Raw genomic sequence first — 117189 nt, 5'->3', positions numbered from 1 at the left:
CGAACTCTTAACCTTAGGTGATCTGCCTGCGTTGGCCTCCCAAAGTGCCGGGATTACAGGGGTGAGCCACCACACCCAGCCTGCACATTTTCAATAATGGTAAGTTGCCGTTTACATATCACAACTATCTACATAGCTTCAGCTTGCGCATCAGATACAAAGTTATCTCATGATGGGCTTTGAGCTTGTATTCTGATTAGCATCAAAGTGTTTTATATGGTGTGCCAAAAGCACCTGAAGTTTTGAGTGCAGGTTTAACATACAGGCCCCAGAAGTCAGACACAGTGGCTCATGCCTGCAGTTTCAACACTGGCAGGCCAAGGTGGGCAGATTGCTTGAGCCCAGGAGTTCCCTCCTGGGCAACATAGGGAGACCCCACCTCTTAAAAAAAAAAAAAAAATGCAGCCGGGTGCGGTGGCTCACCAGCACCTGATAATCTGGTAATCCCAGCACCTTGGAAGGCCGAGGCGGGCTGATCACCTGAGGTCAGGAGTTCAAGACCAACCTGACCAACATGGAGAAACTCCATTTCTACTAAAAATACAAAATTAGCTGGGTGTGGTGGCACATGCCTGTAATCCCAGCTACTCGGGAGGCTGAGGCAGGAGAATCGCTTGAACACATGAGGCGGAGGTTGTGGTGAGCTGAGATCATGCCATTGCACTGTAGCCTGGGCAATAAAAGCAAAAGTCTGTCAACAACAACAACAACAAAAAGACAGTTGCAGTGACTCATGGCTGTAATCCTAGCACTTTGGGAGGCCGAGGCAGGCAGATCACGAGGTCAGGAGTTTGAGACCAGCCTGGCCAGTATGGTGAATCCCGTCTCTATTAAAAATACAAAAATTAGCCAGGCATGGTGGCATGTGCCTGTAGTCCCAGCTGCTCAGGAGGCTGAGGCAGAAGAATTGCTTGAACCTGGGAGGCAGAGGTTGCAGTGAGCTGAGATCACGCACTCCAGCCTGGGCGACAGAGCAAGACAAGACACTGTCTCAAAAAAAAAAAAAGTGGACTCTGTCTCAGAAAAAAAAAAAAAATCACCTAAGGTCAGGAGTCCGAGACCAGCCTGGCCAACATGGAGAAACTGTCTGTATGTTACAAAATTTAGGGCCGGGCGCGGTGGCTCCTACCAGTAATCCCAGCACTTTGGGAGGCCGAGATGGGTGGATCACCTGAGGTTGGGAGTTTGAGACCAGCCTGGCCAGCATGATGATACCCCGTCTCTACTAAAAATACAAAAATTAGCCAGGCTTAGTGGCAGGCGCCTGTAATCCCAGCTACTTGGGAAGCTGAGGTAGGAGAACCACTTGAACCCGGGAGGCGGAGGTTGCAGTGAGCCGAGAACCCACCATTGCACTCCAGCCTGGGCAAAAGAGTGAGATTCTGTCTAAAAAAAAAAAGAAAAGAAAAATAATTAGATTGGTGTGGTGGCACAGGCCTCTAATCTCAGCTACTCAGAAGACTGAGGCAGTAGAATTGCTTGAATCTGGAAGGTGAAAGATGCAATGAGCTGAGATCGTGCCATTGCACTCCAGCCTGGGTGACAAGAGAAACTCTGTCTCCAAAAATAAAAAAATAAAATAAAAAAATAAGCAAAAAGCAAAAACTTAGCTGGGTGTGGAGGCACACACCTATAGTCTCAGCTACTCAGTACTCAGGAGACTTCAGAAGCGTGAGGATCGCTTGTGCCTGGAAGGTGGAGGTTGCAGTGAGCCATGATTATGCCACTGTACTCCAGCCTGGTGACCGAGTGAGACCAGAAAGAGTGAGTGTGAGAGAGACAGAGAGAGAGACTCATGCTTTAGGGCCTCTGACAATACCTGTGTATGCCACTGCCTCAACTTTTTTTTTTTTTTTTTGAGACAGAGTCTCGCTCTGTTGCCCAGGCTGGAATGCAGTGGTGCAATCTCCACTCACTGCAAGCTCCGCCACCTCCCGGGTTAACGCCATTCTCCTGCCTCAGCCTCCCTAGAAGCTGGGACTACAGGTGCCTGCCTGCCACCATGCCCGGCTAATTTTTTTGTATTTTCAGTAGAGACAGGGTTTCACCGTGTTCACCAGGATGGTCTCGATCTCCTTGACCTTGTGATCCGCCCGCCTCGGCCTCCCAAAGTGCTGGGATTACAGGCGTGAGTCACTGTGCTGGGCCGCCACTGCCTCAACTTTTTGGATTTATCCCTGGAAGAAGAAACTGCCATTACTTTTTCAATTTTAGAGCTAATTTGGTTCCATCCCTGATTTTACAGATGAGGAATCAGACTGAAAGAGAAGAGACTTGCCCAAGGTCACAAGGGGTCTATGTGATTAACGAAGACTGACCTCCTGGTTACCCATTTTATGGAACAAAAACTATTTCATTTGCAGTATTCTCAGATGATTTCCAAGATCTCTATCTTTCTTGTCTCCTTGAAAATTCAGTCTCAGAAATGCCCAACTAATGCCTTTGTTAAGGGTTGTTGCCCAATATGGCAAAATTGTAAGAAACCATCTCCCTCTGCTGGTAATAAGGCATAACGACAGAGCTTAAATATAGGAGTCACTTGCATTTAGGAAAAACTATTGCTCCAGAATGAGGTTATGTCTGACAGTTTCAACCACTTCGCTGTTGGCAAAACTCAGTCAGGATAGTTCACTTCAAAGAATGGGTTCACAGGAGAATGTATTCCAAGTAAATATAGTCTCAGAGAGTGAACAAGACAAAATCCGCCGGGCGCGGTGGCTCAAGCCTGTAATCCCAGCACTTTGGGAGGCCGAGACGGGCGGATCACGAGGTCAGGAGATCGAGACCATCCTGGCTAACATGGTGAAACCCCGTCTCTACTAAAAATACAAAAAACTAGCCGGGCGAGGTGGCGGGCGCCTGTAGTCCCAGCTACTCTGGAGGCTGAGGCAGGAGAATGGCGTAAACCCAGGAGGCGGAGCTTGCAGTGAGCTGAGATCCGCCCACTGCACTCCAGCCTGGGCGACAGAGCAAGACTCCGTCTCAAAAAAAAATAAAAATTAAAAAAAAAAAAAAAAAATCCATGAAATTGGTGAACTCAACAGAATTACTGAGTTTTTGTGGTTTTTTTCTTGTTTTGTTTTGTTTTTTGTTTTTTGTTTTTTGAGATGGAATATTGCTCTGTCACTGGGGCTGGAGTGCAGTGGCTTGATCTTGGCTCACTGTAACCTCCAACTACCAGGTTCAAGCGATTCTGCTGCCTCTGCCTCCTGAGTACCTGGGATTACAGGCATGTACCACCACACCTGGCTAATTTTTGTATTTTTAGTAGAGATGGGGTTTCACCATGTTGGTCAGGCTGGTCTCGAACTCCTGACCTCGTGATCTCCCCGCCTTGGCCTCCCAAAGTGCTGGGATTACAGGCGTGAACCACTGTGTCCAGCCCAGGATTACTTGAGTTTTAGACTTAGAGACTTAAAACTGCTGGTGAAATATCCATGTGGAGATGGCAATAAGAAGCCTAGTTATAAAAATCGGAATCAGAAACATCAGGTGAGTTCACAGCTAGAAGTCAACTTTGGCAGTCTTCAGCATACAGTGGATGGCTTATACCATGAGCATCTAGGTGAGAACAGTGGACTGAGGACAGACCCTGGAAGTGAACAATATTTCAGAGTCAGGAAGTCGTCAAACCAGAGAATTAGTAAGCGTGTCACTTAAACTTCTAAATAAAGACCAGTAATATTTAACACATGGTTGCAGTTTATGATAATAATCATTAAGAATACCAATAACAGGCCAGGCAGGGTGGTTCACTTTGGTGAGGCGGGCAAATCATCTGAGGTTAGGGGTTCCAGAGCAACCTGGCCAACATGGTGATACCTGGTCTGTACTAAAAATACAAAAATTAGCTGGGCATGGTGGCAAGCACCTATAGTCTCGGCTACTTGGAAGGTTGAGGCAGGAGAATCACATGAACCCAGGAGGCAGAGGCTGCAATGAGCCAAGATTGCGCCACTGCACTCCAGCCTGGGCGACAGTGAGACTCTGAAAAAAAAAAAAAAGAATACAAATTGCGAAATTTCACAACAGGAAGATTTTACTTCATAAAGATTAATGGCATACTAAAAATATAAGAAAAAACACATTCCAAGTCAGATAACTTGGTTATAGCAGCCAAATGCAACACTACTGAATGACATGTGTTTAAAACTGAGAGAAAAACAGGAACATGTCAGTAAGAATATAAACACATGGTGTTTGCTTATCTCCCCGCCTTTTTATTTTTTTATTTTTTGAGACGGAGTCTCACTCTGTTGCCCAGGCTGGAGTGCAATGGCACAATCTTGGCTCACTGCAATCGCCACCTCCTGGGTTCAAGCAACTCTCCTGCCTCAGCTTCCCAAGTAGCTGGGATTACAGGTGCCTGCCACCACACCCAGCTAATTTTTGTATCTTTGGTAGAGATGGGGTTTCACCATGTTGACCAGGCTGGTCTTGAACTCCTGACCTCAAGTGACTCGCCCACCTCGGCCTCCCAAAGTGTTGGGATTATAGGCGTGAGCCACGGCGCCTGGCATCTCCTTGCCCTTATATTTTAAGAAAGAAAGGATGGGCCGGGCGCGGTGGCTCAAGCCTGTAATCCCAGCACTTTGGGAGGCCGAGACGGGCGGATCACAAGGTCAGGAGATCGAGACCATCCTGGCTAATACGGTGAAACCCCGTCTCTACTAAAAAATACAAAAAACGAGCCGGGCGACGAGGCGGCGCCTGTAGTCCCAGCTACTCAGGAGGCTGAGACAGGAGAATGGCGTGAACCGGGAGGCGGAGCTTGCAGTGAGCTGAGAGCCGGCCACTGCACTCCAGCCTGGGTGGCAGAGCAAGACTCCGTCTCAAAAAAAAAAAAAAAAAAAAAGAAAGAAAGGATGATTACAGAAGTTACCATTACAATCTTCCTCGGGCAGACAAGACACTCCCATAATGATAATAGCTAATGCTTAGGACTCTTGTTCTAGGCATTTCAGCATAGTAACTGGTTAAATTCTTACAATCTACTTTCGAAGTAGCTATCTCTAATGTATACACTTGGGGAAACTGAGACATAGAATCCTTATGTAACTTGGGTAAGATCACACAGCTTTTTTTTTTTCAGTAGAGATGGGCTTTTGCCTTGTTGCCCAGGCTGGTCTCAAACTGCAGGGCTCAAGTGATCCACCCGCCTCACCCTTCCAAAGTGCTGGGATTATAGGCGTGAGCCACTGCACCCGGCCACATGAATAACTTTTTTTTTGAGATGGAGTTTCGCTCTTGTTATCCAGGCTGGAGTGCAATGGCGTGCTCTCGGCTCACCGCAACCTTCGCCTCCCAGGTTCAAGCGATTTTCCTGCCTCAGCCTCCCGAGTAGCTGGGATTACAGGCATGTGCCACCATGCCTGCCTAATTTTGTATTTTTTTTTTTTCTTTTTTGAGATGGAGTCTCGCTCTGTCGCCCAGGCTGGAGTGCAGTGGCCCGATCTCAGCTCCACCTCCCAGGTTTACGCCATTCTCCTGCCTCAGCCTCCGGAGTAGCTGGGACTACAGGCGCCCACCACCTTGCCCGGCTAGTTTTTTGTATTTTTTAGTAGAGATAGGGTTTCACCGTGTTAGCCAGGATGGTCTCGATCTCCCGACCTCGTGACTAATTTTGTATTTTAAGTAGAGACAGGGGTTTCTCCATGTTGGTCAGGCTGGTCTCGAACCCCTGACCTCAGGTGATCTGCCCGCCTCTGCCTCCCAAAGTGGGATCATAGGCGTGAGCCACTACGCCTGGCCCCACATAAATAATTTTTTTTTTTTTTGAGACATAATCTTGCTCTGTCCCCCAGGCTGGAGTGCAGTGGCCGATCTCAGCTCACTGCAAGCTCCGCCTCCCGGGTTCATGGCGTTCTCCTGACTCAGCCTCCTGAGTAGCTGGGACTACAGGCCCCCGCCACCGCGCCCGGCTAATTTTTTGTATGTTTAGTAGAGACGGGGTTTCACCGTGGTCTCGATCTCCTGACCTTGTGATCCGCCCGCCTGGGCCTCCCAAAGTGCTGGGATTACAGGCGTGAGCCACCGCGCCTGGCCTCTTTTTTTTTTTTTTTTTTTTTGAGACAGAGCCTCACTCTGTTGGCCAGGCTGGAGTGCAGTGGCATAATCTCGGCTCACTGCAACCTCCGCCTCCCTGGCTCAAGCGATTCTCCTGCCTCAGCCTCCTGAGTAGCTGGGATAACAGGCGTGTGCCACCACTCCGTGTTTTTAGTAGAGACGGGTTTCATCATGTTGGCCAGGCTGGTCTTGAACTCCTGACCTCAGGTAATCTGCCTGCTTCAGCCTCCCAAAGTGCTGGTATTACAGGCGTGAGCCACCGTGCCTGGCCAATAATTTTTACAGGTAAAACTAACGTATTTATCTACCATTAAAGACCCAGGAGAACTTTAGTAGCTGGGAATCCCACTGGTTGTCTCAGCTGAGGTGCAATATTATCTTTTACCGTCTTTACCTTACGATAGCGGATATGGTGGTAATAAATGATTAGAATACTGCTTTATGAGCAGGAAATAATGTAATCATTTTCACCCTATCAGAAATAATAAAATGGTTTCTGCATCAGCAGTTTTTTTATGATTTGTTGGTGTTTAAAAATGTTTTCAGAATTATGAAGATACCATTATCTGTAGTTTAGGAAAACTACGACTCACTTTAAAAGAAAAAAAAAGTTTTAAATGCCTGCCCTTAGAAAAGATGGTTCCAAAGAACACACTTCCGGTACTCGAGATGATGACTTCCCTTGAACTCCCATTCTGTAAGACGGATAACGCGTTGGCCCTTAAGAAAGATGGCATCTTTCCGCCTTCTCTGCCCCCTTCCAATATGGCTGCCCCAATGTACTCTTGGGACCTTGCCTGGCGCCTCTTCCGGGCTAGGCAGCGGGCGGGGTCCATTGAGTAAAGCCTTGCGTGCCTGCGCCCGCGACGGAGGCGCGCTTCAAAGCGCAGGCGCGGGGAGGGGGTTGGGGAGGAGGGAAAGCGGCGAGTAAGATGGAAGATGAGGAGGTCGCTGAGAGCTGGGAAGAGGCGGCAGACAGCGGGGTAAGGAGGGGCCGCCGCCCCAGGGCAGGGCCGGGCGAGACCTGGCGTGAGGGGAGCCTCCGGGGAGCGGGTCTGGAGATAGTTCTCCCCAAGGAAGGACCCCACACGCCGGGCTGAGGGTGGAGGAGAGGCCCCCAGTTCCTGAGCGCCGTGAAGGCCTCTTAAAGGGGCCGCGATCCATTTCCCTCCTTTCCTTTGCCTGGTGCGCCTCCCTCCGCCCACTAACGCGCGCGTCACCCGGAGCGCCCCACCCGCCACCTGGGGCCTCCTTTCCTGACCCCCCGCGCCCGCTCGCTGGCCCCGGGCCTCTGTGACTCTTTCCGACGGGCCCTGTGGCCCGAGGCACCATTTTAAAGTTCATGTGGTCTGACGGGGAGGGACACACCATGTGGGTGGGTGGGGGGGCTTGCGCGGAACCGGGACGCACGTCCGGCTTCGCAGGAAAGCGGGAGGAGGCTGCCGAGGGCGGGGGGGGGAAATTGAGTCCTCTTTGGGCTGCTCAACTCTGCTAAAATCCCCCACCATCCGTCACGGTGGGCGAGTCTGGGTTTTTTTGTCTTTCACTTTTACTCCAAGAAGAGTTTGTGGGCAGGCAGGCAGGTCTCACGGGGACACTGCCAAAGCAACCGAAAGCTCTGCGGGCAGCCCCCTCTGCCACTCAGCGATCCGAGGCCCCGGGAGGGTCTAGGAGTGCGCTTGTGGGAGTCCAGGGGGAGGGGTGTGATATGTAAAACAGGCGCATTCCTGGGAGAGGAGTGGGGAGATGGACCGTTTTGGGGAGTTTTAGTTTGCCTCCAGAAACTGTAGGAAAATAGTTTGTCTCAAACAGGATCTGTGAATTCTCTTAGATTCGTGAATAATTTGGTCTTTTCAAAGTTTATCTGTGGTGAAGATGGGGAGATGCCTTTTTCGTCTCCTCATGTTCGTGGCTGTTCAATGCTGGCTCCACTGACATCCACCTTAAAGGTTTACGTGTGTGAGGAGTCGAGTGTACCAGGGTAGAGTAGGCGCTGGGTTTTTTTTTCCTAAGCGCTTTTTGAGGGTGCTTGTGAGCCCTGGAAGAGGCCGGGAAATTGACCCTGGCAGCAGTCAGTGGGTGTATCTAGCTCTACGGGAATGTTGAAACTTGGCTTTGAAGTTTTTCCGCTGGTTCAGCATTTCTCTCACAGTTGTTTATGTTTTTCCATTTAGCATAATTGAGAATTTGAAGGGTTAGTTCGTTCAGAGGATATTTAGTAGCTTTCTTAATGTGACAACCATCTTTCTTGAGTTTTGGCTTAAGTAAAGAAAGTTAAAGATTTTATAGGGAGTAACAGGTGTCAGTTGGCTCCTTGTTCATTCAACCAGCATTTTTGAGTGTCTGCTATATGCTAGACAGTGTTCTTACCAGTAACTTTGTGCCAGAAAATGCAACATTTTCGGTACAGGCGTTTATTGCCTACCTCTAATCTGAGTGAATCATCCAGACACCCCTCATGTCATCCCCTATAAAAAAGCTTGGCTTACAATTATTAATGTCATGCAAATGATACGTTTCTTGGGCATCTTGGCCTTTCTTTGGTTTTCCCCACCTGTTTCAAAAGGTCATAAGTTCCTCATGTTAGAGAAGTTGGAGGCAAATGAACAAAAATGAATAGGATTCAGCAGAAATTGGGGCTTACTTTTCTTTTTCAGAATGATTAAGTCAATTAGAAATTAGCTAGTGCAGTCCCCCATTTAATAGCTGAATAAGCCTAGAAATGTGAGATTTAGAGACTTAGGTCTTTCTGATGCTTGTCCCGTGTTCTTTCTTTTTTCTTTTGGTTCCCAAGTTTTATTTAATAACTTATAAGAAATATTCCAGATAAATGAAATTTAATCCTCGTCTTCCTCCTCTTAGTCCTGGTAGATCTGGAAGTAACGTAATTTGTAACTATCTTTGCTGTTAGCAACTAGGAGCAACCAATCACGTAGATTATTCTTCTTCAAATATTTTTTAGTGAGATATTTGAAATACCTTTTGGAGAAAGGCACCACGGATGTCACGTTGATCTTGCTGCTTACTCCTTTCAACGGTCACCACCCCTCCACCAAGGTTCTCAGCTTTTCTGTTCACTTTGATCTTTTCTTGCAAAAACTGCTCAAAATTGGTAGCATCCATGATTCCATCTTCTACAGGGTGAGTGCGATCAAGAGTGAACTTGAGATTGAGAACTTGCTTCTTTTTTTTGCCCCCCCTTCACCAGAGGCTTTTTCACAGGAACCATGGCAGCAGCAGAGGCAGAAAGCCAGTGTTCTTTCTACTATCCCTTACTTTAGTAATATCCTTTAAAAATGTACCACGGCCAGGTGCTGTGGCTCACACCTGTAATCCCAGCACCGTGGGAGGCTGAGGTGGGTAGATCACCCGAGGTCAGGAGTTCGAGACCAGCCTGGCCAACATGGTGAAACCCTGTCTCTACTAAAAATACAAAAATTAACCGGATGTGATGGCACATACCTGTAATCCCAGCTACTTGGGAGGCTGAGGCAGGAGAATTGCTTGAACCTGGGAGGCGGAGGTTGTAGTGAGCTAAGATCATGCCATTGCACTCCAACCTAGGCAACAAGAGTGAAACTCCGTCTCAAAAAAAAAGAAAGTACAGAGGTGGAACACAAACTTTGCTTTATTGGCATCATGAACACCTGTGCCAAAATGCAGGTTCTCTAATATATCTTATTTAATTGAATCCTTGAAACAACCTGTTGAGGCATTGTCCTCCTTTTTTTTTTTTTTTTTTTTTGAGACGGAGTCTCGCTCTGTCGCCCAGGCTGGAGTGTAGTGGCTGGATCCTGGCTCACTGCAAGCTCCGCCTCCTGGGTTCACGCCATTCTCCTGCCTCAGCCTCCCAAGTAGCTGGGACTACAGGCACCCGCCACCTCGCCGGCTAGTTTTTTTTTTTTTTTTTTTTTTTTTTTTTTTAGACGGAGTCTCGCTCTGTCGCCCGGGCTGGAGTGCAGTGGCCGGATCTCAGCTCACTGCAAGCTCCGCCTCCTGGGTTCACGCCATTCTCCTGCCTCAGCCTCCCGAGTAGCTGGGACTACAGGCGCCCGCCACCTCGCCCGGCTAGTTTTTTGTATTTTTTAGTAGAGACGGGGTTTCACCGTGTTAGCCAGGATGGTCTCGATCTCCTGACCTCGTGATCCGCCCACCTCGGCCTCCCAAAGTGCTGGGATTACAGGCTTGAGCCACCGCGCCCGGCCCCGGCTAGTTTTTTTTATGTTTTAGTAGAGACGGGGTTTCACCGTGTTAGCCAGGATGGTCTCGATCTCCTGACCTCGTGATCCGCCCGCCTCGGCCTCCCAAAGTGCTGGGATTACAGGCTTGAGCCACCGCGCCCGGTCTGTCCTCCTTTTATAGACAAGGAAATGGAAGTTTCGCACAAGATCACACAGGTAGTAAGTGGGGGAAGCTGGGATTTGATCCCAAGCCTATCTTATTTCAAGGCTGGGATTTTTTTTCTCTAGCATTTTGCTGCTCCCTCTCTACCTGGGCACATGTGGAAATTGGAAATTGGGTGTTCTTTCTTTTCCTTTCCTTTTTTTTTTTTGAGACAAGGTCTTTTTTTTTTTTTTTTTTTTTTGAGACGGAGTCTGGCTCTGTCACCCAGGCTGGAGTGCAGTGGCTGGATCTCAGCTCACTGCAAGCTCCGCCTCTCGGGTTCACGCCATTCTCCTGCCTCAGCCTCCTGGGTAGCTGGGACTACAGGCGCCGCCACCTTGCCCGGCTAGTTTTTTGTATTTTTAGTAGAGACGGGGTTTCACCGTGTTAGCCAGGATGGTCTCGATCTCCTGACCTCGTGATCCGCCCGTCTCGGCCTCCCAAAGTGCTGGGATTACAAGCTTGAGCCACCGCGCCCGGCCTGATACAAGGTCTTACTCCATTGCCCAGGCTGGAGTGCAGTGGCTCAATCTCACTGCAACCTCCAATTCCCAGGTTCAAGCAGTTCTCCTGCTTCAGCCTCCCGAGTAGCTGGGATCACAAGGCGCCCGCCACCACGCCCAGCTGATTTTTTTATTTTTAGTAGAGGCGGGGTTTCACCATGTTGGCCACGCTGGCCTCGAACTCCTGGCCTCAAGTGATCCTCCTGCCTTGGGCTCCCAAAGTGCTGGGATTACAGGCATGAGCCACTGGGCCTGGCCTTTTGTTGTTGTTGTTGTTGTTTGTTTGTTTGTTTGTTTGTTTTTTGAGATGGGGTTGCCCAGGCTGGGCTGGAACTCCTGGGCCTCCCAGTAGATCACAGGCATGTGCCACTGGCCTGGCAGCTTTCATTTAATATATATATTTATTTATTTATTTACTTTAGATACAGGGTCTCATTTAGTTTCCCAGGCTGAAGTGCAGTGGCATAATCATAGCTTACTGCAACCTTGAATTCTTGGGCTCTAGCAGTCCTCCCGCCTCAGCCTCCCAGAGTTCTAGGATTACAGGCATGAGCCACCATCCTCAGCCACCTTTCATTTTTAATAGTTTGTCTGGGCTTATATTTGAACACTGTCTTGAATTTGATTCCCTTTTCAAATTTCACAAAGGTTCTTGTAAATATGCACTTTTGAAAGAGGGGAGCCAGGGAGATGATATGTCCACATCGTTGGGAAACCAACTGACTGCAGGCTATACATGTCTTTCGTACATAGGCAATTGTATATGTAAGAGGCTTGGCTTCAGGTGATCCCCTCTTCCTACTGGTAATGAGCTTTGAATACCCTATTCCAAAACAACAAAAGCTGGGTGAAGACTAGTAACCTAAATGTGAATATTGAAACTCCACAAAAATCCAGAGGCAGTTCTAATCCTTGAAAGTAAAGGATTTTGGAGATACCTGCCCTCCAACACCACAAGAAAATTGTTTTCTTTTTTCTTTTTTTTTGAGACAGGGTCTTGCTCTGTTGCCCAGGCTAGGGTGCAGTGGAGAACACGCACTGCAGTCTCAGGCAATTTCCTCCTCAAGCAATCTCCGCCTGCCTCAGCCTCCCAAGGTGCTGGGATTACAGGTGTGAGCCACCATGCCCAGCCAAAAATTTTTTGACAACATGTAGAATTTCTCACCTCCCCTCCCCTCCACTGCCCTTTCTCTGCTCCCCTCCCTCCCTTCCTTTCTTTTCTTTTTTTTTTTTTGAGACAGAGTCTTCCTCTGTCGCCCAGGCTGGAGTGCAGTGGTGCGATCTCAGCTCACTGCAAGCTCTGCCTCCCGGGTTCACACTGTTCTCCTGGCTCAGCCTCCGGAGTAGCTGGTACTGCAGGCGCCCGCCACTACGCCCAGCTAATTTTTTGTATTTTTAGTAGAGAGGGGGTTTCACCGTGTTAGCCAGGATGGTCTCGATCTCCTGACCTCGTGATCCGCGCGCTTCGGCCTCCCAAAGTGCTGGAATTACAGGCGTGAGCCATTGCGCCCAGCCCCTTTCTTAATACAGAGGAGGGTCTTGCTCTGTTGCCAAGGTTGGAGCACAGTGGTGGAAATACAGCAGACGCCTGTGGACCCAGCTACTCAGGACACTGCAGCTTCAGCCTCCTGAGTAGCTGGGTCCATAGGCGTGTACCACTATGTGCCTGGCTAATTTAAAACAATTTTTTTTGTAGACACAAGGTCTTGCCGTGCTGCCCAGCCTGGAAGAATTTTTTTGTATGTGAGTCATCTGAGGTCATTGTTTCCTGTATAACTTCCGAATTCTTAGTATCAAATCCTATTGTGTCATTTAGAGAAAGATTGACTGAGAAGTCCCTCACATATTCTGTAAATAGGTTATTTGCTTTTAGTTAGTATGGCAAACACTTTTTTCTTTTTCTTTTTTTTTTTTTTTTTTGAGACAGGGTTTCGTCCTACATCTCCCATTGTTTAAGACAATCAATAAAATATGCTAGGCGTGGTGGATCACACCTGTAATCCCAGCACTTTGGGAGGCCGAGGTGGACAGATCACCTGAGGTCAGGAGTTCAAGACCAGCCTGGCCAACATGGCGAAACGCCGTCTCTACTAAAAATACAAAAATTAGCTGGGCATGGTGGTGGGTACCTGTAATCCCAGCTACTCCGGAGGCTGAGGCAGGAGAATCTCTTGGACCTGGGAGGTGGAGGTTGCAGTGAGCAGAGATCATCAAGCCTGGGCGACAGAGTGAGACTCTGTCTTTAAAAAAACGCACGGCCGGGCGCGGTGGCTCAAGCCTGTAATCCCAGCACTTTGGGAGGCCGAGACGGGCGGATCATGAGGTCAGGAGATCAAGAGCATCCTGGCTAATATGGTGAAACCCTGTCTCTACTTAAAAATACAAAAAAAAAAAACTAGCCGGGCGACGAGGCGGGCGCCTGTAGTCCCAGCTACTCGGGAGGCTGAGGCAGGAGAATGGTGTAAACCCAGGAGGCGGAGCTTGCAGTGAGCTGAGATCTGGCCACTGCACTCCAGCCTGGGTGGCAGAGCAAGACTCCGTCTCAAAAAAAAAAAAAAAAAAAAACACCACAACACACACACACACACAACAAGAGGCCTAGTTCATACTGTTGCTAATGAGCTAACCCAGCTAGGGGAAGGCAGCAGATGATACATACATGTAATTGGACCAGTGGTTATTATAAAGCATTGACAGCCTCTCTGATTTCCCTATATCTTGCAAGTTTCCTTTTATTATTTTTCTCAAGGTCAAGGCATGCAGCTTGAAACTGCATCTTGAGTAAGTTAAAGGATGACTGGTTTTCTGGATTAAGAATTGAAATGTATGTTTACTTTCTACCCCCATGAGCTAGTTATCCAAACACTGCCCCATCAGTGATGCTGGATGGTGTATGAGTCCATAGGAAGGTGTCATTAAACATTAAATAACTATTGCATACCAGGCATGGAGACCCAGTTTAGTGGGGGGTCAGGTCCGGCAACACCTTCAGGAAGAGGCATAAGTGGGGTACCATGGCTGGATCAGAGAAGGTCTTGTAGAGAAGAGGATGCCTAAGTTAAGATTTGAAAGATCAGTTGAATTAAGCAGTGGTAAGTCTGGGAGTGGCAGGTAGAGTGTAGGGCCAAAGCAGGCATGGATGAGGAGGCCGAGAGAGACAAATACGTAGCATTGGGAGGGCTACAAGTATTTCCTTCTGGCCGAAGGGGAGAGGGTTGGCAGGGTTGAGTGGAAAGAGATGAGACCACAGAGGTATGTAGGGACCAGATTGGGAAAGGCTTCTTGGTACTTGGTTCTGGAAGCTTGAACTTTGTCCTGAAAGTGCAAGGAGCTTTGAACTTTTTCTTTTTTTTTTTTTTAGCAGAAGTGTGATATAGCTAGAGTTATTTATTTATTTTTAAAATTTTTTGTCGGGCACAGTGGCTCACGCCTGTAATCCCAGCACTTTGGGAGGCTGAGGTGGGTGGATCACCTGAGGTCGGGAGTTTGAGACCAGCTTGACCAACATGGAGAAACCCTGTCTCTACTAAAAATACAAAATTAGCCAGGTGTGGTGGTGCATGCCTGTAATCCCAGCTACTCGGGAGGTCAAGGCAGGAGAATCGCTTGAACCTGGGAGGTGCAGGTTGCGGTGAGCCAAGATCGAGCCATTGCACTCCAGCCGGGGCAACAAGAGCGAAACTCCGTCTCAAAAAAAAAAAGTTGTTTTTTTTTTTTGAGACAGGGTCTCACTCTGTCACCCAGGCTGAGCGCAGTGGTGCGATGATGGCTCACTGCAGTCTCGACCTCCCAGGCTCAAGTGATCCTCCCACTTCAACCTCAACCTCCTGAGTAGCTCGGACTACAGGTGTGCGCCACTACACCTGATTATTTTTGATTTTTTGTAGAGACAGGGTCTCACCATGTTGCCTGTGTTGGTCTCGAATGTCTGGACATAAGCGATCCTCCCGTTTCAGCCTCCCAGAGTGCTGGGATTGCAGGTGTGAGCCACCACACCCGGCCCATAGTTAGATTAAATTCAGGAGATCAGAACTTTGATTTTCTTCTCTTTCTTTGGAGAAGAGGCCATTCTCCCCAAAATGTGACTGCCGCTTCACTGTGGGATCCCCAGTGCTTCCTGTAGCTGCTGCTGTTTTGGAACATGTACAACAAAACAACAAAAAAGGCCATGGGTAGTGGGAAAAAACAGATCAGTTTGTTTGAGGCTATCTGTGCTGATTTCTTTATGTCTGTCCCTTTAGTAAAAAGAAGGCATTTAAGATTTGTAATATCACAGAAAGCACAGTTCCAGATATACCATGCCTAAAGGGGCCACCTCTCAGCTGGTGCTAGTCTTTATGGAAAGGTTGAGCCTTACGGACTGTGATGTCCTCAGAAGGGGCTTTCTGTGAAGCAGTTGGGCAATTTAGGCATGATTCTGCTGAGCAGTCTGTCCCTGGAACTCTGGAAAAAGGTTGGTTTCACTGTGGCTTCAAAGAAAGGAGGCTAATGAGCTTTTCACTAGTAACTTCTCAGCCCTTTTTTCATTGTCTGCATGGGAGGGCCTGTTCCCAGCGTGCTCTGGGTATTAAGAGAGCTGCCATGGTTGCTGTGGGCTACAAATTCCAGCAATCACAGGCCTTCTTGTTTTTACTTCTGTGACAGGAGAGGATTTAGCGCATCTTTCTAAAACTGTTGGTACAGTCCTGCAGAGAAAAGTCATGGTTGTCTAGGTCTGATGACTTAAAACATTCCAGGGGCCAGCCCTTTGCAGTTTCCACCTCTCCACTGCTGTGGGCCCCCGACAGCTAGCATCAGTTTCTGGCTGTATCAGGTAGCTAGTCTCTACAAGGTGTGTTCTATCAGGAAGACTACTGACCTGTTGGTTTCCTAGAAGAAGGTTGAGTTTAGCTACTTAAATCTGTGGCCAAAGTATTAAAAAAAAAAAAAATTAATGTAGTAACCATAGAGATTTCTCTTCTTGAGTGTTTTTGTTTTGTTTTGTTTTGAGACGGAGTCTAGGTCTGTCGCTGAGGCTGGAGTGCAGTGGCACGATCTCGGCTCGCCGCAACCTCTGCCTCCAGGTTCAAGCGATTCTCCTGCCTCAGCCTCCCAAGTAGCTGGGATTACAGGTGCCCGCCACTTTTAGTAGAGATGGGGTTTCACTGTGTTGGCCAGGCCGGTCTCAAACTTGTGACCTTGTGATCCTCCCACCTCGGCCTCCCAAAATGCTGGCATTACAGGCGTGAGCCACCGTGCCCGGCCTTTGAGTGTTTTTCTTAAAACCTTGCGCCCACCAAGCATCCTTCTCTTTAACATCTAGCTCTGTGCAGGATATTAAGGTTAAAACCATGCCCCACAGAAATTAGCAACAAACCCCAATAGTTTGAATGGAGACAGATAATTTTTTTTTCTTTTTTTTGGGAAGGAGTTTCTCTGTTGCCCAGGCTAGAGTGCAGTGGCGCAATTTCTGCTCACTGAACCTCTGCCTTACGGGTTCAAGCAATTCTCATGCCTCACCCTCCCAAGTAGTTGGGACTACAGGCGCGTGTCACCATGCCCGACTAATGTTTTGTATTTCAGTAGAGATGGGTTTCACCATGTTGCCCAGGCTGGTCCGGAACTCCTGAGCTCAGGCAATCTGCCCACATCAGCTTCAAACTGTTAGGATTACAGGCATGAGCCATCGTGCCCATTCCGAGACAGAGAATCTTGTCCCTGACGGTGAGACACTTCAAAATGCCCCTCACAGTAGTAAGCCAGCCCCTCCCCCCAACAAACTCGTTCCCTTGTAAAAGGAACACAGGAAATAACAGTCATATCTTTCTAAAAGAAATAATAAATATGTACAGCTAAAATTGCATTCTTCAGGGGCCATGGTGATTAGATGAGATTGTATAGAAGGAAAGTATGACTTGGGTCTGGAAAGGTGAGGACTGTCACCACTCTTCATTGACCTTGAGAACAATTCCCAGCCCAGCCCTTCCCAGCTTATAAAAACATTTGTGACCTTTCATATGTCAGTAGTGTTTCTGCTATCTAGTTGTTCATCTCACTGGCAAGCAAGAGCTGAGCCTGTGGGAAGCTCCCAAGTCCCTCAGGCCCTTTTTGAAAGCGCTTCTAAGATATATGTTGTACGGCTGCGTACAGCCCAGGGGGAGTGCATTTTTACAGTCATTATCAGTGACCTTGTGAAGTGTAGGCGCTATTATTGCTGGTCCTGGGGAGGAAATGTGGGTTGGTCCAGCCCCCGCTGTTAGGCCTTGCTGGCCTGAGCCCACACTCTCCAGGGACCTTTTTTGGAGCAGTTTGTTTACATTTGCTTCTCACCAGATAATTAACTAGTTAAGTGCTTTAGGATGCTTAGTTGCTAGTTCCTTTGAAGCATTTCGTTTGTTTTCACCTGGGATTGACCTCCTGCCTCCGTAGCCTGGATGAGCTCATAAACTGTGCATCTCTGAGAAGTTTGAACTCAGTCCTCAAGAGCCAAGTGATAATCCTGCTGACAGTCATGATACTAAGAACGGTGACTACAAGTGAGATGCTGGTCGAAATCTTGATCATAAATGAGAAATAACTTTTTAACATTGGCCAAGTAGAAAAAGATAATATAAATAATTTTGGGCTGGGTCCATTGGGTCACGCCTGTAATCCCAGCACTTTGGGAGGCCGAAGGCTGGAGTGCAGTGGCACAGTCTTGGCTCACTGCAACCTCCTCCTCCCAGGTTCAAACGATTCTCCTGCCTCAGCCTCCCAAGTAGCTGGGGTTACAGGCATCTGCCATCATGCCTGGCTAATTTTTGTATTTTCAGTAGAGACAGGGTTTCACCATGTTGGCCAGGCTGGTCTGAAACTCCTGACCTCAAGCAAGACTCTGGTCTCTAAACAAACAAACAAACAAACAAAAGTTGCTGAGGATTTTTAGACGGAGGGGTCGGTGGTCTTTCCTTGTTACCCAGACTGATCTGGAACTCATGGCTTCAAGCGATCCTCCCACCTCAGCCTACTCCTGAGTAGCTGGGAGTACAGATGCATGAACCACTGCACCCAGCCGGCAGGATTTTAAAATATTGAACTTGAATGCCTTTACTGGGTGTTGATTGCACTCTGCTGTCCTGTCCTCTGCTCTCTCCTGCAATCCTCATTTACCTATTGTTACCTCTTGTGTTCCATCCTGCCTGCTTTAGCCATTTGGGCCTGGAGGCATTGTGTTTGCTGCCCCTGCTGAGTGCTGGCGATTCTAACTGGGATTGAGGAGGGCACCCTTGGGTGTTAAAGTGAAATCTGGTGGATGAGGGTAATAGTGTCTTTGTTTCATCCTCCAAAGTCAGTAATGCCTGATATTTCCTTTGGGAGAGGAGTCTTGCGATCATGATAAAAGGTAGCAAGAGTGGCTCATACCTGTAATCCCAGCACTTTGGGAAGCCGAGGCAGGTGGATTGCCTGAGGTCAGGAGTTCGAGACCAGTCTGGCCAACATGGTGAAACCCCGTCACTACTAAAAATACAAAGAAATTAGCCGGACGTGGTGGTCTGCGCCTGTAATCTCAGCTGCTCAGGAGGCTGAGGCTTGAACTAGGGAGGCAGAGGTTGCAGTTAGCCAAGATCACCACAGAGTGATACTCTGTTTCAAAAAAAAAAAAAAAGCAAGAAAGGTTAGGTTCCCTCTGCCAGTTAATGGCCTACTTTTCTCCCTCAATGGCAATAGGTGAGAAAATTGGGATTTAAATGCCTGCTCTGATTTTTGGGCAAATCACTACCTACCCTTCTGTCCACATCATTCTCCTGAAACTGAATAGAATTTGCCTTGCCTGGTAGTGAGAGTTAAAACACTTAGTAAAGTGTTCACAGGTGGATGTTGGAGCCGAGAATGCCATTGCTCTGAGTGTGAAGGCATTGTTCCCAGCTCTCCAGCCACTCACAGTGTAGGCTCTGTCTGGTTTGGGTGCAGGGTTCCTAAGATTGGCTGAAGGGTTACTTTCTTGCTGCTCCTGAGGACTAACATACTCTTTCTTTTTATTTTTTATTTATTTTTATTTTTTTAGACGGAGTCTCGCTCTGTCGCCCAGGCTGGAGTGCAGTGGCCGGATCTCAGCTCACTGTAAGCTCCGCCTCCCGGGTTTAAGCCATTCTCCTGCCTCAGCCTCCTGAGTACCTGGGGCTACAGGCGCCCGCCACCTCGCCCGGCTAGTTTTTTGTATTTTTTAGTAGAGACGGGGTTTCACCGTGTTAGCCAGGAGGGTCTCCATCTCCTGACCTCGTGATCCGCCCGTCTCGGCCTCCCAAAGTGCTGGGATTACAGGCTTGAGCCACCGCGCCCGGCCTACTCTTTCTTCTGAGAGTTGTATTGCTTAGTGTTGTACGAAAACCAACAGGGAGAAGCATTTACAGAAACAGAGAAAGTAGGAGCCCAATTAGATTGGACCCCATTTTATTTCCAGGGCAAGACTCTTCACCATTACATCTGCCTATCCTGTTACTTTCAGGTATGGGCTGAATGTATCCCCCCAGCATGGAGACAGTTTGAAGAGGCACTCAAAACAATACATTGTCTCAAGATAGCATCCGCAAAGTTTTTGAGGCTTTCTAGCCTGGGATACATCTAAACTGCTAGGCCTGGTTGCTGCTGAAGAATTATTTCCCTTTGGCAACTCCTTTTTTTTTTTTTTTTGAGATGGAGTCTTGCTCTGTCACCCAGGCTGGAGTGCAGTGGTGTGATCAGCTCACTGCAACCTCCACCTGCCAGGTTTGAGCTAATTCTCCTGCCTCAGCGTTCCGAGTAGCTGGAATTACAGGCTCTGGCCACTGTGACACTTGGCTAATTTTTGTATTTTTATAAGAGACGGAGTTTCACCATGTTGGCCAGTCTGGTCTTAAACTCTTGACCTCAGGTGATCCACCCACATCAGCCTCCCAAAGTGTTGGGATTACAGGTATGAGCCACCGTGCTTTTGGCAACTTCTTTATAGCTTTAAGCTCGGAGCCTTGTTTTTGTCTGTTACTGCTATAGGCCTTAGGAAACCTGGGCTTGCGCTGACCTGGCCTGAGGTGTAGCAGCAGGCGGAATGGTCAGCCCTTATCCTTTTTTATTTTTTGAGACAGAGTCTTGCCGGCTGGAGTGCAGTGGCGCAATCTTGGCTCATAACAACCTCCACCCTCCGGGTTCAAGCAATTCTCCTGCCTCAGCTTCCCGAGTAGCTGGGATTACAGGCACGTGCTACCACGCCCAGCTAATTTTTGTATTTTTGGTAGAGAGGAGGTTTTGCCATTTTGACCAGGCTGGTCTCGAACTCCTGACCTCAGGGGATCCACCTGCCTCGGCCTCCCAAAGTGTTGGGATTGCAGACGTGAGCCACTGCACTGCTTTCTTAGTTCCTGATAACCACCTGTCTGCCACTCTCCTGAACTTTTTCGCTTCCCCTTCTTGAGATTTAGGGTTCAGTTCTATCACTTACTAGTTGTGCGTAGTTGTGCAGTCATAGGCAAATCACTTAATTTCTGGATATGCAGCAAGGCTGGTGGACCACCCATGGGTTGTAGCGAAGATTAGAGGTGGTGAAGGGAGGACATAATACCTGTTTTTTGGCCAAGAAATGCCTGAGGCAGCCTTAGCTCTGATTTTGAATATGGATAGTGTCAACTGGATCCAGATATATCCAGTTCAAATTCTGGCTCCACTTCATACTAGCTGTGGAACCATGGTCAAATTATATAACCTGTCTGAATTGATTCCTCTTCATTTGTAAAATCGAGATATATGTATAAAATCCTGTTTCTTTAAGATTTTTTTTTTTTTTTTTTTTTTGAGATGGAGTCTCGCTCTGTTGCCCAGGCTGGAGTGCAGTGGTGCAGTCTTGGCTCATTGCAACCTCTGCCTCTCGGGTTCAAGCAGTTCTCCTGCCTCAGCCTTCCGGCACCAGTCACCACACCCCGCTAATTTTTTGTATTTTTAGTAGAGACCGGGTTTCACTGTGTTGGCTAGGCTGGTGATTGTTCTTTAATTTGTGTGTTGGGTACTATTTTAGACACTGGACAAATGCAGTGAGTGAAGTTTCTGCTCTCATAAGGCTGACTTTCTACTGGGGAAAGATGGACAATAAACAATAAGTGTTTTATGTACCACTCAATAAAGAAAAGTAAAACAGATGAAGGGTCTTAGAAAGTGACTGTGGTGGAATTGCCATCTTACAAAAAATGGTCAGAGGCAGGCAAGGTGGTGCGTGGCTGTATTCCCATCTACTCGGGAGACTGAGGCAGGAGGATCGCTTGAGGACAGGAGTTTGAGACCAGCCTGAGCAACATAGAGAGATGCTCATCTCTTTTTTTTTTTTTTTTTTTTGAGACGGAGTCTGGCTCTTGTCGCCCAGGCTGGAGTGCGGTGGCCGGATCTCAGCTCACTGCAAGCTCTGCCTCCCAGGTTCACGCCATTCTCCTGCCTCCGCCTCCCAAGTAGCTGGGACTACAGGCGCCCGCCTCGTCGCCCGGCTAGTTTTTTGTATTCTTTAGTAGAGACGGGGTTTCACCATATTAGCCAGGATGGTCTCGATCTCCTGACCTTGTGATCCGCCCGTCTCGGCCTCCCAAAGTGCTGGGATTACAGGCTTGAGCCACCGTGCCCGCCGAGATGCTCATCTCTTTTGTTCATTTATTTTTGAGATGGACTCTCACTCTGTCACCCAGGCTGGAGTGCAGTGGCATGATCTCAGCTCACTGCAACCTCCTCCCAGGTTCAAGTGATCCTCCTGCCTCAACGTCCCAAGCAGCTGGGATTACAAGCATGTGCCACCTGGCTTTTTTTTTTTGAGATGGAGTTTCGCTCTTGCTGTCCAGGCTGCTGGACCTTGTGGAGTGCAGTGGCATAATCGTGGCTTACCGCAACCTCCGCCTCCCAGGTTCAAGTGATTCTCCTGCCTCAGCCTCCCAAGTAGCTGGAATTACAGGCACATGCCACCACGCCTGGCTAATTTTGTATTTTCAGTAGAGACGGGGTTTCTCCATGTTGGTCAGTCTGGTCTCGAACTCCCGAACTCAGGTGATCTGCCCGCCTCGGGCTCCCAAAGTGCTGGAATTACAGATGTGAGCCACCGCGCTTGGCCACCTGGCTAATTTTGTATTTGTAGACACGGGGTTTTACCATATTGACCAGGCTGGTCTCAAACTCCTGAGCTCAAGCAATCCGCCTGCCTTGGCCTTCCAAAGTGCTGGATTACAGATGTGAGCCACGGCACCCAGCACCTCATCTTTTTTTTTTTTCTTTTAAAGAAAAAATAGCTGGGCATGGTGGCACATGCCTGTAATCCCAGCTGCTCGGGAGGCTGAGGCAGATGGCTTGAGTCCAGGAAATCAAGGCTACAGTGAGCTATGATTGCATCACTGCACTCCAGCCTGGGCAGCAGAGCCAGACCCCGTCTCATTAAAAAAAAGAAAAAGAAAAAACTAGCCAGGTGTGGTAGCACAGGTCTATAATTCCAGCTGCTCAGGAGACCGACACGGAAGGATCACTTGAAGGATCTCGAGCCCGGGAGTGTGAGGCTGCAGTGAGCTGTGATTGCACCATTGCACTGTAGTTTGAGCAACAGAGCAAGAGCTTGTTTCTTTTTTTTTTTTTTTTTTTTTTTGAGGCGGAGTCTCGCTCTGTCGCCCGGACTGGAGTGCAGTGGCCGGATCTCAGCTCACTGCAAGCTCTGCCTCCCAGGTTCACGCCATTCTCCTGCCTCCGCCTCCAAGTAGCTGGGACTACAGGCGCCCGCCTCGTCGCCCGGCTAGTTTTTTGTATTCTTTAGTAGAGACGGGGTTTCACCATATTAGCCAGGATGGTCTCGATCTCCTGACCTTGTGATCCGCCCGTCTCGGCCTCCCAAAGTGCTGGGATTACAGGCTTGAGCCACCGTGCCCGGCCGAGATGCTCATCTCTTTTGTTCATTTATTTTTGAGATGGACTCTCACTCTGTCACCCAGGCTGGAGTGCAGTGGCATGATCTCAGCTCACTGCAACCTCCTCCCAGGTTCAAGTGATCCTCCTGCCTCAACGTCCCAAGCAGCTGGGATTACAAGCATGTGCCACCTGGCTTTTTTTTTTTGAGATGGAGTTTCGCTCTTGCTGTCCAGGCTGCTGGAGTGCAGTGGCATAATCGTGGCTTACCGCAACCTCCGCCTCCCAGGTTCAAGTGATTCTCCTGCCTCAGCCTCCCAAGTAGCTGGAATTACAGGCACATGCCACCACGCCTGGCTAATTTTGTATTTTCAGTAGAGACGGGGTTTCTCCATGTTGGTCAGTCTGGTCTCGAACTCCCGAACTCAGGTGATCTGCCCGCCTCGGGCTCCCAAAGTGCTGGAATTACAGATGTGAGCCACCGCGCTTGGCCACCTGGCTAATTTTTGTATTTGTAGACACGGGGTTTTACCATATTGACCAGGCTGGTCTCAAACTCCTGAGCTCAAGCAATCCGCCTGCCTTGGCCTTCCAAAGTGCTGGGATTACAGATGTGAGCCACGGCACCCAGCACCTCATCTTTTTTTTTTTCTTTTAAAGAAAAAATAGCTGGGCATGGTGGCACATGCCTGTAATCCCAGCTGCTCGGGAGGCTGAGGCAGATGGCTTGAGTCCAGGAATCAAGGCTACAGTGAGCTATGATTGCATCACTGCACTCCAGCCTGGGCAGCAGAGCCAGACCCCGTCTCATTAAAAAAAAGAAAAAGAAAAAACTAGCCAGGTGTGGTAGCACAGGTCTATAATTCCAGCTGCTCAGGAGACCGACACGGAAGGATCACTTGAAGGATCTCGAGCCCGGGAGTGTGAGGCTGCAGTGAGCTGTGATTGCACCATTGCACTGTAGTTTGAGCAACAGAGCAAGAGCTTGTTTCTTTTTTTTTTTTTTTTTTTTTTTTTTTGAGGCGGAGTCTCGCTCTGTCGCCCGGACTGGAGTGCAGTGGCCGGATCTCAGCTCACTGCAAGCTCCGCCTCCCGGGTTTTTACGCCATTCTCCTGCCTCAGCCTCCCGAGTAGCTGGGACTACAGACGCCCGCCACCTCGCCCGGCTAGTTTTTGTATTTTTTAGTAGAGACGGGGTTTCACTGTGTTAGCCAGGATGGTCTCAATCTCCTGACCTCGTGATCCGCCCGTCTCGGCCTCCCAAAGTGCTGGGATTACAGGCTTGAGCTACCGCGCCCGGCCAAGAACTTGTTTCTTAAAAATAATAAAAGTAAAAAATAATGTTGGGCGTGGTGGCTCACACCTGTAATCCCAGCACTTTGGCAAGCTGAGGCAGATGGATTACTTGAGGTCAGGAGTTCGACAGCCTGGCCAACATGGTGAAAACCCATTTCTACAAAAATACAAAAAAATAGCCAGGCTTGGTGACAGGTGCCTGTAATCCCAGCTACTTGAGAGGCTGAGACAGGAGAATCGCTTGAACCAGGAGGCGGAGGTTGCGCTGAGCTGAGGTCGTGCCACTGAACTCCAGTTTGAGCGACAGAGCAAGACTCCATCTCAAAACAACAACAACAAAAAAGAAGCTGGTTGAAGTGCATTCTAGGCAGATGGAACAGCAAATGCTAAGGCCCAGCGGCTGCAGCATGATTGTTTTGTTTGAGGAACAATGGGACCAACGTGGTGGCCGTGCTTGATGGGGAGAGAAGTAGGAGATGAGGTCAGAGGTAGTGGATAGCCAGACTTAGTGGAGACTAGTAGACCAAGATGGATATCACCTTGAAGTAGCACCAGGAGAGGGTGCTGAGCAGGGGCTAGCATGGGTGGATTTTTTTTTTTTTTCTTTTTTGAGACAGGGTCTTGTCTGTCACCCAGGCTGGAGTGCAGTGGCCTGATCTCAGCTCACTGCAGCCTCCGCCTCCTGGGTTCAAGCGATCCTCCTGCCTCAGCCTCCTGAGTAGCTGGGACTACAGGCCCACACCACCATGCCCAGCTAATTTTTGTGTTTTTAGTAGAGATGGGGTTTCACCATGTTGCCCAGGCTGGTCTGGAACTCCTGACCTCAGGTGATCCACCCACCTCGGCCTCCCAAAGTGCTGGGATTACAGGCATGAGCCACTGCGCCCGGCCTAGCTTGGTTTTTATTTTTTTTATTATTTATTTTTTTTTTTTTTGAGACGGAGTCTCGCTCTGTCGCCCAGGCTGGAGTGCAGTGGCCGGATCTCAGCTCACTGCAAGCTCCGCCTCCCAGGTTTTTACGCCATTCTCCCGCCTCAGCCCCCGAGTAGCTGGACTACAGACGCCCGCCACCTCGCCCGGCTAGTTTTTGTATTTTTTAGTAGAGACGGGGTGTTCACTGTGTTAGCCAGGATGGTCTCGATCTCCTGACCTCGTGATCCGCCCGTCTCGGCCTCCCAAAGTGCTGGGATTACAGGCTTGAGCCACCGCGCCCGGCCAAGAACTTGTTTCTTAAAAATAATAAAAGTAAAATTAATGTTGGGCGTGGTGGCTCACACCTGTAATCCAGACTTTGGCAGGCTGAGGCAGATGGATTACTTGAGGTCAGGAGTTCGACAGCCTGGCCAACATGGTGAAAACCCATTTCTACAAAATACAAAAAAATAGCCAGGCTTGGTGACAGGTGCCTGTAATCCCGCTACTTGAGAGGCTGAGACAGGGAATCGCTTGAACCAGGAGGCGGAGTTGCGCTGAGCTGAGGTCGTGCCACTGAACTCCAGTTTGAGCGACAGAGCAAGACTCCATCTCAAAACAACAACAACAAAAAGAAGCTGGTTGAAGTGCATTCTAGGCAGATGGAACAGCAAATGCTAAGGCCCAGCGGCTGCAGCATGATTGTTTTGTTTGAGGAACAATGGGACCAACGTGGTGGCCGTGCTTGATGGGGGAGAGAGGTAGGAGATGAGGTCAGAGGTAGTGGATAGCCAGACTTAGTGGAGACTAGTAGACCAAGATGGATATCACCTTGAAGTAGCACCAGGAGAGGGTGCTGAGCAGGGGCTAGCATGGGTGGATTTTTTTTTTTTTCTTTTTTGAGACAGGGTCTTGTCTGTCACCCAGGCTGGAGTGCAGTGGCCTGATCTCGCTCACTGCAGCCTCCGCCTCCTGGGTTCAAGCGATCCTCCTGCCTCAGCCTCCTGGAGTAGCTGGGACTACAGGCCCACACCACCATGCCCAGCTAATTTTTGTGTTTTTAGTAAGATGGGGGTTTCACCATGTTGCCCAGGCTGGTCTGGAACTCCTGACCTCAGGTGATCCACCCACCTCGGCCTCCCAAAGTGCTGGGATTACAGGCATGAGCCACTGCGCCCGGCCTAGCTTGGTTTTTATTTTTTTTATTTATTTATTTTTTTTTTTGAGACGGAGTCTCGCTCTGTCGCCCAGGCTGGAGTGCAGTGGCCGGATCTCAGCTCACTGCAAGCTCCGCCTCCCAGGTTTTTACGCCATTCTCCCGCCTCAGCCTCCCGAGTAGCTGGGACTACAGACGCCCGCCACCTCGCCCGGCTAGTTTTTGTATTTTTTAGTAGAGACGGGGTTTCACTGTGTTAGCCAGGATGGTCTCGATCTCTGACCTCGTGATCCGCCCGTCTCGGCCTCCCAAAGTGCTGGGATTACAGGCTTGAGCCACCGCGCCCGGCAAGAACTTGTTTCTTAAAAATAATAAAAGTAAAAATTAATGTTGGGCGTGGTGCTCACACCTGTAATCCCAGCCCTGGGAAGGCTGAGGCAGAGGATTACTTGAGGTCAGGAGTTCGACAGCCGGGCCAACTGATGGTGAAAACCCATTTCTACAAAATACAAAAAAAAGCCAGGCTTGGTGACAGGTGCCTGTAATCCCAGTACTTGAGAGGCTGAGACAGGAGAATCGCTTGAACCAGGAGGCGGAGGTTGCGCTGAGCCTGAGGTCGTGCCACTGAACTCCAGTTGAGCGACAGGCAAGACTCCATCTCAAAACACAACAACAAAAAAGAAGCTGGTTGAGTGCATTCTAGGCAGATGGAACAGCAAATTGCTAAGGCCCAGCGGCTGCAGCATGATTGTTTGTGTTGAGGAACAAGGGACCAACGTGGTGGCGTGCTTGATGGGGGAGGAGGTGAGGAGATGAGGTCAGAGGTAGTGGCTAGCCAGACTTAGTGGAGACTAGTAGACAAGATGGATATCAAATTGAAGTAGCACCAGGAGAGGGGCTGAGCAGGGGCTAGCATGGGGGATTTTTTTTTTTTTCTTTTTTGAGACAGGGTCTTGTCGTCACCCAGGCTGGAGTGCAGTGGCTGATCTCAGCTCACTGCAGCCTCCGCCTCCTGGGTTCAAGCGATCCTCCTGCCTCAGCCTCCTGAGTAGCTGGGACTACAGCCCACACCACCATGCCCAGCTAATTTTGTGTTTTTAGTAGAGATGGGGTTCACCATGTTGCCCAGGCTGGTCTGGAACTCCTGACCTCAGGTGATCCAACCACCTCGGCCTCACAAAGTGCTGGGATTACAGGCATGAGCCACTGCGCCCGGCCAGCTTGGTTTTTATTTTTTTATTTTTTTATTTTTTTTTTGAGACGGAGTCTCGCTCTGTCGCCCAGGCTGGAGTGCAGTGCGGATCTCAGCTCACTGCAAGCTCCGCTCCGGGTTTATGCCATTCTCTCGCCTCAGCCTCCCGAGTAGCTGGGACCACAGGCGGCCCGCCACATCGCCCGGCTAATTTTTGTATTTTTTTTAGTAGAGACGGGGTTTCACCGTGTTAACCAGGATGGTCGATCTCCTGACCTCGTGATCCACCCGTCTCGGCCTCCCAAAGTGCTGGGATTACAGGCTTGAGCCACCGCGCCCGGCCCTAGCTTGGTTTTTAAAAGGCTAGCTCTGGCTGCTAGGTGGAAAATAAACTAGGGGCAAGGGTGGAAGCACAGCGACTGATTGGGATGCTTTTCCACCTGTCTGTTCATGGGCTGTTGGTGTTTTGGAGCAGGATGGTAGCAACAGGAGTGTTGAAGATGCGAGATATGTTTTGAAAGTAGAACTACTAAAATCTGATGAATTAGTGTGTGAAAGAGGCATTGGAGATGACTCACTCCCAAGTCCCTGAACCACTAGAAGACTGGATTTGCTGAGATGGGGTAGGTGGAGGAATGAGAGAGGAGCAGGCTTGGGTGAGTGGGTGAAATTGTGAGTTTGGTTTTGGACATGATAAATCAGGTACCTTTTGAAATCCAAATGGGAATGTTGAGTCCACAGTTGTATATCAGTGTTTACAAAGCTGAGGAACTAGATGAGATCACTTAAGCCAGCGTAGACACAGAGGAGGAGGGGTCGGGTCCACCAGCCTCAAGGGCTTGGGAGAGAGTAGGGGAGCTATCCTGTTTTAGGAGAAATCACATACAGAGTGTGGGAAGGAGAGACACACCAGGAAGGTAGAAGGAAGTCAGGGGAGTGGTGTCTGGGAGGCTGAGAAAGGAAATGCTTTAACGAAGAGGATTGAGCAGTGTCCAGTGCTGCTGAGAGGTCGAGTGAAAATGAGGATTTGGAATTTACCATTGAATTTGGCAGCAGAGGAAGTCATTGGCAACAGGGTTAAGTGGGATGGTGGGGCTTAGAGAGCTGCATTGATGTGAGGTGGTGAATGTTTTTCAGAGCAGGGCCTGAGCAGAACACTGGACGCTGGGTAACTGCTAGTTGCTGCTAATGCCAGCGTGACAAACAGGGCTTACCAGACCAGTTTTTGCACATCAGTAAACAGCCTGCGCCTTGAGTTCTTAAGGTGCTCCATTGACAAAAGATGTACAGCAGGGACACATGTGTTTGTTTTTTTGTTTTGTTTTGTTTTGTTTTGAGACGGAGTCTAGCTCTATCGGCCAGGCTGGAGTGCCGTGGCGCCATCTCAGCTCACTGCAAGCTCCGCCTCCCGGGTTTACGCCATTCTCCTGCCTCAGCCTCCCGAGTAGCTGGGACTACAGGCACGCGCCACCTCGCCCGGCTAGTTTTATGTATTTTTTAGTAGAGACGGGGTTTCACCGTGTTAGCCAGGATGGTCTCGATCTCCTGACCTTGTGATCCGCCCGTCTCGGCCTTCCAAAGTGCTGGGATTACAGTTGTTTTGTTTTTGAGTCGAGTCTCACTCTGTCGCCCAGGCTGGAGTGCAGTGGTGCGATCTTGGCTCACTGCAAGCTCCACCTCCTGGGTTCACACCATTCTCCTGCCTCAGCCTCCCAAGTAGCTGGGACTACAGGCGCCCACCACCATGCCCAGCTAATTTTTTTGTATTTTTAGTAGAGACGGGATTTCACCGTGTTATCCAGAATGGTCTCAATCTCCCGACCTCGTGATCCACCCACCTTGGCCTCCCAAAGTGCTGGGATTACAGGCGTGAGCCACTGCGCCTGGCCACATGTTTTCTTTTTATGGAGTCTTGCTCTGTCACCCAGGCTGGAGTTCTGTGGCTCAATCTTGGCTCATTGCAACCTCTGCCTCCCAGGTTCAAGCAGTTCTCCTGCCTCAGCCTCCTGAGTAGCTGGGATTACAGGCACGCGCCACCACGCCCGGCTAATTTTTGCACTTTTAGTAGAAACACGGTTTCACCGTGTTGGACAGGCTGATCTTGAACTCCTGACCTCAGGTGGTCTCCCAGTCTTGGCATTCCCAGAGTGCTGGCCTCTGTGCCCAGCCAGAACACATCTTCTTCTAAGGTTAGACTCTAAAGCAGTGTTGTCTAACAGAAGGTACGATGTGAGCCACATGAGTATTTTTTTTTTTTTTTTTGAGACAGTCTCTCTCTGTCCCCCATGCTCGAGTACAATGGTGCAATCTTGGCTCACTGCAACCTCTGCCTCCTGGGTTCTAGTGATTCTCCTGCCTCAGCCTCCTGAGTAGCTGGAATTACAGGCGCCCGCCAACATGTCTGGCTAATTTTTGTATTTTTAGTAGAGACGAGGTTTCACCACTTTTCTCAGGTTGGTCTCGAACTCCTAACCTCAGGTGATTCACCCACCTCAGCCTCCCAAAGACACATAGGTAATTTTATATTTTCTTTTTTTCCTCTCCTTCCTTCCTTCCTTCCTTCCTTCCTTCCTTCCTTCCTTCCTTCCTTCCTTCCTTCCTTCTTTGCTCCTCTTCTCTTCTCTTTTCTTTTTTCTTTCAAGAAAGGGTTCCTCTCTGTCAGGTACCTGGAGTGCAGTGGCACAGTCATATCCCACTGCTGCCTCAAACTCTTGGGCTTAAGCAGTCCTCCCACTTTAGCAGCCTCCCAAGTAACTGGGACTACAGGATGTGCCACCGTGCTCAGCTAATTTTTTATTTTTTGTGGAGCTGAGGTCTTACTTTCCTGTCTAGGCTGGTCTTGAACTCCTGGTTTCAAGCAGTTGTCCTCTTTCAGCCTCCCAAAGTGTTGGGATTATAGGCGTGAGCCCCCGCCCCAGCCTTAATTTTATATTTTCCAGAAGCAACATTTTTAAAGTACAAAGAAACAGATGAAAATAACTTTTTTTAAAAAATTTTTTTCCTTTTTTTTTTTTTTTTGAGACAGAGTCTTGCTCTGTCATCCAGGCTGGAGTGCAGTGGCACGATTTCGGCTCACTGTGACCTCCACCTCCTGGGTTCAAGCGAGTCTCCTGCCTCAGTCTCCCAAGTAGCTGGGATTACAGGTACCCGCCACCACGCCCAGCTAATTTTTGTATTTTTAGCTGGGCGTGGTGGCTCACGCCTGTAATCCCAGCACTTTGGGAGGCCGAGGCGGGTGGATCATGAGGTCAGGTGTTCAAGACCAGTCTGGCCAAAATGATGAAACCCCATCTCTACTAAATATACAAAAATTAGCCAGGCGTGGTGGTGGGCACCTGTAATCCCAGCTACTTGGGAGGCTGAGGCAGGAGAATCGTTTAAACCTGGGAGGCAGACGTTGCAGTGAGCCAATACTGTGTCAGTGCACTCTAGCCTGGGTGACAGAGTGAGACTGTCTCAAAAAAAAAATTTTTTTTTTTTTTGTATTTTTAGTAGAGACGGGGTCACCGTGTTGGCCAGGCTGGTCTGGAACTCCTGACCTTGTGATCCACCTGCTTGGGCTTCCCAAAGTGCTGGGATTACAGACTGGCCAATTAACCACTGGGCCGATCACACCACTGCACTCCAGTCTGCGTGACAGATAAGGCCTGGTCTCAAAAAAAAAGGAAAAAAATGACTAGTGATGCGGGAGACATTTTTATCTGATAGTTTTTTAGATCAGATTTTGCTGTTGTAGATTGTTTCTACCTGTGAATTCTTTGGCTGTATTCCTTAGTGAAATTGGGGCCTATACCCAAGGAGTCAGTCATTTTTAATATAATTCAGTATATCCAAAGTAGTATCATTGTAACATTATTATTTTAAAATATGTGAATTGTTTAAAAATATGGGAAACATTCCTGTGGAGTCAAACCTGGGGTGATAGGACTTGGGGTGTGTACCTCTCTGGGGTTAGCCTGGGAAAGTGGAATAATTACAGGAGCATTGGAGGTGGCCAGTCCTAGTCCTACCAGGCCAGGATACTGTCACTGCTATGCTACTGACAGGGAAACAAGGCAGAGATGAAACATAATTAAACAAATGAACATGGATGTTGTTTGAAGTCCATGGTTTGTACATTTGAACTTGAAATGACTAGTGGCTGGGCACAGTGGCTCACACGTAATCCCAGTACTTTGGGAGAGTGAGGTGGGAGGATCACTTGTGTCCAGAGTTTAAGACGAGCCTGGAGAACATAGCAAGACCCTGTCTCCACCAAAAAAAGGAAAAAAAAAAGGCCCACATGGTGGTGTGCACCTATAGTCCTAGCTGCTCTGGAGGCTGATGCAGGAGGATTGCTTGAGCCCAGGAGGTTGAGGCGCAGTGAGCCATGATCACACCACTGCACTCCAGTCTGCGTGACAGATAAGGCCTGGTCTCAAAAAAAAAAAAAAAAAAAAAAGGAAAAAAATGACTAGTGATGCGGGAGACATTTTTATCTGATAGTTTTAGATCAGATTTTGCTGTTGTAGATTGTTTCTACCTGTGAATTCTTGGGCTGTATTCCCACGTGAAATTGGGGCCTACACCCAAGGAGTCAGAATCCCATCCATATTTGTGGTGTGGGAAACAAGACCCCTTGCTGGGGAGACTGGCCTGCCAGGAGACCCGGTAGCCAGGGGACCTGGGCGCCAGTGTCCCTCCCAAGGCCTGAAGACATGGGGCCAGCATGGGCCCTGGCCTGCTGCATGGGAGTTCAGGACCGGTCCCACCTGCTATCCCTTCTTTCTTCTCTTTGCTTTTTCTAAAATGGTGGCTTTGTGTTACTCAGGGTCTGTGGGGCCGTGATTCTGGGGGAAATCCTGTTGTGCTCTCCAGGTTCCCGTCTCTTCTTCAGATCTCCCTGGGTCCACTTGTAGACTTGTGCACCCCGATTCAGGATGAGATCAGAGGACCCTGTGGGGCAGCGATTCATAGGGAGCTCAAAGCCAGTTGTTACTCCTTGAATTTAAGAGGAACGTTGGAAATGTCATCTTCTGAAATGGAAACTAACAGAGAAAGGCAAATCATTTGGAAAAAGTTACTTAAATGGTAACCTTGTTGCCAATAAAATAGTATTTTCTAATTCAAAGTCCAAAGCAAAGGTCCCTCTTAGATTCCTGTTCAATTACAAGGTTGCTCTATGGACTTAAGTAGAGAATGTTGGCCAGGCGCTGTGGCACACACCACTTGGGCAGGTCGAGGCGGGTGGATCACCTGAGGTCAGGAGTTCGGGTTTATTTCTTTTTTTTTTTTTTTTTTTGAGACGGAGTCTCGTTCTGTCGCCCAGGCTGGAGTGCAGTGGCGCGATCTCGGCTCACTGCAAGCTCCGCCTCCCGGGTTCACGCCATTCTCCTGCCTCAGCCTCCCGAGTAGCTGGGACTACAGGCGCCCGCCACCACGCCCGGCTAGTTTTTTGTATTTTTTAGTAGAGACGGGGTTTCACCAGGTTAGCCAGGATGGTCTCGATCTGCTGACCTCGTGATCCACCCGTCTCGGCCTCCCAAAGTGCTGGGATTACAGGCTTGAGCCACCGCGCCCGGCCTGAGTTCGGGTTTATTTCTAGGGAGTCGTGTTGGTGACACTGGAGACCAGAGGATTCCAGTTCTCAGAGAGAGGGGTGCTGTGATGGAGCAGGACACGACACTCTTGGCTTGAATACTGAGGCACAGAGTGGGGAGGCCTGCTGGCCTTGGGGAGTGGGTAGCAGCAGATCAGACAGGGTGAGACACCCCCTCTGACCCTTGCAGTGTAACAGGTGTGGGTTTGTTCACTTTGTCGCCTATGAGCTTGGCTAGTTTGAATCAGTCCCCCAGAGCGTCATCACCCTGGGCTTTTTTGTAAGCATTCATTTCTGAGAAAGTACAACTGTAATGGTGCTTATACTTGCTTTGCTTTACACTAAAACCCAGAATAGCCTATTTGTTTTTCTCTTCTGCCTTTCCTCCTCTCCTCTCCCCTTCTCACCTTTCTTTTTTCCTTTGTCATTGACCTCTTAACTACAGGAGTAAACCTGCCATTGTAATCTGCCTCACTTTGCAGACACATCTCTATCTTTTGTCTCCTTTGTTCCGTTTGTGGCTTGTGACAGAAACAAATTGGGTTGTTTGAGGTGACCCCTTCCCTGCTCTCCTCCTGGGGAATGATCTCATCCCCATTGTACTCCTAGGTCCCATACCCCAACTTTTCAGCCAGAGGCTCACACAAGCACATTCATAGCAAGGTTAAGGGCATCAGTAGCCAGAGAAGCTGAGCTTCCTCCTCTGGTGAGTTAAATTTGCAAATGTTGACATCTGATCCCATTCACCTTGTGGTTGTGGCTTCTCCTTTACCTCCCATAAAGGACCAGCCCTGTCAAGAACCACCTTCCTCCCCACTGTGCTTCTTCCTGATTTCCTGCCTCCACTCTTTCCTTCTGGCTTTGCTTTCTCTGAGACTGAGAAGCCTGTGTCTCATTTCCGTAGATGTGTAGCCCCATAGGACAAGTGATACCAAGGTTTGGCAACAGTAGATCTTTTGCTTAGGATTTGGACCCAGAACACAGAAACCTTCTGTGGGCTGCTTGGTGCTACTTGGCTGAAGAGCCTTTCCAGGAGGAGGAGTCGTAGGAAATCAGACTTTCCTGGCCACCGCCCTGTGGTATGCTTGTGCCCTAGCACTTGCCTTGTGCTCACTCACAGCGGTCACAGAGCTTATGGTTTTCTTTCACTAGTGATGGAGGTCAGGCCTCTAACACAGGAGCCTAGATCTTGGGCAGGACTCTGCATCCTTGTCAACAGAGAGGGTTCCCTTAGGTAATACGTACGATTCCTTATTTCAGGCCTGCATCTAGATGCTTCCCCAAACAAGTTCTGAGGCCTGTTTAATTCAGTTGGGCTATTGCATCTCTGGGGGAGATGCGCATTTTCCTTGTAATGCACCCTGTAGGAAAGTTTTGACTTGGTCCAGCTTTTCAAAGCATGAGTCTGAGAGCAGATTGATTGCAAGGCCTTGTCTGAGAAGAGAATGGACTGACTCATGATACCTGGACAGACTCCAGAGGGAGATGTGATGCCCTCTTCAGCGACTGGCAGAGCACTCCTTTTCCTGCTTGGGCGGCTCTGAGCATGCTGGCGTCCAGCTGGTTATCTAAAGGTGACCAGGATCCACTTTCCACCAAAGCTGCTTGGGTTTCCATCCCATTCTGTAATCTTATGGAAGAATCCCTCTCCAGCTCTGATAAAGCCCTTCTACCTTTCACAGTGGAGCTGGATGCGAGTTGTAGTTCTTGGCATGCCAGGGAGCAGTGTGGAATTGGGGGAGATGATCAATATCTAACGGTTTATACTGGCATTTCCAGTGGATTTGAGCAATTGTCGGGGGAGGGTGGTATGTCAGCATGGGGGCCTCAAAAGGTGACTTCTAGGGCTGTATCTGTGGTTTACTACCTTGTTACATTGGGTAAGTTCCCGAACCCTCATCTGACAGAAGGAAAAAAGCTATTTTGTCTACCAAACAGGGCTGGTGTGAGCAGAAAGTGAATGTCTGGGGAAGAATGTTGACAGCTATATAATACATTATATTGATATAAGACATCATTTTAAAAGCCGTTAGTATTATATTACATGCCAAGTATGTTAGTCGTGTTCTAGTTTCGGGACAGAGGCGCATTTACTCAGACATGGCCTGCGATGTCCTCTTGAAGGGCTTTTCTTCCACCCAGGCTCCTTGTGCTGGAACTGGGCAGATGGTCCATCTTCCTTAAACCCTAGAGGAAGAAGGAAGCAGTTTGCTCCCCTCAGAGGAAACCTGCATGGGACTTCTCAAATTCAGCTCTAATGTATGAGGCCCATTTCTCTGCCTTATTTGACTCTCGCAGCGATATGAAAGTGAAAGTTCACATAGTGAAGTTGGAAAATTCAGTGCATTGCCATAAAAATATTGATTTGGTTTCTTCTGAGCTAGGTCTGGCCCTGTCTGCCAAGGCTTGTTGGCCGTCATTAGGCAGGGCAAATGCTCTTTGGTGCCCTGCAGCCCCTTCACTTCCCCACGTAGGCTCCCTGCGAGTGGAGTTTGGCTGCTTGCCTGGTCTATGAAGGCATTCGCTCTCAACCCTCAAAGGCATCTAAATTCTGCAGCTGTCAAGGCTCTGTTTATGTTGGAGAAACTCGAATAGGCAGTTTTGTATTTACAGTGGAGCAAAATGATACAGTATGAAACTTTAAAGCAAGAAGTTATTTGTGAGAAGCCCTTAAAAGGTAATAGGCAATAGACTAATATGAGATGTAGTACTTACTCAGGTAATAACACTGGTATTAATAAAATGAATATAATCCCATCAATACAGTCACTTTCAGGACAGAGTACATAGTGAACATAGATTCCATGTGAGTGTCTGTGTTTGTCAGTTCACAGAAAACATCCAGGTTATTCTCTTATTATTGGTGTACCTTTTCCATTCAGTCATTCCGCATTCTTTGGCACCAACTATGTTCCAAGCTGGAGTGAGAGCTTTCCATTTTAGTGCCTTTCTGGCCCCTCCAGAGACTTGATGGTGCCTCAGAATACAATAAGTTATAAATATATATATTTTTTATTTTTTCAGACAGAGTCTTGCTCTGTTGCCCAGGCAGGAGTGCAGTGGCATAATCTCGGCTCACTGCAGCCTCCATCTCCCAGGTTCAAGAGATTGTCCTGCCTCAACCTCCTGAGTAGCTGGGATACCACACCCGGCTAATTTTTGTACTTTTAGTAGAGATGGGGTTTTACCTTGTTGACCACGCTGGTCTCGAACTCCTGACCTCAAGTGATTCACCTACCTCGGCCTCCCAAAGTCAAAGTACTAGGATTATAGGTGTGAGCTACCATGCCCAGCCAAATATGTTTTAAACACAAGTTAGTACCAATCAGAATAGGTGCCAGTATTAGACTGGATTTAAATCTAGCTTATGGTTGATCTAGTTCATATTTACAAGAGATACAAATAAGGACATGGAAAGATGAGAAGAAACACGTTCTAGGAAATACGGACCAAAAGAAAGCTGGTCGACTTTATTAGTATTAAACAATACATTATAAGGCAAAAAAAGATCACATCATAATGATAAACTGTTTAACTTACTGGAAAGAGTAAGTCTTTTTTTTTTTTTTTGAGCTGGACTCTTGCCCTGTCGCCCAGGCCGGAGTGCAGTGGCATGATCTCAACTCACTGCAGCCTCCCTAGTAGCTGGGATTACATGTGCGTGCCACCATGCCTGGATAATTGTTGAAAAATTTTTTTTTTTTTTTTTGAGACGGAGTCTCGCTCTGTCATCCAGGCTGGAGTGCCGTGGCACGATCTCCGCTCACTGCAATCTCCGCCGCCTCCCAGGTTCACGCCATTCTCCTGCCTTAGCCTCACGAGAAGCTGGGACTACAGGTGCCCCCCACCACGCCCAGCTAATTTTTTTTTGTATTTTTAGTAGAGACGGGGTTTCACCATGTTTGCCAGGATGGTCTCGATCTCCTGACCTCGTGATCCGCCTGCCTCGGCCTCCCAAAGAGCTGGGATTACAGGCATGAGCACCGCACCTGGCCAATTGTTGAATTTTTTAATATAAACAGGTTTTCATCCTGTTGGCCAAACTGGTCTCAAACTCCTGACCCCAAGTGATCCGCCTGCCTCAGCCTCCCAAAGTGTTGGGATTACAGGCATAAACCACTGTCACTGTGCCTGGCCAATAATTCTTAATTCTTTACCTGGTCAGTAGATCAAATGAATCAGTAAGAATTTACAAGATTAGAACAATATAGCTAACCAGCTTGAAGTGTACCCATCAACTGGAGGATAGTTATTTTCAGGACATACAGAGCACTCATGAAAATGGCCTACACCTTGAGCCATGGAGATCTCACCACATTTCTTTTCTTTTTCTTTCTTTTTTTTTTTTTTTTTTGAAATGGAGTCTCTCTCTGTTGCCCAGGCTGGAGTGCAGTGGCACAAACTTGGCTCACTGCAAGCTCCGCCTCCCGGGTTCACGCCATTCTCCTGCCTCAGCCTTCTGAGTAGCTGGGACTACAGGCGCCCACCACCACTCCTGGCTAATTTTTTCTATTTTTTGATAGAGAAGAGGTCTCACCATGTTAGCCAGGATGGTCTTGATCTCCTGACCTCGTGATCTGCCTACCTCGGCTTCCCAAAGTGCTGGGATTACAGGCGTGAGCCACCGCGCCTGGCCGGATCTCACCAAATTTTAAAGCCTCCTCACTACAGCTATGGTTCTTCACATTTTACAAGTGATGGACTCCTTTGAAAACCCCGTTCTAATAAATTAAGGTTGCCCAAACTCAGCTGTTGACTTTTGGGGTTAAATAGTTCTTTGTGTGGGGCTGTCCTGTATACTGTAGGACATTTAGCATCTCCCCTGATAGTGACAACCAAAAATGGCTTGATATTGTCCAGTGTCCCCTGAGGGACAGAATCTTACCTGGTTGAGAACCACCGTTAGAGATGTTCTCCAGAAAAACACAGAATTTTGCGTACAGTTTCTTCCATCTCCATTAGAGCTAGTTGATCTTGTCCTCACTGAGGATGGCTGAGGGAGTGGGACTTTTTCTAAGAAAGGCCGTAGGGCAGCCAAGCAGCCTGGGGGTTTGGTCTTTGTTCTGTGCAAGGCCTCTCCCCACACCCCTGTCCAGGAGATAGATGTTCACACGCGTGTGTGGAGGTGCCATAGGCATGCTAGTGCTGATGGGCTGAGGGCTCAGACTGCCATAAGCCCGACGTCCCGCTCAGGGCTTGAAGAGACGAGGCCAGGGCGTGTTGGAAAGCAGTCCTGCCTGCTCCTCCTTCTCAGCCTCTTCTCTCCGCTTTTCTCTAAAATGGTGGTGTTGTTTTAATCAAGACCTGTCAGACTCTGGTTCTGAGAGAAATCCTTGCTGCACTCTCAGGTGTCCTGTCTCTTCCTCAGGTTTTCCATGTTCACTTGTAGACCAGGGACCTCCAGGGCCACAGACATAAGGCATAGGTTTTACTCTAAGCCTTTCGGTAGGTGTCAATCACAGAGAGTTCAAGTCCATAACAGTAAAAAATAGATTATTAAAATAGTAGATAGATGTGACCATAAAGGAATGTAAAAGGGAGAGTTTATTCTGAGGACCAGGTGATGCACCATGCTGGTGGGATCAGAGGAGACTTTACAAAGGAGAGGTAGACATCCAGGCTGGGTTGTGCAGGATCAGTGGCAGTTTGCAAGGGGAGAGGGCATGGCCGGCAGGTGGAACAGCATGCTGGGTTCTGGGGGCTAGTGATAGCAAAAACAGAGACAGAAGGTAAAAGAAGGTATGGGTGAGGCTTGCTCAGAAGCTTTGACTAGGTCTGCAAGCAGTTGAAGTGACATCAGATTTATGGTTTTTTGTTTGTTTGTTTGTTTTTGTTTTTGGCCAACTCTTTATTTCATAAAATAGAGTAAGTGTTCCTAAATTTAGTTTCAGAAGGTGATTTGAATGGCTCTGTGAAAGACAGATTACAGGTCAGAAAACTAGTTGGAGGCCATGCAAAGAACCCAGCTGAACAATGAGGTTTAGAACTATCATGCGGCCATGGGGCTAGAAGGGAGATGGACCTGCAGAGGGTATCAGGTCCCCAAACCCCAGAATCTAGTGCACATTTATTATGTTGAAGGACACAGTCATGTCCCTGCCTAAAGAAAGGACACTGCCCTTAGCTCCAAAAATAAAGACTAAGTTTTTATTTGAGAGAGATTTTTTTCCTCTTTTTATATACATTTTTTTCCTCTAGGAAATAGACAGACGGTTGGAAAAAAAACTGAAGATCACACAGAAAGAGAGGTAAGGCTGCTGTCTGGTCTGAGGGCTCGAGCTCTCTGTGGTTTGAGAGCTGGGCAGTCAGTGGTGTTCTCCAACTGGCCATTAGGTTTAGCAGGTCCTAGCAGGTCAGACTCTGGGGCAGCAAACCCTTCCCTCCAAGTTGGAGACCAGGATATGGTGGCTTGAGGCTTTAAGGGGTGAGGCTGGGGTGTTGCACCTGCCTCCGACCTTTGTGGGCTCCCTATGTGAGGTCATCTGATGGGATGTGAGGAAGTGACAAGTTGGAAGACTTGAGTTTTAGGCCTGGCTGTGCCCCAGTTGCTCTGAGGTCTGGGGCAAGTCATTTCCCTGCTCTGGACATCAGTTTCTTTCTCTGTGGCATGAGTAGTGTGGGCAGATGATTTCTCTGGGTCCCCAGTGACTTGGTGGTTTAGGGTATTATGAGGGTATCCTGGAAGAAAACATTCTAGGAAATTCTTGAAAAACCCTTTAAAAATAGCTTTGTTCTCCACCTAGACGACAAGAGGAGGGTGTTTCCAGAGTAGGTGAAAGTTGACTTCGGCTTTCTGTTTTGGGCTTAGGGAACCTGTTGGTTTTCCATAAGTACAAGGGACAGGAGGGAGGATAGGACCTCTCTGGATTTGCTTACTGGCCAGCACAGTCATTCCCCAGGAAACTCTGGGGTGCTCTGCTTGCCTGCCAGTTTTCCTGGCTCCCTGCCTCTTTGATCAGATTGCTGGCTCCTTGCCTGTCTGCTTATCTCAGCAACCACACTAACCCTGGGTTACAGTCCCCGTTCCATACCATTTGTGTCCTACCTGGGACTTGTTTCCATTCACCCTGACTCAATTCCTCCAATCCCGACTCCTGACAGTGAAGGCTCTGAAAGCAGGCCTGTTTGGTCCTGAAGAGAAGCTGGTTGACTGCTCTGGGGAGGATCCTGGTGGCTGTTGTTGGGTGGTCATTCCTGCCTGGGTTCCTGTCTCCTCCTGTGGCTTTTGTTTCTTTCCCTTCCTGTGTTGTCGTCCCTCTTTGTTTTTTGTCATTCCACCTCTCCTTGTGGACACATCGCCTTGATGTATGTGTCCACCAGCCTTGGACAATGCTTTTCTTTTGAGCATTGCCAAGCACTGTTTCTAGGAGCATCCTTCACTCCAGCCCCGCCGCTGTCCAAAAGACCAGAAGCCCTGGCAAGGGAGGTTTCTCTGTTCAGAAGCTCTTTTGAAGAGGATTCAGTTGTCTGGTGTAGCTTGTCTCTGGGAGGCACAGGCCACTTTCACTAGAAGGTGGCTTGGTAAATCTTGATGCCAGGCAGGGATGGCACGGTGGGCTCCTTTGTAGTGTTTGTCTGGTTTGAGCATGTGATGGAAGATTTGGCTGAGAGTGAACACTGCTGACCCCCAAGTTCAAAGGCTCCCACCCCACCAGTCAGTCCTACTCTGATCTGTGTAGGGAAGCTGGGATCTTAACTGACGTCATTTGATTCTGGACATAAACTGTTTTGCTGCAGGGCCAAATGGTGGTTGATGTGGCTGTAGTGAACACGGGGATAGAAGGAGGTGGCGTTCCAGCCCCCGTGGCCAAGGGTTAGGGCTGAGGAGCAGTTCCTGTGGCCTGCCAGAGCTGGTCACAAGCTTGCTTTTTTGGGACATGCTTCTTGAGGAGTGGAAATTTTGCTGTCTGGTCAGAGGCCAGAGAATCATGGGTAGAATTAGTAAGGAGGGAGAGGAAAGTGATGAGAGGTGGGTGTGGGACATGGACAGGGCCTCCTTAGGAGCATGATTTGTGAAGCTGTGTTTGCTCTTTGTCAGCAGGAAATCCAAATCTCCTCCCAAAGTGCCCATTGTGATTCAGGACGATAGCCTACCCGCGGGGCCCCCTCCACAGATCCGCATCCTCAAGAGGCCCACCAGCAACGGTGTGGTCAGCAGCCCCAACTCCACCAGCAGGCCCACCCTTCCGGTCAAGTCCCTAGCACAGCGAGAGGCCGAGTACGCCGAGGCCCGGAAGCGGATCCTTGGCAGTGCCAGCCCCGAGGAGGAGCAGGAGAAACCCATCCTCGACAGGTGAGTGTGGCTGGCAGGACCGGCCAATGATGGCTCTCCCAGTCCACCCAGGAGGAGGAGAGCATCCTGGCTGCGTGTAGAGTAGTGAGAAGCAAGCAGAGTCAGGGTAGGAGCCATGCAGCTCCAGCCGCCGACCCCAGCCTGTTGGGGCCAGTTCACTGTGCTGCATTTACTGAGGATGGCTCTAAAAGCCTATCAGGAGGTGGCAGTTTGCTGGCATGCTGCCTCTGCAGTTGGTAGTCACCAGGGGGCAGTGTTGTGTTTAGAGTAAAGGCATGGATGAGCTTGTGTCAAAATCTGTCTCTTAACCTCTTGTTAATTTAGAACGACTTGACCTCTCTGGGCCTTAGTTTTCTCATCTGAAAAAATGGGATAATCAGGTGTTGTGCAGTTCATTGAGTAAATGAGCATGGGATGTCGAGAACCTGGGCTGGCAGATTGGAAAGTGCCCAGATAAGCGCGTTGGTTATATTTTCTGGGTCTCCAGTATGCCTGCTCTGATGTTTTTGTGAATTTTCTAAATTCCTTTTTACTCTTCGCATTTTTTTCTCTGCAGTATTAGAGGTTGCATTATATAGGTTTGTCACTTCCTAATCAAGCAGTATGCATTAAGACGGCCTCCTTCTGACTTTGAAGGGCCACTATGGCTTGGCATCCTGGGACTTAAAGAACTAATCTGCGTACCTTCTTTCTAGCTCTTCATGATTTTGAAGAGATACCTGTTCTCTTTGTTGTTTCTCCTCTAAGTCTTCACCTTTCCAGGGTGGAAAATGTGTGCTTCCTTTAGTTTCCTAGACTAATACGAGTCAACCATTAACTGCAGAGTTTGGAGAGGAGTGGGAGGGAAGAATTGGGGGGCAGGGGATGTGCCCCTCTGCTGAGCTCTTGATTCCAGCTCTTTACCTTGGCCTAACATCTGGAGATTCCAAATGGTTCTGCAGGGCATGTACTGTCCGTGGTCACTGCCTCTGGGCAGAGTGGGCCCTTGAGCACTCCCCCTGCCTACAAGTGAATACTGGCAGCTGAGCACGAGGAAAGAATGCCCTAGCTGCTGGAGGTGAACATGCACCACCGACCCTACCTGCTCACAGGGGCCTCTCAACCTAGAGGTGTCCTGAGTCGGCTTCCCAAAGAAGCAGACTTGTGGAGCCAGAGTGACTTGGGCCCCAGCTACAAGGACAGTTGATTTTAAGATGAGTGACATCTAGGCCAGGTGCAGTAATCCCAGCACTTTAGGAGGCCAAGGCGGGAGGATCACTTGAGGTCAGGAGTTCAAGACCAGGCTGGCCAACGTGGTGAAACCTCATCTCTACTAAAATTACAAAAATTAGCTGGGTGTGGTGGCGTACGCCTGTAGACCCAGCTACTCGGTAGGCTGAGGTAGGAAGGATCACTTGAACTCGGGAGGTGGAGGTTGCAGTGAGTGGAGATAGCGCCATTACACTCCAACCTAGGCGACAGAATGCGACTCCATCTCAAAAATAAATAAAAAATAAAGAAATGATGGGGGACATGTATTATATTCTTCTTTAGGCCTTCCTGTGCTCTTCTTCCTTTCAGGCCAACCAGGATCTCCCAACCTGAAGACAGCAGGCAGCCCAATAATGTGATCAGACAGCCTTTGGGTCCTGATGGGTCACAAGGCTTCAAACAGCGCAGATAAATGCAGGCAAGAAAAGATGCCGCTGTTGCTGCCGTCACCGCCTCCTGGGTCGTCCGCCACGGGTTGCACTGCCGTGGCAGACAGCTGGACTTGAGCAGAGGGAACGACCTGACTTACTTGCACTGTGATCCCCCTTGCTCCGCCCACTGTGACCTTGAACCCCATGCACTGTGACCTCCCCCCTTCTCCCCCTTCCCACTGTGATTGGCTCATCGACAAGGGCTGTCCCAAGTCAATGGAAAGGGAAAGGGTGGGGGTTAGGGGAAGGTTGGGAGGACCCACCAAGGACTCAGAGAGTCAGACAGTGCCACTTGGCCACTTGGGGTAAAGCCAGTGCCAGCAATAACAGTTTATCATGCTCATTAATTTGGGATTTCAAAACACAAATGAAAACTCACACCCACCCACCCCCAAGTGCATGTCTCCATCACTTAAAAAGTAAGTTCCATTTGAAAATATCCTTTCTTTTTTTTTCTTCCTATTTTTGTTTGTTTATACAAATATCTGATTTGCAAGAAAAAGTGCATGGGAGGGGTTTTAGTGGTTTAACGAATTTTTAATTAAGAAAGGGTAGTTTGGTAGTCTACTTAAAATGTTTCTGGGAAATTCACTAGAAACATTAACCAATAGGATTTTGGTGAGCTTAGCTTCTGTATTCCTACTGCCGCCCGGAAAAGGGGCAGGGCTCTGTAGCCGCCAGGACAGATGAGCACCCCATGCCTATACCTCCCTCCCCGAGCTGAGTCCCAGGGCATCTGGGCCTTGCCTGGAGACTGGGCTAGTAGCTCTGTAGGCTCGGAGAGCCTGGGGAGGGTGCCAACCCCACCTCTAGTATTTTGGGAGATAGGGAAAGTGAACAGACTTCCCCTTCCCATACCCCTCAGGGTGGTTCCCTACCAGCCAGGCTTACTACTAGAAGAGAGCAGAGTGCCAGGGAGTGAGACTGCATCCCTGGGCTTAGAAGTGAAGGAGAGGAGACTTGTTTAGTATTTTGCCATCGGCACAAGGAAAACCAGGAGAGAGTCTGCCTCCAGGACTCTGAGCCTTCTGCTTTGTATGTTCAGAAGGTGGATAGGTCTTCCCACTCCAGCATGGCTTGAACTCTTAGGGGTCTGCAGTGCTCCATCTCCATTGATGGCCCCAGCTCAGTAACTATACCTGGTACATTTCCTTCGTGCAATCAGTACCTTGAAGGCAGAACATTCTGAATAAAGTTGGAAAAAGAACAGCTTTGCTTTGCAAAGATTGATGACAGACTGGTTCCTCAGAGGCCTAGGCTCCCATCACCCCTTTTTCCAGAGCGAGGGCCTGGAATGAAGGCAGTTTATCCTCTGTCCCTGGAGCCTGGGGTTTGCTTTGCCTCCTTGAGGTGGAAGAGACTAAGAGGGCAGCTGCCCAGAGCGGCTCTGTGTGTACCTGGTTCCTCTCAGGCTTCCTGATCCCTTCCATTGCACTGCGCCTTATCCCTCAGCCAGCCAGACGGCCTCCTTGCTCCTGACCAGCAGATACGTTTCGGAGTGGTTGGTGTGGTTTTGCGATGAGGGCAGCACGTGGTGGCCAAGGTGGCAAGCTGAGTCTCACAGGCTCACTCCACCGTTGGTTCCCTGTGGGAATGGTGGGCCAGGCCCAGCAAGCCATGCCCCACCACGTCCTCCCCTCTGGAGGAAGCGCCAGCTGCCAGCCAAGTCAGCAGCTAGTCCATAGCACAGCCTTGTAACTGTAAAGCCAGGCGTTGCTCACGAGCAGAGCTGGAAGCAGAGCTTCAGTCAGTGAGAGGGAGGATTACCTTCAGGAGAAGGCAAGGAGGAAAACTGGCTGCTATCTTTATAGTTCCACTGCCGTAACCAAGTGTCCACATTCTAAATGTATAGTGTCCAACCCTCATGTAATAGTAGTTTCCCACCCAAAGTGAGACTTTCCTTTTAATTGGAGAAGGGTATAGAGGTGGTCCAGGTGGGAAGGCCAGAAGTGCTGGTTGCCCAGCCATTGGGACCCACCTGTCTTGCCCCACTACCCTCTAGTAGGGGCCAAAGTAAAGGCTGGTTGGCGGGTGTCTGTGGATTAAGGATGTGGCAGGGACTGGTCCTCCCACCTCCCTCTGGCCAAAGATGGGCTTTGCCCGCTGTGTGCCTGTCACCACCCACCAGCAGTCATGCCCTGGGCTTCCCAAATGGAGAGGTAGCAGGCAATGTTTTTAAAAAGAAAGAAAACAGGAAACTGTATTGTGTTGGGGGGAGGCGGGAGGGGAGATGAGGAAACGGTTTGGATTTTGTGTGTGGGAGGGTATTTTTTGGGGGTAGTTCTCTGTAACTTTCCTAAGTGCTTTTTTTCCTTTTCTTTTTTAAAGTAAGTTGCAGGCTTTGGCTTGGAAAACCCCAGGGGGATGGGGGACAGAAACCTGAGGCTGCTGCCCCTTTATCTGCCTTCACAGTACTGTCCCCTTCCCCCAGCTCCTCCCTGACCCCATGGGCCAGGCCTCAGACCTTCCAGCTAACCGCTTCCCATGAGCCACTACTCTGATGTCAGCCTATAACCAAAGGAGCTGGGGGGTCCAGGCCTGGTGACCAGCCTTTCTCAGCCCACTCAATCAGGGTGCTCCCCACCTGCAGGCAGGAGGCAACACCCTATCTGCTACCATCAGCCCCTTCCAGAGCCCATCTGCCCCGCCCAGCCCTGCCCTGCCCAGCCCAGCCATACCCTGCTCTGCCCCATCTGGGGGTGCCCTGCTCAGGGATGGGCTGGCAGGGCTGCACCCAGCCTCCCTGGTAAGCAGAGACTCAAGAAACCTCTGGGGTCCTGTTTTCTGGTTGTGTGATCCCAGGGGTGCACATGGGCCCCTTGGGTGTCTGAACAGAAGGGCATGGGAGGGAGGGCCGCACCCCTGCAGTCTTACTCTGCTGGTGTAGCGGGCAGCTGCCCACTCCCACCCCGTTGGCAGATTAAGCATTTTATAAATTGTATTTTAAATACATGTTTTAAACTTGTCAGATCTTTGTCCTCATTTCAGTCCCCGCCCTCTACCTCTTGCTGTGGCCGCTTATTTAACCCTGGGGGGTTTCCCTCTGCCCAGTCCCAGGGAAAGACTGTCTTTGGTAAAATACTAGGCTGGGTGGTATGTGGGTTGAGGGGAAAGGACCCATCCCTTAGGGCTCCCAGAGAAGGAGAGCTCTGGGTCCTGGGGCTCTGTCGGGGGAGCATGGCAGAGGCTACCTCCTGCTCTTACACAGGGCCTGTCTTAGAGCCAGTAGAGAGAGAAAACAACTGCTTTTGTGGGGCTCCCAGTCCAGAGGGGGAAGCAGTCTTCTGAGGAGAGGCCTAGCCCTGTGCTTTGAAAAGGCGCAGAAGGTCAAGACTTTGCATGCAGGGGCACCTGTAGCAGAAACCCCAACCCTGGGCAGGGCTTTGAGGTGGAACCCTACACTCTGAGAGCCCAGGGGTGGCTGGGGTGACAGCTTGAGGGCCTTCCTTAGCAAGAGGCACAGAGGCTGAAGTTATTGGTGTTTATTAGCTTACCAGGCCACAAAAGCAAATTCCAGCAGCAGCTCCTGCCTGGTGGCCCATCTGTCTGCAGGCCTTGAGCAACTGTCCAGAGTCAGGCCTCCAGAGGGTCAGTGGGTTTGAGAAGGCACAGAGCTGGGCCACTTTCTGCTGTCAGAGTTGTGTTCCCTGGGGAGAGGAATGGGGCAGAAGGGTGGGAAACATTTGGCCCTTTCCCTATCTGCCAGTACATGAACCATCCGTGCGTGCCCAAGTGAGGAGAGAGGAGGCCTCCCCTCAGAAATGGTGGAGCCAGCAGTCGGGCTTAGGGGCCTGATTCCAAGTCCAGGGCACCCTTCCCCAGCAGCCTGGAGGGGGACTGCTGCAGGAGACGCTCCCCTCTGCCCGGGTGCACACTCTGCTAGTCCTAATGTTGAACCATAGGGAACTCGTAGCCCTCAGGTGCCACTGAGTCTCGGACACGGGGAAAGCAGAAGCACTCTGGCTTCAGTGGAACAGTCTACGGGGTACACAGGCCCTCAACAAAGGTTTTTTTTCTTCGCCTTTCACCCTTTCTCCTCCCTGGAATAAGCAGCCTCTCAGGTATGGTCTCTTAGAAAGATAGATTCCCAGGCATTAGGCCAGGGGCCTCTTAAGGAAGGATCTGGAAGGGCCTAGGCTGGGGCCCTTTCTCTGGGCACCCACCTGTTTCCTCGAGCTCGTGACTGGAAGAAGGGGCTACGGATGTCAGGATCCAGGCCAGGGGATGTGCACTGGTCTTGAACATAGTGGTTGGTCGGCTTCCTGCGGACCATCTTCTTGTCCATCCGCGGGCAGAGCGGGATGCAGGGCACCTGGGCATAGGGGCTCTGCAGGTTGGGAGCTGGTGAAGAAGGAGGCAGAAGGGGGAATGCTTCAGAGCACGCCCAGCCTCGGGAAGCAGGCAGATTCAGGTGAAATCCTGGCTTTGCTGCATAATGGGCTGGGCGCTTTGGGGGCAAGTTACTTAACCTCTCTGAGCTTCTGAGCTGGAGGTGATAGTGATACACACCTCACAAGAGTTGATGATGAGAATTAAAGGAGAAGTATCTGCAAAGCACTCAGCTCTGTGCTGCACACAGAATAAGAGCTGGTAACAGCCTAACAAGGAGCAGAGGTCTTTGTGATGGGTGCTGGCAAAGTCTAGTAGGTATACTCTAGAAAGACTGCAAAGCTCCTATCCTGTTACTTGGCACACAGTAGGAGTCTAATAAATGGTACCTGGGGAAGGGAGGCAGGCTTGCCCAGCGGAGGGGGCATAGGTTTTGGGGTCACACCTGGATATAAACACCCCTTTCCAAAACACACTAGCTACGGGCATTGGGCAAGTTGCTTAACTTCATCAGTTTCATTTTTCTTTTTTTTTTTTTTGAGATGGAGTTTTGCTCTTGTTGCCCAGGCTGGAGTGCAATGGCATGATCTCAGCTCACTGCAACCTCCGTCTCTCGGGTTCAAGCAATTCTCCAGCCTCAGCCTCCAGAGCAGCTGGGATTATAGGCGCTCGCCACCACGCCCGGCTAGGTTTTTAGAGATGGGGTTTCACCATGTTGACTAGGCTGGTCTCGAACTTCTGACCTCAGGTGCCCACCTCGGTCTCCCAGAGTGCTGGGATTACAGGCGTGAACCACCATGCCCGGGTCAGTTTCATTTTTCTAATCTGTAAAATGGGGTGAATACATGATTATGAGTATTAAATTCCAGAGCATCTGCAAAGGGCCTAGCACAGTGGGCACTCAATAAACAGTGAGCTGGGATTGCCAGTCTGTACAGCTGTTCTTTCTCGGTCCTGGCTCATGGGACCAACCTGTGCTCAGGCTAAGGCAGGAGGGGAGGAGTCCAATGCAGGAGGCCATTGTCATAGGCCTGGATGGAAAATAGTGATTATCAGCCTGTTTTCTGATGTACACAGTTAAGCCCAAAGTGGGAAACTGGCCGCTCAGCTCCCTGGGCCTGGCTGCCTGAGGGCCCAAGGAGAGGAAGCCAGATGGGCAAGAGAGCAGAGCCCCAACCCTAGCCCATCCCACCCTGCCCAGGGGCCTCACCATAGTTCTGCTGCTTCAGCCGGCTGAGGATACTGAGGACCTTTCGTTCTGAGACTTCTGAGCTCTCTTCTTGCTGGGGGTTGTAGGGAAGCTTCTTTAGCAACCGCAGCCGGCCTATGGCCGCTTCCATCTCCTGGGCCTTGCAGGTGCCTGCCTTCAGCTTTTTCTGATAGTAGCTGGGGAGGCAGTGCCCACCCATCTCAGCCTGGGTGTGTTTAATTCACCTTTCTTCTCCTCAGCCCCTATCTCTGGCCTGCTCTGGAGCAGGAACACAAGCCCAAGAGTCAGGAAACCTGGATTCTAGTCCCAGCTCAGCCCTTACCTTTCTGTGACCATGAGTAAGTCACTGCCCTGCTCTGGGCCTTAGTTGCCCTGTGTAAAATGGAGGAAAGAGGTTCTCTCTACCCTGTCAATGCAAGTGACTTGACTTCTCTGAGCTTCAAGTTTCCATTGGGTAAAACAGATACAACAGTTCACATGCCTTAGGATTAAATAACAAGGATGAATTAACACAGCCCATCAAGCACGCAGCATGGTGTCTGGCTCACGGAAAATGCTTTGTACATGTTACCTATTATTTTGGGGAGGGGCGTGGCGGGGAGACAAGAGTCTCACTCTGTTGCCCAGGCAGGGGTGCAGTGGCGTGAACATGGCCTCACTACAGCCTTGAACTCCTGGGCTCAACTAACCCTCCTGCCCTAGCCTCTCGAGTAGTTGGGACCATAGGCACCAACCACCACGCCCAGCTAATTTTTTTATTTTGTGTAGAGACGTGGTCTCACTGTGTTGCCCAGGCTGGTCACAAACTCCTTGCCTCAAACTATCATTCCACCTTGGCCTCCCAAAGTGTTGGGATTACAGGCATGAGCCACTGCATTACCTATGATTACCTATGATTTTATCACTGATACATTTACTTAGATGTGCAAGTACTTCTCTGTGCAATTAACTCCTGCTCATCTTCCATATTTCAGGTTAGAGACTCTCTGCTCCAGAACGTCTTCTCTGTCCTATCCCCACCCCTACTCTACAGAGTAACTAGGCTCCTGCTGGAGGCCCCCTGCAACCTGTAGTTACTCAATTATAGCCTGCAACCTGCTTGATTTTCTTAACTCACTGCTTGCCTTTTCCCCCACTAGACTGCGACATCATTCATTTAGTAAGTATTCACTGAGTGTTCACTGTTCTGGCCACTCTTCTAAGTCATTGGAAAAGAGTGAAGGAGACATCCACACAGTGTCCCTGTATCATAGCCTCAGCCCCACCTCTTACCCCAGCCATCTACTAACACCTTGGGCCAAGGGTGCTTCAGTGGCCCCTTTCACACAGGCTTCAGCTAACTTTGCACAGGGACGACCCTATGGCTCCCACCTCAGACCTGAGCCTCTTGCTTCCTGCCCCAGGGATTCTCTGACACGGGATTCTCAGAAGTGCAGGGGAGTTAAGCACCTTTGGAGCACCCTTACTAAAGGTGTTAGTAGATGAGCTGTACAGGCTTTTCTCTTTCTTCTGGCAGTTGTGAGCTGCCTTTTTTTTTTTTTTTTTTTTTTTTTTTTTGAGATGGAGTTTCGCTTTTGTTGCCCAGGCTGGAGTGCAGTGGTGCAATCTCGGCTCACGGCAACCTCCGCCTCCTGGGTTCAAGCGATTCTCCTGCCTCAACCTCCCAAGTAGCTGGAATTACAGGCATCCGCCACTACACCCAGCTAATTTTTTGTATTTTTAGTAGAGACCGGGGTTTCATCAGGTTGACCAGGCTGGTCTTTTCTTTTGAGATGGAGTCTTGCCCTGTCATCCAGGCTGGAGTGCAATGGCGCAATCTCAGCTCACTGCAACCTCCGCCTCCTGGGTCAAGCGATTCTCCTGCCCCAGCCTCCCAAGTAGCTGGGATTACATGCCCAGCTCATTTTTTGTATCTTTAGTTTAGACAGGGTTTCATCATGTTGGCCAGGCTGATCTCAAACTCCTGACCTTGTGATCCACCCTCCTTGGCCTCCCAAAGTGCTGGGATTACAGACGTGAGTCACCACACCCAGCCCTGAGCTGCCATTCTTAGTCTCCTCAGAAGATTCTAGGAGGTGCTTGACTCAGTAACACATCCTTGAATTGGCTTCTCCTCCTTTGCGGCACCGCTTCCCTTACTCCTGCCTCCTGGGATCGTTTCCCACATCAGCGTCAGTGAAGGGGGGTGGCCTGCCCCTCCACACCTGTGGGTGTTTCTCGTCTGGTGGAACGACTTGAGAAAAGAAAGAGACACAGAGACAAAGTATAGAGAAAGAAAAGTGGGCCCAGGGGACCAGTGCTCATACAGAGACCCATGCCTGCACTATTCTCTGAGTTCCCTCAGTATTTACTGATCATTATCTCTACCATCCCGGAGAGGAGGATGTGGCAGGACAATAGGGTAATAGTGGGGAGAGAGTCAGCAGGAAAACGTGAACAAAGATCTGTGTCATAAATAAGTTTAAGAAAAGGTGCTGTGCTTTGATGTGCAGGTACACAAACACAGCAGTGGTGGGTTTAAGAGCAGTATTGCCGCTAGCACATCTCACCTCCAGCCCTAAGGCGGTTTTCTCCTATCTCAGTAAATAGAACATACAATCGGTTTTACACCAAGACATTCCATTCCCAGGGACAAGCAGGAGACAGATAACTTCATCTTATCTCAACTGCAAAGAGGCCTTTCTCTTTCACTAATCCTCCTCAGCACAGACCAGTCAGGTCTTTCCCTTCCCACGAGGCCATGTCTCAGGCTATGACGTGGGGAGAAACCTTGAACAATACCTGGCTTTCCTAGGCAGAGGTCCCTGTGACCTTCCACAGTGTATGTGTCCCTGGGTACTTGAGATTAGAGAATGGTGATGGCTTTTAACAAGCATACTGCCTTCAAGCACTTTTTTAAACAAAGCACATCCTGCACAGCTCTAAATCCATTAAACTTTGAGTCAACACAGCACATGTCTCTGCAAGCACAGGGTTGGGGCTAGGGTTGCAGATTAACAGCATCTCAAGGCAGAAGAATTTCTCTTAGTACAGAACAAAATGGAGTCTCTTATATCTACTTCTTTCTACATAGACATAGTAGCAATCTGATCTCTCTTTCTTTTCCCCACAATCAGACCATAAACAAATAAATAAAAATACAGGCCTGGCATGGTGGGGTTCATGCTTGTAATCCCAGCACTTTGTGAGACCAAGGTGGGAGGATCACTTAAGCCCAGGAGTTTGAGACCAACCTGGGCAACACAGTGAGACACCCTACAAGAAATTTTAAAACTAGCCAGGCATGGTGACATGTGCCTGTAGTCCCAGCTACTCAAGAGGCTGATGCGAGAGGATTGCTTGAGCTGGGAGGTCAAGGCTGCAGCAAGCCGTCATCATGCCACTGCACTGTGGCCTGGGCAACAACAGAGCAAGACCCTGTCTCAAGAAAAATGCCATTTTAGGAGTGCTGGGTGCCCTGAGGAAAAGTAGAAGGGTAGGAGGTAGCGATAAGGGACTATTTTGCTCAAAGTGGTAAGCAAAGGTCTCAGAGGTGACATTTGAACAGGATGGCGGAGGAAACAAACTGAATGGGTATCAGGAGGAAGAGTCTTCAGGCAGAGGAGTGGCCTCTGAAAAGGCTGGGAGGTGTAGGAAAGAGCTCAGGACAGCAAGGAAACTGGAGAGGCTGGGGCCTGATGTGTGAGTGGTGGAGAGGAAGACATACGGGCAGTGAGATGGCAGGGTCACAGCATCTGGGGCTTTGAGCTTTGTAGGCAGTGATGAGGGGTGGGCATGCTACTCAGAGTTTGGGAAGCCTTAGGGCTTAAACTGATGGCTCTGCTAGGGCCTCTGCCTGTCTTTGGGGCCTAGGGTTTGCGGTTTTAATGGGCCTCATACATAGAAGATAGAAAACTAATTCCAGGGCCCTCACGTGGTGCAAGGTTGGATCTAGATCACTTGTATAAAGCTGAAACTCCCAAAAGGCAACATTCTGAGTGAAACAGATGGACTAGAAAATAACTTCACCCCTCAGGAGCCAACAGGACACAGCAGTGTGTGTGCAGCTTTCTCAGTCACAATTTCAGAGGAAATCCCTTGCTCTCTGCTTCCTCTTTTCCCCTTCTTGAGGGCTTGAATTCAGGTGTGTTGCTGATAAGTTGGTTTGGCATTGACTAGGGAATAGTGGAACAATGAACTGGAAACAAACTCAGTGCCTCGGTAACTGTCTTCCTGCCTGCTTCCTCCAAACTGTCAGTATAAGAGAGTAAACTCCTATCTTTTTGAACTACAGTGTATTGGGGTCTATTCCATAACTAAGACACCAGCCTAAAATTCTATACCCAGCTAAACTGTCCAGTAAGTATGAGGATAGAATAAACACATTTGTCATCATAGATAATATTACCTCCCATGCATCCTTTCCCAAGAAGCTACTGGAGGACACGTTCTTCTAAAGTGAGAACATAAACCAAAAAAGAGAAAAATGTGATTTCAGAAAGCAGGAGATCCTGGCCAAGTGCAGTGGCTCACACCTATAATCCCAGCATTTTGGGAGGCTGAGGCAGGGGGATCACCTGAGGTCAGGAGTTCAAGACCAGGTTGGCAAACATGGTGAAACCCGTCTTTACTAAAAACACAAAAATTAGCTGGGCATGGTGTGGTGCATGCCTGTAATCCTAGCTACTGGGGAGACTGAGGCAGGAGAATCGCTTGAACCCTGGAGGCAGAGGTTGCAGGGAGCCGACATGGTGCCACTGCACTCCAGCCTAGGCAACAAGAGTGAAACTCGGCCTCAAAAGAAAAAGAAAGCAGGAGATATAATGCAGGAGAGAGGCGAAGGAAAAGGAAGATGATGAAAAGAGATCCTACGATTGCAGTGCAAATGCATAAATCACACCCGGTCAAATAAAATTTCCAAACATGAAAAATACAATACGTGGCCAGGTGCAGTGGCTCACTGCTTCTTTAAATGACTGTGATTTTTTTCCTGAAAACTGGACATTTGAATCTAATAATGTGGTAACTATGAATATAAGATTCTCCCGCTTCCTCAGAGTTTGCTGTTTTTTGTTATTGTTTATTTATGTATTTATTTTTGTTGTTGTTGTAGGCTGTCTCTGTGCCAAAGATCAGCCTAACGTATAAACTTAAGGTCTTCTCAGGTCTTTTCTGAGCCCAGCACTTTGGGAGGCTGAGGCAGGAGGATTGCTTGAGCCCAGTTCAAGACCAGCCTGGGCAACGTGGCAAAACCCTGTATCTACAAAAAATACAAGAACAGCAATACCGAAAGTGAAAAATTCACTGGATGGACTTAAGATCAGATTAGGGGAAGATGGTGGAGTGGGAAGCACCAGGAATCTGTCTTCAAACCTACACAACAATTGTACTGGCAGAATCTGTTATACTATTTTGGAACTCTGGAGTCTTGCACCATCCGGGGGAAGGTTTGTATTGCAAATTGCACTTAATTTTGGTCAAGTTAGGCTTTTAGCACAATATCAGCTATTTATCTTCCATTTCCAGCCCCTGGGAGGCAGATGTGCATGGATTCCAGGAGCAGCTTGGCTTGCTGGAGCCAGGGTAGGCAAAAAGGACCCTGTCCTCCAAAATACTGGGAACTGTGCTCTGATCACTAGTGGCTGCTTCTGAAAACAAAGGTGCAAAGCGATGGGTTTTGCAAAAGTGCAAGGAGGGGCTGTTGCACCTCCCCACATTGTTGCAAGCTTGCCCCTGTTTTTTTTTGTTTGTTTGTTTGTATGTTTTTGGTGAGCCATGGCCCCTTCCAGCTGAAGTGACTTCCAGGAAATGTAAAGGGGTGGTGCTCTTTTCCCCACTTCATTTTTCTCTTTTCACCCTTTTTGGAGGCAGGCATTAAAGATTAAGACATTCAAAAGCAACCGCATATATGGGGGAAAGTTAGAAAGTAACCCCAGTTTCTAGGGAAAGGCACAGGCTCAGAAAAACCTGAGAAGACCTTAAGTGTATGCCTTAGACTGCTCTTTGGCACAGAGACAGCCTACAACAACAACAATAACAAAAATAAATAAGCAAACAATAACAAAACCCAGCAAACTCTGAGGAAGGGGGAGAATCTTATTTTCATACTTACCACATTATTAGATTCAAATGTCCCGTTTTCAGCAAAAAATCATAGTCATTCAAAGAAACAGGAAAGCATGGCCATTTAAAGGAAAAAAAACAGTCCCTGAAAAGTACCTGACAGCAGATCTTCTAGACAAAATCTGTATAAAACAACTCTCTTAAAAGATGCTCAGAGAACTAAAGGAAGACTTGGAGAAAGTCAAGAAAACAATATATGATCAAGATGGAAGTACAAAAGAGATAAAAAAAAAAATCCAAACAAGAAACCAAAAAGATTGTGGAGTTGGAAAGTACAATAATTGAAATGAAAATTTTACTAGAGGGATTCAAGGTAGATTTGAGCAGGCAGAAGAAACTGTGAACTTGAATATAGGACAATGGAATAATCGAGTCTGAGGAACAGAATGAAAAAATAATTGAAGAGGCCAGGCGCAGTGGCTCATGCCTGTAATTCCAGCACTTCGGGAAGTTGAGGTGGGTGGATCACCTGAGGACAGGAAATCAAGACCAACCTGGCCAACATGGTGAAACCCTGTCTCTACTAAAAATAGAAAAATTAGCCGGGCATGGTGGTGGGTGCCTGTAATTCCAGCTACTCGGGAGACTGAGGCAGGAGAATCTCTTGAACCCAGAGGCGGAGGTTGCAGTGTGCTGAGATCGCGCCATTGCACTCCAACCTGAGTGACACAGCGAGACTCCGTCTGAAAAAATAATAAATAATTGAAGAAAAGTGAACCCCAGAACTTTGGGAGGCTGAGGTGGGCAGATAGGTTGACGTCAGGAATTTGAGACCAGCCTGTAAAACCCCGTCTCTACTAAAAATACAAAAATTATCCTGTCATGGTGGTGTACCCTCGTAGTCCCAGCTACTCCAGAGGCTGAGGCAGAAGAATTGCCTGAACCCGGGAGGCAGAGGTTGCAGTGAGTCAAGATTGTGCCACTGCATTCCAGTCTGGGCAATGGAGCAAGACTCTGTCTCAAAAAAAAAAAAGAAAGAAAAAGCCGGGCACATTGGCTCATACCTGTAATCCCAGCACTTTGGGAGGCCAAGGTGGGCGGATCACCTGAGGTCAGGAGTTTGAGACCAGCCTGACCAACATGGTGAAACCCCATCTCTACTAAAAATACAAAATTAGCCAGGCATGGTGGTACATGCCTGTAATCCAGGAGAATTGCTCGAACCCGGGAGGCAGAGGTTGCAGTGAGCCGAGATTGCGGCATTGCGCTCCAGCCTGGGCAACAAGAGCAAAACTCCGTCTCAAAAATTAAAATAAAATAAAAATATGCTGAGTGGGTACCAAAGAAACAGAAAGAATGAGTAAGAGGCTGGGCGCGGTGGCTCACGCCTGTAATTCCAGCACTTTTGGAGGCCGAGACGGGCGGATCATGAGGTCAGGAGATAGAGACCATCCTGGCTAACACGGTGAAACCCCGTCTCTACTAAAAAATACAAAAAACTAGCCGGGTGAGGTGGCGGGCGCCTGTAGTCCCAGCTACTCGGGAGGCTGAGGCAGGAGAATGGCGTGAACCCGGGAGGCGGAGCTTGCAGTGAGCTGAGATCCGGCCACTGCACTCCAGCATGGGTGACAGAGAGAGACTCCGTCTCAAAAATAAATAAATAAGAATGAATAAGATCAACCATTAGCACAACAGGTTGACTGTAGTCAATAATAATTTAATTGTATATCTGAAAGTAAAAGAGGCCGAGCATGGTGGCTCACACCTATAATCTCAGCACTATGGGAGGCCGAGGCAGGTGGATCACCTGAGGTCAGGAGTTCAAGACCAGCCTGGTCAACATGGAGAAGCACTGTCTCTATTAAAAATACAAAAATTAGCCAGGCATGGTGGCGGTTGCCTGTAATCCCAGCTACTTGGGAGGCTGAAGCAGGAGAATTGCTTGAACCTGGGAGGCAGAGCTTGCAGTGAGCTGAGATCACGTCATTACACTCCAGCCTGGGCGACAGAGTGAGACTCTCTCAAAAAATAAATTTATATATATATATATTCACAATGGATACTCCAGCTTAGGCAATAGAGCAAGCGAGACTTCAAGGGTAACCATCCCCTGAAGCATTTATCCTTTATGTTACAAACAATCCAATTATACTGTTTTAGTTATTTTATTTTATTTTATTTTATTTCATTTTGAGGCAGAGTTTCGCTCTTGTTGCCCAGGCTGGAGTACACTGGCGCAATCTCAGCTGACTGTAACCTCTGCCTCCTGGGTTCAAGCGATTCTCTCCTGCCTTAGCCTCCTGAGTAGCTGGGATTACAGGCACCCACTGCCATGCCCGGCTAATTTTTGTATTGGTATTAGAGACGGGGTATCACCATGTTGGCTAGGCTGGTTTCGAACTCCTGACCTCAGGTGATCCCCCCACTCCCAGAGTGCTGGAATTACAGGCATGAGCCACTGCCCTAGGCCAGAAAAAAAGATCTCTTGTCTTTGGAGTTGCTAAATTGATCTTGCTGGAACAGGCTGCACTCATTCCCCTTTCCCTGGCCCATGTGAAAAAGGCCTAGTCTTTGGTAGGAAAAAAATTAGTCCAACTTACTGATTGGCAAGGACAAGCGTTCGTGTGATTCACTGAGAGGAGACCCCAACAGGCTGAAAGCCTAGTTCCTACAGGCTCAATTCTGTGAGATATGCTACTGTCCTCATATCCTTCCATCACTTGCATTGAAGAGTTGAGGAAATATGCCCTTATTTTACAGATGAAGAAACTGAATCTTGAGAGAAAGCAATTTGCCCAAGGCTACTGAACTAGTAAGAGGCCAGACAGAACTCCAAATTCCCCCTCCCTCCCTCCCTCCCTTCCTTCCTTCCTTCCTTCCCTCCCTCCTTCCTTCCTTCCTTTTTTTAAAAATTTTTTTTTGAGATGGAATCTCACTGTGTCACCCAGGCTGGAGTGCAGTGGTGGCATCTCGGCTCACTGCAACCTCTGCCTCCCAGGTTCAAGTGATTCTTCTGCCTCAGCCTCCTGAGTAGCTGGGATTACAAGCGCCCACTACCACGCCCAGCTAACTTTTTGTATTTTGAGTAGAAATGAGGTTTCACTGTGTTAGCCAGGATAGTCTTGGTCTCCTGACCTTGTGATCCGCCCGCTGCAGCCTCCCAAAGTGCTGGGATTACAGGTGTGAGCTACTACACCTGGCTTTGCCTTTCTTTTTTTTAAGAGATGGACTTTCGCTCTGTCACCGAGGCTGGAGTGCAGTGGTGCCATCATAACTCACTGTAGCCTCGAACTCCTGGGCTCAAGCAGTCCTTCCCCTTTAGCCTCCTGAGTAGCTAGACTACAGGCACACACCACCTTGCCCAGCAACAAAGTGCCTTTTGGCTGGACATGGTGGCTCATGCCTGTAATCCCAGCACTTTGGGAAGCCGCGCATGGTGGCATAAGCCTGTAGTCCCAGCTACTAGGGAAACCGAGGTGGGAGGATCGATTGAGCCCAGGGGATCGAGGCTGTAGTGAGTCGTGATTGTATCACTAACACTCCAGCCTGGGTGACAGAGCGAGACCCAGCCACCTCTGTTGAAAGCTAGCATTTATTGAGCAACAAGCATTAAAATATGTTCATTTCAAAGACAGGAGATGAAGGCTCAGGCTCCTCTGAGGCGTGAGGGCCTGAAACTGCTATTTGAAGATCAGCTGGACTGTTCTGCCTTCAGCCTTTGCTTCTAATCCTGGAATGTTCATGTTGTTTCACCTATGGCTATCTCTTTCTTAGATGAACTACTACCTACCCACCTACCCGCCCTGGAGCACGTGGAGGCTTTTGTGTCTTCTGGCCCAGGTAGGGTCCATCAAATTCTTTTCCTGGGACTGCTTGATGGGTGCTGCAGGAAAGAATTTCTCTTGCTGCACTAGGAGGGTGTGAGCATGGGGCCGCCAGCTCCATGGTAATCCCTCCCTCTGTAGGAAGAGCCTAGCTGAGCTCAAAACCAATGCATAGACATGGATAGGCGGAGAGAGAAAGCCTTACTGGTATCATTTGGTCTCTGGGATCCTGCTAGTCCTGAGGCCCCAACCAGTGATTTGAGCCATACATTCCCCTTTTGCTTAAGCCAGTTTTATTCTAGTTTCTTTCACTTTTTTTTTTTTTTTTTTTTTTTTGAGACAGAGTCTCATTCTGTTGCCTATGCTGAAGTGCAGTGGTGCAATCTCAGCTCACTGCAACCTCCACCTCCTGGGTTCAAGCGATTCTCGTGCTTCAGCCTCCAGTTTCTTTCACTTGTGAGTAAAAGTCGTAACTACCAAAAGTTCTCAGTGCCAAAATGCTAGATGCCACCTCTGTGTCCACAACCCTTCACCCCCAACAACCAGCCCCACTCACTTTGTGATTTCCTCTAAGACTGCCTCTGGTAAGGCCAGCATCTCTACCAGCAGGGACAGGATCTCAAAGAGTAGAGTGTGGGGGTTGTGGGGAGTCATGTCCGTCAGGGCGTTCTGTTCTGGAGACAAGGGATAGTGGCTGCCATTACCACAGGGCAGTCCTGAATGCCCTCTCCTTTCCCCGCAAGCAACCTCCCAGCTCCTCCTCCAGTTCTGACTACCCTGGGCTCATCCCTGCTCACCCACAGAGCAGAAGAAGCGCCTGGTGTCTGTCATCACAGCCAAGAAGTCTTTGAAATCCACATGACCATCTCCTGTGGAGGCCAGAGGAGTAACTGGGTGGGCAGGGACCTTCGGAACAGGTCCATGCCTTGCAGCACAGGCGTGGTTATTAGAAGTTACTCTCTGGGTCTGATTATCAAGCAGTACATACTCAATGCAGACAACATGGGGCACACAGGAAAGTAGAAGCTGAAAGTGCTCACACCTGTAACCCTAGCACTTTGGGAGGCGAGGTGCGTGGATCACCTGAGGTCAGGAGTTCGAGACCTACCTGGCCAACATGGTGAAACCCCATCTGTACTAAAAATACAAAAATTAGCCAGGAGTGTTGGCACACACCTGTAATCCCAGATACTCGGGAGGCTGAGGCAGGAGAATCGCTTGAACCTGGGAGGCAGAGGTTGCAGTGAGCCAAGATGGTGCCACTGCACTCCAGCCTGGGCGACAAAGCAAGACTCTGTCGCAAAAACAAACAAACAAAAAAGCAAAAAAAAAAAAAAATTGTTAAGAATTTATATGATGTTGGGCGCAGTGGCTCACACCTGTAATCTCAGCACTTTGAGAGGCTGAGGCAGGCAGATTCCTGGAGTCCAGCAGTTTGAGACCAGCCTGGCCAACAAAGACCCTATCTCTACAAAAAATAAAAAATTAGCCAGGCGTGGTAGTGCGCCTGTAGTCCCAGTTACTCAGGAGTCTGAGGTGGCAGGATTGCTTGAGCCTAGAAGGTTGAGGCTGTGGTGAGCAGGGATCACAGCATTACCCTTAGCCTGAGCAACAGAGCCAGACCTCGTCTCAAACAAGAACAACAAAGGCATTTCTAGACTGTGACAGCAGAGCATTAAACCAAGCACGGGATCCTTTAGGTACAGAGCCTCATGCAACTGCACAGGCTTCAAGCCGGTGAAGCAGGCCCTGCTTGGGACACAGAGTGGAGCCCTCTGCCACTCACCATTCACATCAGCACTCATCAGAGCGTCCTCCACCTGGGCCGGCGTCACAGAGAAGCCCATTAGGAGCAGGATGTTCTTCAGGCTCTGTGCATCCACCTCACCAGGGCCATTGAAGATCTCAAAGTAGCTGCGGAAGGCTGTGGGGAGGGCAGGGTTATGTGGGGTGGGGGCGTTTCTTGTTTCTCTCGTTCATCCTATCACCCCAACCACCCTCCTGCCAGCCGCCTCCACCATCAAAAGTGAAAATAAAAGAGCCGGATGCGTTGGCTCACGCCTGTAATCCCAACATTTTGGGAGGCCGAGGCAGGCAGATCACCAGCCTGGCCAACATGGTGAAACCCTGTCTCTACTGAAAATACAAAACTTAGCTGGGCATGGTGGTGCATGCCTGTTGTCCCAGCTACTTGGGAGGCTGAGGCAGGAGAATCGCATGAACCCGGGAGGCAGAGGTTGCAGTGTGCTGAGATTGCGCCACTGTACTCCAGCCTGGGTGACACAGCGAGACTCCAAAAAAAAAAAAGAGAGAAAGAAAGAGAGAGGGAGGGAAGGAGAGAGGGAGGAAAGAGAAAGAAAAAGAAAAGAAAAGGGCTGTGATCCCGTTGACTCACTCTGCTGTCTATTCCAAATCCAGGCCAAGGGTTTGGTTTGGGTGCCAACAGCTCAGCTAATTAGTGGCCTTCACTCAGCGCCAGTGCCCCCCCCCCCACTTTAGGGCACCCTACTGTGTGCCAGACACTGGACTAGACTCTTTATAGCCATGTTCTCAAAAGAGTAGAGTGCTTATTCCTTTTGTAACGATGGGGAGCCTCAAAACGATGTAACTGAGGCTCAGAGGTTAGATGACTGGACAGTTTTTCTGACTAAGTCTGTGCCCTGGTCCTTGGTCGATCTGGTCCTTGGTCGATCTGGATGAACGCGGTCGAAAGGATTGCTGCATCGTGTGGACCAGAGCAGAGGATGGGAAGGGTCTGAGAACACCCCAGAGCAGCACCAACTGATACAAAGGCCGTGAACTAGTCAGATTGAGTGGTGTCAGGTTTCTCAGCCCCATGGCAAAATCTGGGTTGGAGTCAATAGAGGGTCTTACTCTGTTGATCCAGCTGGAGTGTAGGGGTGTGATCATGGCTCACTGCTTCCTGGATCTCCTGGGCTCGAGGGATCCTACTATGTGCACCTCCCCAGTAGCTCGGATGACAGGTGCACACCACCATGCCCAGCTTTTATTTTTATTTTTATTTTTATTTTTAGTAGAGATGGGGTCTCCCTATGTTGCCCAGGCTGGTCTTGAAATCCTAGGCTCAAGCAATCCTCCTGCTTCAGTCCCCCAAAGTGCTGGAGTTACACGCATGAGCCAGCGTGCCCGGCCTGGCTCTGCCATTTAATAAGCTGGATTGCTCTTACGTTGAAGCCCTAACCCCCAGTACTTCTGAACGTGCCTGTGTTTGAAGATAGGGCCTTCAAAGAGGCGATTAAGTTAAAAAGAGGCCTTTACTTTAGTGTGTGCCCTAATCCAATCCAACTGGAGTCCCCATGCAAAAAGGAAATTTGAGCTAGGTGCGATGGCTAACACCATCCACCCAGCACTTCGGGAAGCTGAGGCAGTAGAATCACTTGAGCCCAGGAGTCTGAGACCAGCCTGAACAACATAAGAGACTCCGTCTCTATAGAAAATTTTAGAAATTAGCCAGGCACAGTGGCACATGCTTGTAGTCCCAGCTACTCAGGAGGCTGAGGTGGAAGGATTGCTTGAGCCCCAGAGGTGGAGGCTGCAGTGAGGTAGGATCACAGCACTGCACTCCAGCGTGGGTGACAGAGCAAGGCCCTGTCTCAAATAAATAAATAAATAACACAAATTTGGACACACACAGAGATACCAGGATTGCCCATTCACAGAGGAAAGACCATGTGAGGACAATGAGAAGACAGCTGTCTGCAAGCCAAGCAGGGAGGCCACAGAAGAAAGCAACCTGCTGACACCCTGATCTTGGACTTCCAGCCTCCAAAACCGTGACAAAAGAAATATCTGCTGTTTCAGCCATCCAGGCTGTGGTCCTCTGTTATGGCAGCCCACTCTGATTAGGACGCTGGGCATGGGCAAGTTGCTGCACTTCTGTCAGCCTCTATTTCCATATCTGTACGATGGCCGTAACAACAGCGCACCCTCTTGGAGGTATTGTATGAACTCAGTGCCTGGCACACAATAGCCTCTGTTAGCCTGGAAGTCTCTGACAAACAGCGCTGAATGGTGGGGAAGAGGTGGGGCTAGGACTGGTGTTGGGGCATGTGGTGACCTGTCGTGGGCAGGTACATCACAGAAGGAAAAACCAGAGCAACTCTCAGAAGCAAGTGTGATCACTCAGAATGCCTCGTGGTTTGAGCCATTGGGGCAGCGCAGTCGGCCCTTTATTAGTAGACTGGGATTGGGAGTTGTGGGACCCTGAGTCTCTGAGTCAAAGTGGCACATTGTTTATGAACTGCTCAAGGAGGTGGGGCAGGGAGAGCTACACTTAGGAAGGTGGCTAGGGAGTTGTATATTATTATTATTATTACTATTTTTGAGACAGAGTCTCGCTCTGTCACCCAGGTTGGAGTGCAGTGGTGTGATCTCCGCTCACTACAACCTCCGCTTCCCGGGTTCAAGCGATTCTCATGCCTCAGCCTCCTGAGTAGCTGGGATTACAGGCACGCACCACCACACCCGGCTAATTTTTGTATTTTTAGTAGAGACGGGGTTTCATCATGTTGGTCAGGCTGGTCTCGAACTCTTGACCTCGTGATCCACCCGCCTAAGTCTCCCAAAGTGTGGGGATTATGAGCCACCGCGCCCGGCTAGAGTTGTATATTATTTTATTTTTAAGAGAGGGTCTTGCTCTGTCGCCCAGGCTGGAGTGTAGTAGCATAATCATAGCCCACCAAAACCTCAAACTCCTGAGCTCAAGTGATCCTCCCACCTCAGCCTCCTGGGTAGCTGGGACTACAGGCTCATGCTACCATGTATGGCTAATTTTTAAATTTTTTGTAGATGTGGGGGTCTTACTATGTTGCTTAGGCTAGTCTTGAACTCCTGGCCTCAAGCGATCCTCCTGCCTCAGGCTCCCAAAGTGCTGGGATTATAGGCATGAGCCACTGTGCCCAGCCATGGTAGAGGGTTTTAATACTAAAAGGGGTGGACTTAAAGGATGGGGTCACAGGGAGCCAGTGAGAGTATCCAGGGAAGACAGAGGAAGGGACCACTTTGGCCAAGAGGGTTGCGGGCTTTGGGGAGGGGTGGGGGATGGAAGGAGGATGTACATCCATTCTTCTAGGGCCAGGGTGATGGGGGAGTGGGGTCACAGGACCCCGTCCTGAGGACAATAGAGAGCAGGGTAGGCGTTCAGAACTTTTTAACTTTTTGGTGAAGATGAGATGTGGTGGGAATGGGGGACATGCTTAGGCTGGTGGCCTTGTTTAATGATGAGGGACTGTCTAGGATGGGCAGGGTTCCTGGAGCCCTGTCTCCCATCCAGGGTGCTCTGAAGACGACCATGGAGCAGGCTTGGGTTAAGGGAAGCAGAAACTATTCCAAAACCTAAAGCACTCTGCAGGGCTTCTGTCATTCTCTCAGAGAGGCAGCTCTGGCACAGGGAGAGCGCTGGACTTCGAGTCAGAAGACCTAGCACAAGGCCGGGCGCGGTAGCTCACACCTGTAATTCCACATTTTGGGAGGCCAAGGTGGGTAGATCAGTTGAGTTCAGGAGTTCAAGACCAGCCTGGCCAATATGGTGAAACTTCGTCTCTACTAAAAATACAAAAATTAACCAGGCATGGTGTCACACACCTGTAATCCCAGCTATTCAGGAGGCTGAGGTAGGAGAATCGTTTGAACCTTGGAGGCAGATGTTGCAGTGAGCTGAGATCGTGCCACTGCACTCCAGCCTGAGTGACAGAGTGAGATTCCGTCTCAAAAAAAAAAGAAAAGAAAAAAGAAAAAAATTGACCCAGCATGAGGTCTGGCTTCGCCAACCCGGCAGCTTTGTGAGCTGGGGCCAACCCCTTACCCTGCCCTGCGCCATAGGCCAAGTGCAGAAAACCCCTGCTGGATCTGCTACATGGGGCTATGGTGGGCATGGTGGCAGCTGTGTGATCTAGAAAACACCCCAGTCTGCCCTGCACCTATAAACCCCCAAGGACCAAGGGTCCTGCCTGTGCTGGGACCTCCCTGGCCTCCCTGCTGTCACCTTCCTCTTGCTTCAGGGTCAGTTGCTCCTCGGACTTTTCCCATTTTTGATGCAGCTTTTGGAGGTTCTGCTCTTCCGGCTCCTGCCTGCAGAGGACAGAACCCCAGCCCAGGGCAATTTCCGGCCGCCCACCCTGCTGATAGCTAGGGGAGGGGTTAGGGAAGCCTGCAGGAGGAGGTCATTGGGGAGGCTTTGGGGAGCCAGGAGGGATCAAGAATGGCAGGGAAAAGGAGACCCAGAGGAGGAATGGGATAGAGGAGAGGGGGAATAGAGGGAGACCCCTTCGGGGGAGTTAGAAAAGGGGCAGAAATGGGAGAGGAGGCAGAGACATGGGAGATGCGGAGAGGAGACACAGGAGGAGAAATGGAGAGTGGGGGACACACAAGGGAACAGGCAGGTACAGGGACAGGGACCTGCATCCGGGACAAGGCTCTGATCTTGGGGCCTTTCAGGAGCAGGCAGGTGGGCAACGGGGGCTCCTACCGTGCCTTGGCGTAGCTCAGGGTTCTCTCGCTGCTGTGGTGCAAGAGCTCCATCCTTCTCCAGCCCAGGTCCAGGGCAGGGCACAGCAGGACAGGGCAAGGCATGGAGGTGGGGACCGGGGCTCCCACGGGGGCAGGCTCTGGCCCAGGAGCTGACAGCCTGGCCCACGATGGGCCACTGGCAGGGGCCGAGGCAGGGGTCTGAGGCAGGCTTGGGGATGAGGTGGGCACTGCGGTCAGGGTCCTGGGGGACTTCTGGGCTGTCAGGGACCGGGCCTTCAAGGCTCTCCGATGGGAGGCTTCCACTTTCTCCACCTCCAGCAAGCACTTCATGAAGCCCTGCTGGAATTTCCCGAGGTTCTGTGTCTCTGCAGCCACCACGGGCTTCTGAGGCTGCTGCTGCACACAGTCCGGCTCCCGCCTCTCTCCAATGTCCCTCACCTCCTGGGGATAGGGGAGGGGATCCAGGAGGCCTCTAGCAGAGTGTCCCACAAATCTCCCTGCCATCCCCTCTCCAGAGATCCTCAGACTGCCCCCTTACTCTCTGAGCCTTTGGAGGATGTACCCCAAATCTCACATGCACCCCACTGTGCTCCTGCCCCACATCCTCCTGCCCCACGTCCTCCTGCCCCACGTCCTCCCCAACGCTTGACTTGCTACCTCCCAGTGAGGGTTCTTCTTCTTCTTCTTCTTCTGTTCTTCTTCTTCTTTCTTCTTCCTTCTTCTTCTTCTTCTTCTTCTCTTCTTCTTCTTCTTCTTCTTCTTCTTCTTCCTCTTCCTCTTCCTCTTCCTCTTCCTCTTCCTCTTCTTCTTCTTCTTCCTCTTCCTATTCCTCTTCTTCTTTTCTTCTTTCTTCTTCTTCTTTCTTCTTCTTTCTTCTTCTTCTTCCTCCTCCTCCTCCTCCTTCTTCTTCTTCTTCCTTCTTCTTCTTTCTTCTTCTTCTTCTCTTCTTCTTTCTTCTTTCTTCTTCTCTTCTTCTTCTTCTTCTTCTTCTTCTTCTTCTTCTTCTTCTTCTTCTTCTTCTTCTTCTTCTTCCTCTTCCTCTTCCTCTTCTTCTTTCTTCTTCTTCCTCTTCCTATTCCTCTTCTTCTTCTTCTTTCTTCTTCTTCTTCTTCTTCTTTCTTCTTCTTCTTCTCCTCCTCCTCCTCCTCCTTCTTCTTCTTCTTTCTTCTTCTTCTTCTTCTTCTTCTTTCTTCTTTCTTCTTTTCTTCTTTCTTCTTCTTCTTCTTCTCCTTCTCCTTCTCCTTCTCCTTCTTTCTTCTTTCCTCCTCCTCCTCCTCCTCGTCTTCTTCTTCTTCTTTCTTCTTGTTTTTGAGACAGGGTTTTGCTCTGTCACTCAGGCTGGAGTACGGTGGCGTGATCTCAGCTTATTGTAGCCTTGACCTTCCAGGCTTGAGTGATCCTCCCACCTCAGCCTCCAGAGTAGCTGGGACTACAGCTGTGCACTGCCACGCCCAGCTAATCTTTTTTTTTTTTTTTTTTTTGAGATGATGTCTTGCTGTGTTTCCCAGGCTGGAGTGCAGTGGTGTGATCTTGGCTCACTGCAACCTCCACCTCCCAGGTTCAAGCGATTCTCCTGCCTCAGCCTCCTGAGTGGCTGGGACTACAGGCATGCATCACCATGCCCAGCTAATTTTTATATTTTTAGCAGAGATGGGGTTTTGCCACATTGACCAGGCTGCTCTCAAACTCCTGACCTCAGGTGATCTGTCTGTCTGCCTTGGCTTCCCAAAGTGCTGGGATTACAGGCATGAGCCACTGCACCTGGCCTAATCTTTGTGTTTTTTGTAGAGACAGGGTTTCACCATGTTGCCCAGGCTGGTCTGGAACTCCTGACCTCAGGTGATCCTCTGCCTTGGCCTCCCAAAGTGCTGGGATGACAAGTGTGAGCCACCACACCTGGCTGAGCCGTGGTCTTGAGTGAGTTACTCCCGGTCCCACCACTTGGCCTTGTTCATGCCTGTTGTCTGCCCTCCTGACCAGAAGGTAAGCATTGAGGGCAGGACCTTGGCTGCCTCTTCTCATTCACTCAGCAACCCCAGGCTCTCTTGCACCTGTTCCCTCTCCTCAGAGGGACTGCCTGTTCCCATTCTGCCTCCTGCCAGGCCAGGCTTTTCTCCCAGTGAAAGGCGCTGTGCTTACTACACACTCTCTCTTCCTAAATTACCAACTTTGCTTTCCCCACCAGATTACTTCTATCAGCATGTAAATATATTATCATCTTCTCTCTTTTATTTTGAAAGAAATAAGGTCTCATTTTGTTGCCCAGGCTGGAATGCGGTGACACGATCTCAGCTCACTGCCACCTTGAATTCCTGGGCTCAAGGGATAATCCCACCTCAGCCTCCCAAGTGGCTAAGACTACAGGTGCTCACCACCAGGCCTGGCTAATATTTTAATTTTTTGTAGAGACAGGGTCTCGTCTTGCCCAGGCTGGTCTCAAACCCCTGGGCTTAAATGATCCTCCTATCTCAGCCTCCCAAAGTGCTGGGATTACAGATGTGTGCCACCAAAGCCGGCTAATCTTCCTTCTTTAAGAAAAAAACAAAGTCTCCTGATACCACCTCACCTCCATCATCCCAGTTCTCTGCTCCCCTTCTATTGCAAAATTCCTTGAAAGCATTGGCTGTCCTGACTCCACACTTCCATCTCCAATCAGGCTCTGCCTAGCACTCCCTAAAGCTGCTCTTGTCATGCCACGGTCAGATCTCTGCCCTCATCTGAGTTGACCCCTTGGCAGCATTAGACACAGATGCCCATTCACTCTGTCCTTCTGGAAATGCCCCCTGCTCTAGACTCCCACCCCTCACTGGTTGCTCTGCCCCTGCCTCTGGTGCTGGCTCCTCCTCACTCGTGCTCTATTTCTCAGTGTTGTGGAGACCCAGGGATTTGTCCTCAGTCCTCCCCCTGCTCTGGGCTCCCTCCCTCCCTAGAAGTCGTCTTCCTGCCCATGACTCCATTTTCCTCACGTTTCTTTGTCCTTCCTAATACCAGACATCCTCCTTGACATCTCTTCTTGGGTGTCTAGAACAGGACCAAAGCAGAGACCTCAGATTCCTCTCATCTGCTGCTACCCAGGCTTGTGTCTCACTTAATGACATCCCCGTGGCTCATGCCCCAGACCTAGAGTCCTTTTTTTTATTTTCCAACTTTTTTTTTTTCATATGATAACATACACATAACATTTACCATCTTTGTTTGTTTGTTTGTTTTGAGACAGAGTCTCACTCTGTTGCCCAGGCTGGAGAGAAGTGGCTGGAGATCTTGGCTCACTGCAACCTCTGCCTCCTGTGTTCAAGCAATTCTCATGCCTCAGCCTCCCAAGTAGCTAGGATCACAGGTGTGCACCACCACACCTGGCTAATTTTTGTATTTTTAGTAGGGACAGGGTTTCACCATGTTGGCAAAACTGGTCTCAAACTCCTGACCTCAGGTGATATGCCTGCCTCGGCCTCCCAAAGTGCTGGGATTACAGGCATGAGCCACCATACCCGGGCACATTTACCACCTTAATGATTTTCTTTCTTTCTTTCTTTTTGAGATGAATTCTCGCTCTGTTGCCACGCTGGAGTGTGGTGGCATGATCTCGGCTCATTACAACCTCTGCCTCCCAGGTTCAAGCAATTCCCCTGCCTCACCCTCCCGAGTAGCTGGGACTACAGGTGCACGCTACCAAGCCTGGCTAATTTTTTGTATTTTAGTAGAGACAGGGTTTCATCATGTTGGTCAGCATGGCCTTGATCTCCTGACCTTGTGATCCACCCGCCTCGGCCTCTCAAAGTGCTGGGATTATAGGAATGAGCCACTGCGTCCAGCCAACGATTTTCTTTTTTTAGAGACAGAGTCCTGCTATGTTGCCCAGGCTGGTCTTTTCATCTTGTAGAACAGAAACTCCATATCCATTAAATAATAACCTCCTATCACCACTCCCCCGAGCCCTGGCAACTACCATTTCCACTTCCTGTCTCTACGGATTTGACTAAGAATCTCATATAAGGCCAGGCACGGTGGCTCACGCCTGTAATCCCAGCAATTTGGGAGGCCGAGGCTGGTGGTATCATGAGGTCAAGAGATCGAGACCATCCTGGCTACATGGTGAAACCCTGTCTCTACTAAAAATACAAAAAAAAAAAAAAAAAAAAATTAGCCAGGAGTGGTGGTGGGTGCCTGTAGTCCCAGCTACTCAAGAGGCTGAGGCAGGAGAATGGAGTGAACCTGGGAGGCGGAGCTTCCAGTGAGCCAAGATCGTGCCACTGCACTCCAGCCTGGGTGACAGAGCGAGACTCCGTCTCAAAAAAAGAATCTCATATAAGTGGAATTGCTTTGTCTTTTTGTCACTGGCTTATTTCACTTAGCATAACATCCTCAAAGCTCATCCATGTGGCAGCATGTGGCAGAATTTCCTCCCTTTTTTTTTTTTTTTTTTTTTTGAGACGGAGTCTCACTCTGTCGCCGGGGCTGGAGTGCAGTGGCCGGATCTCAGCTCACTGCAAGCTCTGCCTCCCGGGTTCACGCCATTCTCCTGCCTCAGCCTCCCGAGTAGCTGGAACTACAGGCGCCCGCCACCTCGCCCGGCTAGTTTTTGTATTTTTAGTAGAGACGGGGTTTCACCGTGTTAGCCAGGATGGTCTCGATCTCCTGACCTTGTGATCCGCCCGTCTCGGCCTCCCAAAGTGCTGGGATTACAGGCTTGAGCCACCGCGCCCGGCCAATTTCCTCCCTTTTTAAGGCTGAATAATCTATTGTATGTACAGACCACATCTGGCATATCCATTCATCTGTCAATGGACACTTGGGTTGCTTTCATCTGTTATCCGCTGTGAATAATACTGCCATGAACATAAGTGAACAAAGATCTCCTTGAGACCCTGCTTTCAATTCTCTGGGGTATATACCCAGAAATGGAGTTTCAGCATCGTATAGTAGTAATTGTATCTTTAATTTTCTGAGGAACTGCTATCATACTCTTTTCTTTTTTCTCTTCTCTTCTCTTCTCTTTCCTTTTTTTTTGAGACAGAGTTTTGCTCTTGTTGCCCAGGTGGGAGTGCAATGGCATGGTCTTGGCTCACTGCAACCTCTGCCTGCCAGGTTCAAGCGATTCTCATGGCTCAGCCCCTGGAGTAGCTGGAACTACAGGTGCGTGCCACCACGCCTGGCTAATTTTTGTATTTTTAGTAGAGACAGGGTTTTGCCATATTGGCCAGGCTGGTCTTGAACTCCTGACCGCAAGCGATCTGCCCGCCTCGACTTCCCAAAGTGCTGGGATTACAGGTGTGAGCCACCATGCAGGCCTATCATGTTTACCACGTTTACCATCATGTTTACCACATGTTTACCACAGTAGCTGTACCATTTTCCATTTCTACCAGCAGTACGTAGGTGTTCCAGTTTCCTTGTCAACATTTGTTATTTTCTGTTATTTTTTTTTTTTTTTCTTGTTATAGCAGTCGTCCTGATGAGTGTGAACCTAGAGTCTTTTTTTTTTTTTTTTTGAGACAGAGTCTCGTTCTGTCTCCCAGGCTGGAGTGCAGTGGCGTGATCTTGGCTCACTGTAACTTCTGCCTCCCGGGTTCAAGTGATTCTCATGCCTCAGCCTCCCAAGTAGGTGGGATCACAGGTGTGCGCCACCACAGCCCGGCTAATTTTTTTGTATTTTTAGTGGAGACGGGGTTTTGCCATGTTGCCTAGGCTGGTCTCAAACTCCTGGCCTCAAGTGATCTGCCCACCTCAGCCACTCAAAGTGTTGGGATTACAGGCATAAGCCACTGCACCCGGCCTAAACTGTATTTATTTGTTGACATGTAATGGTCTAGACTTTCCGCCAACTAGGTCACAAGCTCCATTCACTATGAAGTCACCAGTTTCACAACTGTGTTTGGTATGTCGTCCTCAATATGTATGTTAACTAAACACTGATTATTTCACTTTTCTCAGTGACGTCTGAGAAGCAAGATAATGTAAATAATCTTGCTAAGCGTTTACAGAGTAAACGCTTAGCAAGCAGTAGGGTTGAAAATAATTCAACCTGTAATCCCAGCACTTTGGGAAGCTGAGGCGGGTGGATCACCTGAGGTAGGGAGTTTGAGACCAGCCTGACCAACATGGAGAAACCCCGTCTCTGCTAAAAATGCAAGATTAGCTGGACGTTTTTCACATGCCTGTAATCCCAGCTACTGGGGAGGGCTGAGGCAGGAGAATTGTTTAAACCTGGGAGGCGGAGGTTGAGGTGAGCTGAGATCACACCATTGCAACTTCAGCCTGGGCAACAAGAGCAAAATTCCATCTCAAAAAAAAAAAAAAAAAAAAAATTCTAGTTGAGTATTCTGAAGCCTAGAAAGGAGACCCAATTTTCCCATGCCAAAAACTCCTTTAATTGTTTTTCTGAATTAAAGGCAAATGCTCAATTTCTGTGAAGCCTAAAACAAACTAGCAATCAAAAGCAGTTCTGGGCTGGGTGCGGTGGCTCATGCCTGTAATCCTAACACTTCGGGATGCTGAGGCAGGTGGATTGCTTGAGCTCAGGAGTTTGAGAACAGCCTGGGCAACATGGTGGAACCCTGTCTCTACAGAAAACACAAAAATTAGCCAGGCATGGTGGCTCGCGCCTGTACTACCAGCTACTTGAAGGGGCTGAGGTGGGAGGATTACTTGAGCCCAGGAGGCGGAGGCTGCAGTGAGCCAAGATTGTGCCACTGCACTCTAGCATGGGCGACAGAATGTGACCCTGTCTCAAAAAAGAAAAAAAAAAGGCAGTTCTGGGGCTCCCACTCCATTGTGATATTGGGGGCCCAAGATGGTAGCCATGAATCCAGCCTCACTGTCATGTTGGCCCTCTGGCGACTACAGGGCTTCCGAAGTCCGAGGCCTCTGCCCCGTCGCAGATGCAGACTCTGAGCCCCGAGGTGGGTAGGGGTCTGTCTCAGAATATGTCCTATTATTTCAGGACCCAGCCCCAAGCTCTGCTCCCAGCACGCACTCAGCCTGTGGGTGAATAATGGTGCCAAGCCCCTGACATCTTTCCTTCCAGCTTCTCTAGCCCTTACACACCTGGATTCCTCCTGCCTTCTCTGAGCCCCTTCGACCTGGCACCACGTGTCCTGCACAGACTACTGGGTTGACCTCTGTGCAGCTCTTGTGTCACTGCCCTGCTACCCCTGAGCCTGCGGGGGCTGCCTGTGACCGTCACGCCCATCCCTTCATCCACCTGTGCCACACGTGCAGTCACGTGGATACAGGGGTGCCTAGTCCCCAGCCTCCAGGTGCTCTAATCTAGTATTTATTCTTCTAGCTTTGTGCAAGGTGTTAAGAGGGACATTAGAGTGCTAAGGCCAAATGCTCCACTCTAGGACTGTGCAGGATGGGTCTCCGGGTGCAGGTGGGCCTTAGACCCACCTAGTTCTCTCTCATTTTTCACTTGTTAAAACCGATTATGTAGTTAAAGAATTATATAGTTCTGAAGATTATATAGTTAAAGAATATGCTGGGAATGCAATATCCTAAGATAGAGAGGGACTGGCTGCAACACCCCCAGGATCTATCTGTTCCACTCCCCTGAGCCCCAGAAATAGGACAGCCTTCAAGGCTTTAGCCCAGCAAAGCATGTCACCTTGAAGTATAAAACCCAGGGTGAGCTGCTTTCTGGGGTCCCTCAGCAAGTGGGGCACATGTAGACAAGACTCCCTCTGCCCCAGACAGCTTTCCTGAGCCTTGGGGGCCAGGCTCACAGTGGATCCCATGCTTCTGTTGTCCTTTGCTGCCCATCTTTAGTAATAAACCCGTTTTATATAACATGTATGTATGGATATTCTGCCTCACTGGACTCAGACAAGTTGGTAACCAGTACATGGTGAGCCTGCCTCACATACTGGATGCTTCGTATCACAGCCAGCCTAGCTTTTCAGCCGCTCTGACCATCGTATCCAATATGCTTGTCCCGTGAGGCCCAGATGATGGCCCTCCATTGTCAGTCTTCATTCACCTTCTTTCCTATCTCTGTAACTTTCCTTGTGATGGGTCTGCTGCTGCCTGGCTGCCCTTTCTTTGCTTTTTTTTTTTTTTTGAGACGGAGTTTCATTCGCTGCCTAGGCTGGAGTGCAATGGCACGATCTCAGCTCACTGCAGTCTCTGCCTCCTGGGTTCAAGTGATTCTCCTGCCTCAGCCTCCCGAGTAGCCGGGACTACAGGCACCTGCCACCATGCCCAGCTAATTTTTTGTGGGTTTTTTTTTTTTTTTGAGACAAAGTCTCACTCTTGTCCCCCAGGCTAGGGTGCGATGGCGCCATCTCAGCTCACTGCAGCCTCTGCCTCCTGGGTTCAAGTGATTCTCCTGCCTTGGCCCCCTGAGTAGCTGGGATTATAGGTGCCTGCCACCATGCCTGGCTAATTTTTTTGTATTTTTAGTAGAGACGGGATTTCCCCGTGTTGGCCAAGCTGGTCTTGAACTCTAACCTCAAGTAATCCACCTGCCTCGGCCTCCCAAAGTGCTCGGATTACAGGCGTGAGCCACTGCACCCATCCCTGGCTACTCCCCTTTCTACTCCCTGGCTCTGTCCGTATTCCGTTCCCTCTGTATAGTCTAATATCAGTCCTCCCTCTCCAGAAAGCTACCCAATGGTCTCAGGGCTCCTCTGAGTGCCTGCAGGACCTCCTGTCCAGGACTCTCATCTCTTGTGGTGCCAACAGCTCAGCTGCATCCTCCGGAGCAGGGAGCAGGGGCCCTCCTCGGCTTTCCTTGTCCTTTCCCTCCAAGCACTGGGCCTGGTATGCCACAGAGACTCAGTATGTACTTGCGGAGCCAAATTGTGCCCTCTCCTCTTCTCCCCCACAGTATCCAGCCCACTCTGTGCATGGGGTAGGGATGGGGGAAAAGGTGGAAACGCACAGGCAAGGAATAGTTCTTATTTCTCTCTCTCTCTCTTTTTTTTTTTTTTTTTCCAAGACAGAGTCATGCTCTGTTGCTCGGGATGTCGAGTGCAGTGGTGTGATCTTGGCTCACTGCATCCTCTGCCTCACAGGTTCAAGCGATTCTCCTGCCTCAGCCTCCTGAGTAGCTGGGACTACGGGCGCACACCACCATGCCTGACTAATTTTTGTATTTTGGCCAGGCAGGTCCTGAACCCCTGACCTCAGGTGACCCACCCGCCTCGGCCTCCCAAAGTGCTGGGATTATAGGCGTAAGCCACCGCATCCAGCCTAGTTCCTATTTCTCATCTGACTTCTCACCAGTTCAGAGAGGTACCTTGTCTCATTCCCATCCATTCATTTATTCACCACATTCCTGTTGAGTACCTACCATGTGCTGGGCATTGTTTGAGGCACAAAACACAGAGGGTAAGTCAATTAGCGAGGCTGCCCTCAGGGAGCTTGTGTTCTAGATGATGAATAGGTTGACAACTTAAAGATCATGTCAGAGGGAGAAAGTACTACAAAGACAACAAAACAGGGCAATGTGATAAGCAGAGTGTGGCTGACAGGTTCCTTGAGATCGGCTGGCCAGGGAAGGCCTCGTGGAAAAAAACTGATGTCGAAACTGAAAAGTGAATGACTCAAAAGAGTTAGCCATTAGACTGTCTATGGGGAGGAGTTCAGGCACAGGCACACTCAAAGGCCCTGAGGTGAGACTAGGCTTAGCATATTCAAAGGCTGGAGGTCAGACCAGAGTGGCTAGACATAGGGCTTTATGGATCTTGGTGAAGATTTTGGATCTTATTCTAAGAAGATGAGGCTTGGACTAGGGTAATGAAAGAGGGGGTGGAAAGAAGGGACGGATTCAGGATTTATTTTGTAGGTAGCACTAAACAGGGCTTGTTGACACACGTGAAAGGATTATCGAGAGAAAAGGAGGAATCAGGTGATTTTGAGCTGGGTTGCATGAGTCCCTTGGGTGAGAAAGGCAGTGTCATTTGCTGGACTGAAGAAGACTGCTGTGGTCATGTTTGAGAAGTGAATTAGCCAGCCAGAGGGAATTCAAGTAGACCATTGTATATGTGAACATGAAATTTAAAAGCAAGGTCTATGGCTGGGTGCGGTGGCTCACGCCTGTAATCTGAGCACTTTGGGAGGCCGTGGTGGGCGGATCACCTGAGGTAAGGAGTTCAAGAGCAGCCTGGCCAATATGGTGAAACCCCGTCTCTACTAAAAATACAAAAATTAGCCAGGTGAGGTGGTGCGTGCCTGTGATCCCACCTACTCGGGAGGCTGAGGCAAGAGAATCGCTTGAATCTCAGAGACAGAGGTTGCAGTGAGCTGAGACTGTACCACTGCACTCCGGCCTGTGTCAATTAAAAAAAAAAAAAGGCAAAGTCTCGCCTGAAGATGTGGATTTGGGAATCATCAGAGGGACCGAATAAGATCATCCAGGCAGAGAATGGAGATGGGAGACCAGAGCACGGAGCCCCGAGGGTGGAGAAGATGAGGAGGAACTAGGGAGGGAGACTGAGAAGGAGTTGCTAGTGACATGGGAGGAGAACCAAGGTGGGGCTGTCACAGAGCCTGCAGAAGGCAGCATTGAGAAGAAGAGAGGGAGCCGCTGTGTCTTCTGCTGTTTTGAGGTGGGCTCTGTAAGGACAGAGCTTTTCCATTTGATAAGCCAGATGGAGATTATGGAGACCCCGATAAAAGCTCTCATATGGGGACGTGTTGAGAAAAGACAAGCAGAGGAGGTGAGGGAGACAATTATTGAGGGATGATGCTGCAAAGGGGAGCAAAGAAAGATGGCTTTTGATGTGGGGCATGCTGGTGCACGCCTGTAGTCCCAGCTACTCGGGAGGCTGAGACTAGCTTGAACCCGGGAGGTAGAGGTTGCAGTGAGCCGTGATCACACCACTGCACTCCAGCCTGGGCAACAGAGGTTCTGTCTCAAAAAAAAAAAAAGGAAAAAAAATAAAGAAAGGCAGCTTTTGATATTGTGGAGGCTAAGCCATATTTGTATGCTGATGGACTCATCCTGTAGTAATGCAGAGAGGGATCATGTGGTGGGGGAGGGGACGAGAGCTAATGAATAAGTGGGTAGACAGCCATGGGACCTGGGGCCCATCTTCACAGCTCCCATTGCAGCCAAATCAAGGCAGGGAGTGTGGTGGGTTTGGGACTGCTTCTCATCTGATGCTTCTGTTTGTCAGTGACACACAGGTGAGATGAGGGGCACGGAGGGTGCTGTTGTGAAATGATAAGCTGGAGCAGAGGGGAGGGCGGTGTGGCCATGGAAAAGTGAGACTTGCCAGCAGCACCTGGCATGAGTGGTTACTGCTTGAAAGTGAAACCCATCAACAAGACAGGATGTTCTCCAGCCGCGCTGAGCGGCTCAACATGGGTACAAGGCTGGGTGGGTTTAGCCAGGGTGGGGTTTTGCCAATGAACACAGCAGGATGAGACAGGGCAGGTGCTGGCAGGGCATGCTAGTGACTGTGTATTTGCAGGTTGCCGGGTCAGGTCAAAGAATTAGGAAGTGGCAGAGCCGGGGGTGGGGAGGGTGTCTGGGAGAGGTTGGGGAAGCCTCCCAGGTGTTCAGGGACACTTTGGATTGTGTGGCTGTGGCCGAGGGCAAATGGGTGGAAGAAATCCATGCTGATGTGGAAGAAGCCACCACCTGGGATGGACCCAAGGGCTCCAGAGCATAAGAGCATTCTTGACGCCCACTCAGAATACACACACAGGCACACACACATGTGTGCACATCCATGTGCACTTTCACACACAGCCACACACACCTTCTTCAGTTTGACTCCAAATAGGGTTTTGACGTGCCATATCTGCCTCTGCCCTTTTCCTCCTCCTGATCCCCCCTGCCCTTCCCCTACACAGCCTGTCCCCATTCCCATTATGGCCCTACTTACTGGTGGAGGAAGAGGCCCCGGTGCTGGCTGGGTCTCCACAGCCTCACCCCTGAATAGAGGAGAAACCCGCAGGTGGGAGAAGGGCTCAGCTGAAGGTTTGCCCCCTTACCCTCCCCTCTCAGCCCCGAGGACACTCAGTTCCACCCCAGCCTCATCCCCTTGGCCTTCTCATTTCAGGGGGCTCCTTATTTCCCCACATCCTCATGTATACAGGCTCACGGAACCAAGAATTCTGGTATTCCAGCCGTTACACAGATGGGGAAATTGAGACCCAGGGGAGCATGACTTGCCCAAGGTCCTCTACCGGGTCAGGAGCAGTCTGGACTAGAATTCACCTCACCTGAAACTCAGCAGAAGGGCATCCTTGTTGGGGGCAGGGGATGGCACTGGAGGGTGACTTACCCTCCTTTTGTTTTTGTAGGTCCAGGCGTGGATGGCAGGAAGGAGCTGGCTATCTTTTCCTCTGGAGCCACCATGGACACTGGGGGCATTGCTTCCTGAGAGCTGTCCCCATGTACCCCTGGGCTGGGCTCTGGCGGAGCCTCCTGTGGCCTGATGTGTGGCGCATCTGCCTCCTTGGGGCGCTTGTCTCCCAGAGGCTGGCCACGGCCGGCCAAGGGGCAGCAAGGCTCTGCTGGCTGCACCATGTCTGCCTGGTGACCGAGGGTGGATTGATATCCGGGGCCCTGCCAAGGACAAGGACACTAAGGCTGGGGAGCTCCATCCTGGTTCCCAGGTGAACTTCAAAGCTCCAGGTGAACTGGAGACCAGTTACGACATGCTTACTAGGATCCCAGCACTTCAGGCATCATCTTAATTCTCCCAGTGCCCCTAGAAGGCAGCACAGGTACTCCTACATTTTGAGGGGTGAAGAAATTGAAGCCCAGAGAAGGTGTGGCCTACCCAAAGAACCACACTTCCCTGCGGGAGTGGAATGAGAGCATGGAAAATTGAGAAGATCCCCTTTAAATAGGATTTTCTTGTGTGTGTGTGTGTGTGTGTGTGTGTGTGTGTTTTATTTTTTTCTCTTTTTTGAGACAAGTCTCACTCTGTCACCCAGGCTAGAGTACAGTGGCACGAACACAGCTCATTGCAGCCTTAACCTCCTAGGCTCAAGGGATCCCCCTGCTTCAGCCTCCCAAGTGGCTGGGACTACAGATATCTATCACCACGCCTGGCTGATATTTTTAAATTTTTGGTAGAGATGAGGTCTCACTATGTTGCTCAGGCTGGTCTTGAACTCCTGGGCTCAAGTATTCCTCCTGCCTCAGCCTCCCGAAGTGCTGGGATTACAGGCATGAGCCACCACGCCCAGCCTTAAATGGGATTTTCCAAGGGATGTTTCAAAGAACAAGAATCCTTCACGAGGCTCCTTAAAAAGAGGGGTTTTGGCCAGGCGTGGTGGTACACACCTGCAATCTCAGAATTTTGGGAGGCCGAGGGGCAGGTGGATCACTTGAAGTCAGGAATTCATGACCAGCCTGGCCAATATGGTGAAATTCCATCTCTACTAAAAATATAAAATTAGCTAGGCATGGTGGCTCATGCCTGTAATCCCAGCTATTTGGGAGGCTGAGGCATGAGAATCACTTGAACCCAGGAGGTGGAGGTTGCAATAAGCCATGATCACACCACTGCACTCTAGCCTGGGAGACAGAGTGAGACTCTGTCTCTTAAATAAATAAATAAATAAATAAAGGCCTAAGTGGGTGGATCACATGAGGTTAGGAGTTCGGGACCAGCCTGGCCAACATGGTGAAACCCTGTCTCTACTAAAAATACAAAAATTAGCTGGGCGTGGTGGTGTGTGCCTGTAATCCCAGCCACTCAGGAGACTGAGGTGGGAGGATCACTTGAACCCGGGAGGCAGAGGTTGCAGTGAGCCAAGATCACACCACTGCATTCCAGCCTGGGCAATAGGGCAAGACTCCATGTCAAAAAAAAAAAAAAAGAAAAGAAAACAAAGAAAAGAAATGTGGTATATTGTGGTATATCCATAGAATGGAAATATTACTGAGTAACAAAAAGAACAACATGTTGATACACACAATACATGAATCTCTTTCTTTTTCTCTCTCTCTTCTTTTTTTTTTTTTGAGACAGAGTCTCGCTCTGTCCTTCAGGCTGGAGTGCAATGGCGCAATCTTGGCTCACTGCAACCTCTGCCTTCCGGGTTCAAGTGATGCTCCTGCCTCAGCCTTCTGAGTAGCTGGGATTACATGCGCCTGCCACCATGCCCAGCTAATTTTTATTTTTATTTATTTATTTTTTTGAGATGGAGTCTCGCTGAGTTGCCCAGGCTGGAGTGCAGTGGCGCGATCTCGGTTCACTGCAAGCTCCGCCTCCCGGGTTTACGCCATTCTCCTGCCTCAGCCTCCCGAGTGGCTGGGACTACAGGCGCCCTCCGCCACGCCTGGCTAATTTTTTTTTTTTTTTTTTTTTTTTTTTTTGAGACGGAGTCTTGCTCTGCCACCCAGGCTGGAGTGCAGTGGCCGGATCTCAGCTCACTGCAAGCTCCGCCTCCCGGGTTTACGCCATTCTCCTGCCTCAGCCTCCCGAGTAGCTGGGACTACAGGCGCCCGCCTCGTCACCCGGCTAGTTTTTTGTATTTTTAAGTAGAGACAGGGTTTCACCGTATTAGCCAGGATGGTCTCGATCTCCTGACCTCGTGATCCACCCGTCTCGGCCTCCCAAAATGCTGGGATTACAGGCTTGAGCCACCGCGCCTGGCCTTTTTTTGTATTTTTAGTAGGAGACGGGGTTTCACTGTGTTAGCCAAGATGATCTCGATCTCCTGACCTCATGATCTGCCCACCTCGGCCTCCCAAAGTGCTGGGATTACAGGTGTGAGCCACCGCACCCGGCCTCGCCTGGCTAGTTTTTATATTTTTAGTAGAGATGGGGTTTCACCAGGTTGGCCAAGCTGGTCCTGAACTCCTGACCTCAGGTGATTTACCCGCCTCAGCCTCCCAAAGTGCTGGGATTACAGGCTGAGCCACTGCACTCGGCCTAGATGAAATCTCAAATAGTCATGTGAAGTGAACGAAACCAGACAGAAAGAATGTACACTGTACAATTCCATTTGTGTAAAATTCCATGAAATACAAACAAATCTATAGTGATAGTTGGTGGTTGCCTGGGGATAGGAGACTAGTGGGAGGGGGGATGAGAAAGGGCATGAGGAAATGGTTGGAGTGATGGCTATGTTTGCTTTCTTGATTGTGGGGATGGTTTTGTGGGTGTGTACATATGTCAAAACATTAAACTGTATACTTGAAGTATATGCAAGTGTATGCCAATTATACCTCACTGAAGCTGTTAAAAATAAATCTTACAAGGCCAGGTGTGGTGGCTCACACCTGTAATCCCAGCACTTTGGGAGGCTGAGGCAGGCGGATCACAAGGTCAGGAGACTGAGACCATCCTGGCTAACACGGTGAAACCCTGTCTCTACTAAAAATACAAAAAAATTAGCCAGGCATGGTGGCGGGTGCATGTAGTCCCAGCTACTTGGGAGGCTGAGGTAGGAGAATGGCGTGAACCTGGAAGGCAGAACTTGCAGTGAGCCGAGATCGTGCCACTGCACTCCAACCTGGGTGACAGAGTGAGACTCCGTCTCAAAAAAAAAAAAAAGCTTAAAATAAAAAAAGATTTTGTGGTCAAATAAGTTTGGGAAAGGCAATATATTCTAACCATATCTTTTTTTTTTTGAGACAAGGTCTCACTCTGTCACCCAGGCTGGAGCACAGTGATATGATCTTGGCTCACTGCTACCTTGACCCCAGGCTCAGGGGATCCTCCCATCTCAGTATCTGGAGTAGCTGGGGCCACAGACATGTGCCACCACATCCAGCTAACTTTTGTATTTTTTGTAGGGACGGGGTTTCACCGTGTTGCCCTGATCTCAAACTCCTGGGCTCAAGCAGTCCTCCCGCCTCAGCCTCCCAAAGTGCTGGGATTACAGGCACAAGCCACGGCGCCTGGCCTCTAATCGTATCTTGCAAAATCTTACAAAGGCTCAGCAGCTAGTAAACTGCTTCCAGGATATCCTAGCATACAGAAACCTGTTTAGGCTTTGTTAAACTCAGCATGTCCCAATATTATCTGTATACACAACCTGGCACCTCCTCCCTCCCCGCTGCACCCACTGACATACCGTGGGGCCACTCTGGAAACAAGACTTATTTTTATTTTATTTATTTATTTTTTTGAGACGGAGTTTTGCTCTCATCACCTAGGTTGGAGTGCAATGGCGCGATCTCAGCTCACTGCAACTTCCACGTCTCCCGTTCAAGTGATTCTCCTGCCTTGGCCTCCTGAGTAGCTGGGATTACAGGCATGCACCACCACGCCTGGCTAATTTTATATTTTTAGTAGAGACGAGGTTTCACCATGTTGGCCAGGCTGGTCTCTACCTCAGGTGATCCGCCTGCTTTGGCCTCCAAAAGTGCTGGGATTAACAGGCGTGAGCCACCACGCCCGGCCTGGAAACAAGACTTAAATGCTTGTGATGTAGGCTGGGGGAATAGTCCAGTGACCCACAGACTGAGTGCTTGACATCTTCAGGGCACAGAGGGGAGCAAACACTCTGTAACCCAGGCTGGAGTGCAGTGGCCTGAACACAGCTCATTGCAGCCTTGACCTTCTGGGCTCAAGGGATCCCCCTGCCTCAGCCTGCCAAGTAGCTGGGACTACAGGTACATGCACCAGAATGGAGGGCATGGTGGGAGGGGCTCTTTCACCTCCTCTGTGATAGGTCATTCCATACCCTTCTTCCCAGATCTCCTAGGAGGGTACCTGGCAGCTCTCAGGAGGCTCATCCTCCCCGGTTCCCTGGTTCCGTTGCCTCCTCTGCTGGCCCTCGATCTCCTTTCTGGAGCCCAGCTGCTGCAGCCCTTCAGATCCTTCGGGAACCCAGGAAGGCAGCAACCCCAGCTCACTCTGATCCTGGCCTGCTTGCAGCTCCTGGGACCCTTCCTGGGGGACCCAAGAGGACTGCTGCTTCCTGGAGCAAATAGACAAAGTGACACTTCAGCTCCCAGACTGGGGCACTGTTCTATGTTCTTATAGGGTTAGGCATACCATAGGTGCATACCTAATGCCTGGAAGGACAAATGGAGGACTCACAGGAATTCCCCAAATCATAGATACTTTGATGTCAATGTTTGGGGGAGTTAAAATTTAAACTTTCAAAATTATTTGTAGAGACAAGGTCTCACTGTGTTGCCCAGGCTGGTCTTGAACTCCTGGGCTCAAGCAATCTTCCCACTTCGGCCTCCCGAAGTGCTGGGATTAGAGGTGTGCACCATTGCGTCCAGCCTAGAATTTAAGGTTTATAGTATTTTTTAAAACTATTTTTCAGAAAAAAATGAAACAAAAATCAGAACTGGGATGCATTGAAGACGAGAGATTTGAGCCTAAGGTCATAAAGCTAAAGATAACTTCAAAATTTGAAGCTGTGTCTATCTGATCTCACTTTAGTATTCTGGAGTGTTTCCTCCAAGCTTCTTCCTATGCATATGTATACTTACATTTTTTGAGACAGAGTCTTGCTGTGTCACCCAGGTTGGAATGCAGTGGCACAATCTCAGCTCACTGCAACCTCCACCTCCTGGGCTCAAGCAATCCTCCTGCCTTAGCCTCCCAAGTAGCTGAGACTACAGGCATATGCCACCATGCCTGGCTAATCTTATCATATTTTTTGTAGAGATGGGGTTTCACAATGTTGTCCAGGCTGGTCTTGAACTCCTGGGCTTAAGTAATCCTCCCACTTCAACCTCCCAAAGTGTTGAGATTACAGGCGTGAACTATGGTGCCTGGCCATTGCATACATACACACACACATACACACACACATATATATATATTTTGTTTTTTCTTTGAGACGGAATTTCCCTCTTGTTGCCCAGGCTGGAGTGCAGTGGTGTGATCTCGGCTCACTGCAACCTCCGCCTTCTGGGTTCAAGTGATTCTCCTGCCTTAGCCTCCCGAGTAGCTGGGATTACAGGCATGTGCCACCAAGCCCAGCTAATTTTATATATTTAGTAGAGACGGGGTTTTGCCATGTTGGCCAGGCTGGTTTAAAATCCCTGACCTCAGGTGATCCTCCCACCTTGATCTCCCAAAGTTCTGGGATTGCAGGTGTAAGCCACTGTGGCTGGCCTAGTCTACTTTCTTCAATTAACATCATAGCCTACATTTTTCCCATGCTAAAAATCCTTCAGAAACATGCTTTATATGTTTTTTACATTTATTAAATGTATAAAATTCCATATTTTATAGATAACCATCATTAACCATTTCCCTATTGTGTGGGCGCTTCAGGGGTTTCCAATTTTTTAGTATTTATTTATTTTTTTGTAGTTTTAGTAGAGGCGGGGTTTCACCATGTTGGCCAGGCTTCTCTTGAACTCCTGACCTCAGGTAATCCACTCACTTCGGCCTCCCAAAGTGCTGGGATTACAGGCGTGAGCCACTGCACCCGGCCCAATTTATTAGTATTTAAGATAATGTGACAGTGAAAATCTTTGTGCATAAAACTGCCTGAATCACCAACTATTTCCTCATGGTCTATTTCCAGAAATGGGTGAGAATAAAGATAGTTTCAAGGCAGTTTAAACAAATTGCCGCGTTGATGAAGCAGGTATGCCTAAATGGTTTCTGTTTCCACCAGCACGGTATGCAGTAGTTGTCTCAGTGGGCCTCGGACCTGGCTTGAGTTGTCTCTCCTAACTTTTCTTGTGGAGGAGGCTATTTAGGAGTTTCTGGTTATAGTCAAATCCAACTAAGCCAGCTAGTCTTTATTATTTCTATTACCCAAGCCTTTCACGTTGCCTTCTTTGGCTCGCTCTTGATTTTCTCTTTTTGAATATAGTCTTGTTGTAGAAAAATTTAAAAATATATACAAAATTTAGAAAACAATTACATGTATATTTTTATGTGTTCCTGTGCCTCCCAACCTTTTCTTGTTCATTATTCTGTTAATTCAGTGAATCTATATATATATATATTTTTTTTTTTTTTTTTTCTTTTTTTTCTAAGACAGTCTCACTCTGTCACCCAGGCTGGAGTACAGTGGTGCAATCTTGGCCCACTGCAAGCTCCGCCTCCTGGGTTCACCCCATTCTCCTGCCTCAGCCTCCTGAGTAGAGTAGCTGGGACTACAGGTGCCCACCACCACGCCTGGCTAATTTTTTGTATTTTCAGTAGAGATGGAGTGTCACTGTGTTCGCCAGGATGGTCTCGATCTCCCGACCTCGTGATCCGCCCACCTTGGCCTCCCAAAGTGCTGGGATTATAGGCGTGAGCCACTGCGCCCGGCCTTAGTGAATCAATATTTATAGAACATTTACTATGTGTCAGGCATAGTACTAGGTACGAGGGCTTTGAGGCTGAACCAGGTACATGATGCTCCTCAAACAAGACACATAAAAGATGTTTGTGGTCTCGTTGGGGGAGTTCAGACAAAAGGTGAACACGAACTCCTTAGTGCAACCCGTGCAGTGAAAGAGAAGGACAAGGTGCTGTGGCAGGTGGAGCTGCCTTGGCCTGGGAGTTCTCCATTCTCTCTCCTTCGCAAGTGGGCTACAGGGCGTTGTCTCCTGGACCTGTTCTCTGGAAAGCCCCTCAGCTCACCCTGGTCTTGCTGGAGGTCTCTGCTCCTGTGTCCTGAGCTCTGAAGGCCCCTCCTTGAATGTGTGTCTGTATCTGGGCCCCTTCTCTGGCCCTCCTGCAGCTGATGAGAGCTGCTTCCTGCTGCCCACTTCCGAAGCATCTGGAAACATGACCTGGACAGAGATATCCATGGCACTGGCTTGAGGGCTGGCATTGAGTACCCATTCTGGAGCGATCCCTCCCACTCCTCCCTGGGCACTCTCCTGGCCTCAAGGATAGGCAGATCCCGTGCCTGACTGGGGAAGCTGTTGGAGAGGGGTGAGCACGAACCAAGAGGCAGAGATGGGGGCTGGCCCTGCTGTTGCTGTTGCTCAGCACTTAAGGCTCTGGTACGAACTGGAGTCCAGATTAGTACCCGAGACAAGGGGATTGCCCTAAGGACAGCTTGAAAGAGCACCCTGGGGGACCTCAAGACTCTCACAAGGTCCAAGAGAGGCCTTTGACAATTCGCATGCCTTCAAAACGCAGGCTGTAGTTTGAACTGAGTTTCTATTTCATTTTTTGAGAGAGAGTTTCACTCTGTTGCCCAGGCCGGAGTGCAGTGGCGAGATCTCAGCCCACTGCAACCTTCACCTGCTGGGTTCAAGCGATTCTCGTGCCTCAGCTTCCCGAGTAGGTGGGATTAGAGGTGTGTGCCACTATGCCCAACTAATTTTTGTATTTTTTTTTTTTGTAGGCCAGGCCGGTCTCGAACTTCTGACCTCAAGCGATCCACCTGTCTCAGTCTCCCAAAGTGCTGGGCTTACAGGCATGAGCCACCGTGTCTGAACTGGGTTTTTTTTTTTTTTTTTTTTTTGAGACGGAGTCTCGCTCTGCCGCCCAGGCTGGAGTGCAGTGGCCGGATCTCAGCTCACTGCAAGCTCCGCCTCCCGGGTTCACGCCATTCTCCTGCCTCAGCCTCCGGAGTAGCTGGGACTACAGGTGCCCGCCACGTCGCCCGGCTAGTTTTTTTTTTGTATTTTTAGTAGAGATGGGGTTTCACCATGTTAGCCAGGATGGTCTCGATCTCCTGACCTCGTGATCCGCCCGTCTCGGCCTCCCAAAGTGCTGGGATTACAGGCTTGAGCCACCGCGCCCGGCCTGAACTGGGTTTTGATCACTATCATGGTTTGTCACTCTCCTACTGGGTGACCTGGAGCCAGTGATTGAGACCCAGCTCCAAGCATCACCAGAGTCAGCAAACTCCAAACGAATGGACTTGATTAATTGCCCTTGATATAATACAAGATTCTGATGTGAGCTAATACTAACAGGCACCTACTATGAGGCAGGGCCTGTGCTAGGTGCCTTCTAGGGATTTAACCCAGTTAGTCCTCACCGTAAAACAAATGAGGCTCAAAGAGGTGCAGTGACAAGGGGCCCAATGTCATACAGCTGGGTAAGTGGTGGGACTGGGACCCCATGACGATGCTTGTTGAAAAAATAAATGGGTGGGTGAAGGAAGCCCTGAATGTTCACCTCTAGCCTCTCTCCTAGCCTCCTCTTCCTAGCTTCCTGTCCTAACCTCCTCCCTCCAGGCCTTCTCCCTGCCCCAGGGAAAGCGAGGATTTATAACAGAGGCTACAGGGAACATACCCAAAGGCATGTTGACTTTTTTTGTTGTTGTTGTTTTCTTTTCCTTTTTGTGGAGAACGGGGTCTCGCTATATTGCCCAGGCAGGTCTCGGACTCCCAGACTCAAGCTGTCCTCCCACCTCTGCCTCCCTAAATGCTGGGATCACAAGCGTGAGCCACTGAATCTGGCTTTTTTTTTTTTTTTTTTGAGAGGGGGTCTCACTATGTTGCCCAGGCTGGACTTTAACTCCTGGGCTCAAGCAATCCACCCACCTCTGTCTCCCAAAGTGTTGGGATTGCAGGCATGAACGATGGCACCTGACTGACTTTTTATTTTATTTTATGTGTTTGTTTGTTTATTTATTTTTGAGACAGTTTCACTCTTGTTGCCCAGGCTGGAGTGCAATGGTGCAATCTCTGCTCACCGCAACCTCCACCTCCCAGGTTCAAGCGATTCTCCTGCCTCAGTCTCCCGAGTTGCTGGTATTACAGGCATGCGCCACCATGCCAGGCTAATTTTGTATTTTTAGTAGAGACCGAGTTTCTCCATGTTGGTCAGGGTGGTCTTGAATTCCCAACCTCAGGTCATCCACCCGCCTCAGCCTCCCAAAGTGCTGGGATTATAGGCATGAGCCACCGCGCCCGACTGGCTGACTTTTTAAATGGTGATATCTTTGGCCCTGAGGAAACTGGATGGGGAGGAGGGTCTTCTTTATGCTCTTCAGTTCATGCTACTTGGCACATTCAAAAAGAGGCTGGCAGGGCGTGGTGGCTCATACCTGTAATCTTAGCACTTTGGGAGGCCGAGGTGGGTGGATCACTTGGGGTCAGGAGTTTAAGACCAGCCTGTCCAACATGGTGAAATCCCATCTCTTCTAAAAATACAAAAAAATTAGATGAAAATCGCTTGAACCCAGGAGGCAGAGGTTGTAGTGAGCCAAGATCACACCATCGCACTCCAGCCTGGGTGACAGAACAAGACTCTTGTCTAAAAAAAAAAAAAAAAAAAAAAAAAAAAAAGACGCTGGGCACGGAGGCTTACACCTATAATCCCAACACTTTGGGAGGCTGAGGCAGGCAGATTACTTGAGCCCATGAGTTCAAGACCGGCCTGGGCAACATGATAAAGCCTTGTCTCTACAAAAAAATAAAAAATTAGCTCGGTGTGATGGCACATGCCACACCTATAGTTCTAGCTACTCAGGAGGCTGAGGCAGGAGGATTGCTTGAGCCTGGGAGTTCAAAGCTGCAGTGAGCCATGATCATGCCACTGTACTCCAGCCTGGGTGAGAGAGTGAGAGCCTGTCTCAAAAACAAACAAACAGGCTGGGCGCGGTGGCTCAAGCCTGTAATCCCAGCACTTTGGGAGGCCGAGACGGGCGGATCACGAGGTCAGGAGATCGAGACCATCCTGGCTAACACAGTGAAACCCCGTCTCTACTAAAAAAAATACAAAAAAAAAAAAACTAGCTGGGCGTGGTGGTGGGCACCTGTAGTCCCAGCTACTCGGGAGGCTGAGGCAGGAGAATGGCGTAAACCTGGGAGGCGGAGCTTGCAGTGAGCTGAGATCCGGCCACTGCACTCCAGCCTGGGCGACAGAGCGAGACTCAGTCTCAAAAACAAACAAACAAACAAACAAACACACAAACATATTTGGCCGGGCGCGGTGGCTCAAGCCTGTAATCCCAGCACTTTGGGAGGCCGAGACGGGCGGATCACAAGGTCAGGAGATCGAGACCATCCTGGCTAACATGGTGAAACCCCGTCTCTACAAAAAAAATACAAAAAACTAGCCGGGCAAGGTGGTGGGCGCCTGTAGTCCCAGCTACTCGGGAGGCTGAGGCAGGAGAATGGCATGAACCCGGGAGGCGGAGCTTGCAGTGAGCCAGGATCCGGCCACTACACTCCAGCCTGGGTGACAGAGCGAGACTCCATCTCAAAAAAAAAAAAAAAAAAGAAACGTATTTGATGGAAAGAGGCTGAGAGGTGTGATGGAAGCTTAGGATGCAGGCCGGGCGCTGTGGAGGGGCATGGAGGGAAGCCCTGAGTAGCTGTCAGGAGAATAAAGCTGGGCTGGAGGCTGCAATGGGAGTTTGGAGGCCATGGAAGGCACCTAGAAGAGCAGGCAGGCAATTCTGAGTTTGCTCACCCTGTAGCTCTTTCCGTTACAGAAGCCAACATTGTTTTTGGGAAGCTTCTCTTCTCCATTCAGCCCATGGGGCTCAGTGGAGCCACCTGTCACCTCTGTCTCCATTGTATCAAGAGATCTAGACCACTCCTCACTGCCATGGTGACTGGTTCAAGGATGAGCATCTAACCACAATCTGGGCCAATGACAGTGATGCTAGAGGCTTGCTTCAACTATTGCAAAGAGGCTCACTTCCTGTTGGAATGCTAAACCAGAGTATGTAAGATGGGAAGATGTAATCTTGGAGTGGCCAGGGTAATCCCTGCCGTCTTGCAGGGAGAGCTTGCCTGAGAATGAATCCAACACAGAGCAACATAGAGCCAAGAGATACTCATTTAGCACCTTGATCTAGCCATACCTGAAGTCTATGAATGCATTTGTCAGTTACCCAAACTGATGTATTCTCTTTTCTGCTTAATCCAGTTTGAATTGGGTTTTATGTCCATTTTTAACAGAGTCTTAATTAAAGCAGCTGGGGAAGAAGCCTGGGCAGGGGAAGGGAAAGGTGCCAGCTAGGAGTGAATGGATCAGAACATTGGGTGCAGGTCCCTATCTGGCTGACTCCTGGTATGGTGGGCTCAACACCAGCCCGCTTTATGGTGATCCTCAGGCCAGGGCTTGGCTGGGTCCCTGGAACCTTGATTCTACCCTCTGTGTACATCTGGGTGTTTCTGTTGTCCATGATGCCAGGGCCAACACAGGTGCCAAGTGAGGGGCATCAGCTACTGTGCTCCTACAGGAGAAATCCAATCAAGCTTCCCACCCAGCCCATCACCTAACTGCTGCTTCAGGAGCCCATGTGGAGCCTGTAATGTAGACAGCCTGGCTGGAGGGAAGAGGCGGGGCCAGGCCTCACAAGGAGAGGCATGCCTCAAAACCAGAGAGCTAGCCACGTGCCATTTACCCACATGCTTTTCCTAGTTCTCACAATGACCCTGAGGAAAAGGGGCTCTGGAAGGCACAAGACTTGCCCAAGATCCAACACCTGCTAGGTCGCAGACGAGGATTGGAACTATGGCCTGTTGAATCCCAAAACCCAGGCACTTTCCCTGTCTGCGACATTTCCTAAAGGGTATTCTTTGGCATACTGGTCCCTTGAGATGCTCCATGGGGTTCCAAGGCTAAATGCCTTTGGAAAGTGCTGTGATAAGCAAAATGATACAGGCTGTTTCCTGTACTACTTCTCAGAGCCTTTAAAATACTAATGTGCCTTTTAAAGAGAGTCCAAGAATGTCACAGCTGCTCCTGCTATAGAAGAAAACTCCATGTTCTTTTTTTTTTTTTTTTTTTTTTGAGACGGAGTCTAGCTCTATCGCCCAGGCTGGAGTGCAGTGGCCGGATCTCAGCTCACTGCAAGCTCCGCCTCCGGTGTTCATGCCATTCTCCTGCCTCAGCCTCCCAGGTAGCTGGGACTACAGGCGCCGCCACCTCGCCCGGCTAGTTTTTTGTAGTTTTTAGTAGAGACGGGGTTTCACCGTGTTAGCCAGAATGGTCTCGATCTCCTGACCTCGCGATCCGCCCGTCTCGGCCTCCCAAAGTGCTAGGATTACAGGCTTGAGCCACCGCGCCCGGCCCGCCATGTTCTTAAATGGAGCTAAGGAACAGGAACTGGGGACATCCGTCCATCTGTCTCAGGGCCCCAAGGTCTCCAGTGGCAATCTGCAGTTCACCAAAGCACCCACACCCTGCCCTGGACACATCCTTTCTTTTTTTTTTCTTTTTCTTTTTCTTTTCTTCTTCTTCTTTTTTTTTTTTTTTTTTTGAGACGGAGTCTCGCTCAGTCGCCCAGGCTAGAGTGCAATGGCGCGATCTCGGCTCACTGCAACCTCCGCCTCCCGGGTTCACGCCATTCTCCTGCCTTAGCCTCCAGAGTAGCTGGGACTACAGCCGCGACACCCGGCTAATTTTTTGTATTTTTAGTAGAGATGGGGTTTCACCGTGTTAGCCAGGATGGTCTCGATGTCCTGACCTCATGATCCGCCCGCCTTGGCCTCCCAAAGTGCTGGGATTACAGGCGTGAGCCACCGCGCCCGGCCTTCTTCTTCTTTTTGTTTTTGTTTTTGTTTTGTTTTGTTTTGTTTTTGTTTGTTTTGAGACAGAGTCTTGCTCTGTTGCCCAGGCTGGAGTGCAGTGGTGTGATCTTGGCTCACTGCAACCTCTGCCTACCGGGTTCAAGCAATTCTCCTGCCTCAGCCTCCCTGGTAGCTGGGATGATAGGCGGCCGCCACCACACCCGGCTAATTTTTGTATTTTTAGTAGAGATAGGGTTTCACCAGACTGGCCAGACTGGTCTTGAACTCCTGACCTCAAGTGATCCACCCGCCTCAGCCTCCCAAAGTGTTGGGATTACAGGGGTGAGCCACCGCACCTGGCCATTTCTAAAGGCTTTCTTACTGTCTCTCCTCCACCTCTTTCATCCAACCTCATATTCAGCTGTGCCACCACTCCCTACACAAATTTTCTGTTTTAATCCAGGCAGGCTCCTGCAATCCTAGTCCCACAGATCCCAGCCTCTGTGCCCACCTCCCATTTTTTCTATCTTTCTAATAGCCCCCAACCCAGTCTTCCAGCTCCTCCCTCTTCTCCAAGTTTCCAACCATCTCAGCTCTCTCTCCAGCCACTGAATTCCTTTGAGGCAACATCAGCGCCATTTCTATGGGTACATGGATCCCCTTTCACTGTTAACTAGTTTCCAGGAGTAAATCCTAACCCCACACCCCTTCTTCCCATAGTGAGACCGTATGACCTTGAAGATCTTGATGGTGCTTCTTCCACTTTATATCATGGCAGGCCCGCCAGCATCCATGGAGGAATCTTCTATGTGCTGGAAATCTTTGTAAACAGTATTCTAACAGCCCCTGTGAGGTCAGTGGGTTCAGCCCTGTTTTAAAGATAGGGAAATTAAGGCTCTGAGCAATGTCTTGTCCAATACCACGTGGCCAGTCTGCAGAGGAACTGGATTCAAACCCAGGCCTGTCTGACTCCCACGGCTGCCCATCTCACCATATCATTTTGTCTACAAAGAAGCTTAAGTCATTCATTCATTTCCTTGTGCAATCAATAACCATTTAATGACATGTGCCTGTGCTAGGGACGTCAGGCCTTGGGGGATACACTGGGTGTCCTGACGGTTCCCACAGTTTACCAGGGACACAGAGGAGGTGCACTTAATAGCTGCTGACACAAGTCCCCACTTCCTCTTCCTGTCCTCCAGGTCCTTCCTTCAGTTAGAGCTGCACCCCTACCATGCAAACCAGACCTCAGCTGGTTTGGTGGGGTGACCTCCCACCCCCGGTGCAGCTCTGGCCTCACAAAGGACCAGGCTCTCACCTGGAGCAGGAAAGTCAGAGCTGTGGCCAAGTCCTTCTCTCTTCCCTTGGAGTTCCTTGCCCCTCCCCAGCCTCTTTCCCATTAGGGTTCCCCTAACCATTCCCGCTTCCTCTGAGTCTTCCTGTCTCAGGGGTGGATGAACCACCTAGGGAAAATCTCCCCCCACGCCCCTCAAACACCCCCCCTGTTGTCCACTGTCTCTGCCTGAGAATGTGCAGGCTCAGACTTGGACTTCTCAGGCCTCAGTATTCTACAAACTGAAGTTTTACTGAAGTTTTACTGGAGCCCAGAGGGGTTCCAGCCCCCATCTGTCCACATCTGGAGCTTGCTAACTGTGAGAAGCTAGAAAACGAGGGGACGCCCCAACGCTAGTTAGAGGGGCTTGGAATCCAAGGGCAGAACAGGGAGAGAAGTCGACAAATATCGACCATGTCTCCCTTTCAGATCACTTGGGACCCTTTTTTGTTCACAGCTGTATTGAAATTTAACTCACATATCATACAGTTCACCCATTTAAAGTGTTACAATTCAATGGCTTTTAGGATATTCACAGAGTTGTGCAACCCTCGCCCTAATTCTAGAACGTTTTTATCACCCCAAAAAGAAACCCCACACCCCTTGGCCATCATCCCTAATCTTCCCACCCCCAACCCAGCCCTAGGTAACCACTGATCTACTTTCTGTCTTAGTGGATTTGTCTATTCTGGACATTCTGTATAAATGGAATCATACAATATGTGGTCCTTGGTGACTAGCTTCTTTCACTTAACATCATGTTTTCAAGGTTCATCCATGTTGTAGCACGTATCAGAATTTCACTCTTTTTATGGTTGATATTTCACTGTATGGATTTACCCCATTTTGTTGATCCATTCATCAGTAGATAGAAATTTGGGTTGTTTCTTTTTTTTCCCTTTTTTTTTTTGAGACAGGGTTTTGCTCTGTCACTTAGGTTGGAGTGCAGCAGTGCAATCATAGCTTACTATAGCCTCAAACTCCCCGGCTCAAGTGATCCTCCCACCTCAGCCTCTGAGTGGCTGGCTGGGACTAGAGATGCATGCCACCATGCCTGGCTCGTCTTAAAATTTTTAAATTTTAAGTAGAGGTGAGGTCTCATTAGGTTGCCCAGGCTGCTCAAGGTCCTGAGCTTAAGTGATCCTCCCGCCTTGGCCTCCCAAACTGCTGGGATTACAGGTGTGAGCCACCATGCCTGCACTGTTTCCACATTTTAGCTATTATGAATAATGCTGCTATGAACATTCATGTACAAGTTTTTATATGAACATACATTTGCATTTCTCTTGGGTATGTATCTAGGAGTGGAATTGCTGAGTCATATGTCAACTCTATGTTTAGTTTTTTAGTAATTGCCAGGCTTTCTCAAAGTGGCTGTATCATTTTACCTTCTTACCAGCAGCATATGAGTGTTCCAATTTTTCTGCATCCTCTCCAACACTTGTTATTATCTTTTTATTTTTTGTTTTTGAGACAGAGTCTTGCTCTATCACAGAGGACGGAGTGCAGTGGTATGATCATAGCTCACTGCAAATCCGACTGTGGGGTTCAAGGGATCCTCCCACCTTAGCCTCTTGAGTAGCTGAGAGTACAGGTACACACCACCACACCTGGCTAATTTTTAAATATTTTGTAGATGGGAATCTCACTATGTTGTCCAGGCTGGTCTTGAACTCCTGGGCTCAAGGAATCCTCCTGCCTTAGCCTCCCAATGTGTTGGGATTACAGGTGTCAGCCACTGTACCTGGCCTTACTTGTCTTTTTTATCATAGCTATCCTAGTGGGTGTGAGTGTAAAGTGTTATCTCATTCTGATTTTGATTTGCATTTCCCTAATGGCCGATAATGTTGAACATCTTCACGTGCTTATTGGCCATTTGTCTATCTTCTTTGAAAAAATGTCTATTCAGAGCCTTAGCCTTCATCTTTTTTTTTTTTTTTTTTGAGACGGAGTCTTGCTGTGTTGCCCAGGCTGGAGTGCAGCAGCCTAGTTCCAGCTTACTGCAACCTCCGCCTCCCATGTCCAAACAATTCTCCTGCCTCAGCCTCCCTAGTAGCTGGGATTACATACAGGTGCGCACCACCATGCCTGTCTAATTTTTGTATTTTTAGTAGAGATGTGGTTTTACCATGTGGACCAGGCTGGTCTCAAACTCCTGACCTCAGGTGATCTGCCCACCTCAGCCTCCCAAAGTGCTGGGATTACAGGTGTAAGTCACCACACCTGGCCCTGTTTTTTTTTTTTTTCAGACAGGGTCTTTACTCTGTCCATAGGCTGGACTGCAGTGGCATGAACGTGGCTCACTATAGCCTTGATCTCCTGGGCTCGGGTAATCCTCCCACTTCAGCCTCCCAAAGTGCTGAGATTACAGGCATGAGTCACAACACCCAGCCTCCCTTTGTCCATTTATTTTGGGTTGTCTTTTTATTGTTGCATGGTAAATGTTCTTTATACATTCTAGATACATGTTCCAAATCATATATATGATTTGCAAAGTTTTTCTCCCATTATGTGGATTGCATTTTCACCTTTTTGTCTTTTGAAGCACAAAAGTTTTAAATTTTTGTAAAAGTTCCATTTATTGGCCGGGTGCGGTGGCTCACACCTGTAATCCTAGCACTTTGGGAGGCCGAGGTGGGCGGATCACGAGATCAGGGGCTTGAGACCAGCCTGACCAACAAGGTGAAACCCCATCTCTACTAAAGATACAAAAAATTAGCTGGGCGTGGTGGCACGTGCCTGTAATCCCAGCACTTTGGGAGGCCGAGGTGGGCAGATCACCTGAGGTCGGGAGTTCGAGGCCAGCCTGACCAACATGGAAAAACCCTGTCTCTACTAAAAAAACAAAATTAGCTGGGCATGGTGGCACACCTCCCAGCTACTCGGGAGGCCGAGGAAGGAGAATTGCTTGAACCCGAGAGGTGGAGGGTTGCAGTGAGCCGAGATCGCACCATTCCACTCCAGCCTACTCGACAGGATGAGACTCTGTCTCATAAATAAATAAATAAATAAAAATAAAGACTACAGATAGGGTGCAGTGTATACTGCTCAGGGGATGGGTGGACCAAAATCTTACAAATCACCACTAAAGAAACTACTCATGCAGGGCAAGGTGGCTCACGCCTGTAATCCCAGCTCTTTGGGATGCCAAGGAGGGTGGATCACTTGAGGTCAGGAGTTCGAGATCACCTTGGCTAACATGGTGAAACCCTGTTTCTACTAAAAATACAAAAATTATCTGGGCATGGTGGTGCGTGCCTGTAATCCCAGGTACTCGGGAGGCTGAGGCAGGAGAATTGCTTGAACCTGGGAGATGGAGGTCGCAGTGAGCAGAGATTGCACCACTACACGCCAGCCTGGGCAACAGAGCAAGACTCCGTCTCAAAAAAAAAAATTTACTAATGTAACCAAAAAATAAAAAATAAAAAATAAAAACCAAAAAACATCAGGCCGGGCGCGGTGGCTCAAGCCTGTAATCCCAGCACTTTGGGAGGCCGAGACGGGCGGATCACGAGGTCAGGAGATCGAGACCATCCTGGCTAACACGGTGAAACCCCGTCTCTACTAAAAAATACAAAAAACTAGCCGGGCGAGGTGGCGGCGCCTGTAGTCCCAGCTACTCGGGAGGTTGAGGCAGGAGAATGGCGTAAACCCAGGAGGTGGAGCTTGCAGTGAGCTGAGATCCGGCCACTACACTCCAGCCTGGGCGACAGAGCGAGACTCCGTCTCAAAAAAACAAACAAACAAACAAACAAACAAACCAAAAACCAAAAAACAAAAAAACCCAAAAACCAAAAAACAAAACAACCTTAGTCATGTAGCCAAATACCACCTGTACCCCAGCAATAACCTATGGAAAAGTAAATAAATAAAAAGGTTTGAAATCAGGAAATGTGAGTCCTCCAACTTTGTTCTTTTTCAAAATTCTTTGGATATTGAGTGCCCCTTTTATAAGGGGTTTCCTCATCTGAAAAATGAGAGAATTTCTCTTGGAAATATCTATGATGGCAGGAAAATACAGCAGAGAAAGGTAAGTGACGTATCATCTATACGTCTGGAGGCTGTCAGGGAAAGCTTGTTCACATCACACCCCACCTTGGCCCTGCACCTACCAGAAATCAGATGAGTCACAGTGAGATTTTCCACCCCTGCTCACCACCTCGTACACAGGATGGACTCTGTCTGAGCCTATACTTTGCCTGTTGGCTCGAATTGGATTTGTTTGGTATACAGGGTAGTTAAACTGGGAACAGATGGCAGGTCCAATTATTCTCAGCAGCAGAGGTTTAGGAATGCATGTCAGGAATGTCCAGCCATGTGGTTAGGGTTTGAGAATAACGCAAGGGGCTGGCTGACCTCCAACTACTAGACAGTGTCATTTCCCCCAGCTTGTCACTGGGTCAGTGGCTCCCATTACACAGTGAGGATAACAATCGTTGCCTTGCCAACCTCACAGCAATTATTGTGCCAGGGTACTCTCTCCCAGAAAGCCTTCCCTGACTGTCCCCAGACTGTGTGGGGTTTCTTCTCTTTGCTCCCACAGCCCCCTGTGAATTTGCTTCATTATAGTATCTTTCATTCTGCGTTGCCAAAGACTGCTTTTCTCTCTGTCTCCTCCAGTCTGTGAGCTCCAGGGTGGTAGGAGCTGGACTGGCTGCATCTCAGTGACCCCAGTACTCAGCATCTGGCATAGAGTATGGGCTTGATGCCTGTTTTTGTTGGACTGAACAGAACTGACAGTGCTCTGAATGGCTGGGTGCGGTGGCTCATACCTGTAATCCCGGCACTTTGGGAGGCCAAGGTGGGTGGATCACTTGAGGTCGGGAGTTTTAGACCAGCCTGGCTAACATGGTGAAACCCTGTCTCTACTAAAAATACAAAAATTAGCCAGGCATGGTGGCGCATGCGTGTAGTCTCAGCTACTTGGGAGGCTGAGGCATGAGAATCGCTTGAACGTGGGAGGCAGAGGTTGCAGTGAGCTGAGATCGTGCCACTGCACTCCAGCCTGGGTGATAGAATGAGACTTAGTCTCAAAAAAAAAAAAAAAAAAGGAAAATAAGGCCAGGTATGGTGGCTCATGCCTGTAATCCTAGCACTTTGGAAGGCTGAGGCAGGAGGATCTCTTGAAGACAGGAATTCAAGACCAGCCTGGGCAACATAGCAAGACCCCTGTCTCTACAAAAAGTAAGAAAATTAGCAGGGTAGGGTGGTGTGCGTCTCTAGGCCCAGCTACTCAAAAGGCTGAGGCAGGAGGATCCCTTGAGCCTGGGAGTTTGAGGCTGCAATGAACGATGATTGCACTGTTGCATTCCAGTGTGGGGTGAGAGAGAGAGAGAGAGAGAGAGAGAGAGAGAGAGAGAGACTCTGTCTCAAAAAAAAAAAAAAAATAACCAATATTTGCAAAAACGTGAAGAAATTGAAACCCTTGTGAATGTAAATGGTGCTGCTGCTGTGGAAGACAGTTTGGAGGCTCCTCAAAAAGCTGAACAAGGCCAGAAATGGTGGTTCACATCTGTAGTTCCAGCTACTTGGGAGGCTGAGTTGGGAGGATCACTTGAGCCTGGGAGGTTGAGGCTGCAGTGAGCTGTGATCATGCCAATGCATTCCAGCCTGGGCAACAGAGTGAGATGCTGCTTCAAACAAAACAAAAGCGCTAAACATAGCATTATCCTATAACTCAGCAGTTTCACTCCTACGTATACACTCAAGAAAATGGAAAACAGGACTTGAACAAGTGTTCCAACACCAATGCTCATAGAAGCCTGATTCCCAACACCAAAAGGTGATAACATCCCAATTGTTGACAGATGAATGGATAAACAAAATATGGCATATACATGCAATGGAATATTATTAAAAGGAATGAAATTCTGACCCATGCTACATGAATGAACCTTGAAAACTTGATGCTAAGTGAAACAAGAGACACGAAAGCCCAATATTGTATGATTCCACTTATAAGAGGTATCTAGAAAAGGCAAATTCATAGAGACAGAAAGTAGAACAGAGGTTACTAAGGGATGGAGCAGGAGGAAATGGGAAGTTATTGCTAATGGGTATGGAGTTTCTGTTTGGGATGACGAAAAGTTCTGGAAAGCACGGTATAGTTGCACACTATTGTGAATGTACTTAATTTCACAGCGCTACACACTTAAAATGGTAAATTTTATGTTATGCATATTTTACAATAAAGATGTAAGTGATTAGATCAATCCTATAATAAAGAGCTTATAAAAAATGAGTAGAAATGGCCAGGTGCCCTGGCTCACGCCTGTAATCCCAGCACTAGGGAGGCCAAACTGGGCGGATCACTTGAGGTCAGGAGTTCAAGACCAGCCTGGCCAACCTGGTGAAACCCCCATCTCTAACAACAACAACAAAAAAAATACAAAAACTAGCCAGGCGTGGTGGCGGGCGCCTGTAATCCCAGCTACTCGGGAGGCTGAAGCAGGAGAATCGCTTGAACCCGGGAGGTGGAGGTTGCAGTGAGTCGAGATTGCACCACTGCACTCCAGCCTGGGCGATAGAGTGAGACTTCGTCTGGAGAAAAAAAAGAGTAAAAAGAAGGAGAGAGAGTGAGAGAGAAAAGGAAAGAAGGGGTGGGGAAAGTTTGGGGTATTCAGTGAGTCAGAGATTTGGGATCAGCTGCACCCTACGTAGGGGCTGGCACATTGTAGGCCCTCAACTGGAGGAATGAATGAGAGAATAGTGGGAAAGGAGGGATTTTGAGAATTTGGCTATGGTAGACATTGTATCTCCTAGAATATTCTGGGAGAAATCTAAGACTAGAATTCTTCTTCTTCTTTTTTTTTTTTTTTTTTTGAGACAGAGTCCCGCTCTGTCGCTCAGGCTGAGGTGCAGTGGCACAGTTTCAGCTCACCACAACTTCCGCATCCCGGGTTCATGCTGTTCTAGTGCCTCAGCCTCCCAAGTAGCTAGGACTACAGACATACGCCACCAAGCCCGGCTAATTTTTGTATTTTTAGTAGAGACGGGGTTTCACCATGTTGGCCACGCTGGTCTCGAACTCCTGACCTCAGGTGATCCACCCGCCTCAGCCTCCCAAACTGCTGGGATTACAGGCGTGAGCCACTGCGCCCGGCCTGGAATTCTTCGTAAATTACTTGTGTTACCAAACTTTACTTCTTTGAATACAACTCGTTGTTGAGGTTTGGCCACAGGGGGCCCTGAGCACATGAGTGGGTTCCCATAGGGGAAGCATGGAGGGTGGTAGGGTAAGGCCATTCACTTAGTCTGGTGGGTCGGGTGGCCAGCTGAGCCTTACAGTCAGGAGAGGGAAGGATATTCAGGCAGAGGAGGCGCTGCAGCTGACGCTGGAGGACAGAGATGCTGCAGGGTGGGCTACGGCTTTGCCTCTCGGCCAACTGGGCCCCAGGCCTAAGAACTGAAGCGATGGGGATGATCCACACCCAGACCATGGGTTATGGAGGTGTCTGTCTATGGCAGGCGCCGGTCTCTTTCTCTGCGTCCTAGGGTGTCTGGAGGGAGAGAGAAGCGTCTGGAGGGAGAGAGAAGCCTCCGAAGGTCGCCCGCCGCGTGTCTTGAGCGGGTTTCCAGCAGAGGGCGCACAAACGAGGCCGTGCTGAGGCCCGCGAGCTGCCGCTCTAGCTGAAACCTGGTCACAGAGTCGCACCGCTTCCGTCCGTCGGACAGAGGAACGGTGGAAGGGGCCGGAAGTCCGGCGGGCTCCAGGCGTCGCGATGGAGGAGAGTGGGTACGAGTCGGTGCTCTGTGTCAAGCCTGACGTCCACGTCTACCGCATCCCTCCGCGGGCTACCAACCGTGGCTACAGGTGATTCCCCGCCGCCAGACCAGGCTAGCTCCGATTTAACCCTTTCTCCGCCACCCGGACACACCCACTGCGGGAACCGAGGACAGCCCTGGCCAGTTTTGGGGCGAGGGGGAGCTAATGCTGCTGCTGCTTCCAGTTCCAGGCCCGAGCAGGGAGGCGGACCCAGAGTTTCGCCCGTCTCAGTACGATGCACGGAACTCCTGGCGGCGGGGAGGGCGTTAAAGCCGTATCTAGCGCTTAGGGACCCCGGTGGGCTGCCGGATACCCTAAACTTGGTCGGGGGTGGTGATGTCACAGACGCTTCTCTTTCAGGGCTAACCGGTGGCCTTGAAGGGATCCTCGAAAAGCCTTAAGCGGAGAGGTACCCTATCACAGACGGAAATCCCCGAGAGGTGGGGAGGGAGCCCAGAGCCGGCTGAAAGGACCGGTCCCGGGGAGCTTTAAGCTGACGGTGGAAGCCCAGGGACCCCTTCCTACCCAGATCCCTTCGCACGAATTTCACCCTTGATCACAGCCTGGAGCAGTTGGGAGGACCCCATCTACATTTCTCTGATCTCTACCTGAGACGAATAAGCACACACGCTTGTAAACAAGACAGAATATCTCTGCAAGGGAACACAGGAAACTGCCCTAGGGGAGGGGAACCGCCCTTGGAAGGAGACTTCCTTTCCCTTTTGTACTGTTTGCATTTTACTACCCTTTGTATGTGTTATCTATCAAAACAAGACGAAAAATATTAAAGGAAGCAACGATACACTTCATACAGACACCCTGGCCTATGGCTATTTTGTGCCACCGAGTGGTGGTGGGGAGTGTTTATATTTGCGGGGCCGGGTGGCTATTGAAGGCGATGGTTGTCCAAGTTTTTCGGAAATAGGGGATTGGCCTGCACCCTAAGAATGATGGAGCCTCCACATATCCTCTTGTTACTTTCCAGTTGTGTTACCGTGGGCTCATAGCTGATTTTATGGTGGAAAGATGTGTTAGTGAAGATTACATTCATGACATATTTTAAAATAGTATTAAAAACAACAGTAACCAAAATACATTTGTTTTCTGTCATCAAACTGTAGTTGGACCATCAGACCATTGATGGTCGTCTAGCCCTATCCTCTGTTGGGTCTCTTTTTTTTTTTTTTTTTTGAGACAGAGTTTACCTCTTGTCCAGGCTAAGAGTGCAATGGCGCGTGATCTCGGCCCACTGCATCCTCTGCCTCCCGAATTCAAGCGATTCTCCTGCCTCAGCCTCCAGAGTAGCTGGGATTACAGCCATACACCACCACAACCGACTAATTTTGTGTTTTTAGTAGAGACGAGGTTTCTCCATGTTAGTCAGGCTGGTCTCGAACTCCCAACATCAGGTGATCCTGATCCACTCGCCTCGGGCCTCCCAAAGTGCTGGGATTACAGGCATGAGCCACCACGCCCGGCCCCCTATTGGGTCTTTAGTAGAATGGGTTTGGTTCCTCTTGGTGCCCCAGAGAGTGAGGTTGCGAATTGTCAGGGCTGGCTGGTTTAGCTTAGAGGAAACTATCAGTACCTGCAATTAAGTCTTGAGCTCTCCTTAGCCTGAATCTCAGGCCTAGTAAGGAGGAACTGGAACTGAGTCTGCTGATTTGTGAATTGAGAATCTGCATTTGTGCAGCCCTCAAGATAGGCGCGTCCAGGCTTCTTGAGAACTGGCACAGGGACTTCCAAGAAAAGCCTCCTGGAAACACCTGCGGTTCTTGCTATTTGGGGATTTTACTGACCTTTTCTTAGAACTAAAATGTGAAGTTAATGCTTTAAAAGAGTCAAAACAGCTGGCTGTGGTGGCTCACGCCTGTAAATCCCAACACTTTGGGATGCCTAAGTGGAAGGATCCCTTCAGCCTAAGACCTCAGGACCAGCCTGGGCAAACATAGTGAGAGCCTATCTCTATAATTTTTTTTTTTTTAATTAGCCTGGTGTGTTGGTACACACCTGTAGTCCCAGCTCCTCAGGAGGCTGAGGTGGAAGGATCTCTTGGGCTCGGGAGGTTGAGGCTTCAGTGAGCTGTGGTTGCACCACTGCACTTGAGCCTGGGTGACAGAGTGAGACCCCATCTCAAACAAACCAGAGCCGAAAGAGGCATTGCTGTAAGTTCATGGTTTCCTGGGTTTCTTCCTAAGCTCCCATTCACTTTTCTGTTCTCCTTTTCTCTTCTGGTAGTTGCTCCATGCTGACTTTTTCTTTCGAGATCGTCTCACTGTTCTCAAATGGTCAGTTTGATCACTGCAGTCAGGCAATGTCAGAAACAGAATCAGGCCCCTGCAACTGCTGCTTCTATAGAAAGGAAACTGGAAGGAAGTCCTACTCGGAGGACACTGTGGTCTAGAGAGGGCGTCACCAAGTGACAGCCCACTGTATTTTTGTATGGTTCACACCTAAGAATGGTTTTTACATTTTTTAAATAGTTGGGAAAATTTTTAAAGGAGAGTATTTCATACTGGGAACATTATATGAATTTCAGATTTCAGTGTCTACACTTTGATTGAAATACAGCTGTGCTCAGTAGAAAATAGTTAAGATACCTAAAGCATCACCACATGCATGTTCTGTACTGCTTTTTTTTTTTTTTTTTTGAGACGGAGTTTTGCTCTGTCACCGGGCTGGAGTGCAGTGGCCGGATCTCAGCTCGCTGCAAGCTCCGCCTCCTGGGTTCATGCCATTCTCCTGCCTCAGCCTCCGGAGTAGCTGGGACTACAGGCGCCCGCCACCTCGCCCGGCTAGTTTTTTGTATTTTTAGTAGAGACGGGGTTTCGCCGTGTTAGCCAGGATGGTCTCGATCTCCTGACCTCGTGATCCGCCCGTCTCGGCCTCCCAAAGTGCTGGGATTACAGGCTTGAGCCACCGCGCCCAGCCTCTGTACTGCTTTTACTCTACAGCAGCAGAGCTGCCTTGTTGTGACAGGCTGTGTACCCTGCAAAGCCAAAGATATTTACTGTCTGACTCTTTACAGAAAATGTTTGCCAACTCTTGGGCTAGAATAAGCAGCCCTTTCCATCCCCAGCATTGGGGTCATGCAGCAGGAGCTTCTGGCAGAGGTTCAGTGGTGTTTGTCCCCTTAGGGCCGCGGAGTGGCAGCTGGACCAGCCATCATGGAGTGGCCGGCTGAGGATCACTGCAAAGGGGCAGATGGCCTTCATCAAGCTGGAGGACAGGACCTCAGGTAACCGCAAGGGAGGCCGCACCTAGCTGAGGGGCTGCACTCCCACTTTATGAAGGCAGAGGTGGCCTGGTCTGGCCAGGCTGCTCAGGGATCATGGGAACCTGTCCTGAAAATCAGAGACGTGTGTGTACCTTTAAGCTGTACCTTTCCCCCACCTTAGTTGTAGAAAGTACTGTCTCCAGGTGTAAAAACAAGTATTTCATGTCAGACACCAGTTCCTTTTAGGAGTCCTCAGGAAAATGTGGAGGCCAAGAAGAGGAGACCACAGCTTGGTCCTGGTAGGAAGTAGGAAGCCCTGGAAGTGGCCTTGAAGACAGGCGGGTGAGGATGCACAGCCCTCTGCTGCTGGGCTCTGCTTCCTACTGAGGAACTGTTTATCAACGCAGCGGTAACTCCCAGAGCTGACCACACCCATTAACTGAAGAAGCTGGAAACTGTCCTACTCAGCTCTTTCTGTAGTGAGAGGACAAGCCGAGCTGGGTTGTGTTGGGGTCAGGTGGCAGAGATCGTCTTGGGGGAAACTTCAGAAGTGCTGGGCCACCAGTGCATCTGGGTGAGCTGTGGAGGGCAGTGTGCCTGAAATCCCCCGCTGAGACCCCGAGTGGGGTGGGACACAGTGCCTGCTCAGTCAGGTCCACAACATTCGGTCATTTATTTTTTGTAATGTGTAGAGATTTTCCTTTGTAGAGCAGAAGAAAGTGCAAAAGTTTAGTGACAGAACTGGCTGCCTCTTCTCAGAACTATGTTCTGCCTGAGCTGCTGGACGTGGGGTGAGCCACATGACCTCTGGAGCCTTGGCCTCCTCCGTGTTGAAACGGGGATATTAGTTCCTCCTTGATAAGACTGTTGGAGAATAGGAAGTGAGCGGCTATTTCTCTAATTGCTTTATGGACTGCGAGGCAACCCAAAGCGTTGATTTGTTCTTCGGGAACTTGGGTATTGGCGGCAGAGGAGTTTGAAGAGGCAGCTGCCGTGGCCAGAGCAGAGAATTTTAGCTGGAGAATTGCTGGGACACCCTAGGTAGTGTCGTAAGAGAATGGTACCACCTCTTGTTCTCTGGGGAATTTGGTAACTGTGACTTTATTTATTTAAAAAAAATTTTTTTTTTTTTAGATGGAGTCTTGCTTGGTAACCCAGGCTGGAGTGCAGTGGCACGATCTCGGCTCACTGCAACCTCCACCTCACGGGTTCAAGCAATTCTCTGCCTCAGCCTCCCGAGTAGCTGAGATTACAGGCGCCACCACCACGCCTAGCTAATTTTTTTTTTGTATTTTTAGTAGAGACGGAGTTTCACCATATTGGCCAGGCTGTTCTTGAACTCCTGACCTCGTGATCCGCCCGCCTTGGCCTCCCAAAGTGTTGGGATTACAGGTGTGAGCCACTGTGACCCGGCCAGCTGTGACTTTAACATGACTCCCTAATGTAACAGCCACTGCCTAGGGCTGAGCCTCCTCTGTGGGACCCACCCCAAGGTGCTCTTAGCTCAAAGTCATGGCTGGGTCATGTTAGTCTCTAACTTTCCCATGAGGTAGTGAGCATATCACTCTAGGCCAGGCTTTCTCAGCTTCAGCACTGTTGACACTTGGGGGCCAGATGAGTCTTTGTTTTGGGGAGCTGTGGAGCCTAATGAGGATATTTTACAGCATTCTTGGCCTCTGTCTAGCAGATGTCAGTAGCACCCCCCAAGTTGTGACGATCAAAATTATCTCTAGACATTGCCAGATGTCTCTTGGGGACAGGGGAGCAAAATCACACCAATTGAGAATTACTGCTGTAGGCTGAAGGCATCTTGGTGAGGTTGGAACAGAAGGCAGATAAATTGACAAGAAACTGCAGACTCTAGGGCTGTTGGTTTTGAATCAGTTCAGCCTTGATTACAAAATTACCTCTAGCCCCGGCGCGGTAGCTCATGCCTGTAATCCCATCACTTTAGGAGGCCAAGACAGGTGGATCGCTTGAGTCCAGGAATTCCAGAGCAGCCTGGGCAATATGACAAAACCCTGTCTCTAATAAAAATGCAAAAATTAGCCAGGTGTGGTAGTGTACACCTGTAATCCCAACTACTTGGGAGGCTAAGGCACAAGAATCACTTGAACCAAGGAGGTAGAGGTTGCAGTGAGCTGAGATTGCACCATTGCACTCTAGCATGGGTGACAGAGCAAGACTGTCTCAAGAAGAAAACAGGAAGAAAATAAAACAGGCCAGGCACGGTGACTCATCTGCCTGTAATCCCAGCACTTTGGGAGGCCAATGCGGGCAGGTCACTTGAGGTCGGGGGTTCGAGACCAGCCTGACCAACACGGAGAAACCTCGTCTGTACTAAAAATACAAAATTAGCCAGGCATGGTGGCACATGGTTGTAAACACAGCTACTTGGGAGGTTGAGGCAGGAGAATTGCTTGAACCTGGGAGGCAGAGGTTGCAGTGAGGCGAGATTGTGCCATTGCACTCCATCCTGGGCAATAAGAGTGAAACTCCGCCTTGGGAAAAAAAAAAAACAACCAACCCAAAAAACAAAGTTATCTCTAAACCATGGGATTCAATAGAAGATATTTGATTAAATACTTAAAGCACCAGCCAGGTGTGGTGACTCATGCTTCTAATCCCATGGCTTTGGGAGGCCAAGGTGGGAGGATGGCTTGAGACCAGGAGTTAGAGACCAGCCTGGGCAACATATGAAGACCCTATCTCTAACAAAAGAAATGGAGTGGGCATGGTGGCATGTGCCTGTATTCCCAGCTACGTGAGAGGCTGAAGCAGGAAGATTACTTGAGCCCAGGAGTTTGAGGCTGCGGTGAGCTATGATGCACTGCACACTGCACTTCAATCTGGGCAACAGAGCCCAGACCCTGTTTCTTTTTTTTTTTTTTGTCACCTTGGCTGGAGTGCAGTGGCACAATCTCAGCTCACTGCAGCCTCCAACTCCTGGGGTCAGGGATCCTCCTGCCTCAGCCTTCCAGGGAGTTGGAACTAAATGTGTGTGCCATTATGCCTGGCTTATTTTTATATTTTTTCTAGAGACCAGGTTTCACCATCTTGCTCATGCTAGTCTCAAATTCCTGGACTCGGCCGGGCGCAGTGGCTCACGCCTATAATCCCAGCACTTTGGGAGGCCGAGGTGGGCGGATCACCTGAGGTCAGGAGTTCAAGACCAGCCTGGCCAACATGATGAAACACTGTCTCTACTAAAAATACAAAAATTAGCTGGGTGTGGAGGTGCATGCCTGTAATTCCAGCTGCTTGGGAGGCTGAGGCAGGAGAATCACTTGAACCTGGGAGGTGGAGGTTGCCGTGAGCCGAGATCGCGCCGCTGCACTCCAGCCTGGGCGACAGAGGGAGACTCCATCTCAGGCAAAAAAAAAAAAAAAAAAAAAAAAAGGTATAAATTAAATTCCTGGCTCAAGTAATGCACCCCACCTCAGCCTCCCAAAGTGCTGGGACCATACCCAGTCCATGACCCTGTTTCTAAAAAACAAAACAAAAAATACTAAAAGCAACAACAGACGTCAGCACATACGAAAAACTGATGCCAGTCATAAATGCTCGTGGAAATTTGATGTTGCGCTGCAGCTGTCGAGTGCTGTAGTTGACAAGGTGATGTGTTTCGCAGGGGGTCCTTTTAAAGCTAGTCATGCTTGTCCTGTCTCAGATTGAATTAGATCAGCCTGCTTCACATTCCCTATGGGTGTGAAAACTTCCTCCCTTATTCCTTGGGGCTCATTGGCCCCTCTTATAGTCCTGCCTCAGGTACTAGGGCCTCTTCAGCAGGTGTGATTACCTAGGTCAGGGCTCACCTGTTCTAGGACACTCAGTGTTCAGGTCATAGAAGTGGGTAAAGCAGATGGAATGGATGGGCTAGCAGCTCCAGCTGCTCAGGTTGGCTTGGAGGCTCAGCATTAATAGAGCTTAATTTTAAGAGAGGCCAGGCAGAATACGAAACTTGGCTAGATTTGACCTGTAAGCTATCTCTGACTTAAGCCTTTCCTTGGTTATATTTTCTGTGTCTTCCCTTTAGCAAGAATGGATTTGAATTCCAGAGTAAGATTTGCCGATGTGTCTCAGCTGGCTAGAGATACCTTACAGGAAAAAGGCCCAGGAGTCTGGTAGAAACACCTGGCTGGAAGGGGGCCCAGGGCTCAGTGCTCAACCTAACCTGTGCTTTCAGGGGAGCTGTTTGCTCAGGCCCCGGTGGATCAGTTTCCTGGCACAGCTGTGGAGAGTGTGACGGACTCTAGCAGGTACTTCGTGATCCGCATCGAAGATGGAAATGGTAGGCATGGGTCCTGGTGCGTCCTCCTCTTGGGAAAGGTTTTCTCAGCCTGTGGAAGGTGGGACTGATTGATCATGTGTTGTCCCCCAGGGCGACGGGCGTTCATTGGAATTGGCTTCGGGGACCGAGGTGATGCCTTTGACTTCAATGTTGCATTGCAGGACCATTTCAAGTGAGTGGTTCTGGGAGACACATGCTCTTGCCCCTCCCTTCTTTCCCTGGACAGAAGGATCTCCCAGGTTAGGATACCCAAGTGATTGTGTATGATTTGTCTGGCAACAGAGACTCAGGAGAACCCAGGGCAAGCCACCTCTCTGCTCTGCCAATGTTCATCTCTGCTGTAAAGCCTTGTCCTTTACCTGAGGCTCATCTCTACCATCCCAGCCTTTGGGCCTGTCACCTGTCTTCCCTTACCAGGCTCCTGAGCAGTCAGAGTCCTCATCGGCCTCCTGTGGCCTTTCTGGGCCTGCTCCTCCATGTCATCAGTGGCGCTTGGATTCCCAGGGCACTCAGCAGATGCTCTGATGTCCTTTTCTGAAGCTAAGAGACAGGGCAGGAAGTCCTCCTCCACCATCTGCAGGGCTTGAACTCAGGCTGCCAGTGAGTGGGCTGTGCCCAGCCACTCATGTGGGCGCCTCTGGCTCTTCCCTGACCTGGTGCTGCTGTGTGGTGTGGTATGGAGGGTGGGGGAGCTTTGTGTTGCCCTCTGCTTCTCGGTATCTGTCTTGTCTCCCTGTCTACCTTCGGAGTGTTTGAGGGTGTGTAGAGACTGCATCTTAGTTCTCGTGCCACATGCTGTAGAGGGAAGGGTAGGCTCTCACACGTGTCCTAGAGACAGTGTTAGGACCCTCTACATAAGTGATCTCACTGAACTCGTAGCCATCTTGAAGACCTATAGAATTGTGGGCATATTTTGCTGACGAGGAAACCAGTGTACATGCAGCTACTTAAGTGTCAGAGCAGGATTTGAATTCAGGCCTCACTCCCAAGCCTGTACTCTTTCTACCACCCCGTCTCACTACGAGGCTCAGCCTGGACTGATGGCAGGGCAGCTGGTCTCTTTCTTCCTCACCTTCTTCCTCATGTTCTCTCCCCAGGTGGGTGAAACAGCAGTGTGAATTTGCAAAACAAGCCCAGAACCCAGACCAAGGCCCTAAATTGGACCTGGGCTTCAAGGAGGGCCAGACCATCAAGCTTAACATCGCAGTGAGTTCCACCCTTGCTTGACTGTTGTGGCCGTAGTCACATGATACTTGTGGCCACCCAGAGCCCATTGCTCTTCTTACGGTTCAGCTCCTTCAGTTCAGTAGATGTTTAGTGAGCATTTGTCTTGCGCCAGGTCCTGCACCAGGGGTGACCGAGAGACCTCTATTCTTGTGGAACTCAGAGTTGAACTGAGACAGGCAGGTAAAAATGTAATTACAACATGGCAGCAAAGGTTCCATAACTAAGGGATGCCCTGGGTGCCGTGGTCCCCTAGAGGAAACTATGCAGCCCATAGTTTTGGGAACCAAGTAAGGCTTACTGGAAGAAGGGACCTGTAGGCAAGGGAAGAGTGATCAAAGAGGACCAGCAGGTGCAAAGCCTCTGAGCTGAGAAGGAGCATCAGTCATTTGCTGCCAGAAGTGGTGTTTCTGTCCTAGCTATTAGAGTGCATCAGGAGGGACCCATGTGCTCATCCCAGGCTGTGTCTTGAATGAGGAAGATTTGGGAGAGTTCTGGCAGGAAGGCGTTGAGGTGGACACTGGGAGTCCTGGGCAGTTTCTGCTGATGGTGTTGTCCTGGCTCCTGTGTCTTTGTTCTGAGCTGCTCTACCTCTGGCTTCCCCTGGTCAGTTCCTGTTCATAGGAACAGGTTGGGCTGGGCTGGGCTGGGTTGCCTAAAGTTGACCTTTACCTGGCTGCAAGGGTGGAGAGGGGAGATGAGGTCAGACTCATGATTAGGGGCACCCAAGGACCAAGTGGATTGGTTTTTGTTTTTGCCAGGAGTACTGTGTTGAGATGGATTTGTTTTTTGAAGAAGCTTTGTAACGCTAAAATAATGCTTTTCCTCTTTACTTACCGTCTCTTTCTCCTCTTTTCTGCTTCGTGCTGGTGATGATTTGGGATCCTTGAAGTTGGCTAGCTGGCCCTTAAGAGAGAAATGCAAGTCCAATCCAGTGGACTGGTTGGGATGTGATTCTTTCTCTCGCTTGGAGGAAACTAACATTTAATGAGCACCAGCTGTGGGCCAGGTAGTTTTTTTTTTTTTTTTTTTTTTTTGGCGTTTCTCATGTGAATTAAACATCTCCCTTTCCTCCATGAGATGAGGAAATGGAGGCTTAGGGAGGATTGGGGACTTGCCCAGGGTCACAGAGCTAGAAATAACTGGCACAGCTGTACTCACACTGAGGTCTTTGAGGTCTTTTGACTTCAGGGCTGGACTTACTATTTTATTAAGCTGCTGCTTTCCTTACAAGTAGGGAACACATTATCTTCATCTGTGTGATTTGTGCTGGTTTCTGGCTCATGCTTGGTGCTCAGTTTTTTTTTTTTTTTTTTAAAGTATTTTCTTGAAGTATAATATGCATGTAAAAAAGTGTACAAATCATAAGTGCAGAACTTAGTGAAATTTTAAAAACCTAATTTATAGGCCAGGAGTGGTGGCTCCTGCCTGTAATCCCAGCACTTTGGGAGGCCGAGGCAGGCGGATCACCTGAGGTCGGGAGTTCAAGACAACCCTTACCAACATGGAGAAACCCCGTCTCTACTAAAAATACAAAATTAGCTGGGCATGGTGGTGCGTGCCTGTAATCCCAGCTACTCGGGAGGCTGAGGCAGGAGAATTGCTTGAACCCGGGAGGCAGAGGTTGTGGTGAGCCGAGATCAAGCCATTGTACTCCAGCCTGGGCAACAAAAGCAAAACTCTGGATCAAAAAAACAAAACAGAACAACCCAATTTATAAACTTGCACCTCGCTCAAGATGCAAAAGATAGTCAGCACTCTGGAAACACCTCTCCCGGCCCCTCCCAGTAACTACCCTGAGTAACCCTCTACTGACTTCACATACCGTAGGTTTTGTTTGTTCTTAACTTTCCTAAGTTGAATCATACACCTAATCCTGTTTTAGGATGATTTATTTCTTTTACTCAATGTAGTTTTTGTGAGAGTCATCCATGGTGTTGTGTGTAGTTTGTTCATTCTCACTGTTGTGGTATGTACCATTGTGAGAATTCACCCAATTTATTTATGTTTTACTGATGACGGACATTTGGGTAGTTTCCAGTTTGGGGCGATTACAAATAGTGCTGCTGTAGATGTTTGAGTTCATGTCTTTTGGTGCATATGTGTATGATTTCTGTTGGTTTATATCTAGGAGTGGAATTGCGGAGTCCTAAGTTTAAGTTCCTATGTTGAGCTTTATAGATCCTTTCAAGTAATTTTTCAAAGTAGTTTTACCAGTTTACACTTCAATCAGCAGCACATGAATGGTTACTCCATGTCATAGTCAATACTTGATAATTTACATTTTAGCCATTTTGGTGAGTGTGTAATGGTTTATCATTATAGCTTTGATCTGCATTTCCCTGATGAATGAAGTGGGGTGCTGGGTTTTAAAATGGACCTTATTTGTGATAGATTCAGAATGATGATGCACTAAGTGTAGCTCATAACAATGGAGGTGCTAGGTAGGACCATCTTTTGGTTACACAGATGTTAGGGCTCTGGGGTCACCTTGGCCCTCCTCGTGGGGTTTTCTGGTAGCACTGGGACTCCAGCAGAACTGGCTGATTTGCATTCCTCTTCCCTGTTTAGAACATGAAGAAGAAGGAAGGAGCAGCCGGGAATCCCCGAGCCCGGCCTGCCAGCACAGGAGGGCTGAGCCTGCTTCCCCCTCCCCCAGGGGGCAAAACCTCCACCCTGATCCCTCCCCCTGGGGAGCAGTTGGCTGTGGGGGGATCCCTCGCCCAGCCGGCAGTTGCTCCCAGTTCAGGTTAGTGCTCAGTGGGCAACTGCTGGATCGGTACCTGTGGGCTCCTCTTCACTGGCAGCCAGGCCCCATGGTTTTCCCCCCGTCACACACATGGATTGGTAATGTAGTACCTGTCTGTGTCAAAGAAGAAAGGCGGGCACCCAAAGCTGATTCTGCACACGCTGGGTAAGGGGCTCTTTCTAGTTGGTCTTTAGGGCGTCTGCCTTCTGAGAGGCTGGGACTGGGATTTGTTTGTTACTGTGAAATCATCAACATGTCAGTTCCTGGTTCCCAGTGTGTGCTCAGTGGGTACTGAGTGAGTGGGTAATGGAGACACCGTCTCTGCTCACGTGTAGTGTGAGATGAGTCACAGCACAGAGACCAAATGTGTAGGCCTAGACCCACCATCAGCTGGTGTGATCTGGGGAGGTTTCATGAAAGAGGTGACATTGATCTGGACCTTGAAGGAAAGAGATAGAGTGGGAGTGGTTGGCATTCCAGGCAGAATATGAATGAGGCCCAGACTTTTAGATACCTGGTGTATTTAGGGAGATGGGTACAGCATAAGGTGTGCCAAGGTGAGTGGTGGGAAATGAGATTTCGTTTGGAGTGAGCACCTTGGGGTGGGAAGCTGAGAGCATTTGCCCCAGCAGCTTGTCGTGAGGAGCCCTTAGGAGACGCTGGGATTCTGGAAGCGAGTGTCTAGTGTCAGCCTCTGACCACACTGGGGTGCCAGCCCTTTGCCTCTACCTCCCCACCCTGCCCAGCCCAGCTTGATGCTCCTGGCCTTCCCCGGCCTGGGCGATTGTTACCAGCCTACCTTCTGCCCACAGCTCTCCCCAGCTTGCAGGCAGGAAGCCTTCCTAAGTGTCCCCAACATCCGCTGCCCTATCTGGAGGTCAAGCTTCAGGCTTCAGCCCTGTGGGGAATACTCTAACCTGGAGAGTGGCAGAAGGGGCAGTCAGAGAGCCCCTGCCTGGTACCGGGAACTGTTCTTTAAGCGTTATTTCTCAGAGTGGGGTCATAGGACCACTTGCCTTGGCATCGCTGGGGGATGGGGGCAGGAATCTGCATTCTTATGTCTATTTTTCTTTTCTTTTTTCTTTTTTTTTTTTTGAGACGGAGTCTTTTTGCTCTTGTTGCCTAGGCTGGAGTGCAGTGGCATGATCTCGGCTCACCGCAACCTCTGCCTCCTGGGTTCAAGTGATTCTCCTGCCTCAGCCTCTCGAGTAGTTGGGATGACAGGCATGCGCCTCCACACCCAGCTAATTTTGTGTTTTTAGTAGAGACGGGGTTTCTCCATGTTGGTCAGGCTGGTCTTGAACTCCCGACCTCAGGTGATCCGCCCGCCTTGGCCTCCCACAGTGCCGGGATTCCAGGCGTGAGCCACCGCGTCTAGGTCTTATGTCTATTCTTGTTTGTGTGTGGACTAAAGTCTGAGAGCTACTACCTTAGGCCTTCCCTTGGTTGCTGGTTATTTATTTATTTGTTTGTTTGTTTGTTTGTTTGAGATGGAGTCTTGCTCTGTCACCCAGGCTGGAGAGTAGTGGCATGTTCTCGGCTCATCACAACCTCTGACTCCTGGGGTCAAGCGATTCTCCTGCTTCAGCCTCCCGAGTAGCTGGGATTACAGGCGTGCACCACCACGCCCACCTAAGTTTTGTATTTTTAGTAGAGGCAGGGTTTCACCATGTTGGCCAGGATGGTCTCGATCTCCTGACCTCGTGATCTGCCTGCCTCAGCCTCCCAAAGTGCTGGGATTACAGGCGTGAGCCACCACACCTGGCCTTGCTGATTCATTTTTAACAGCATTTTAATTTTAATATGGTGTGCTTGCTGTGTGCTGGGTAGAGTTCTAGGCACTGGCAGGCATAGCATCAAGTTTTAGTTCTCAAGGGCTTGTGTTCTGGTTCTGAGACAGGCAGTTAGCATGTCTACAAACAAAATGGTGTCAGATAATCATAAATAGCAACATTTATGAAGCACTTACTATATGAACAATATGGTTGGGTTCAAATTTCAGCTTACCAGCTTTGTGATCTTTATTAATTAATTTATTTTTATTTTTTATTTTTGAGATGGAGTTTTGCTCTTGTTGCATAGGCTGGAGTGTGACGGCATGATCTCAGCTCACCGCAACCTCTGCCTCCCAGGTTCAAATGATTCTCCTGCTTCAGCCTCCTGAGTAGCTGGGATTACAGGCATGTACCACCACGGCTGGCTAATTTTGTGTTTTTAGTAGAGACAGGGTTTCTCCATGTTGGTCAGGCTGGTCTTGAACTCCCGACCTCAGGTGATCCTCCCGCCTTGGCCTCCCAAAGTGCTGCGATTACAGGCATGAGCCACCGTGCCTGGCCTACTTATTTATTTTTAAGATGGAGTCTTACTCTGTCGCCCAGTCTGGAGAGCAGTGGCATGATCTCAGCTCACGGCAACCTCCGCCTCCTGGGTTCAAGCAATTCTCCTGCCTCAGCCTCCCAAGTAGCTGGCATTACAGCTGTGCACCACCATGCCTGGCTAATTTTTGTATTTTTAGTAGAGACAGGGGTTTCACCATGTTGGCCATGCTGGTCTCAAACTCCTGACCTCAGGTGATCCACCTGCTTTGGCCACCCAAAGTGCTGGGATTACAGACTGAGCCACTGTGCCCAGCCCAGTTTTGTGATCTTTAGAAAATCACTTCTCCATGCCTCATTTTTCTCATCTGTAGGATAGGGGGAGTAATGATACTTAAAATATAGGTTTCTTGTGAGGATCAAATAAACTGATCTATGTATAGCACTTAGAACAATTTTTGGAACATTCTAAGTGCTTACTGAATGTTAGCTCTCATTTTATTAATATCGTTATTGCCACTATATGCTGGACCTATTCTAAGCATTCCATGGGCATTTAATCCTCACACCAGTCCTATGGAGTAGTTCTGTAATTTTCACCATTTTAGAGGTAGGAGAATGGAAGCTGAAATGACCTGCACAGTCACATGGCTCGTCCCAATCTCTTGCCCTAGAGGCTGGGGTGAAGTTCACAGAAGATAATGTGCATTGAGCCCTTGGTGAACTGTAAAACTTTAAACCATTGAGGGCCCTAGTTTTATCTGTTCTCCTGGCCCAGAGCAGATTAGAAATAGCAAATTAATGTGAAGGCGGAGTGTGGCAAACACAGGCCCTTCAGAAGGGACAGATGGCAGCACTAGGGGAGGTGTCAGAAAAGCACAAAAGCAGGCATTGTAGCCCCATGGTGTCACCCACCTTGGTGGAGAGATAGGAATGAGCTTCTGTGTGAGCTCTTGGGAACGCTCTTCCTGACTCCTAACCAGTTTGGGGCCTGGGACTTGGCACGTGGCTGGCACATAGTGTTCTCAGCTAGTTGATCCAGACATGGTAGTGCAGGCTTGATATGAAGATGATCTTGCAGTTTTGGTGGACATTCTCTGTTGAAGAAGCTGAGATAGGTTATAGTAAATTTTAAATAGATTTCAACATGAACGGTTGATAACAAAGTCAGCTTCAGGTATGCATAATAGATGACGTGAGACTAACCCCAACTCCGCAGGCACCCCTCCTTCCACCTTGTATGTGGCTTTCTGCTTTTTCTCCAGAACCCTCAAGGGCTGGTGGGAAGATGCTGGAAGTGTGGCAACCCAGTGGTGTTTTGTTGCCCAAAAACTTGTCTCGGTGTGGCTTTCCCAGCTACCTGGTGTCATGAGACTGTTCACTGAGTCTTATGATTTGGTCATGGAAACAACCAGAAGGAGAGGTCTCTGACTCCTCTGTCCCCTCTTCTCTTCCTATGGGTCGGACTCGGGAACATCAATAGGAGGTGCTCCTGTACCCTGGCCACAGCCCAAGCCTGCCACCGCTGACATCTGGGGAGACTTTACCAAACCTACAGGGTGAGGAGGGCCATGTTCTGTGGGGGACTGGGGCCAGGGCTGTTGCTCTACAAACCTTGTATTGTTCTACATGCCTGCCTTCTGGTGTTAGGATTAGGAGTAATAGTTTTAATTTGGATGTTTTCTTTTCTTTTTTTTTTCCTTTTTTTTGGGGGGAGGGAGTTTCGCTCTTGTTGCCCAGGCTGGAGTGCAATGGCATGATCTTGACTCACTGCAAACTCTGCCTCCCAGGTTCAAGCAGTCCGCCTACTTCAGCCTCCCAGAGTGCTGGGATTACAGGCGTGAACTACCATGCCCAGCCCAAAATACAGTCATTATTGATTGCTGAAAATGTCAAATCCTAGAAAACGCAGCATTCTTACACGTAATGTTAACATCGTTCTTAAACAGTTTTTAGCCTAAGATTCATTTGAGGAGTCTGATTTTTCCCACAATAGACAGTTCTGGGATGATTCAGATGATTCTGGAATAACTCCAAGAACAGTTTTTGTATTTTATATTTTATTTTCACATTGAAAATCAGTCAGATTTGCTTCAGCCTCAAAGAGCGTGTTTATGTAAAATTAAATGAGGGCTGGCAGTGAGGTGCGCTCTTTTTTTCTAGACAGGAAAGGGGTTAAGCCTCTTCGGCCAGGCGTGTTGGCTCACACCTGTAATCCCAGCACTTTGGGAGGCTGAAGTAGGCAGATCACTTGAGGCCAGGAGTTCGAGACCAGCCTGGGCAACATGGCAAAACCCTGTCTCTACTAAAAGAAATACAAAAATTAACCAGTCATGTAGTTCCAGCTACTAAGGAGGCTGAGGTAGGAGGATCGCTTGAGCTCAAGAGGTTGAGGCTGCAGTTAGCCTTGAGTGTGCCACTGCATTGCAGCCTGGGTGACAGTGAGACCCTGTCTCAAAAAAACCAAAACAAAACAAAACCACACACAAAAATGATAAATACAGTTACATTAACTATTTAAAAAAAAAAATTGAGGGCCAGATTTGGTCTCTGTGCCGAAGTTTGCTGACTGCTGCTCTAGAACATTTAGGAACTGGCTTCTTAGAGCTTTTTCTGTCCAGAGAGAAACCACCTTTTATCTGCTTTGGATTTTCAAAGATCGGAACTCCCCCACCCTTCCCTGTCTTCTCTTTACAGATCAACTTCCAGCCAGACCCAGCCCGGCACAGGCTGGGTCCAGTTCTGACCTGAGCACAATTTTTCCTCATGTGACTTCTGGGAAGGAGCTCCCTCGTCTGGGCCAAAGGAAGGAGGATGAGGCACTCCTCAGCTGGCCTGTGTTTGGAGCATGAATCTCTCCTCTCCTTGTCTGGCTCTGTTGACAAACTGGGCATGTTGGGCAGTAAATTGGCACCATGTCACACTGTTTCCTGGGATTCAAATATGCAACCAGAACACAGGAGAAGAAAAGCTCCAGGATCCTTGTCCCCTTCTGTCCTCTTGACATGAGAGAGACTCTGAGACTTCTTCCATTGCAATGACCCCTATTAAACACAAGCCCCCAAAGCAAAATAATAGGTTGAGTTTGCTGCCTGGATTCAGACCAGCCCTTCCCAGGGCCTACAGGTGTCATGTGATCACTGTTCAGCAGGGGGCTTTCTGTACCCACACTGGCTGTAGCCACTTCAGTCCATCTGCCCTCCAGAGGAGGGGTTTCTTCCTGATGTTTAGCAGGTTTAGAGGCTGCAGCTTGAGCTCACAATCAGAAGGGAAACTGGAAGGATTAGCAGCTTTTGAAAATGTTTAAATATTTTGCTTTGCTAATGTGCTGATCTGTACTAACTCATCTTTGCAAAAGGAACTGCTCCTTCAGCGTGCCGCAGTAGGGGTCTCTGAAGGGATTCCTCACTGTGCGCAGCTGCCCTGAGCTTCAGGCAGCAGTGTTCATCTCTGGCCAATTGTCTGGTTCCCATGTATTCTCGGCCAGGTAGGCAACACAGAGCCAGGGCGGGTGCTGGAAGCCAGACGGAACAGTATTGGGGCAGGAAGGTGGAAGCTGTTGTCATGAGGCTGTGGGAGTCAGCACTCGGTCTGCTGGTGGCGCTCTCGGCTCGCAGGTTCACAGTGCCACTCCTGGCAGACTGGGGTTTTCTCTTTGGTGGTTTATAAAGTGCCTTATCTGCAAATAATTTCTTTTCTCCTTCAGGAACTGTGAATGACTAGCAGAAGGAGCTCAGTAAACTAGAAGTCCAGGGTTGCTTGGTTTACTGGTTTATAAGAAATCTGAAAGCACCTCTGAAATTCCTTTTATTAACTCACCTCTCAGTTGAAAGATTTCTTTTTTGAAGGGTCAAGACCATGAACTGAAAAAGTGTTGGCCTTTTTGCGGGACCAGATTTTTAAGATAAAATAAATGTTTTTACTTCTGTCATTGTATGTGAAAGATTAATGTGTTTCTGGACGCGTGGCTGCTATACTCTTCAGGGTGCCACAGCTAGACTCATGGCCACTCTCTCACCACTGACCAAGTGTCCAGATTGAAAGTTCAGGGCTGGGGTATGAGGCTGGCCCAAGTGAGGAAATGCAACCCTGTTGTCTAAAGCAATTGGTACCTTCTCTCCTGTGTTCTTTAGGATAGTACGGGCTTTTCATCATCCTTTGGGTGATGTGAAAGTACTTGCTTGAATCACTTTGTGTGGGGCTTAATTCTCCTGTGGAGTCTCATGATACAG

At 49.3% G+C, this 117189-nt stretch overlaps 3 protein-coding genes and 1 pseudogene across 14 annotated transcripts; 2 read left to right on the top strand and 2 right to left on the bottom strand.

Annotated features, from left to right (window-relative positions):
• Nucleotides 1–6771: 6771 nt before the first annotated feature.
• Nucleotides 6772–45879, top strand: SZRD1 (SUZ RNA binding domain containing 1). Of its 7 annotated transcripts, none has more exons than XM_033228262.1 (4): nt 6772–7049; nt 39135–39184; nt 40975–41229; nt 42790–45879. In XM_033228262.1, exons 1-4 carry the CDS (start codon nt 6999–7001, stop codon nt 42890–42892), a joined length of 459 nt encoding a protein of 152 aa, XP_033084153.1. In that variant the 5' UTR covers nt 6772–6998; the 3' UTR covers nt 42893–45879. The 7 variants fall into 7 exon arrangements, with proteins under 7 accessions (XP_033084153.1, XP_033084151.1, XP_033084157.1 ...); XM_033228260.1 differs by having other exon boundaries at nt 42763–45879; XM_033228263.1 differs by having other exon boundaries at nt 6825–7049; nt 40978–41229.
• Nucleotides 8904–9295, bottom strand: LOC117093273 (annotated as a pseudogene).
• Nucleotides 45880–46378: 499 nt separating the features above from the next.
• Nucleotides 46379–95793, bottom strand: SPATA21 (spermatogenesis associated 21). 2 transcript variants are annotated; one of them, XM_033228235.1, is made up of 15 exons: nt 95509–95793; nt 90798–90932; nt 88605–88784; nt 84272–84423; nt 81434–81641; nt 77039–77322; nt 76637–76685; nt 64804–65246; nt 64321–64406; nt 60103–60240; nt 59114–59185; nt 58873–58990; nt 48451–48626; nt 47075–47252; nt 46379–46558 (listed from the first exon to the last, which is right to left on the bottom strand). In XM_033228235.1, the coding sequence occupies exons 3-15, from the start codon at nt 88731–88733 to the stop codon at nt 46501–46503; spliced, it is 2091 nt and encodes a 696-aa protein (XP_033084126.1). In that variant the 5' UTR covers nt 88734–88784; nt 90798–90932; nt 95509–95793; the 3' UTR covers nt 46379–46500. The 2 variants fall into 2 exon arrangements, with proteins under 2 accessions (XP_033084126.1, XP_033084127.1); XM_033228236.1 differs by lacking the exon at nt 59114–59185.
• Nucleotides 95794–98532: 2739 nt separating this feature from the next.
• Nucleotides 98533–116888, top strand: NECAP2 (NECAP endocytosis associated 2). 5 transcript variants are annotated; one of them, XR_004441079.1, is made up of 8 exons: nt 98533–99209; nt 102299–102399; nt 106565–106669; nt 106760–106841; nt 107767–107875; nt 110465–110642; nt 114418–114516; nt 115655–115725. XR_004441079.1 is itself a non-coding variant. In XM_033228242.1 (8 exons), exons 1-8 carry the CDS (start codon nt 99118–99120, stop codon nt 115701–115703), a joined length of 792 nt encoding a protein of 263 aa, XP_033084133.1. In that variant the 5' UTR covers nt 98533–99117; the 3' UTR covers nt 115704–116888. The 5 variants fall into 5 exon arrangements, 4 of the variants coding, with proteins under 4 accessions (XP_033084133.1, XP_033084132.1, XP_033084134.1 ...); XM_033228242.1 differs by having other exon boundaries at nt 114441–114516; nt 115655–116888; XM_033228241.1 differs by having other exon boundaries at nt 114438–114516; nt 115655–116888.
• Nucleotides 116889–117189: the final 301 nt, after the last annotated feature.

Source organism: Trachypithecus francoisi, unplaced genomic scaffold, assembly GCF_009764315.1.
Source record: "Trachypithecus francoisi isolate TF-2019V2 unplaced genomic scaffold, Tfra_2.0 Lachesis_group12, whole genome shotgun sequence".
Lineage (NCBI taxonomy): Eukaryota > Metazoa > Chordata > Mammalia > Primates > Cercopithecidae > Trachypithecus > Trachypithecus francoisi.
This window is presented reverse-complemented; position numbering and strand designations above follow the sequence as displayed.

Excerpts from the sequence above, each read along its gene's own strand:
- SPATA21 (XM_033228235.1), bottom strand. The coding sequence starts at position 88,733 with ATGGACAACAGAAACACCCAGATGTACACAGAGGGTAGAATCAAGGTT. Across the intron at positions 60,241-64,320 it reads GACCCTGAAGCAAGAGGAAG|CCTTCCGCAGCTACTTTGAG; the intron begins GTGACAGCAGGG and ends CCCTCCCCACAG. Across the intron at positions 58,991-59,113 it reads GCGCTTCTTCTGCTCTGTGG|AACAGAACGCCCTGACGGAC; the intron begins GTGAGCAGGGAT and ends CCTTGTCTCCAG.
- NECAP2 (XM_033228240.1), top strand. The coding sequence starts at position 99,118 with ATGGAGGAGAGTGGGTACGAGTCGGTGCTCTGTGTCAAGCCTGACGTC. Across the intron at positions 106,842-107,766 it reads GCATTGCAGGACCATTTCAA|GTGGGTGAAACAGCAGTGTG; the intron begins GTGAGTGGTTCT and ends TTCTCTCCCCAG. Across the intron at positions 110,643-115,654 it reads GGCAGTTGCTCCCAGTTCAG|ATCAACTTCCAGCCAGACCC; the intron begins GTTAGTGCTCAG and ends TTCTCTTTACAG.
- SZRD1 (XM_033228260.1), top strand. The coding sequence starts at position 6,999 with ATGGAAGATGAGGAGGTCGCTGAGAGCTGGGAAGAGGCGGCAGACAGC. Across the intron at positions 7,050-39,134 it reads AAGAGGCGGCAGACAGCGGG|GAAATAGACAGACGGTTGGA; the intron begins GTAAGGAGGGGC and ends TTTTTCCTCTAG. Across the intron at positions 39,185-40,974 it reads AAGATCACACAGAAAGAGAG|CAGGAAATCCAAATCTCCTC; the intron begins GTAAGGCTGCTG and ends GCTCTTTGTCAG.